Raw genomic sequence first — 114,642 nt, 5'->3', positions numbered from 1 at the left:
AATGATTTGGTCTCAGATCTGTAATAGAACGGCTGTCGGCTGCAAGCATTTTATTTACAGTCTGAAGCAAACAGATACTGACCTATAACTATGGCAGACCGTGGAACCTGTAGATGGAAAATACTTCTCTGGTGAAATAAAAGATATTGCCTTCCTGGAAAACTGAGCTTTGTTTCTCATATAGAAAACCAAAATGACATTTTAATTTCAAACATTTTATTTCAAAACTGCACATTGCAAGGTGAAAAAAACAGTATAGAACTGTAGAACTGCTAATTATTTACTCAATTTTGCTATTTCTTACACTGTTAATATTATTTAAAAAATACTGTTCAATATCTCATTTGTATAGCTATAATTACAATATTCTTACAATTCTTATAACAAACTACACTAGTGCAAATATACTATACAGTTAACTTTCCAAAGAAAAGTATATGATATTTCCTAATAGTGACACAACAGTGCACACTCTTAAATGTTTTGAGTGAATGGTAGAATAATTTCTTAAATTGTTAAATGTATCCCCCTGGTTAATGGATTTTGCCCTGTACTCGAGTATGTGAAAGTGTGGGTGAGTGTGCAGAGTTAATAACATTTCCCCAGACTTTTGTGCCTGGAGGCTGTAGGTCACTGGAAGATAAAGCACATGTAATCTTTATTCTGTAACTCAAAGTGAATAAGGTAAGTAGGGCATGTGTTAAATTAATAATATGTGCTGACTATCTTCAGTTAATACCTTTGATAGATACTTAGTACATAGAATCTGGTTCTTTATCAGGGGGAATGTGCCCAGGGGAAGTGTGTATGGAGGACCACTGTGGCACAAGGCTTTGACCAACACCGCATCCTGTGTTCATTATTTCCCAATATAAAAGACCCATTTCAGTAACATGTTAAAGGGTTATACTCCTTCCGTCAATGTTGAATCATATTTCCATAAGAATTCAGTTTTTTTTTCTTTGTAAATCTACAGTTCTATTTCCTGCAGATTTGTTATTTATTTATTTTAGTATCATTTATAATTTTAGAATTGTTTATCCTTGATATGTAAAATGCATAATTTCTGGCTCCGGTGAGATGCTGTGGACAGCTTTTGGCACTGTGTTTGTACTTCAGTCGATGAACACATACAGTGAGGGAAAAAAAGTATTTGATCCCCTGCTGATTTTGTACGTTTGCCCACTGACACAGAAATGATCAGTCTATAATTTTAATGGTAGGTGTAGTGAGAGACAGAATAACAACAAAAAAATCCAGAAAAATGCATTTCAAAAAAGTTATAAATTGATTTGCATGTTAATGAGGGAAATAAGTATTTGATCCCCTATCAATCAGCAAGATTTCTGGCTCCCAGGTGTCTTTTATACAGGTAACGAGCTGAGATTAGGAGCACTTTCTTAAAGGGAGTGCTCCTAATCTCAGCTCATTACCTGTATAAAAGACACCTGTCCACAGAAGCAATCAATCAATCAGATTCCAAACTCTCCACCATGGCCAAGACCAAAGAGCTGTCCAAGGATGTCAGGGACAAGATTGTAGACCTACACAAGGCTGGAATGGGCTACAAGACCATCGCCAAGCAGCTTGGTGAGAAGGTGACAACAGTTGGTGCGATTATTCGCAAATGGAAGAAACACAAAATAACTGTCAGTCTCCCTCGGTCTGGGGCTCCATGCAAGATCTCACCTCGTGGAGTTTCAATGATCATGAGAACGGTGAGGAATCAGCCCAGAACTACACGGGAGGATCTTGTTAATGATCTCAAGGCAACTGGGACCATAGTCACCAAGAAAACAATTGGTAACACACTACGCCGTGAAGGACTGAAATCCTGCAGCGCCCGCAAGGTCCCCCTGCTCAAGAAAGCACATGTACAGGCCCGTCTGAAGTTTGCCAATGAACATCTGAATGATTCAGAGGAGAACTGGGTGAAAGTGTTGTGGTCAGATGAGACCAAAATCGAGCTCTTTGGCATCAACTCAACTCGCCATGTTTGGAGGAGGAGGAATGACCCCAAGAACACCATCCCCACCGTCAAACATGGAGGTGGAAACATTATGCTTCGGGGGTGTTTTTCTGCTAAGGGGAGAGGGCAACTGCACTGTATCAAAGGGACGATGGACGGGGCCATGTACCGTCAAATCTTGGGTGAGAACCTCCTTCCCTCAGCCAGGGCATTGAAAATGGGTCGTGGATGGGTATTCCAGCATGACAATGACCCAAAAAGACACAGCCAAGGCAACAAAGGAGTGGCTCAAGAAGAAGCACATTAAGGTCCTGGAGTGGCCTAGCCAGCCTCCAGACCTTAATCCCATAGAAAATCTGTGGAGGGAGCTGAAGGTTCGAGTTGCCAAACGTCAGCCTCGAAACCTTAATGACTTGGAGAGGATCTGCAAAGAGGAGTGGGACAAAATCCCTCCTGAGATGTTTGCAAACCTGGTGGCCAACTACAAGAAACGTCTGACCTCTGTGATTGCCAACAAGGGTTTTGCCACCAAGTACTAAGTCGAAGGGGTCAAATACTTATTTCACTCATTAACATGCAAATCAATTTATAACTATTTTGAAATGCGTTTTTCTGGATTTTTTTGTTGTTATTCTGTCTCTCACTGTTAAAATACACCTACCATTAAAATTATAGACTGATCATTTCTTTGTCAGTGGGCAAACGTACAAAATCAGCAGGGGATCAAATACTTTTTTCCCTCACTGTAGGCCTACTCTCTCGGCAGAGTTATGGCAAAGGACCTTCAGTTTAGTGACAGATACGTCGGGTTATGGTTAAGTTGAGTACATTGATATGCCCTGTTGATATGCTCCCCAAGTAAGACAAAATTTGTAGCACGATTCTTAGATCCAAAGAATCACTTGAGTGCTCTGCAGAGATTTACACTATCGTTCAGTTCAGGTACTAATTAGCATTGAAGGAAGATGCCAGAACACGGTGTGCTTATTTGCATGCGAAAATAGCATAATTGCTGGAGAGAAGACGACGCTGGCATACTTTAAAAATAACTTAATGAACGCACTTATCAGAACATCTAAAGGATGTCATGATGTTTGATATGCAAAGTAGCCTTCTGGAAAACTGGTTCCGTTTGTAGGAAAGAAAGTTGGCTGAGACTCAGTTTTTAAACAATGAAATCTTTATAAGGCATTCTATAGGTCATCACATTGACGTAAATCCAGTATATCATCTTAAGTATATTCATATTACCATATTTTTTAATCTCTCTGTGTAAAACATTTGCAACAACCTTAAAGTAACTTGCCTAAATAAATGATTCTGGGTATTATTATTATTACTGTGGGAAACACATTTTATTTTCCTGGATATACATTTTCTCAATAAACGTAAAGGCTTTGCAATTCATGTTCATGGCTACATATTCTCAAAATAGACTTTTTGTTTGTTTGTTTGTTTGTTTGTTTTAATTTGACGGTATTTACTTAGCAGACAAAAATTTCACGCTCAGGTTTTGGCTGAACTCAGGATAAGCCAAGCATTAGTATTACAGGGATTAAGGGAATCTACCACTGTTACATCCTCTATGCCTGAGGGTACCCAATTAAATGAAATGTTAATTCCTCAGTTTAGATCAGTGAAAATCTCAGCTGGGATTATGAATTGTTTAATATTCAGGAAATAAAATTGTTCTAAATGGAGAATCCTGGGGCAAGTGTATTAGTGTAGTACAAAAGATTAAGTGATAAGATAAAGTGACTGCTTTGTCAGAAGGACCTTTCAATGCCAGTTTTGCTAAGCAGACTGAAAACAGAGAAATGTGAAGAATATAAAACATCTTCATTTGACCTGTTAGGGAACATTCCACATAATTGCTTTCTAAATATGAAACTTCTACAACATGTCCAGGCACAAAAGCATGAAATACAAACCATGGGAAAAGCGGAAGAGAGTGTTTCAGGACTAACCCGAGCAGAAAACACATTTAACTGCTCACTGATGTTTGAATGGAATAAGGTAAGTGCCAGATCAAATGTACAAAGTAAATGGATTTGTACTGTCTGGATTGTTTAAACAAATCTCTATTCCATGATTAAATGTCTGCTTTGTTCTTAGGATCTTGAGCTTACAGGGGGAAAAAACAGCATTGTGGATCTGGAATTCAGTTCAAACTTCAAAAAGGGAAAAATTAAAAAGAAATTATGTATCTCTTTGTGTTGGCACGTAAGATCAAATGAAAACATACTGCTTGCCTTGGTATTTCATCTTTGGGTGAAAATTTTTACATTCGTGTTTCATAATTCATAGTAGCCTAATCTCACAGGGACAGTTTGCGACAGCAACCATTTCTTTAATTATTATTTCAAAACTCATGGAGAGGTTGTTTTCAGCATATCTGAGCATATGTAAGTATTTCACCCTACTTTTAACCAAATACACATGTATGGTACTGTTATCCCAGCACTATGTCCCATAAGTTTAGGAGTATCGCCACAAAACGGTCAATGTTAGGTTGCATTATTAATGAATGTAATCAAATGGCCATTTCCTTCTGTAATCGATAACTGAAACGTATTTATCTATGTCTTTACTGTGCTTGGCACTTCTTTTATAGACGTCCTTCCAAAGACTGGTATAACAGAAACAGTTTCTTAACCCAACACATTAGGTAGTCAACAGAAAAAAAACAAGACCACCACATAAGTGGATATGAAGACCGTAAATAATTAAATATCAGGACCATGGCAGATCTGCTCTGCTGTTTTAACTTAGGCTTCAGATGAGTTATTCAAATTTTATTCTGGCATTAGTTAGTCTGTGTGAGAACATTGAATCCACCTACTCTAGAAAATGCAGATGGTTTCACAGCTGGCTGTGTTTTCATTGTGACAGCTGCTGACCAACAGCATCAATATTTTGCAGGCACTGGCTGCTGGGGGGGGAGTTGGAGGGGGGAAGCTAACAATGTACAAAAAGAGAAGTCAACATTTCAGCCAAAACACAGAGGTGGATAGCGTAGGCAATGAAAGGCTACTGTTTCTTCTACAGTTTCACAACCCAAGTGGTAGCATACTTGAGTTGATTCATAGCACACTTATCGAAGCATTAAAGTTCATTCTGTTGTCTGCTTAGTGTCATGCCTCTTATAGGTCTCTGTCATCATCTTACTATATTTCGTACATTCAGCTGGCTGATTATTCTGCATGGGGATATGCAGTGTCGCATCACACCATTTCTAAACTACAGATCTTGGGCACTGATGATTCACCTTTAATTTCAGCTCACAGACAAGTGTGTGTCGATCTTAAGAAACAATTTGTGTTTTGCCTCAGCTTCTGAGGTAAAACAGGTGTTTATGAAGCACATGGAAAAATCTGTGGAGCTGGCTGTGCTTTTCTGGTGTGGTCCAGACTTTTTGAAGCACTTGAAAAGCGGATGCTGTTGTGATGTTTCTCACACACAACACTTTTGTGTAGAAGCAACTGTTCAATAACATGCCAGCATATGGAATACCTTTAACAATTTGAAACCGAAGAAGAAAGGTACCCATACAAAGCTCAAAGTAACCTTTCAAACCTAATTTTAAGAAGTGATAAAGTACATCATAATTACTGTATATAATTAATTATAGCTATAGAATATATATTCCATTTGTTCTATACTTTTTAGGTCTATATTTATTTGCAGACACCCTTACCTAGGTTGATTCGGATAGATAGGTATGTTAATATATAAAACAAACCACCCATGTCAGGACCATAAACCTACAAAGAAACATCAGGTCAATCCTGCCTTTCTTTTGAAGCATGGTACATAAATGACAAGACTGAAAATGAAATGGTCGAAGCTTATATGCCTTCACAATGGCCCTATTCTCAGTTTCAGTTTTGCGGGAGCTAGAAGTCATTACAGTATATAATGAATTAAAGATGTCTTGTTTCGTTGTGAGGCCCTGTCTAAGGGCCATTCAAAACACATTCCATAACTCTATTAACGGATATTGAAATTGTACTGTTCTCTCTCTCTCGCTCTGTTTTTACCAACAGTGCCATTTATGGTTTGCCAATGTTCAGTTCTTTTCTAAAGACTTCCAGACTAAAATAGATATTTTTATTGACACATTGTGCAGTCAAAGTTTTAAATGATGATATATAGTCTGTATGTGGATGATTTCCTGTGATATTACATAACACATCAGGGTACTTTAATGTTACAAAAGCTGAAGACCAGGAGGAAGAGAAGGAAAGCAGTAATTCTTAAGTCTATAAACTTGTAAAATCCTTAAATTTTCAGCTATAAATTTAACATTTTCTAATTCCAAACCATGAGCAAAAACAATTATTCATAAACATATCTTAAATATATATAAAAAAATAACCAATGTATATTAGAATTATCAATGTCTGGAAAGACATAAATATATTATCATCAACGGCCTGCTGGATGCAGATACCGGTCCTGTTGCTGGGTTGATGCCCTTCTACGGCCTTGTCCTGCTCTCCTCGTGTAACGGCCCATCTCTTGGTATCTCCTCCATGCTCTTGAGACTGTACTGGGAGACACAGAAAACATTCTTGCGACGGCACGTATGGATGTGCCATCCTGGAGGAGCTGGACTACCTGTGCAACCTGAATGGGCTGCAGGTACCACCTCATGCTACCAGTAGTGACAAGGACACTAGCAAAATGCAAAAATAGAGAAGAATCAGTCAGGAAGGCTAAGGAGAGAGCAATTGTCTGTGGCCACCACCTGCAAAACCATTCCCTTGTTGGGGGTTGTCTTGCTGTTGCCTCTCCGGTGCACCTGTTGTCACTTTCATTTGCACCAAAACAGGTGACATTGATTCACAATCGCTTAGGCTTCCTAACTGGACAGATTGATATCCCTGAAGTTTAATTGACTGTGAAGTGTTATACTGTGATGATTACGTGTTCCCTTAATTTTTTTGAGCAGTGTATATTATATAAGGGGCTCACCATTTGAACATATTTTTGTTGTCATGTAAGATAGATCTGGAACAGTGTTACCATTGAACAAAGCTGTGACTTATGCAAGAGATTCTATTTCTACAATTTGTAAAATAGACTGGAGCAGCCGGAAAACTAAGTGTTTTCTCTCTCTATCTTTTATTACATAGTTGCATTCTCCTCATTATTCTTGCTGGGACCCATAATAATTACACATTGTGTTTTTTTCTAAATTCATTTATTTACACAAATTCACAGTTAAATACTGAAAATCTTCTCACAATAAGCTATTTAAAGCATGCAGTGCATTAAGACAAGACATTCTTTGACTAAGTAAATACAGACAATCGAAGAGCTGATAAATTATCATGCAGCAACTCATTACACAAGACTAGGTTCCAGTCACCGGCTGTGTGTGTGGGAATACACAGAAAATCACCCATTGCTGAATATACCAGGAAGCTTTAACTGAGTGCTTATTCATGCCAAAGAATTTGTGCACTCCAAATGAAACAGCAAGCATTATTTTAGTTGTTGTTCACTACAAAGATACCCGTTTGAATGCTACAAATTCTTTGTGATGAATGTAGGCGTTATGTGAGTCCTTTCATACTGTTAACTGATGCAAATATTTTCTGGCTATACAAAAGGCTTTTGTAAATAATAATAATAATAATAATAATAATAATAATAATAATAATAATTTAAATCGTAGCAGTAACAAAAATATAATTTATAAAGACAGTAATGAAATGTCCATTTGTCTCATTTTTACAATTTTATAGCAAAATTACATATAAGGGACCTGTTAAGTTTAACTAAAGGGTTAAAATAAAGCAAATGTGATGCCAGACATTTTAGGATTAAGCACAGTTAGACAAATCAGATAATTTGCATAAAAAGGCAAGTGGAAAAGGTTTCATACAGTTGAAGAGGATCCCTGGTGAGCAAGTTGCAGCTGTTGTGTTAATTTGTGTGGAAGTTTAAATTAGATTGAGGGCCATGGTGGGCCAGTTATGCTTGGCTGGAGATCGTTGTTTGTTTAGGATGGGTTGGAGGAGAGGAGAGAAAAGAGAATTTCAGTGAAAGAAAGATAAGGAATTTCCATGTGCTTGGAAATGAAAGGGGCTTCAGATTAATCACATATAGATACATACAAATACATAAGGTTAGACAGTGATAGTAGCAATGCAATCCTTTTTCAGATGGAGACATTGGACTCGGCTCTGTGGGGGGAGAGAGTTACCTGAGAAAGAGAGCAGCAATCTTTTTTCACTCTGAATTCCTAAGGGGGAGGGAATTAAAAGCTTATTCTGTTAACTTTGTATGCAAAAATAGCTCTGGGCTGGACACTCAATTATACAGCACCGCTTTTTCATCTGCAGAATTCCCCCAAAATGGTCTTGTACAACCAGTTACCACAGCATCAGCAATAAACCATTGTTCAAATCTGCCATCTACTGGTCTGAACCGAGAGGAATTTCATGATGACTTTCACCTCTGCAGCCGGAGGCAAGGAAGAGAGTGAGACACAATCACAGGGGATTATTAGGGGAACATTCTTCTTGTGATGAACTGCATGTTTCTCCCCAGCTACAACCAAATTGAATACATAATTATGGTTTTACAAAATAAATTAATGTAAAATAGATAACAGACTTCTGATCAGTGCTATGCAGAATAAATACATACTTCCAACATGAAACTGCCTCAGTGTGTTTACAATCAAGATACGATTAACATTTAATCAGTATACTTGGAAACATACACATACATTGCATTTTAATATATAATGCTTTTATTAATGGACAATTTGTAATAGTCCAACATGATTAGTTTTTTTTTAATTTTAAGCAAAACTGTATTATAATTACTGCTATTATTTACCATAAGACAAGCAACTGGTGCATCATAATTAGTCATAAGTAACAAAACAAGTTTAGTACATGTTGTGTTCGATGGAGGTTTCCCTGGCTACAAGAAAACACTGACCGAACTTGGAACATCATTTGTCTCTGATTCTTTTGTTTGTTTCCACAAAAACCTGGACCAGCGTTCAGCCAGGAACTTCATTAGCTGTGTGCCAAACACTGAAAGGGGTATGACCTGAAATGCCCACTCATTACAGCACACAATATTTACCTGTTAACCAGTCCATTATCTCAATTTTGTCAGCAAGAAATATATGTTCTTACACAAGTGATGCACTCTGACTTGCCAATGCCTAAATTAGATCAGGTATCCACCAGCACATAAACGTCCTGGCTTAGAATAGACCTTGTAAAGGATGAAACTCAGACTGAATCCTACAAGTGGCACAGTATCATCAACTGAAATATATAAAATTGAACTTTGCATTACATTTGCACCCTGAGCTCTGGCATGTGTCTCTATAGATTTGTTTGACGTTATTTGTAAAAACACAGATAATTTAGGTTTCATTTGGCTCACATGTTACAGTGCCACTACTTACACCTGCAGCTAAATCTTTTAAGTGTCTGCCAATGATGCATTTGTTTTCTCTTTTCTCTTTCTTTTCTCGCATTTGATTTTTCTTGTGTTGTGTCCCACACTTACAGTATTAATTATACACATCAATGCTTAAACAGTTTCCTGTTTTTAAACCAAATTTAATCCCAAAAGGTTATTGTGTATCCAAACAGATTCAGTTTTTTTCAGTTCTAAGCAGGCACAGTAATGCTTCAAATATTTAGTTTATTTGTATTTTTCATAAAAGGTCCCATAGCATCAACCTGTGTGTGAAAAGTCTCTGGATTGTCCCACTTACAAAAGTGAATGTTGCTTTTGGATTTTATGTACCATGCTTCTCTGGTGTTTTTGAGATGTTTGTCCTGCTTATGGTGTAGTTTGCTACAGTTTCGCACAGAATTTGCTGGGTAAAAATCTGTTTCTGTTAAGCAGGTTTCTATTGTGACCTAGTGTGCTCTTCAATAGTTGGTTTCCATTGGGTTCTTTACAGAAGCCGTGGTGAGGTAAGCCTGTCATTGAAAATTAGGAAACTGCATTCATGCTTCTGAAACCTAATTTCTAAACACTTCTCACTGGCTGATAGGATTTTTTTTTTTTTTTTCCTAAGTTGGTTCTGCATCACTGCATCATTGTTCTGTTTAAAGAGGCTTTGGTGCAAAATTTTGGACATTTCTGCTGGTAATGGCACTTGTACCCAAAATGTACAGATGTATCTAAGCAACCAGTAAATTAGCAGCTAAACACAGTTTTATAAGAGCAAGAAGAATAGGGATTTAGGAATGATAAATAGCAGAAAGAGAATGGTCATTGATAAGGAAAGGAACTGAAGAGATGCATAAATACCTAGGGAACACACTCAAGTGTGCACAGACCTGCACTAGGAATACAACACAAGCACGGTAAGTTGCAATCTTCTACTGGACCCTACTTCTCAGAGCAGAATTATTCATTATTAATTCAAATATAATTTACAGTAATTACCAAGGAATTTAATCCATTTGTTTCCAGCTCACGATGTTATTATTATTATTATTATTATTATTATTATTATTATTATTATTATTATTATTATTATTTATTGGCAGACACCCTTATCCAGGGCAACTTACAACATAAGTGCAAAACAAAGTGCAAAAACAAGGCATCAATCATTACAAATTCAATTTACATAAAACATAGCAATTCAAAATATAATACATACTTCTAATTTACAATTTACACAGGCAAGTACAGTAAGTGAGGTCCTACATCCTGGACGGAAAAAGCTAAGTGCTGTTGAAAGGTAAAAGCTATGTTGTTGTTGCTGTAGATGTTTGTTTAATTTATTAATTATATTTATTCTCAAAAAACAATAATATAAAATGTAATGCAAAAATACTTGTGGTCTAATCACAGCTGTGATATTTTAGCAATATTTCGGAAGGCAGAGTAAATTGTGGGCAAACCACATTATATGAAGTGCAGAATATATGTGTGGTGTGTTTAGTAAAGCACAGTCAATTAGATATTCGATGGCATAAAATAAAATAGTTAATTCCATCACTGATAAGCAGTAATTAATCAGTTGTCTTTAACCTGGAGAGGCTGAAGTAGTGCACACATGTAAGTGGAGAGCTAGCAGGATTAATACAAGCCGTTGATAGAAGATGACTGAACCATAGAACTATACTGTACTGAACAGTTGATCAAAAACTTTTAAAATGTACCTTTATAGTTTGGAAAAGAAAAAAAAAGAAGAAAGAAAAACAATGCATGCCGAAGAAACCAAAAATATGAGAGATCACTAGAACAGCTGTAAAAACTACGGGTCAGAGACCACTTTCAAAAGCTTTAATGTTGGTGTGTTTTGGTTATGCATTTAACATTGTGTACCAACTCTACGTCACCATTTGATCCTCAAGGAAAAGTAAAAAAAAAAAAAAAAAAACATTGTTATGGGTAAGTTAGTGGTATTTAACACCAAGGTTATTTCAGGATTGTTTTTAGAAATGGAAATAGACAATCTTTCTTATTTTGACTTTTATATTACCCTGACCTGTGTTATAACCTAACCTGTATGCATAATTGAGGAATGGGCTGAAGAGATAACCCCCAGCGTAGCAAATAGTGCTGGAGTCAGATTAAAAAGTGTGAATCACCTCATTCATACCTGCTCCCAGAAAACACAAACTGAATTATCAGCTAGTGCAGGACTAAATATGTAGGTATCTATGAATCATACATTTATTTCTTCCACACTCAATTATATTTGATCTTTCTTGTGCAGTGGCTCTAAGATAAGGCCTCAAATTACACACCAAAAGCTTCAATTATTTTAAGTTAATTTAATCAAAGATTAGTCTACATGGAAACAGGAACTGTATTTAATTACGTGGGTGTCCTAAATAATGTATAGCTTTACATCTCAGAGCAAGAACACAAGTACATGTCAAACAGTTCATTTCCAATTCCTAATTCATAAAGGTCACAAAGCTTTCAGCTGGTGAATACAGTCAAGCAATTACATTTTCCCATAATATTAGTTTGGGATTTCTTTACATTTTGATTGCTTTGTTTCTCTGGTGTTTTTAGTAAGTTGCTCTTGAACATGGTCATGTGCTATAGTTTCACAAAGGATTTGATATTTTCACCTAGTGTGCTCTTCAGGTGTTGGTTTTTGTTCAATTCTACACACATCCAGCAGTCAATTAGGTAAGCCTTGTTATTAAAAAATAAGAAACTGCATTCATGCTTCTTGAAATCTACTTTCCAAACATTTCTGAATGGCTGTTTGTTCCCCCCAAGTTGGTTTTGTGTGACAGCATCATTGTTCTGTTTGAAGACTTAGATACAAAATTTGGGAAATTTCTGTTGGTAAAGGCACTAATACCAAAAATGTACTGATGTATCTAGGCAAACAGTAAATTAACAGATAAACACAGCTACATTTTAGCATGGTAAGAAGAATCGAGATTCATGAAAGAGAAAATGGTAATTGATAGGGAAAAGAATGGAAAATAAATAATAGTATAAAATATATATATTTAAATGATGTATACTACTGTGTATTTAGTGAAGAACAGTCAATTGGATATGTAGTTGTTTTTTCTGTCACTGATAAGATGTAATTAATCTGTAAGAGCACCACAGTTTTCTTTATCCTGAAGAGTACCAGTCTGAGACTGGAGGTTATAGATGTAATAGAAAACTAGCATGATGAAAGCAACCCTTTGATCAAAGACACAAAGGTGAATTCAGGGTGACCACAGAGCTAAACTGGATTGAACAGTTGTTGTAACTGTTGCTGAAGCTTTGAAAAGCTTAGATTCAGGAGGGGAAAAAGTAATGAAAACTGACTCCATGCCAAATAAACTATGAGACATCACTAGAACAGCTGTGAAAACTACGGGTCAGAGACCACTTTCAAAAGCTTTAATGTTGGTGTGTTTTGGTTATGCATTTAACATTGTGTACCAACTCTACGTCACCATTTGATCCTCAAGGACAAGACTGAAAAAAAAAACATGTTATGGGTAAGTAAGTGATACCTAACACCAAGGTTTTTCCAGGATTGTTTTTAGAATGGAAATCAACTATCTTTCATATTTTGACTTTTAATCTACCCTGACTGGTCTTCTACCAAACCTGAAAGTATAAAAGAAGAAAGGGCTGCAGAGATGATCCCCAGCAAAACATGTGGTGCTGAAGAAGTCTGCAATATCTTCACAGCATATCTCTTCTACAACATTCCTAAAATGAAACAGGTACCATTGAAAGAAGTGATGGCGAAGATGCTAATTCCAGTTCAGCAAAACATCACAGATGTGTCGCCGGAGATGATGTCTGGTGCTACAGCAACGCTCTTGGTCCTGCTGGGTCTGCTTATGGTGGCATGGAATTGTGGAGCTAAATCCTCCATACCAGGTACAAGTGCACATTTGTATATTAGTAACATGAAAAGTTAGCTTTATGAATCTGCTTATTTGTACCACTGTATATGCAGCTTGCAGAGTTTAAGGGGTTAAAGAGGAGAATACTATTAAGTACCTATACTTTCATTTTATTACACACTTTTTAAATGCATTTCCTGAAGGTGAATGCAATAATTACAGGTTAATGCTTCTGGCAAATAGTTCTGAAATAGACTGTATTAAAGCATTTTTTCTTGTTGTTATTTATGGCAGGTCCGGGTTTCTGTATGGGAATTGGGCCCTTTGTTTCATACACCAGATTTTTATGGACTGGAATAGGGACAGCAAGCAATTACTACAATGACAAGTATGGAGATATCGTGAAGGTCTGGATTAATGGAGAGGAAACACTCATTATTAGTAGGTGGGTTCTGCTTTCTAGCCTTGCTGTGTGCCAGTGCAAAGTATTTCACATTTGTAGTGGTGTACTTATAGAAATAAAAATAAATAATAAATCATATAGAAATAAACACATTTCTTTGCAAGTGTTCAGACGTAAACTGGATACTATTTTTTGTTGAACTCAACAGACACAAAACAACTCTATACACAAAACACCTACATTTCCATAATAACAAATGAAGTGATATTTACATGTCATAGTCAGTTTGAGTGATTGTCATTTGATTTTCCTCATCTACATTTATAGTAGATGCATGAAGCTTTTTCAAAGTAGCCAGACTATTTAAAAAAATATTGTATTATTGTTGTACTATTGATTGATATTTATTCCTGTAATAATTGCCAAAATATATATCTGACAGGTCCTCTGCTGTCTATCATGTGCTGAAAAATGGACAGTACATATCACGTTTTGGAAGTAAACAAGGACTGCAGTGTGTTGGGATGCATGAAAATGGTATCATTTTTAACTGTAATGTAACTCTTTGGAAGAAAACACGAACCTATTTTGCCAAAGGTAAGTCCGTGCATTTAAACTACAGTTTCTTGCACTATATGCGATGGACAGGGCATCACTGACATTTACTGACACTAAGCAGTGTGAGAGAATTACAATAAAGGATCTCTTTCAAGTTATTCAAGCAGGTTTACAAGCAGCAATGTCATGAATCCTGAAAATAATGAGTCACCTCCTTCAATAGAAATATTGTTTTAGGATTCTTACAGGTGTTATTTATTTATTTGTATTTGTATTATTATTATTGATACTACTACTACTACTACTGCTGCTCCTGCTGCTGCTACAACTATTCTTCTTCATATTATTATTATTCATGTGTTAGTTTGTTTTTAAAGCCCTTAGTCAGCAGGTATGTGAGTGTGCCGTAGTGCTGCCTGCTGACTGCTGTCCTGCTCTGTCTCAGCTCTGACAGGGCCCTGCCTGCAGCAGACGCTAGCGGCCTGCACACTGTCCACCAACACGCACCTGGATGGACTGGCGGGCAGCACTGACCACGAGGGCCGCGTGGATGTCCTGCACTTCCTGAGATGCACCATCTTAGATATAAATAACAAGCTGTTTCTGAGACTCCCGCTGGATGGTGAGTGCTTTATTTACTTGTTAATTTATTGCTTTCGGCAGATATACATGGGTTGGTTTTGTGTGTCTAATTTTTCTGTTTTGTCAATCGCTTCCCCTGTATTACCTCTATTTTTCTAATTTCTCCAATGTGAGGGACCCTTAGATATGTGTTGAACTGAACAACAAGTCACCAAATGCAGGTGCTTTGAACTGTGTATTACTGTTTATTGCCCTGGTCCCACACATGGTGTTCTTGCTCTTAAGATATGGGAAAGCAAAAACCATTGCCTTAGGGTCATTCAACTGAATTGAAGGAGCTCATGTGAAGTGTCTTTCAGAGACATTTTCTAAATGAGTAAGGAGTTTTAGAATATATATTTGTTATTTGCTTTGTTTAGGTATGATGTGTGTCTTGGTAGTGTGCGTCTTTTTCAGTGGTTGTGTACAGGGTTTGTGTTTTCTTAGAAACACTGTTAATAGTTTTAGACTCTGATTAATTTCTCTTTCATTTCAGAAAAGGAGATTGTGCAAAAAATTCAGAGGTATTTTGACTCTTGGCAAGCACTCCTTATTAAGCCAGACATCTTCTTCAGATTCAAGTGGATGTATAATAAACATAAAAGTGCAGCGTAAGTTCACAACATTCAGAGCAACTATAACAAATACAAACACTGAAATATACTGCATGTTGAATTAACATTTAAAGTGACAATTCTGTTAGTTTCATTGCTCTTTTACACCTCTTGAGCAGTGTATTACTTCAAAGTGGTCCAGAAGCAACATTAAGCAGACTCTCTCTTACAATGTTGCACAATTAAATAAATTAATAAATAAATAATATTCGGTCAGTTTCCATGTATGAAAAATAAATATGATTCTGTTTGTAACCTTATGGATATTAATAATCCCTCTATTTGTAGAATGTTCATAGATATGCACAAAATATTATTGTAACATCCAAATCTCCAGGGTAATAAACAATGGGTTAAAAGATACATTTGCTTTACCAAGCTCTAAGTTGTTCCCTTAGTACATCTGTTCCCTGTTTTACTGATTGTGATAAAAGAATAAAAATAAAACAATTAAAAGAAATGTCTTGCTTTCATTTTCAGACAGGAGTTACCAGAAGTCATTGAGAACCTGGTTGAGGTCAAACGAAAGGCACTCCACGAAGCAGAGAAGCTGGATGACATCGATTTTGCTTCAGACTTGATATTTGCTCAGGTAGTGAAGCCGATTTCTGTTTCTGTTTCTCACCCTTTATTGTTTATTCAGCCAAGTCTTTCTTCGTTCGTTTTTCTCTTCTGTCTGCCTGAATTGTGTAAAGTACGTTCTTATCAGCAAGTCTTGTTATTTTGGGCTGTTCCAGAATCATGGAGAGCTGTCTGCAGACAACGTGAGGCAATGTCTGCTGGAGATGTTGATAGCAGCACCTGACACGATGTCTCTCAGCCTGTATTTTATGTTAATGCTCCTCAAACAGCACCCCGAGGTCGAACAGAAACTACTGGACGAAATTGATGCTTTAATAGGTGAGTGTCACCTTCTGAATCCCAGCTTTAAACACCCAGGAAGGAAGTGTAGAATTCAATGAAACAGCTTAAAATCACCAGGTTTAAAGACATTAAATCAGTGTCCAAGTATCTGTATTGGCCTACAAGAGCGGCTCTGTAAGGGACGCAACAGTAGAATGCTTTAACAAAATCAGATATGAAGAAGATGACAAGTTGAATTGCATAACAATAGACCAATGTATGATGAGACCTGGCACGTAAACTGCAGATTAAATCAAACATACAGTAGAGCTAGTCTGACTCCTAGAGAAGAGGACAGCTTTTTATGCAATTTATTATTTTCAACTGAACTAGTATAATCCACCATTATAAGACATGTTTAATTATACATAACCAATTTTCTAATATATATATATATATATATATATATATATAATAACTGCTTTCTTCATCTAGCACTGTGGTCTTGTACCCCACTGGACACATACTTTGTGTTTTCCAACATACATGCTAGGAATTCATTCATTACAACCCCTGGCATTTCACAAAACATGTCTTACTTGTCATTGCATTGAATAGCTACAGATACAGAATATTAAATGCATCCCACTTTCAAGTAAAATAACACAAGTTGATACTTTAAATATACTGGTTATCAATGTATTTAAATAAGGTGTTTTGATTATATGTTTACAACGAAGTTTGCACTCTGTTTTCAAGGGGATAAAGAATTGCAAAACAGCGACTTACAGAATTTAAAAGTGCTGGAGAATTTTATCAACGAGTCTCTGAGATTTCATCCCGTGGTGGACTTCACAATGAGGAAGGCATTAGCAGATGATGTCATCGAGGGCTACAGGGTGAAGAAGGGAACCAACATCATTCTGAACATGGGACGAATGCACAGGGGGGCCTTCTTTCCAAAGCCACACGAGTTCAGCCTGGGGAACTTTGAGAACAACGTAAGGGTGCACAATACGCTCAGCACATCTTCTGCACAGTTTTTCCTGTCGATGTGCATGTGTGGGGCAGGCCATCAATGGAGTGCAAAGCTACAGTTTATACATTCTGATTATATATGCACTAGCTTTGCACTAAGATCAGCTTCCACTAAAGTTGTTCATAGTTTTCTCTCAACTGGCAACTTTCAAACAAAAAAACAACTATTAAGAAAAATCTAATGAACTTTACTTTAACTTTAATATGAGTTTTAAGCAGTATTATGACAACATGCTTTTTCTATGTATACTTGAATGCAGTTTTAGGATTGTTATATGACGTGAGAATGTCTTTTGCACTGCAGGTGCCCAGCCGTTTCTTTCAGCCATTTGGCTCTGGGCCCAGGTCCTGTGTTGGGAAGCACATGGCCATGCTGATGATGAAGGTGATCTTGGTGACTCTTCTGCAGCGATACACAGTTTGTCCTCAGGATGGCTGCACTTTCCACGACATCAAGCAGACCAACAATCTCTCCCGGCACCCTGTTGAAGAGAGCAACAGCCTGGACATGTTGTTCATTCCCAGACAAAAATCGAACAAATAGGAAATTATTTGATGGGAAAAGACTTGTTATTTTTTGGTTTGGTTACTTGTGTTACGTTTTTGTTCCATTTCTTTGTGGTTATTTCTTGTTGTCGTTTCATTTTCTTGATTCTATTTTTGTGTGTGGTTAATATATTTTTGTATTGATGTTTTCTAGATTTCTCATTATGTTAAGTAATTAACATTTTACATGTAATGCCTTATACAGATGTATCAGTGTTACTGTTCTATTGTGTTTTCTATGCCACTGAAAGTATGACATTTATATAAAACATTTTCTGTATATACATACCATCTACATTAGATACATTTCTTGTTCTACTAAATGCAATATTTCAACAAGCATTCTTCATGAGTGCTTCATAATAATGTTCACAATAATGCATTGTGGAAGAATACCATTCTATAATAAAGAGAATAATTTATCACTGGATATTGTTCGTCTGTATGCAATACTGTATGGCTTTAATTTTCAATAGCATACATACTAGTTACATAAAACATTCTGATGTAGAATAATATGTTTTTATATATCAAATTATAAGCATGTGCATTTTACTGTAAATATGAATGAGAACAGCAGAGGGCGCTCTAACACAACAGTCACCTTGCAGGTCAGGAAAACTTTGAAAGCTGAGCAGTGAAAGATCTTATAAACAGGGAAAACTGAAAACTGAATACAGCTAATGCATTGATAAATGAAAATTACAAGGACCAGGTGAAATTGAAAGCCACTGTGAAATAAGAATAATGATCAAGTTATCTGAAAAGAAATAATATATAATATAAATATAATAAAACATTAAATCAAATCAGTGGATGTAGTTTAAATAATAATAATGCATATGTGAAAAAAAAAACCTGTAGCTAAAAAATATCTATGGAGGGTGTGGAGTGGAGCTTGAAAGAGTATTATTCTTTTGTTTTTGGATTAGTTTTAGGTCGCTACAGTCATTCTGGAATCACATCCCACAGAAAAACAGACATGGGGGGTCACAGCCTGCCTCCACACTCCTGGCACAGCTCAACAGATTCTCTTGGCATCATCTCCGCATTAAATGGCAAGAGCTCTTGAGATGGATGCACATTTCCAGGACAATATCATCGCAGATTGTACCAAGCCTGACTATCTGTGGCCACCAATTCTCACCTTTCACCAGCTAGTATTATCGCCTCTTCATATAAACACAAACACTCTCTTGGATATCACAAAAACAGATGTTTTTTAAAGTTTTAAAATACATATTATCATTATAGAAAAACAACCAAAACCATGACTTTTTTTCTTTTGCTGTTTAGTCAAAATAGCGCCCTTGTTTGTTTTGCTTTGCGTTTGACAAGATAAGAAGATTACTTTCCTTTAGATGAGCCAGCGGTGACCACAGACTGTGTTTTATGGCCACAAACATGCTTTGAGTATTGTATAGCTCCAACACATGCAACTCCAACTCCTTGTGTTTTAAAAGGTCACATGAATCAGGTTTCCCTGAAGGCACTGCAAGGCACAGAGACACTACAAAATACAAAATTCAGCTCTGGAACAAAATTAAGAGACCACTGCAAATTTTCTCTTAAATCTGCATCTCTACATGCATGGCAGCCATTCCATTCCATACATATTAGCATTTGGAATTTGGGAGAAATGTTATCTGTAGTTTATAGAATAAAACATAAATGTTCATTTTACCTAAACACATACCTTTAAATAGTGAAATCTGAAAAACTGATAATTTTGCAGTGGTCTCTTAATTTTTTCCAGAGCTGTATATTTCTATCAACCTAAAAACGAAAATAGAGTGAATGTTTTTGGCAAAATTGCATCTGCTCAGACAACATTCAGACAATTTGCAAATTATTGTTTGAAGACTTAAACTACTTCAGCGCTGGGAGAATTGGTTCCTGTGGGCCTCTTTGTTTTCAGTGTGACATTTGAGAGGAACCAGAGCAATCGTTTATGAGCAAGGGCTGGAAAAACAGATGGGCTCCCATTTGGTTTCCATTTTATTTCAGTTGTGTGCATCCTCTGGTGAAATAATCGATACACTGAAAATTAATTAAGCGTCAGTATACAGTGTATAGGTTTTCTTTGGGTCTTGTGTGCTTCTGATTGTGAAAAGGTCACTGCTTTTGAAAGCTTACAAATCTAAAAAGTTTTAAATGTAGTAATCAGCCTGTTCAGGTACATTTTTCTGGGGTGAAAATGCACATTTTTATATCTCCAAAACTAACGCTAAGCTTATTTAGTACATATTAATATTTAGCCTAATGGTGAGATTTTATTACTCACTGAGCAAAGGGAATGTACTGTATTCCCAACATATATTTTCTGTCTAGTACATGATTCCAGAATGTCTGCTGCATAATGAGCCTACACATTCCATGTGGGGATAGGGAGTTTAAATGCCACCAGTGAGGATGTGGTGAAACTCGGCTGTGTCTTCATCTGCATGTAAGCTGGAGTACAAGCCCGACCTCTGGGCATCCTGAGTGAAGGCCTGAGCCTGAAGCAGAGGCCGGCTCCATCAGTGGCAGCTGGCCCTGCTGCCATCACACATCCTCTATTCATGGTCTTTATGTTATAAACTCTCCAGCAGTGTCTGTCAGCTAGCCCTGCATCTCAGCCACCTCCAGCCCCTTCCCCAAGTTAAAATAATATACTTCAGGAATCGGAATGTGCAGATGAAGTTATCTCTCTGAAGTAACACCAAAAACTGTGTCTGGATATCAAGGAAAGAAAGCATGCCGGTCTTACTGCTTACCTTATAACCATTCCTCACTTAAATCTGAATTTTCATTACACACACACACACACACACACACAGAAATGCAACAGTTAGATTAGTTGATTATAACAATATGTACAATATGTCCTGTTTTCTTTTTATTAATATTATTACTATTATTATTATGTATTAATTGAAATGGATAATAAAGAGAGCTGAGTGAAAAGCCATTAACAAGGATAAATGCTGCAAGGTCCCTGAGAGATTCTTTCTAAATGCTTTTTAATTCAGCCAGTATATTCCTCACTCCAGAGACCATGTGATGGCCAGCTGTTTTTTACTGAATAATTATCTTTTTGACATGAAAGCCTGCAGCAATTACAGCAGTATGCAGCAAGTTACTTCCAACAAATCCAAGGTACTGCTTCTCCCGATTCAGCTATATCTTTATGTCAAAATGATGCACATACCATATGTGTATTAAGTCCACATAAAAATACCCAACTCTGGAAAGCATTAGACAGGTAATGTTTCAGGGAGGTATCCAGGGCTTGAAACTAATATATTTATTTTGCACCTTACAACTGGGCACATCTGAGCTGCAGTAAGTCTTTGCAGTAAAGTGCTGCAAATGTGCTCATATCCCCAGTTCCCCAAAAATACTTGTGTGAATTAAAACATTCATGTCAGATTAGGTTTTAATCTGGGTCCACCTGCCGATTGAAATTTACATACCCAGTACTTGACGGCAGAGTTACATTGGGTAGAAGGAAAAAGCCCCGGGCAAACACTGGGATGGGGTTTGTACATTACAGTTGGCTGGTTGGTCAAGTCCAGTATTTAGTTTAACAAAAAAAAGCCTTGATTTTAAATCATTAGTACAACACACATAAATTAAGTGTAGGGCCTATTTTCTATGCCTTCATTAATATTTATAACTGTACCCCATGTATTGCTTCTGTTTGTGGTCATGTTTGTATTTGTTTCTGTCTGAAAACATTAGATATTATTATAATCATAAAAATAAGTCGATATTGGGTACTTTTTAAATAAAAGCACTTTGGAACAGATGTCTCCCAGAGCAATGATTCATTCACCCTGCAGTCACAACCTGAACCTGGGGCGAAATTATCAGACAATTTATTGTGTTTTGTTGACAAGAAATGTCATATAAACACGCAAGCTCTCTGCTACATCTTAAACTTCACAACAACTGATTTGTTTGTCTGTTTGTTTCTTGGACATTTCTAAAATGTTGGGCGAAGGTACAAGGTGGAGGTGAAAAAGTATTTGATGTTCTAAACAAAAGTAGGAGTGTCAGAAGATTAATATAACATAATTCATTGACTGGATGTGAGTGTTATTAATACACATTCCCAGCACACTCTTCAGATTATAGCCAACTAAATGTAGACATTTCAAGGCCTCAGGCAGTTGTTTGAAGGCATTAAAAACATTGTTTGATAGCTATATAATGAGAATAAATTGCTTCAGTTAGTCACACCAATTGAGCTTTATAGCACCACAAACAGGGCAGTAATATCAATTTGAGCTATGAAATTAGTATGCATCTGAAGGGAGACTGTCACTGGACGTTTTTCCTGCATGAGAACTTCTGACAGTCCAGTGGGACACAACACAACCATCATTCAATTCAAATAAACATTTTTTGGTGCCATCTTTTAAGGATTACACCCAAGACTAATTAGTGTTCAATTGTATTTTATTTTCAATAAGGCAACTCTCACTGGAGTATGTCACAAATCAATAACATGAACACAACTTCTACGGCAGCCTTGGATGCATAGAAGATGATATGTACATTTTGATAACATATACAAAATGTTCTGCCAGATTTGAGTGTAGTAGTCTACCTGTATTTTGTTCTAACTCCTCACACATTTAAACTACCAAAAGGGCACTCAGTAGTGAAATCCAGTATCTCTTTAACCACTTTTTTTTGTAATTTTGGTACAAACTTTAACATTGTTGCCAATTCAGTTTCCATTCTTTAGAAATTATCTAGTAAAACATTATATGGAAAGTCATGTACTTCCCTGCGCCCCATAATTTAGCATAGCAGTCTACAATAAAATATTTTCATGCAAAATACTTCTCCAAAGAGCACCCTGTATCATCTACTATTAAAACTGAACTGGTTTATCAAGGGAGACAGAGAGCAATTCATATTTCTAAGGAAAGACAGCCAATGAGAAATGCACTCACATCAAAGATACAGTTCTTCATTTCTTGATGCATTTGTATCTGTTCACTGCAACTGTTAGTTCTAAAAAGAGTACATTTTGAAAATAATTACCATTGATAGCCTTATGTAGAAAGCAAACGTTAACAGGAAATAAGCCTCTCAGGCCTGTCACTGAGCCCAGGCCGATGAACAAACCAAATCAAACAATATGCAACACACAACTAATTATAACAGGACAATAAGCACTTCTTAAAAATAAAACAAGGAGTACATAGTGATTTTTAAGACTGATTAGGTTGATGTAATCAGACTATTGCTTTACATGTGGAAAATTCAGCTGATAACTGGTTTACTTCGCTTTGCTCTCTCAATATATATAAAGATTCATTATCACTGGTGTTTGCAGACTAAGAGTTGGGAGTTTAAATATCTACAAAAAAGGGCTAATCATCAACACCAATTGTCTGACCCTGGACCAATCTCTTAACCTTAATCTGGAGACCCTTTTCAAAAATGCTGTCTATAGAAGAATCTGTCTGAGCATCCGGAAACAACCGCTGGGTTTGGAATGCTTCTGCAAGGCTTCACAGTGAAGGCATTTACATTTTTATTTTATTGGTCATAATTTCACTAGTCAGTACAACAACTGATTATTTCACAAATTCCTTATGTGCTGCATTCACAAATTAGGATAAGAAGAAGTAAGAAGTTTATGATGAGGTTACTGCTGAAAGAAGACAATAAGCATAAAGGCATGTATAGGTATACACACATAGAATGAAGATATCTGCTTTTTATATAAGGTTGCATCTTGGGGTTGGTTAAAAAATCTCACCCTTGCTAAGAAAAATGCTTAATCATGCTGCTGTTATTGCTGTTAATGCTGTTATTATTTAGCATTGTTGCAAGCTATTGATCAGTGTAACGGCGTTTGTCCAGCACTGCCCTTGTCTGTATTCAGATCTAAAGTGGCCATTATTTGTGCTATTTGCAGTCCAGCCTGGGAGGGATTGTGCCATCCTGACAGCCTTGTGTCATTCAACACAACGCAGGTCTGTACCCTCCTAATTAGCTACAGGTGGAGTATTTAACAGCCCCTTGAGGGCTCCATCTCCAAAGGGCAGGGAGTCTAGATGTGAGACTCCAACAAGGAGAAGACAGCAAGGAGATGCAGCACAGCAACAGTAGGCAACCATGACAATCTCTTGTTCTGCTCTCTCCTTCCTCTCGGCGTGCACCTGCATGCCATTACCTCCCTAATCCGTCTAAACTCATCTCCCTGCCTCTCCCCTCCTCCTCCCTCCCCTCTATCCCCCTCTATGGAGGCCTGTGGAACAGCCACTCAGCTTCCAAAAGGCCAGCTTCATCTCTGCCTTTGCCTCCACCACTCTCTGGTTTTCCTCGCTCTCACTGAGACATTGATCTCCCCTGAGAACCACCCCTGCCACACTATCCTCTCTGTTTGTCCTCTTACACTCCCCCTGTCTTACTGGGCAGGGAGGAGGAACAGGGCTCCTGCTCTTCCCCTCTCTCCTCCTCTCCTGCCTCGCTGACCTTGGAATCTCTGGAACTGCTCTCACCTGGTTCTCCTCCTACCTCAACAACTGGACCTACCAAGTGAAATGGCGAGGTTCCTCATCCACCCCCAACCTCTACTCACAGGTGTACACCAAGGCTCCATCCTGGGCCCCCTCCTGTTCTCTCTCTACTCTCACTCCCTGAGCCCCGTCTTACCATTTTTATGGCAGATAATGCCCAGATCTTCCTGTCTTTTCCCTCCTCTGACCCTCTCATCCCCTCTTGCATCTCTTCCTGTTTCTCTGCTATCTCCGCCTGGATGCACTTGCAACACCTTAAGCTCAACCTCTCCAAATCTGATCTGCTGATCGCTCAATCTCAATCCCCTTGGCATCTACGATACTCTCTCCCTCTTCTTCTGCTAAGAACCTAGGAGTCACCCTCGATCCTGTGCTCTTCTACACTCAGCACATCACCATGCTGACACGCACCTGCAGATTCTTCCTGAGCAACATACGCCAAATCAGACACTTCCTCACCAACTACTGGACTCAGCTGCTTGTCCAATCACTGGTCCTCTTCCGCCTGGATTAATGCAACTGCCTCCTGGCCGGTCTGCCAGCTCATACAGAACTCTACGGCTCGTCTGGTATTCTCTCTGACCTGATTCGCACATGCTATTGCACTGTTCCGCTGCCTCCACTGGCTCCTGACACCGGCACACATTCAGTTCAAGACATTGATCCTCACCTACCACTGTCTTGACCACACTGCACCAAGCTACCTTCAGACCCTCGTCTCGCCATACATCCCCTCCAGACCACTGCGTTGCCAAAAGACTCTGCCTCCTCTCCACTCTCCTTTTTCCAGAGCCGCTCCTTCTCATCCCTGGCCCCTAAGTGGTGGAACGACCTTCCCACTGAAGTCAAAACAGCAGAGTCTCTGACCTCCTTCCAGCGCTTACTCAAGATACATCTTTTCAGACTCTCCTGTAAGATAGCACTTATACATTTTGTCATACTACTTGACTTGCTTTACTAGTACTCGTATTGTTATTTTGATTTCCCCTATGCTCCCTTTCCCCTGGCCCTTGACTGGCATCTTGTCTGCACTTATCAGCTTTTACAATCTAGGATGTAAGACCTCATATATTGTTTACTGCATATCTCGTATATACTTGTGTAACTTGGAATTTGTAAAATGTATTATTCCTTGAATTGCACTGTATTATTGCACTTTGTATCACTCTTATATTTTGTAAGTCGCCCCCGACAATTGCATCTGCTAAGAAACAAATAATAATAATAAATAATAATATTGACTTCTAATTGCCTCTCTAGCACTAAACCTGCAGACAACCTACCATGAATCCATTAGATTTATTTCTGCTCTACCTCAAGCTCAGGGGCTTCAGTCCTTTTCAAATAACTGGGATTGTTGTGTGCAAGAAAAAACAGCTTTGGTGTCATTTCTTTAGTGCAGTGTCAAGGTTTGGAAGTGTTAAATCTGCATTTATGAGTGCTATGTTCTCCCCTGGCCCTGTGATCCTTTTAACTTAGATTTAACCTTTTCTCTGCCCACTTGGGGATATTAGGGGTCATGTACTTTAGTGAATGGAGAAACCCACAAAGCTAGGTCATCCTGAACATTTGACCTGTTATTGAGTGTGTGCAAAGACATGACACTTTAAATTCCCTCTAAATCCTGCCGTATTACACACACCACAATGAAGTAATGCCAATGGATGTGTACACAATCAATAGGCAACTCCCAGCTGCCCGGAGTCACGGAAAGCTACGGAAGTTTCCTTTGCGCCATGTTTCACCTTCACTGTCCTTCAGAGTCTGAGCCTGTTTCTCCTTTGCATCTGTAAATATCATAACTAAAAATGACTGGTTACAATGAGGCTATTATTGTCGCTGCATTGGATGCATAATGTGGATCTTACATCCAAGGCAATAGAGAATTAAATTGACCACCCAGAGAGGACTGAGTGCAAAGATCGTTAATGCCACAGTGTGGGAAGACTGAACTCTGATGACAAAGTAAGAACGGGTGCGAGTTGCTGTGAATGATAGTGCAGGCTTCATCTGGTGATCAGTGTTGGTTGTCCATAGAAGTAATGAGCAGCAAAAAAGTCAGAATCACCAAGTTAAATCTTGCCACCCAGCCATGTATGCCAAATGACAGCTTCACAAAATACTTGTTTTATCAGAAAATACCCCATGATATCCAAAAGCTGATAGTGTGTGATCTTTGTATATAAGTGGGGGAAATAACATGCAATTCCTTTGATTAACAGCAGGTAATACTGAAATGTGTATTTATTTATATATTTTTAATCATTCAGACATGCTGGGCTGAGTCATCGCATTTGCTGGTTCTAAGGGCTTCAATATCTACAGCATAACAAAACAAACCTTGTGCTCTCACGCTGACAATTCATACTGCACTTTAAGCTATTATAAATTTCCATATCAATAGTTTACCAAACATTAAAGCACTGAAAACACATTAAAAGTCAGCTTTGGCAACAAGGCACATTTTGATTACCTACTTAAGCACTGTGTTCATAAATCCCCTGTCCATAATGATGAAACACACATTGCCACTAGCACACAAACCTTCCTCTCAAATGTAGTAGATCTTGTGAAGTTAAAAGCTCAAAACCAAATGAGATATTGCCCCCTCAAAAAGTAATTGGAATTATGCTGACTTTTCTCAGAAAGCTTTTGCACTATTATACTAGGAAGCTGCAGTTTCCACAAAATATGTTTCAAAGAATAGGTCTTTACCCAGCTGGACATACTTTTGTGTACAAACTGATAATTTCTTTAGTTCCATTAGTAATGGGAAAACATGTAAATGTATTCTAAGACAGTAAGCATCTTTCTGGGAAAGTTTTTACCTGAAAGTAAACAACCATGGGAAATAGATACTAATCTGAAACAAATAAGCAAAGACGAAAAACATTAATGCAGAAATATCAAATTCCTCAAATGTTTATATTATTACATTTCTAACTAAAAACATACTGGTTATATATCAATCAATGTCATTGGATTTTGTTCTCCAAAAGATAAAGAAAATCCTCCTGGCTACATCTGCCTAACTGAAACCCCAATGTTGTGAACCATCATTTCCCAACATGCAAGAGTTTCTCAGCTCACATGAGTGTTATTCTGTGTCATACAAATTGATGTGGTGTATTATACATACTGAGGAAAAGTATTTTGATAGATAATTATCGTCATTATCACTATCAGTATATATATATATATATATATATATATATATATATATATATATATATATATATATATATATATATATATATATATTATGATTCCCTATTCATAACAAACTTCTTAAGTGTTAAATGGAAAACAGAATTTCTTTGTATTTGATTTTCGGGTCATATTGTTATAGCAATTTTGTTTGGTAAGAAAAGTAAACTTCCTCTTTGGTCATCTAGTGCACTGCAGAAATAATTCAGTTTTGTACAGTGTGTATTTTACATAATTTGCTAAACACATTCATCAGCAGTAATTATATTTGGTGGCTTACAGCATCTCTCTTCTGATTTATATATTATTTTTAGAACTTTATATTCCTGCATCTCACTTTTAAGTTTGGATGCTATGTTTAATTATTGCCTTCTTTGAAATTAATAAGCACACTTCAAATCCAGATAGGTGTCTTCTGTAATTATTAATATCAGGTCAACTGGAATGGAAAAAAGAACAGCAAAGCATCATCTTCAAAGAAAGCTTTAGCTCACATTCCTGCTACTGATGGAGCTATCTAGGTATATAAACAGGCAAAAACTGTACATGTCACAAGAAAATCCTATATTCCTTTAATAGGAATAGGCAATAAGCTTCTTATTTAGAACAGCTTGGAGAAAAATAAAAATAAAAAGTTGAAGAATGTATCATTGAAACACATTCATATATGTCTGCAAATGCATTGCATTCCTCTTTTTCTTTTTCTTACCAATAATTATCATAACACTTACTTGTTATCTTAATGTAAATTAACCAAAATCCAGTCTATTTGTAATCCCGATGCAGTGCCATAGATTGATTCTTTGCTGTAAAGTAAAATATGTTCCCATTATTTTATATTTACAAATAAATAATGTGGGATAGTGTCTTCTAAAAGAATGCAGATTGTTGAATGATACAAGAAATGCTGATTCTAAATGTGTATAAAACAGTTCTCCTAAGACATTTAGTGGGCGTTGTACTTTTAACCCAGGGGCAATATGAGTACCATGCAAATCACAAGCTTGTTAGTGAAATCTATGTAACTGAAACTGTAATTAATTATAAAAGAAAGAAAAAAGAAAAAAAAAGTGATAATTTCATATGGTTTACTCCTATTTCAGTTTCTTAACACTGAAATTAGGTAAACAGATTTTTAATTTCTTCATGTAAATTAGTTTATAAAGCAATATACTACTACCTCAATCCCCAAAATATATGTCAGGAGCATTCAACAATAATTTGATCTCCTATTCTTCATTGTAACCTTTCTGTTTTTAAATGGGTTAGGTGCTCAACACAAAATACATCCTTAGCTATGCAAATATAATTGCAGAACAAGATGAAAATAACTGCAAAGCATTTGCATTATGACTAACACCCATTTGAAATTATATTAGGTTTTGTTCTCGTTGACATTAAGGTTTGATAAATACACACTTTGTAATTTCCCTTTATAATGTATTTAAAAGGAACAAATTAACTTGACACATTTCATGGAAGAAAACATAGAATAAAATGTTGCTTATGTTCATAATCAGCTACTAGAATAATAATTACCTTTAAAGTTAAATTCACACAGAAGAAATTAGCAAAATAAATGAAGCATCTCTTTACATTGTCAATCAAATTGCCTTCCTTGTTAAAATACCTGCCTGCATTTCAGTTCTGTAAGAAGTCTGTCCACAGTCAGCTTTTTTCAAATTCTTGACACGTGCTGAACTATTCCTGCATGCAGATCTTCCTTCGTTTGGTGTCCTTCACAATGCCGTCTCACACAATGCAAACAAACAGACTTATTTATGTGCTGCAGGGGAATGTTTATATGTTCATTGACTGTGTATGTCTCCAGGAAGAGTTCTTTGACTTGCTCTCATTCAGTATCTATGGCTTCTCATGTATATGGTATGTTATCCGTAGATAAAAATGGGTCCTATGTTCAAACTATGAAATTCAGTATGCAGTCTCTCTTTATTACAAGAAAATGTGTTACTAAATACAGGTTGTAGTTTTAAATAGACATTACAGTATAGTTGAAATGTGACTGCATTTACCCATAAAATATATATGAAGACATCATGGAAAAATACAAAAATAAGTGATGGCATTTCTTTTTGTTTTAAAACCTCATATTTATGTTGTTGTTGCGGTTGTATTCCCACCCAAGTGATGACTGCTGGTTTGGAGCAGACAATGCCATCAGAAAGAAGCTGAGATGAAAGTGTGGTTTGCATAATTATATTTTTTCCTACACAAGTTCAAAGAAACACAAATCCTCCAAACACAATACTACGTTTAGGTTTTTTTTGTGTTTAAGTGGCAATAATTAACTTCCTCGATAATGAAAGGACATTGTTTTGTCATGTGGGGACTGGATTAGGCTATGCCAAAAGCCTTCCCCATAGTAATGCATCTTATAAAACTCTCAAACCCTGTCCAGTTCTATTCATCTTGTGTGAGTACTGCTGACAGCCTGCAAATGCACAACAAAGGGATGTGCAAAAAGAGATCTAAACAGTTAATAATAATGCATTGTAAAGTGTTATAGGGATTGATTTTAGATAATATAGTTCAGTAAATGCCCAGTTAGCTCAGGCTGTTCGGCAGGTTTCAGTAACTAGAAAGCATTTGCATATGCAAGTGTGAATTATACAGCATTCATCATGCATTGGAGGCATGATATGCTGGCTTGTATCTGAAGCAAGAGTATTCACATGATATACCCACATCCATTGTGTACAGTAGACACAACACTAGGGTCGATTGCACCTCTAGGCAAAGCACAAGAAAACCAAAGTATGTGTCTTAACATTTACCTGCAGATCAACAAGCTTATCTGGAGACCATGGAATCTGTGATGGTACACACAACATAGCTGAGCTGTATATCTGTATTCTTCTTTGATGTGCTGCAACCTGCAGAAAAACCCTTTTAAGTCACCTTTCACTAGCAGGGTAATCCATTTGACTATGCCCTTGTGGATAGACCGACGTGTAATAATCACAAAAACAAAATGTAGCCCATATCTAATACAGAATATACGGCATATATTGAAATATATTTTTTCTCATTATTATTTATGCAAAAATACACAATGTTATCCACAACATACTCAAATAGATTCAACAATAAATAATTTACAAAACCATATTTTTCTGACTATCAAGTACATAAAATCACATCTGCTTCTTCTAAAGGGGGTAATACATTCCGGTAAAATTACAACGGAGGAGAGTTTTTTTAACCTCATAACCAAGCATTCATTCCATTCCAACCTGGATATTGCAAAATAGAAAGTGTTTCCTGTAAGTACAATGACCACACACTGTAATTAGCTTTTGTGACAAAGAAAAGTCTACAGCCAGAGCCACAGAAACCTGAATCTTATTAACAAATCATGCATGTTAGCCTCTGTCATCAGTCTCAGCAGCCAAAACCCTCAGGAATTCCAAGTTTATCTGTGTGTGATTGTTTAATCACTGATTGCATCCACCAATAGCATGTAGTGGGCTGGCCTGTGAAAGCTTCTTGCCGACAGGGAGGGCGCAAAAGCTATTCCATTCTCTCTGTTTTCAGGGCCATCCAGCTCTGACTCAGAGAGAGAGAGAGAGAGAGAGAGAGAGAGAGAGAGCTTACTAAATAGCAGGCAGCTTCAGTGTGCCAGCTCAATTTTATACACAGCTGCTGCTTCTTGACTAAAAAAGAGTTTTAGTATCTCAGTTAAAGAATTAAGTCTGAAGGAAGAGAGGTCCAGGTAGGAACATGGATTCAGACTCTGGGGAGCTGAGTGAAGGGGAGCTTTCTCCAGGTAAGGGTCCTTGATTTCATTTTTTAATTCCATCTCTTCTGCCAACTTAACAGACCCGGTCTTTTCTCCAATGCCTTCTTAACATTGCTAGTAACACACAATGTGAGGACTGCTTTAGTTTCAAGATTTTGCAAGCTCAGGCATGTGTGGTTAGGTTCTTTATCAACACATTGTGTTTCCTGGGATTTTAGTTTTTTTACATTGTATGAAAGTGTCACCAGCAGATGTTTAAAAATAGCAATTGTGGAATTGTTGTAAAAGCAGGTGAATTTCAGTAGAGACAAGATCGATAATCTATGCCCTAGGTCCTGGAGAAGGTGCAGCTCAGAGTATAATATTTATTGCTGACCATATTCCAAAGGTTTACTGTATTTCAGTCAAGATTTGCCAACATTACTGTAGCTACATTTTTCGACTTCCTGTATGAAACCCAAGAACGATTCTTAAATGTTTACCTGATTCTTTACATTTTCAAACAGAAGCAGAAGTATCTGTCAGTGTATTATGAAAATAGCAGAAATATAGTAGAATGCAAAGACAACCTTGCCAGCTCTGAGTGTCACACATTTCTCTCTCTTTATCTTCCTGTCAAGGCCGGGTTGAACAGAATAATCAAACTTTACAGATTTGTTTTGGTCCAGAATAGTGTGGCATTGATGTGCAAGAACTTTTGCTAAGGGTTCACACTCATAGTTATTACAAATCTTTACTGGACTCCTGATGAAAATAAATTAAAATGCATGACATAATGAACCATGGAATAGTCAAATATACTGTGGATTCCAATAATAATATAAGATGTTTTAAAATAGAGAAATATATACATTTATAGATAGTTATAAATGGTAATATTTTTATTTGCTTGACTTTTTCATTTACTTTTCTGCACACTAAAAAATAATGATGGTCTGGAAAGATGGTTTCTCATCTTATTATAGACACTGATATTCCTCATCTTTGGGAATGTTAAAATCATGACATTGTTATGTTTTTTGTTATGTTTAAATATAGAAAAGCTAACATTTGGAAAAGCATAATGAGCTCTAGACAGAAGTTAAACAACTGGAATGACTGGCTGTTGGCTCAGGATTACAGCACCATGCATTAATGTGGATAATCCTTATATATGACCATTGGGACCCTAAACTCTAAATTAATGATAACATTAATTAACAACTAGAAACATTCCATTAGAGATATATGGAAAGCTCAGAGAAATGCATCTGAGTACCAAACATTTTACATTGTATAAGTGGAGATGATTGTTTTTACTTTCTCCAAGATTGTGCTGGAGAATATGGTATATGCAATCATTCGTTTCACAAAAGTGACTATCTTAGGAATTTAAGAACCATGCATTATATATATTGCTCAAATTCTGATTAATCAAATAGGGCAGTTGTAAGATATATATTATTGGGAGTGAATTCACTAGAGTTCCACAAGGCTAAGTCATAATAAACGAAAACACCATTGAATGCTGACAGAATTACAAAAAGCAGGTTGTTAATTGGTAGCGATTAAAACTTTAGTATGCACAAGACCAGGCAAAGACACACAAGCCTGAATTATTAATTAAACACAATTAATTAATTTAGGCTTTGATTCAGAACTACTACCCAGTGGTTTCTGCAGTGTTGTTACCAGTGTGATATCATTATACAGTGTACAACTAATTCACATTCTGGCATCTTAATCCTTTTAAGCTTTGGCTGAAAGCTGAGGCTGTGAATGCAGTGCTTTGTGAAAAGGCTCCCAAGAAGTAATGGGTTTTGCAAATGCATTACCCCCCCTGCATTAACCATAACCTCTGTATGCCATGTTATGCGATTATACCTATTGAGTCTTGCTTGTTTTTGGTCTTCTCTGCACAATTAGATACAAAGACACAGGCGATACTTAATCTGAGACAGGTCACACTCATCAGATGGTACTCCAGTCTTACTGTGTTTATTCTGCTACAAATGCATGCCTTTTTAGAGTCAGGCGTTTACAGGCCTTCACAACCCGTTTTCTGAATTCGCTGTCAAGTGGATATGCAAGAAGGAAATTACTAGACCTGTAACAAATAGATGATTGAGTACTGTTTAGTATAGGGAGACCAATATATATCCATAAAGAGAGCAGTAACAGTCAATGAATTAAAAACACTGTCAAGTATGTAATTTATATTGACACGTGAGGTTGGATAATAGTGGTAGTGGCAAAGCAAACAAGACCATACTTTGCAGAAGAGTTGTCCACTGACTTGATGATGGATTAGTCAAAGATGTTGCCATAGATTAGCATCTCTCTTATTTAGGACAAATGTAACTAAGGCTAGGTGTAGTGCAGCTTTGATAAGGATGATAATCTAACAAACAATATGTTACTATTTTTACTGCGCATGTAAGTAATAACATATAAGTTCCTTCGTAACATTAATAACAATCATTAATATCATCATGTTTGCCAAGAAAATACCAACAAAATAAAGAAGTAGTTAATTCTGAAAGTCAGACTCGTGATGCCGGCTGGCTGCTCTGTGGCAGTGATGTCATGGTAATGACAGTTTAAATATATTTTGTTTCTGCAGTGGGTTCTTTGTTATTTTGGAGATCTATTATTAACAAAGCTGACAACTGCAAGGATAGTAACTACCAAGCAAGGCTTTGCAAACCAGCCCGCCTTTGCATCTGCTGAAGAAAGCTGTGATTTGAAACAGATTGAATACAAATAGAATGGCGAAAGAATACATTCAGCAAATATTGGATCATTCTGTTTTCAGAACTGAAACAAACCATCATGTGTGTTTGTTAAGCAACTTTTCTGTTAAACTGCTTCCTCTTCCTATAGGAATAATAAATATAGACCCAGTTTTGTCAAGTCAAGCAAAACTTCCTCTAGCATTGTCTGCAGTCAGGTGACCAGGTAGAGCACTCACATTCCAGCACTGACTATAATAAAAGTTATTATTTTACTTAAGCTGATATCCCTTGTTTGCTCTTTGACAAGTGCAATACCATTAGAAAAAATAAAAGATCAGCCTTACAATTAGTTAAATTACCTGCTGATATGTTATTTAAGCTTTGTTGTGCATCACTTCCCTACACACAACCAGTCAATGGTGCCAACCATGTCCTGGGATTGAGATGTAGAATGCAATATCTAGCTGTTAAATGACTAATCATGACTGAAAAAACACTATTTTAGGTACGCCTTCATGCCACATTTTTAAATGATTGGAGTCTGATACAGTATTTTTTTTGTATGTGCTTCGCTCTCCTTTAATCTGGTGTACAGATGTAGTTTTCTGTTGGGTCCTGTAGTTCTAATGCATCTGTAGCCAAAAGCTGTAGCTGGAAAATGTCAGAAACTAAAAATAAGGAAACTCACGAAAAAAAAAAAAAAAAGTTGCAACACTTTCCGAGTGGCTATTCATCCACAGCGACATTAAATCCTGAATATGTGCGATAAACCCCAGCCTGGGTTTAATGGAGGCCGAACAAGTCGTTGTGCTCTGCTGTGCGGCTGGGCATGGCGTGTGTTTGGCATGCTTTGACACTGGCTGCAGCCGTTCTCTGGAGCTGACTGCACGCCTTGGAAAAAAATAGAAACAGCTTAAAGAAACAGCCTACGCACTACAGAAATATGGCAACATTTCAAATGCTTTCTGTGAAACCAGATTTTGATACATTTTACAGAGGGAACACAGAACTTTCTTTATACTATGCATGCATTATTAACCCTCTGCTTCTTGGAGCCTATTTTTACCCTGCCGATTGGAAAAATGAACCACAGTCATTTCCTCCAGACCAGGGGTGCCAAACACGTCGATCGCCAGAAGAGTTTGGGAAATAGAATAATGTTTCGTCAGACCCCCTGGACCGAGGTTAAACTACCGTCAGCACATCCCTGTGTTATGTGGCTATGTTCCTGTGAAGTATGACCAGAAGCAATCAAGCAGTAAACTCCTGACCCATTTGCTCTCCATGCCACACTGGATATTGTTTGGCCTAAAGATTCAGCAGTAGGCACTAGTTCAAACTAACTTTAAGTAATACATTTATCCAACACACAAATGTTTCTTGCTCACACAAAGCAAATGTTTCATTGACACCCTGGTAACTTATTGTGTTTGCCTGTTGTCTTGGGACTGTGGTTCAGTGTCAAGGAAAATTATATTTTGTTGATGTTGTTATGTTATCGCAATTCATTAATTTCATTATTTCCTAATTGGAACAAAGGTGCTGTTTGAATCAACATGTATTAACGGATTTATTTTTGTAAAATTGTATTTTCTTCTTGACTTTCCGAACATACTCTTACATTAAAAAAATATGGTAGCCTAGTACAAATATATGGAGGGTAATCGGTGCCAAAATGAAAATATAAATAAATAAATAAACAAACAAACACAGTTAAAAAGGAAATACATCGAAATATATAATTATTAATTTCGTATTTTATGTATTTATTTCCTATTTTTCATTTTGGCGCAATCTTTTCATCCTTGTAATACCTCCTAGCGTCAATCATGCTCAGACGGCGGGACAAGACGTACATCGATGATCTACTAAGTTTGCCTGGTGCTGATGCCGCCCATCATACGCGCCGCACATTTCAAACCCGCAGTGCATTCATGTTATAGAGCCATAGGACACATTATTAGTATCTTATTTTATTACTCATCTATCTGAGACTACTTGTATGTGACTGCACGTTTGTCTTTAATCAGGACAGTTGTTTGTGTACTCAGGCTATGTAAAGCAGATTGCACATTATACCGGCTCCGGGGGCGCAGTGGCAGAAAGCAGCGCAATGAACCGGGTGTAGCAGGTGCTGTTAGGTGTTGAGTTTATTTATGTTTTTGATATAACTCAACACGTCCATCATAAGAAACCAATACAAATACATTTTTAATAATAATTCAAATACACTGAAGTACATGGATAAATGCACAAAACGCCTATTAGCTTTGTCAGACGTGTTTTCAAAAAACAAACATAAAACCCCTTTGTAAGTGAGAAGCTGTTTTAAATTAATGTTATTGTTCTTGAATGTGTCTATCATTACATTTATCTTATGTTTATGAATTGTACACATCATATACCACCATTTCTGTATAATGGTGTTCATGTAGCCTGTATTATTTTGATTGAATAGCTTACTCACTTAAATTGCCAAGGGAATAGCAGTAAGGCTAAATTATTATTATTATTATTATTATTATTATTATTATTATTATTACTATAAGTAGTGGTAGTAGTTTTACAAACCTGCTAGCTGAAAGCTTTGTAAAAGCGTTATTGATCACCTTGATCTTTGTTCTACTCAATTCTATTCAGTTTAACTGCAGGAAATAATATATCTATATAATATATAATATATAATATATAGTAACAAATATATAACTACTGGAGTTAGTCTCAAATGGATTCATAAAGTAATATAATAATAATAATAATAATAATAATAATAATAATAATAATAATGTGTTCTATGGCTCTATAAAGCAAATGAAATGTGAGTTTGAAATGCTCTGTGCAGCAAGTATTTATTTATTTATTATTTTATTTTATTTTTTTAATTTTGTCATGGATTACCCTCCATACAAATAAGTCTGAGGTAATAAACCTCAGAGTTATTTTCAATATATTTAATTGGATTCCTGCCTCTGGTATGAAATGCTATGGCTGTACCAATGTGTTCTTGGTCATGTTTAATCTTTATCTCACACTTTAAACAAGCCGATGTATGATATGGTCAGCTTCTCGAAACAAAGAAAGGGACTGGATTGTGTTATGGTCTGCTCATTCCTCCATTCGTTTTAACACTCCCCTCCTACTGATCTATAATTATCAGGCCAGAGAATCCTTCTGAAAAAGAACAAAAAATCACCAGATGTGACTGGGGTCAGTGCATTGCAGTAACACTTGTGTTTTTCCAGCACAATTTCCTCTCCTACAATGTTATTAATTATGCAGCTTGCCAGTTGGTAAAATATATGTTGATGGTCAGCCATGGTGTTTACAGACTGTGGGATTCCCATCATGCTTTGCCAGTTGTTCTTTATACAGTACACACAATACCCTTTCATTTGGAGAAGCGGGATAAACAATCTGCCATTTTTCAGTCTAGGATCTCCTTTTGTAAAAAAATAAAATAAATACTAAGATGAAAATACATATCTCACAATCACAATCACATTGGCAACCAGCTATAAATGTCATTCACATTGTAAGATTAGCAAGATGTTAAAATCAGCCTTATCAGCAGAGCTACATAGTAGTCAAGACAGCCTAGTCCCTGACCTCCTTCCAACGAAGACGCATCTTTTTCAGACTGTACTTGTAATTTTAGCATTTATCCTCCTGTACAATTGCACTTATACAACGTTTTGTCATACTTCATGCTTTGCATTACTAGTTCTTGTATTGTTTATTTGATTTCCCCCCTATGCCCCCTTTCCCTTAGCTCTTAACTATGACTTCACATCTTGTCTGTAGTTATCAGCTTTTACAATCTAGGATGTAAGCCCTCATATATTGTTTACTGTATATTTCCTATACATTTGTGTAAATTAGAATTGTAAATTGCATTATGCTTTCAACTGTACTGTATTCTTGCACTTTGTATTGCTCTTAGAAGTTGCCCTGGATAAGGTCATCTGCTAAGAAATAAATTATTATTATTATTATTATTATTATTATTATTATTATTATTATTATTATTGTATCAAGAGACTTCCAGAAACTGGTTCTTTAACGTTTCCATGAATGGGGAAGGGACTGATGAGAATAGGAAGCACAAGGTGACTGCAAGTCTCTGCTTAAAAAAAATTCAATCACTCTCATTATAACATTTGTTTCTTTACTTTCTTACTAATGACAAAATGCTTTGCTTGCAAAGAATGAGTACAGTAGAAAGATGGTCTATAACATGAATTGTTCGTGTGTTCTTCTGTAGTCTCTTTCCTCATATTGTAGTACAGTTAATCTCAAACTCACATCATTCACAATATTGTCTCATGCTGACCCCTGAGATGTATGAATGTTAGGAAGCTTTTTGCTTTTTCCAAAGCAAAACTAAATAAATCATATAATCATATAAAAATGTGTTTATACTCAGTGGTGTGTATTGCCATTCAGAAAGTTAAAGATGATTATATATGGACATTAAATAAAAAGTCCCGAATTTCCAGCAGCTATTTCCAGGCAGTGTGAAATAGTAGTTAGGGCTCTGGACTCTGGAGTGGAGGGTTGTGGGTTCAATCCTGAGGTGGGGGACACTGCTGTTGTGCCCTTGAGCAAGGTACTTTACCTAGATTGCTACAGTAAATGCCCAGCTGTATAAATGTGTACACATGTAAATATAATGTGATATGTTGTAACATATTGTAAATCACCCTGGATAAGGGTGTCTGCTAAGAAATCAGGTAATAATAATCAGGAATTAGAGTGAAGGCTCTAGAAAAAAACATCTTGGGTGTGGAGTATTTTGTGTTTTAATAATTTAAAATGTTCACCTGCAGGCATTTGTGATTAATGACATTAAAAGACAGTAAAATTGACTAGACTAGGTTTTAAAATATAAGAAAAGATTATCATTTAAAAAATGCCATAAACCTGAAATTATGGGTTAAGTTAGTTTGCAGGACTAAGCCATAAAAGCTTTTTGGAAATAATGTTCCATGCTGAGGTTTGGCTCAGTGTCTCTCTTTTGCTGCGCATAAAGTGGCTTTGAAGCCGAAAAACATTCATCCCACACTTACATCATGTTCACTGCCAGACAGTCACTTCCCCTTGGGGCCCGGCGCAACAGGGCTATGGCTACTGCGGCAGGCCCAGAAGAGAAGCACACTGCATGTCACCCATTAAGAGTTAACAGACTCTTAGGCCATCTCTGCAGCCTTTTGTACAAACTTGGTTTGGGCATTTTTCTGGGTCTTCGCAGACGCACAGATCTGGGGAGCATTTTTTTATCTAGCTGATCTCTCATCACAAAGCAGACTCTGAAGATTAAGTGGAGGGGGATATGTGGGGCAAGGGGGGGCTGGTGTGCAACTAAAACCTGATCCCTAGAAACTGTAGATAAACTAAATTTTTTATCACAATTTTTTATATGTAGTTTTAATTCGAGTAGTAAGATATATAGGTGCATAACTCATATAAATAATAAGATTGAATCCAATAAAATAAAATAAAGGACAGTTGTTTTTCCTCATTCGTACCACACTTACAGATTTAAAAGTGTGAGAATGTTCACATGCATTCTTCCTGTTGACATGTTGGTTTTATAAAAAATAAAGCTTAGAGAATGTTTTAAACATGTAATATAACAAGAACTTTCTGATTTGAAAAAATAAAGATTTCTGATTAAAACTAAGTACTGCACACAAACTGTTATTCTTTCCCTGAATACAGGCACTACACAAAGCCTACTGAAACCCAAACCCAAACCTGAACCCGAACCCTGTCCCAGTCTAACCTTTCACTCTGTTTGCCTGTTAGTTCTAAGAATTATGCTAATCTATGCAAGACCATGTTTAATGGCTTTCAGGGTCAGGGTCAGGGTCAGGTTTTGGGTTGAGGTAAGTGTTATTGTTAGTATGAAAAGTATGAAAATTGTTGTTAAGGTGGTGAGGAAAATAGAAGAAAGAGCTAATTAGTGCCTTAATATTCCTAGCTGGTTAAGGCCTACTGGAGCTGTGGTCCCCAGTTTTTCTATCCATAGTTTATCATTATTTTTGTGTTGGCTGCAAAACCAATTCAAATTGAATTGGATAATCATGTTTAGGGCCTCAAGGCCATGCTGTGTAAAATGTTCGACTAATAAGGTGTGAATTTGTATTTTATTGTGAATGTTATACAGACCCTGACCCTGACTCTAATGTACTTTGCGGAAGGACGTGTGTACCCCAGAAACCTGTTGGCTTTGGCCTACATGTTACAAATAGGATCAGACACATCTGGTTTAGATTTCTGTTAAATCTTAAACACAACATACATATATCATATTATGACTCCAAGAAGAGGGATATATGTTACTGCACAAACTTAAGTCACAACATTAATATTTAAAAAATAAATGTCAATGCCACTTCCCTGCACAGCTAATGAAATATATATTATTAAACAACAATAATATTTTGATGTATTTGTTTGCTGATCATTTATAAAATCCCCATAGTTAAACTACATATATGTGTGTGTGTATTATCTATATACACTCACCTAAAGGATTATTAGGAACACCTGTTCAATTTCTCATTAATGCAATTATCTAACCAACCAATCACATGGCAGTTGCTTCAATGCATTTAGGGGTGTGGTCCTGGTCAAGACAATCTCCTGAACTCCAAACTGAATGTCTGAATGGGAAAGAAAGGTGATTTAAGCAATTTTGAGCGTGGCATGGTTGTTGGTGCCAGACGGGCCGGTCTGAGTATTTCACAATCTGCTCAGTTACTGGGATTTTCACGCACAACCATTTCTAGGGTTTACAAAGAATGGTGTGAAAAGGGAAAAACATCCAGTATGCGGCAGTCCTGTGGGCGAAAATGCCTTGTTGATGCTAGAGGTCAGAGGAGAATGGGCCGACTGATTCAAGCTGATTGAAGAGCAACTTTGACTGAAATAACCACTCGTTACAACCGAGGTATGCAGCAAAGCATTTGTGAAGCCACAACACGTACAACCTTGAGGCGGATGGGCTTCAACAGCAGAAGACCCCACCGGGTACCACTCATCTCCACTACAAATAGGAAAAAGAGGCTACAATTTGCACAAGCTCACCAAAATTGGACAGTTGAAGACTGGAAAAATGTTGCCTGGTCTGATGAGTCTCGATTTCTGTTGAGACATTCAGATGGTAGAGTCAGAATTTGGCGTAAACAGAATGAGAACATGGATCCATCATGCCTTGTTACCACTGTGCAGGCTGCTGGTGGTGGTGTAATGGTGTGGGGGATGTTTTCTTGGCACACTTTAGGCCCCTTAGTGCCAATTGGGCATCGTTTAAATGCCACAGCCTACCTGAGCATTGTTTCTGACCATGTCCATCCCTTTATGACCACCATGTACCCATCCTCTGATGGCTACTTCCAGCAGGATAATGCACCATGTCACAAAGGTCGAATCATTTCAAATTGGTTTCTTGAACATGACAATGAGTTCACTGTACTAAACTGGCCCCCACAGTCACCAGATCTCAACCCAATAGAGCATCTTTGGGATGTGGTGGAACGGGAGCTTCGTGCCCTGGATGTGCATCCCACAAATCTCCATCAACTGCAAGATGCTATCCTATCAATATGGGCCAACATTTCTAAAGAATGCTTTCAGCACCTTGTTGAATCAATGCCACGTAGAATTAAGGCAGTTCTGAAGGCGAAAGGGGGTCAAACACAGTATTAGTATGGTGTTCCTAATAATCCTTTAGGTGAGTGTATATACACACACACACATATTATGCATTATTTATATAAAATTTACATTCTTTGGGAATTATAAAATATATAAAACGTATAATATTACAAATAATAATAATAATGAATGCTTGTGCATCAAAAAAGGATGGCCAGATCTACATATTGTATTAAAATGTCAGAACTGTGTACTGTCCGTACAGGTACACTCTCTTTTTTGCATTTTCTAGGTAAGATAAATATTTAAGTTTGAAAGTAAAACACAGCTATTTATAGTATGTCAAAGTTTTTATTACTGAAAGCATCAGACTTTGGTCTGCGAGTTCAAGATACACCATTTCTGAAGCCATTAAACATGGTCTTGCATAGATTAGCATAATTCTTAGAACTAACCGGGCAAGCAGAGCGAAAGGTCAGACTGTAAAACTAGACAGAAAACTGAAAAAATGGAAAATCAGAGGTCTGATCTACCTAGTTTGCATTTCTCGGTTTAAGAGCACAGTATCTCTGTAAACTTGTTATAGCAGGACTGAGAGGAAAGTGGTGAGCTGCATATGAAAAACATTTAGCCTTATCTGTAGTTTGTGATGCTAGATAAGCAGGAAACAAAATACTGGCACATCTCAAATATGTAACAAGACTGTCTTCCATTGTTGCATTGTAATTTGCCCATCCATATTTATCAAATAGACACCCAAAACTGAACCTAGCTTTTTTTAATTTGAACATTAGCTGGCAAGTTGGACAGTTTGCAACTAATGAGTAAAAAGAGACTGATTATAAAAATAAAAAGTGGCTTAAGTGTTAAACAATAATAAAAATAACTCTTTATATGTATTCTTATATGTCATCCATAAATCACAATCACAGTTCATTAAAGCCACTACTTGTGCTGAGGTTTTCTCTAGCCACACACTGAGAACTGTGCACAGGCAAGCTGGCGTCTCTCACCATGGCTATGGGGTAAACAGCAAACATCTCCGTTGGAAAAAGTGAAGCCAGAAGACTGACTGTGCCAAGCCAGAATCAGGCAAGGCTTTGAATTCTGTGATCCTAGTCATTATTACAAGGGACCACTAGATCTGTCATTTACATTTCATATTCATAGAGGAGTCTTCAGAAGCAGTTAAAAAAACAAAAAAAATTAAAAGAAATAAAAAACAAATGAACCAATTAATTATACAATGGGTATGCACATGAGCCAAAGGAATATGGGAAGAAAACAAAGTACTTAAAAAAAAAAAAAAAAAAATATATATATATATATATATATATATATATATATATATATATATATATATATATATATATTCTAATTTGGGTTTAAAATACTAGTGTGTGGTTTTTACTTTCATCTCAACCTCCTCTTTGTCTCAGAAGTGTGGAATGAAAACCAAAACACTGGAGGATCTTTGGAGAAACATTTTAATCCTACCACGAAGCTATGTGATATGGCCCTAACAAGGTTTTAAAATCTAGGGGGGGTGTGGGGTACATATTTCTTTATGAAACACCCAGTGGGAGTCAGACAGAAGAAACAGACTGTGCCCATTTCCTACTTAAACTGTTCCCATGGCTGATAGTCAGTCAGTCGTGTCCGAGATATATGGCAATATAATTCTTGCTGTCACAGGAGAAACAACCTACTTTTCCATCACATTTAAAAATTGATACCAGACGTAGTCAGCAATTTCCATGCTGCAAATGTCTCCAACAGGCCCAGAGCATATGTTTTTTTTTATGGGGGGGTTAGAAACAAAAAACAAAAACTGCCTTTTGCTTCAATGTAACCCATGCTTCCCAGAGGTTTCTGCTACCTGATGGCTTTCATTCTGCAGTTATTATTGGTACCTGACCGTTCAGAGTCAGGTAACCAGATCTCCTGATGCCATGGAGTGTAAAATGACACTACAATTGGACGTGCCGTTACCTGCTCTTACTCAATCACATAAACACAGTCATTTCACTACATTGCCCTTTACAAACAGTTCATCTATCTACATTCGGGTATCCATAATATACAGTTAATCCAACTTTCTTTTTGTTTTCTTCTTCTCCGAGCTTGAAATACCTTGATTAATGTATGTGCACACAGATATTTAAATAAATAAATAAACATAAATATTTGGGGATTTTTTTTTACTGGAATTAGTGTAGCTTCGCATACATTATCATTATCATCATAATTAAAAGAGAACGGTCGACCAGTTATCGGTTTGTTTTTTCCCGCAAGAATTTAATTATCCCCTTACTGTTTCATTATTAAAAGAAAATCCCTGATCATGAGATGGACAAGAAAATGTTACAATAGAATTTAAGTCCATTCTGAATTTCTAAATTATGTTTGATACTGAGATCGATGTGAACAGAAGGATTTTTTTTAGAACTGATCTTTCCGAGTGTGCAAACAGACATGCTGTGCTTGTCAGATGGTGACCTAATTTGGGCTGCCTGTGCCTCCTCAGACTGATAGGAGTGATTTATCCACACCCTACAATAACGAATTGGCCGTTTTGTTCCCCACCGTGTCTGTTTTAAATCTGATACTTTCACGTGAACAGAGCGACGCATGCACCTATCAAATCCTTTGATAGTTTGTGTTACCAGAGAACCAGTAATGCCCAGTCACAGAGCTCCTAATGTTTCCTTGCACTTAAGCAAAAAGGAAAAGCAGAGTCTAAAAAAAAAGTTTGTGTGTTTCATTATCTCCAATCTCCCATGTTTGCTATGGAAACTTTTTCTGTTGATGGTGCTGTTAGGAGTAGAAAGAGATGTGTGTAACACGTGAAGGTCTGCCTTTAAAAAGTTCCAGTGTGCATTCTACAATTTAAACTAATAATAATGTTAAAATGAACTATCCAAGGGGGAGTTTAATTTGAAAGAAAAACAATATCAAATACCTTTATTTTGTAGACAAAACATGTACACTGATGGAGTCATATGAATTTTCAAGACACAAAACCAAAAATAATCTTAGGTAGTGGTGTGTGCACTGAAACAGAATCTTTCAGATTAATTTTGCAGGCTCCAAAACACAGAAAACTTAGAACTGAGCAATAGCTGCAGCCTAGATTTACTGGTTATGTGCAGAACTGAAATAGGAAAGATAGAATTGCCTACTAACCTTTTAACCCTCGGAGGACACAATCAGATCATTTAACCAGTGACCTTGCTTGTAAGGCCAAATTTGTTATGTTTTTGCATTTCACAAATAAACCAAACATTCTGTCGTGCTAAGATATGTTTTTGTGTGGGTTAGACAGTAGACACCCACACACTTGCATATATGCACCAAAAAAAGATAATCACATTTTTTCCCTGGTATAATACAAACAAATGTTGAAGTATTTGAGTTCTATTACATTTTTTGTTTTTTTAACTGGTAACTTGTTAGATTTTGAATGTAAGTGCATACCCTTTCTATTTTCATGTTAGTATTGGTGAAACACATTCTTACAAATTGAGGTTTCATGGTAAACGTACCACAGTTGTTTAGTTTTGATCACAGTTAACTGGATAACTGATCAACCCCCTTCAGACAGGTTTTAAACTGGATATTTAAGACTGGAAGCCAAGATCTTCAAATACTTGGTGCAGAGCACAACAGGCACATGAGAATATAATATCAGAGTATTATTTTTTTATATTTGATAGAAAATCAATGGCCAAATCATCACATTGGACAGTGGTTACTGCAAATTTCAGCAATGTTGACAGATGCAGGGCAAATATTTCTCCTTTGCAACAATCAGTAACCATCTTTAGATGTTTACAAGGCTCTATTTTGATTATGTTTTTATGGATTTGCATCTCATTATTAAAGGGAACTCTTTCAGAAAGTATTAATTTATCTGATTGACACAAAGTTGCATTTCTTACATTTCAGTCCTTGTATCTTTAAAGAGCCAGCTCAAATAGACTGAAATGGTTTCGCAGTCCTTGATGTGATTATGAGATTCTTTACACTGAATAACATTACATGTGTATTACTTTTAAAATGATTTACAAATATTTCATGAACAAAATTAAATATATTTTGTGGCTATAGTCTTTAGGAAGTATCTCACAAATGAGGATGCTAATGGGCTGCACTTTTTCCTTATGTCTTGGAGAAAAAAGGGAGACATTTAATTAAAGCTAGCAATGCTGACCCTTACATATAAAGGAGACATAAAGTGTTTCTGGTGACATTTATAACAAAGAACGGTGGTCATTATTCTTTATTCATCACTTTAAATCTATAGCCCCAGAAAAGATCAATGATATGATGAAGACCACTTTCAGTTAAACTGGGATTAGTTTTTTTTTTTTTTCTTCTTCTTCTTTTCATAATTTATTTATACAGTCTGGCTAACTGCCTTGAGTTGTACATAAAATGCATATATCAGTTTCAGATTTAATGAGGCGTTACATTGATGTAGCGAAAATGTGATAATATTGAAACATTAAATTAAATGAGGCAGTGACAGGAAAACTATCGTAGAACTTTTTCCCCTTCGTTAATATTGTTTTAATATTCCCTGGCAATAGCTCTGATAAGCACAGGGGTATTCAGTCATGCAGATATCTGACATATATGAACACATTAAAGCCATGCTTGATATATTTGACATTCGGGTTTAGAGAACAGAGATACCAACATGGTATCGTTATTGTACGTGCACATATTGCAAATGTTGGAAATTGTGGCCTGTGTTGTATATTTAAAGGTTACTGACATTATGCACATTCCTCAAACTGAAATGACATTAAGAATAGCTAAACAAAGTGACCTGTTTTTGTAAAGACAAATATTCTTTTAAAATTGAAGGCAAAACTGTTTCTTGTAAACAGTGCAAGAAATATAAAATATTATTACATATTACAGCATCGTCCTTTTTCATGAGTACTGTATCTCAGGCCTCTGCTAAACCAGATACTGGGAATCACAGTGTGGTTATCCATGTGACAATCTTCATGCTGTGTAAGTACACAATAGCACACACCTCAGCACTGAATATATCTAAAGTCATGTGCACATTAAAGTGTGTGGTTTTGTGTCGAAAGTACTTTGCTGTCACTGTGTAAAATGTTTCTCTTTGCTCTACAAGCAGATATAAGTCAATAGTATATAAAAAGGTAAGAGCTGCTTCAAATGAAATTGCAGATTGCAAGTGAGGTCAAATATGCACAGGAAAAATAAGCGCAAGACAATTTATGGGTGAAAGTGTTGGTCGCTGAAATACACAATTCACTGAAATTAAAATAAATAAAATAAAATTCAGTCCATTGAGGCCTTCAGAAGAGTGGGAAGCAGACCCATGAGTACCAGGGTAGCCAAGTCATCAGGACTTCACAGAACATGATTGACTTCCTGTAGGTTTAGGGTTAATTTCTTTCAATGAGTTACTAACTGGGTGTAAGTTCGAATGTTGGTGTTGGTTAGGAATGGGATTCTGATTATTGTCAGAGCTAATGATGAGTTCATTAGGTACATATCTTATTGGTGTAAACCTGCTGGCTGCAATCTAGAAGCTTCCTTCCTGAAGTCATACTTACATACAATAAAATCGCCACAGTTGGCAATGTTATAGACTACAAGAGAACGATCAAAACTGTCTGCAAAATTGTGAATGATTAGAATTCCACAGTACTGTGTTAATGATGTACATGAATAAAAACATTGTTTTTGCAAGTGATAAACCAGAAATCTACAAAACTGACAATAGCATGAGATGCAGAGTATATTATTGAACAAATACTCTACTTGCCAAAAAAGTTATAAATAAATGAATAAACTTAAGCAAAAGTAATGTAATAAGTGCAACTCACTGGATGACTTTACATTTTTGGACACCATTCCCTATTGCATTGTCAAGGGAATGGCAATAGCTCTGGTTTTAGACAGATTGATAAAGTGACAATGCTTTGATTGATATAAACCTCTGGGCCCAAGTTACCTAAGTTGGCAGTAATATTACAGTTATTTGCCAGAAGTCCCCTACAGTTAGGTCCATAAATATTTGGACAGTGACACAATTGTAATCATTTTGGCTCTGTACACCACAAGAATGGATTTGAAAGGAAATAGTGATATGAACGTATAGACTTTCATCTTTAATTTGAGGGTACTTACATCCAAATTGGTTGAACGGTGTAGGAATTACACCCATTTATATATGTGGTCCCCCCAATTTTAGGGGCTCAATAGCATTTGGACAAACTAACATACTACAATCATGAATTAAATTGTGAGTTTCAATACTTGGTAGCAAATCCTTTGCAGTCAATGACTGGAACCCATAGACATCATCAGCTGCTGGGTTTCTTCCCTAGTGATGCTCTGCCAGGCCTGCACTGCAGCTGTCTTTAGTTCCTGCTTGTTCTTGGGGTTTTTTGCCTTCAGTTTTGCCTTCAGCAAGTGAAATGCTGCTCAGTTGGATTCAGGTTAGGTGATTGATTTGGCCCATTGCAGAACATTCCACTTCTTCACCTTAAAAAAGTATTGGGTTGTTTTCGCAGTATGCTTCAGGTAATTGTCCTTCTGCACTGTGAATGAGTCCAATGAGTTTTGAAGCATTTGGCTGAATCTGAGCAGATAATATAGCCCTAAACACTTCAGAATTCATCCTACTGCTTTTGTCAACAGTCACATCATCAATAAATACAAGGGAACCAGTTCCTTTGGCAGCCATACTTGCCCATGCCATAACATGCTTCACAGATGAGGTGGAATGCTTCAGATAATGAGCAGTTCCTTCTCTTCCCATCATTCTGGTACAAGTTGATCTTTGTCTCATCTGGTCGTAGGATGTTGTTCCAGAACTGTACAGGGTTCTTTAGATGTTGTTTGGAAAACTCTAATCTGGTCTTCCTGTTTCCTGTTTCCATCTTGTGGTAAACCCTCTGTATTTACTCTGGTGAAGCCTTCAAGACTTTGACGCCTACTTCCTGGAGGGTGTTCTTGATCTGGCCAACTGTTGTGAAGGGGTTTTTCTTCACCAGGGAAATAATTCTTCTGTCATCCACCACAATGGTTTTCCGTGCTCTTCCGGGCCTTTTGGTGTTCCTGAGCTCACCAGTGTGTTCTTTCTTTTAAGAATGTACCAAATAGTTGATTTGGCCACACCTAATGTTTTTGCTATCTCTCTGATTGGTTTGTTTTAATTTCGAAAGCAAAACGAAGGCAAAATGCCCCAAGAACAAGCAGGAACTAAAGACAGCTGCAGTACAGGCCTAGCAGAGCATCACCAGGGAAGAAACCCAGAATCTGGTGATGTCTATGGGTTCCAGTCATTGACTGCAAAGTATTTGCAACCAAGTATTGAAACTCACAATTTAATTCATGATTATGTTAGTTTGTCCAAATACGTTTGAGCCCCTAAAATTGCATATACAAATGGGTGTAATTCCTACACCGTTCACACAATTTGGATTGAACTACCCTCATATTTAAGACGAAAGTCTACACTTAAAGCACATCTTGATTGTTTCCTTTCAAATCTATTGTGGTGGCGTACAGAGCCAAAACAATTACAATTGTGTCCATGTCCAAATATTTATGGACCCAACTGTATATTTTAAAAAGCAAAACACAAAAATGACTTGAATATATCTGAATGTTTATTCCAGTGGTAAATAAGATTATATACGTACTTTATTTCATTTTAGAAATTATCAAAGACTCAAGTCAGTGTGTGATATATCTGACCTACAGATATGCTGTCAGAATAGTTTGCCAGTATCTAAACAAACCATATAACACATATTTTAACAAACAAAAGATTTAAACTTGAAAGAAACACTTTAGAAGAATAAAGGAGTGCATTCTCAAGAAATGCTTAAGAAAAATAAACAGTGCATGCACAAGATAAGACTTTAGCTTTGAAAACAATAATCTTCCTATTTCCAAACTGAATTAATTGATTGTAATGTGCAGTTATTACAGCAATTCTGAGCGCAACCTGAAAATGTCTTGCAACTCATCAGAGCTCCAGCAGGAAGTGGTGAAAGGTTGACTGATGTAGGGTTCTGTTCCACATGAAAGCAAAACCAAACAAACAAGTCGGCAGCAGGTACAACTTGCAGGGATCTTTCCCTAAAACTTTGATTATAAAAAATAAATTAAAGAGAAAGAGTTTCATCTACAGGAAGAAGAAAACAAAAATGACTTTGAGGAGGGGAATGACTGTATGAGAAATTGTGATGAAGATTGAAGATGAAGGTAGCCAAGAAAGGGAAATAAATTTGATATTGAATGTTAAAAAAAAAGAACCTGCTAATCCACAAGCACAGGGTGTATTGGCCCAATGTTTACTAGCATTTGGAAGAGATTCTTAAGGTGTGTGTGGTGCATAAATAAGTTGAATGTGGACTTGTGTTTACATTTTTCTGTGCATGATTGGTAGGACAAGATCAAAGGTAGGGTAGCATATCACAGACATTTGACATTCAAACATCCACCCTCTGTACAGCTACATTGTAATTTTATTATCTTTGTACCAAGATGACTAACTTTTTCATCCCTTTTCACTTAGACAAGATATGTATTTATACATAAACGCCTTATGTTTTCTTTTTTTTTTCAGTAGTGGTTTTTCTTTTCTGTTTTCATTTAAATCCATGAGGGCCTGGGCATATTCTGATTTCCATTCCACCTGAATTTAACTTGGTCATTTGAACTAATCATTCATTAACATTCACCAATTCTACCATTCTTCCAGGTCTAAAGTAGGTGATGATTTAAATTGAGATGCCTTTTAAGATTGTGACATTGTGCATTGTGGCACCTCAAGGACTGGATGTGAAAATTACCGGAACCCATAGGCCTACTAGAGCTCTCTAATAGTAGCTATATGTCAAAGACATTATTTTAAATTGGCTGGAATCCATAACACGTGCTTTCCATGTGGGCTACAAGACAGTAATCAATTAATGATTAACATAGCGAAACAATAATAATGACAGAAGTTTAACAGTCTCTACACACTATGCTATATACAAACATACAAACACTTTTTGGTTATGTATTTACTTATTGGTTAAAAAATATTAATACGTTTTGGGTCATGTGTATACTAACCCTCAACAAAAGTGCTAACAGTTGTACAAGTTGCAAGGTTAGGATTCCTGACCTGGTGTGTCAATCTGTGAAATAAATAAGATTATTTTTATGTCGTATGTTTCAATCTTTAAATTGGGAGTACTTAACATTTATTTTACACAACCTTTACAGTGTTCCTGGATAAAAATAGAACAACCATCTGCATCTATGGCAACCCCTCATCTCCAACCATGGTTGGAATGTCACTTTTCATTAATTCCTACTAATCAAACACACACAGAGTTTTAGAGCTCTATGTACGCCTGCAGTTAAAGTATGTATGCTTAACTCCTAAACAAATTCAAAATCAAACCAATAAAATGAAGAATCCACAGAACTGAAAGGCAACATAAAAGATCTGCAGATGACAGAAATCAGTTACATTAGTCACTTTCCAATCACAGCTTGCGCCCTCAATCATAGATGGATTAAAAATAACATGCTCAGCGCCCACAGTGATGACTTCTGGAAGGAAAATTATCTCCTTATGGTAGCATTCATGGTTTTATTTTAAAAACATAAAGCTACTGAAGAATGAGGATAACTTGTCGAGCGTAGTTCACTATCCAGCTGTAGCAACAAAAACTGAACAAAACAATCAAAGAATCATAAACAAACTCTGTCACCTATTGTAGTGTATTTTGGATAATTACTCATACCGGATGAAATTATAGTCAGACAGCTGCTTACCATTAGGAGATGATCATATATGGTTCCCTAGTCTAACCAACTAGCTCCAGATTTAATCAAAACTTCAGCACACCTGCCAATTGAAAATTGCAAACGTATCAGCTTTCTGTTTGCCTGTGGGTCCTTGCGACTGCCCAGAGAAAGCCCCTGTGAAGTTTAGCATTCAGGAATGGTGGCTAGTTTTAAGTTTTTAATACATTTTTGGCCTTGGTCTCAATCATCTCTGTAAGGGGTTCTTTCAAGTGATGAAGATGCATGGTAGAAGGAAAAATAAAGAAATGCATACTGAAGTATCGTATGAGTTAAAAGCAAGTATTGAAGGATCAATCTGTTGTTTGTTTTGGAAATGGTCCCAAACACAAACATTAATTTAGACCTTAAAAGCTGACCTAAAGCATCTCTGACCTGGCTTTGCTCCACACGTTTATTTTCTATAGATGTTGGTTTATAAAGATTGCGTATTCAAAATATCATGAGCAAAATACTGGTGGTGGTAATTACAGTAGGTACCCATGAGGGTACGTAGGGATTTTAATATGATGAGAAGGCATAGGTATGAAAATAGAAATACTAAAACTCACTTCAGTGGATTTTTTCAATGTCACATGAGTTTTTAAATCCTTCTGAAATCCCAGATCACAATAATAAGTATTCTAGCAAGCACATTTTTTTCTAAAATAGAATACTGTTTGAATGTATCATAAATTAGTAGATGGAAACACCAAATCAGTTGTTTTTTTTTATCTTAAATTATCATTATAAATTATAGTTTTATCTACATTTCAATTAACATAAATAATTCTCAATCAGTTTTAAAACAGATATTCTGAATGTGGTTGTAGTCCCTTCCAAAGGTATAATGCAACACTGCTTATGCAGCAAGACATAAATTAGGCCCTCAATTAAAACTCATATCCATGGTATTGAGTGAAAGATCATTTTTACAAGACATCATTCACTACCTGTCAAATGTTGTCCCTGCAGGCTCTGACATATTGGCTGACAATCTGAATGAGAGAAAGTGTGAGCTGTCAAAAGAGAGGGTCAGACTTTCTCACGTTTGTCTCATCTCTGTTTATAGTGGAAGACAGAATTGACAACAAGTGTCAATCATTCTTGTTTTTCACAGATGAACTACAGCTAGTCTCTTGCCCCTGGTTGCAATCCATCTCGTTTAACAGATAAAATTAGCTGATAATGTGAAAAAACATTCCCATCACTCACTGAACTCAGTATGGAGCACAGTGTAACTTGTTGCTCAAAGTTTTTGGTGGCAAAACTGTGCCAAAATAGCTATCTGCTTCAGGAAGTGAGAAAACATTTGAAGGGGGTAGAATATTATTAATTAATAACCTGGAGGAAAGAAGCTCAGATACAATTCAAACTGACTTTTAAGGAGTGACAGAGAGGTCCCAAAATCAGTACCCAATAAACATTTTTGACGCATGGTAACATGATGCGTGGATGCTAGTGGGCAAGGTTGTGGGCTTCATTAGACATCACTGAGTAATGCTCTGAGAATGGCTCCCCCAGGACTTGCTTTATTTGCAGGGAGGTGTCAGTATGGTTTGTTACAGGAGGGGAGGGTGAGCAGCTCATAAATCAGATTTTCCACAGACTGAAGGGTGTGCTGACACAACACAATGAGTGTGAATAAAATAAACTACAGGGATACAGACTGCAATACCATACAAAAATTATAATAAATACTAAAGACTCCGTTTTCAAAAAACGAAAAGCTCTATTTTAGAGCTGACTGGCTGAACCCATACAGGAGACTCATACATGTTGTATATGTTTCCATATATTTGTAATAAATGTATAATACACTATACGTATATCAAAGGTATTAATGATTCACATTTTAGAGTTAAACGGTGGAGACTACACTACACGCAAAACAGTTCAACATGTTACACATCCATTTTTAAGTACAGTGTTAAACCATCTATTACAGAATAATTTATTTAAGACTTTGGTGGATAGGATGATACTAGAGGCACATTGGATTAAAAAGCTCTGTAATATCCTAAACCCTTTTATCTGTGAGTTTTGAGAAGAAAATTAGCTATATACTATAACAATGTTTCTTAGTTCTAACAACAGACCCACTGCTTGCCAAGTCTCTGTAAAAACACATTTTACATATCGTCTCAGAAATTACCCTGTCTCTTGCCAGTACGACATATATGGTAGTTTACCCACTAAGAAATTAAATCTTTGCGATAAAAGAAAATTAATGTTGCTGCAAAGACTAAACAGTTGCTTGAAAGCCAATAAATCAGCTGAAAAGGTAACATTAAACAAAGATTATTTTCTTCAAGCTGCCCATGCATATAAGGAAAGTACAAATATTATGGAAGAGACACTTGATGGAAATTCCATGGTTATTTCATTTTATTTTTATTTGGACATATAAGCGGTATCACGGTTATGCCCTGTCAAATGAGGGATTAAGGAAATTGCATTTGGTCTCTGGAATCTGTGCCTGCTGCCAGTCTTTCTCCCACCGCCAGTTTCACTAAAGTGCATTAAACAGAAAGTGCTGCCTTAAGTAAAATAGTTACATTCTTCAGGAGGCTTAATGCAATAAGGCAGGATTGAAAATGAAGTGCTGATGAACAACAGTGATGTAACGAGTAAAAAAAATATTATTTCCATCCAAACCGTGGCAAGGTCATTAAAGACAAACAGTGGGCTGAAGAATAACTTTAAAATGCAGCTCTTAGAGCCATCAGTCAACACCCTCGGGGGAAAGCTGAAGACCATATTTACACATAACAAGCAAACTGTTGGCATAAAATATGAGCACAAATAAATATCCCTATTCTGGCAATGGTTCGCACCCCAAAGAGACAGAGTTAGTCTGCAGAAGAAAACCTGAGGTCTGTACAGTTACAGTTGTACAGATGAGTGCTCTGCTTAGGGACCATCGGTCGTGTATTGAGAATCATTTAACATGCACATTCACACATGATCAGTTAAATTGTGCAGGAAATAGCATGCCATTTAAGAAGCAAAAATAAAGAAACAAGCACGAAAGCTCTATCTTGCCTGATATAAACTTAGGCTGACTTAATGAATGGTAGGTTCCCATGTTTGTAATGGTCTCCAGTTATGTCAGGCATTAGAAGAAGTGGTCTTAATGCAAAGGCAGTTGTTAAAGATAGAGAAGGGTTGAATGAACAGAGTGCTTTATCTTTGTGAGTAAATCTACCCAGTTGGAAATAACCTTATAAAGAATGTGTATCAATATTCATACGTCAATCGTCTTCATATGCATTTCATGCGAAGTATCACAGTCAGGCTTTGAACTCACCATGCTATAGGGAATAATGTTATTGTGTATAATTCTGGACAAAATGTGTACTGCATGTGTATCTTTTTCTAATACAACTGCACAAACTGGTCTTAACACATGACTTTAACAATCAGTCCGCCTATTCTGATTATGACTAGATCCAGGTGGGGGAACTGTACTGTAACATAAATAGCGGTAGAGCATACACAACCAAAACAGTGCCTTGTCATCATCACTTGCTTGTCGGATTCTCATGGCTTTAAACCTCACTTTACACAGTCAAACTGACAGAACATTATAATTAGCTGAAAACTACACAGTTATTGTAATTGCTGATAGATTTCTCCATATAAGATATTTGACAGCCTGAAATTCGCTATGTGGTCACTATGGTAGTACTCCGTTTCCAGAACTCAGGCCTGGCAGAGCTCTTTCCATTTAAGATGTACAAAGTAGCTCTCATGTTGTAAAAGGGAACAGAAAAAGAACTCACTGTTAATAACAAAGCATTTCCATATATTTAATTAATGAAAGGCAAAACACTTTGATGACAGGGGTCTAACAAAACACACTGGTATACATTACAGGCAGCCCTGTCTTGAAGCCTATTTGTTAGGTCAACTTTCTGCCTTTTGCCTTCTCCTATATATACACATTTTAACTTTGTGGAGCAAGCTCTATGGATGTATGGAAACAAACAATGAAGAGCTGTCAAGAGTTCACTCCAGCTTACTGTTAAACACCCATCTGTCAAGTGGCATTTAGGGTGTGGTGAAAACCGTACGCACCTCCTGCCTTTCCGTTTGCTAAAGTGCTGAAGAACAACAAAGCCTTCACATCCTGTGATGAGCACCTTTCTGAGTCTGTGGCAAAAGAGCTGCAGCCAACATGTTGTCCTCAATTAATTTCATGTGTTAAAAGCTCAAGGACATCAGAAAATACTGTGTTGATATTTTCACGCCAGGGACTACAAAGCATTTTTGCACTGTGCATGTTCAAAAGGCACCCAGGTTTGTTTCATTGCCCTCTTTGTGGGCATGATATTATTGACAGAAACTTCAAAATCAACTCGACACTCAATAGTGGGTTTAAGTCTAGAAAAGCTTCTCCAAGTATTCAAAGATGGTGTGTCATCTTTGCCACCATGTGAGTAGCTTTGACTTACTGGAAGGTTAAACTTTTTTTGTGTTTCATGAATGTTGATGAATGTTAGGCCAAATTTCAAGATGAGGACCATGTGCATTAAATCACTAAACATGCCCTAAAACCTAGTCTGCTCATTGTTTGCAAATGTCAATATAACAAAGTCTTACTGATGTTAGACTTTTCTCTGACAATGACTCCTTCAGTTGTATGTTTAGGATAACAAAGCCATAAACAACACATCTGAAAAGCTGCTGACCAGATGTTAGTCATTTCTGTGTATTAAGGTAGATACATAACAGTCATTCATTATGCTGTGTGTCAATGGGAATGTTGTTTTTATGCAATCGGTATGATTTCGCCCCCTTGTTACCTTACGGTGTACTACAGTGAAACCGGAATGTAAGGGAGGAAGAGAGCCAGGCCGACAGCGTAAAAGAAAAAGAAAAAAGGAAAGAGCAGAGTTCAAGATGGGAGAGGTATAGTTTTTGACCTCAATCGCAAACTCGCCCTCTTACAATTGTATTATTAACACAGTGTCCTCTAATTGTGTTTGTTGTTTTGATAGGAAATAGATCAAGTAAATAATAAAAGGAAATACAATTCGTCTTTTGTATTCAATCTGAGTGTGAGTCGGAATCCTCCTTGGCTTGGACTGTGGCTACTAGGAATTAACAAAACGAACACCAGATGTTTAGACACATCTGTGTTGCTTTAATAAAGCATCACGGTTTCAGTAGCCACAGACTGGAAGAGAAAGGAGCTGATATAAATCCCAAAATAATTAACTTCTATGTTTATTCAATTAACGATATATTTATTCTGCGTATTTTGGTTCTACCAGACAAATTGTGTATAAAACAATTGCCTAACGAAAACCTTATGATGGAAATTATTTACCACTCAACACATGTTTTATAATGCAATAATAATAAAGGACGATTATCACTTGGTTACGGTTTATTTTTTACAGTCCTAATAAAATAAAAAACAATGAAAGGGTAATAATAAAAACAAGTATTGTAGAAGTTGTCTGCTTATTTACTTTTGTAGAGATGCCTGAATGCAACGATGGAAAACTTAATTAGCATCCTTTTAATATGTAACAGTCAGGAGAAAACTCAGCCCTGCTTGCACATCACCCTGAAGTAATTTAAATGTTTTCCAACGTGTAATTGAAGGCAAACTTCAAAAAGTTGCCAAGATGTTATATTTAGCAAACAGAACTGTTAACAAAAAGCTGACATATGCATCTAATCCCCCAAAAATAAAACATACATCACAAAACTGGAGGGTTGGAGGGGTGCAATCTATTTTGGTTCAATAAAGAAGTAATATGTTGCTCACAGAACCATTATTTCAAAAAGATGTCAATCAAATGCAAGTTAACAAAAGCAATCAAGAATTAATTGCTCAAGGTTAGGTCTGAAGGGATCAGACAAGAAGATCGTAGTCTAGAGACTAAACACAGACGGGTATTTGTCTCCTTCAGGAGGTTTGTAAATTCCCTCACTGGAAGGTAAAGAAACCAAAAAGACCCCCTTTTATTTCCCCCATCACCCTTTGGGAGCTTCAGCTCATTAGCAGGCATCAGACTGTCATCACAGATGATAAAGAAACTGGAGAGAATTCCATAAGCCCATCTCAGCCAGTCTGATATGACAGCAGCCAGTCTGAAAGCTCACCTATGAGGCTGCCTCATAAAGAACAAGGTACATTGAGGTGGTACATAATAAATGTGTATAGAATGCACAAACACACCCTCTCACAGACTATACATAGCAACATCTGCAAATCTATTTTTAGACTTGGCAAATTGATTTTGTTTTAATAATTAGAGTCTAGCAGATGCAGACTTCCCTTCTTCTTTCATTAATTGTAGAAAAATTACTTACTAATTATGCACTCTATGTATTTTATCAAATAATACAAAAATAACTGAAAATCCCTCAGAGTTGTGTTCTACTCCCCATCTTGGTAAATTGCCAGATGTGGCAGCCTGGACTGCAGAGAGCCAAAATACAGACATTATAATCTACGCCTCCGATATTTCAGCAAAAATAGGTACTGAGAGAATACTTATTGTCAGCATTTTTAGTACTATTTTAATAAGATGACAGAAGCTTCCTCTGTGCTTTGTGTTTACAAAATATGCGATAGGGTTACAGATATATAGATGATATAGAGTTACAGAGATACAGAAGAAATAGATAATATTCATTCAAGGAATTATGTGTTTTTTGTATGAAAAAAATTATAATGGCAGTAAGGTTTCTTGTTTGTGTGTATAATATATTGAAAGCCTTTTGAGAATTAAAGATCAATTTAAACTTTGGACAATGATTATGCAAAAAGTATTAACTGTCAGTGAATGGCAAGTGTGAAATGCAAAAAGCATTTATAATCCCTTTGTGATGAAAAAGGGTAAATGATGATAACCTTATGTGTTCCACGAACTGAAGCCTTGGGCACAATAACACAATTATGCAGATTTCCAAATTACAAAAAGCTGTTGAAAATAAGGCCCTCTGCTGGATTTCCTGTACAGTGTGCAATCCTTCTTATGTCTCCATTCTGGAGGCCAAGGCTAAAACACTGATAAGATCCCAAGAGAATCAACACTCATGTTTTCCTTCCAGTGTAGCAAATTACCATCTCACAAATCTCTGCAAAGTTTGAGATAGCTGGGTACCTGTGACAGTCAGAGTTGAAACATGGAGTGGAAGAGCCAGGGGGGTTTGCTGAGATAATGACCTCCACAATCAGTGCTTCCTCCAGGGCAGGGCAGAGCATGGCTGGGGGCAATATTGTAACCCCCTGCGACATTTCTGCTTCACATTTCCAGTGCTTTTTGTCATCACTTAACAGTAATAGAGAGAGAAAAAAAAAAAACACTGAACATATAAATGGCTGATGTTCTCAGTGCAAACTGGTTATGCCTTATCCTATAAAACATACAAATGGCATACAGTGGTATCTAATATTAAAAGACCAAGTTTAGCTTGACTCAATAGTCTATTCCAGCAGCTGTGCCTGTTGTAATGTAAAACAGCAGCTCAAGTAATCTGTATGCTGAGCGATTGCGATGTCAGTCTTTTCTGAAACAGAAAGTCTATGTACATACAGTGAGGGAAAAAAGTATTTGATCCCCTGCTGATTTTGTACGTTTGCCCACTGACAAAGAAATGATCAGTCTATAATTTTAATGGTAGGTGTATTTTAACAGTGAGAGACAGAATAACAACAAAACAATCCAGAAAAACGCATTTCAAAAAAGTTATAAATTGATTTGCATGTTAATGAGGGAAAGTGAAAACATTTTCCTATTAATTTTCAAACCTCTCATTAGAGCTAACTAGGACAAAGGTGTCTGCTAATGAATAAATAATAACAACAACTACATTCAGTCAGGATTTAACTTGCTAATGTATATGTGTGTGTATGTGTGTGTGTCTGACAGAGACTGTAATTCATTCCTTCTCATTCTTTCTTCTGAAAATGTTATCTTAAAACAAAATATAGATTAAATAATTTTTAGATTAAAACAGTGTGCTGTGGAATAACTAATGTACCTCATTGTTGTTTTTTCTATGCTGTTTTTCACATAGGCCAAGAGAGCTTCAATTCCAAAAGCCTGGCTCTCCAGGCCCAGAAGAAGATCTTGAGCAAGATGGCAACGATGGTGGTTGTGAACCTTCTCACGGACGACACCAGCAGCGAGATCCTGGACGAGCTGTACAAAGCAAGCCGGGAGTACACCAAGAACAAGAAGGAAGCCCACAAGATCATGAAGGATGTGATCAAGATCGCCCTGAAGATCGGCATCCTCTACCGCAACAATCAGTTCAGCCAGGAGGAGCTGGAGACAGTGGAGAAGTTCAAGAAGAAGATGAACCAGACGGCCATGACCGCGGTGAGCTTCCACGAGGTGGAGTACACTTTCGACCGGAACCTCCTGGCCGAGCTGCTGCTGGAGTGCAAGGACCTGCTGCACGAACTGGTGGAGCACCACTTGACAGCCAAGTCCCATGGTCGCATTGATCATGTGTTCAACCACTTTGCCGATGTGGGCTTTCTCTCTGTGCTTTACAGCTCCTCTGAGGAGTACAGACAATATCTGAAGAAAATCTGCGAAGGGATTAACAAACTACTTGACGAGGGAGTTCTTTAACCAGCTCAGTTTCTGTCCCAGTCCTTGTGTTTCATGAACTATATATTTTTTATTTTAAGGGATGGATGTGTTCTCTTCTTATTTTTCTTTTCCTGACTGTCCATGTGCGTGATTTTAAACAAATGTACCCTTTAGAGTTGCTTAGTTTGTTATTATTACTTGGAAGCCTTACTGTAAGTGATCCTGCACATCATTTTATACTGTTGGTCTTAACTCGTGACATTGTGCCAGTGATCTGCATCTTGTTTCCCTGTAACACAACTTTGACAGCAGCAACATGATGTAAAAATAGAAGAAACCGAGAGAATGTTTAAAAAATATTTTTAACAATAATTTGACTTTATATATTTTTTTCTAATCTTCAATACCAAAATAAACTGTTGATTACAATATTATTTGTATCCCTTGGGAGAAAAGGGGAAGTTTGTGTTTTATGGAGAAATATTCGGAAAAGTAAGATTGGCATAAAAACATTTGATGTGAAACTCATCTGGTACCCAGGATAAGCAATTGAAAAGAGTGTATAATACAAGGGGGAGGAACTGTAGATTACAGCATTCATTCAGTTTTATTACTCTTTTTTTCCATCAGTCATGCCTGTTATTCTCTTAAATATACAATAACCATCAATATTCATGATCTTCAAAGAGAAGGATCCTGGATTACAAACTATAAATAAAACAATGCAGGATTATCAAAGTTTGTGTAATTGCTGATTTGTCCGCCCTGGGTCCCTATGAAGAGTGTCCCAGACACACACGACTAATTTGGCTACTTCAACCATCTTCTCCTTCTCCACTATTCCGAGTGTAAGAGGTGTATGTGACTCTTTCAATACCTTCCTTTACAGCAAGGTGTTAATGACTGTCTTTTATTAAAGATTCCTCATAAACTTGATTGTGGAGTGTTCTTTCATTCTTCACATTAACCTTCCAGCATATTCAATTCAGGGTTTCCATACTTTAACTACACAACTGTACTTAAGTGAAGCAATTAAACTGCATGCCTCTTCCAAAGTAAGAGTATGCCTAACAGAGTATTAGCGACATCTTTATCCACTTGTCTAAGTCAATAAATTCTACTTCCACATACCACCCACATACATGCATGCACAAATACAATTCAAACATTTTTTGTAAAATATAATTTAAGATGACAGTTTAGAGTTGAACAGTGATCATTTTTTTGTTATTATTTCTATTGTATCAAAGGACATACAAAAAAGCGAGGGTGAGGTATTAAAGCTATAAAGGGGTATGTAAGGTTCATACTGTTCTCATTAAAAACGGCTCTGATTCATTTGAGATCTATCCCACACAAGCATGTGTGAACTCTAACAGTGGAAACAACAACTGTGTCCTGCACAGAAGCTGCTTGCATTCTGTCCTATGAAAGTTCCTGACTTCTAGATGTACATTACAGACATTACACAATGCAAGCACTCCTGCACAGACCAAATCTGAAGTGTTGATGCTGCTCCTTACATCTGTCTGTCACTTCAAAAGCATTTCAATTCTTAATGCATTTCAGTACTCAAAGCAGCATCTGTTAAACACAGATCCCATGAGCAGTGATGAGCAATTTAACAGTGACATCATCATCACCAGCACCAGCTCTAACAGCATCTCCTGTCCTAATCCCCACATTTAAGGCATTCTGGTTTATCCTTGATGAAACGTGAACCAAATATAGAAAAAACACTGTGCATAATGCATGCATCACTTATGTATCACAAATAGCCTCTGAACAAAGCAATTTACATTTCTCTCTTCAGGGAACAGTAGTACAACACCGTCCTCCAGCAACCCCTTCCAAAACAAATTCAATCACACATTCAAACACACCCTCAAATTTCCTTAAAAAGGCCTTGATACGTGTATTATTTTTAATTTGGTTTGGGAAAGCTGATTGTTTTTTTATTCTCACCATAGCATGGAGGATTGTATCCACTAAGCCTCACTTAATTGCCACATGAAACAGCAAAGCGACTGAAAAGGTGGACAAATAACTCCTCCGTGAATGATCGGCCAGTTCCTCTAATTAACACAGGGCTATTGTTTGGACGAACACACCTGTTACAGAGAGCCAACAGATGGCAGTTTTCGGAAAAGTAGTTGGGACTGGTAAGCATATTTCAGCGCTGCTAATTCTCTGCTTCCCAGTAGTGATGACGCAGTGTGTTAGTGTTGTCAGATCTTTGATAATCCACTCCTTGCTCCCATTGGCCATTGTGGATTGGTGTTCATATGGCGCGGCAGGCAATTCCAGACTTGTTAATGCTACTCTTTGATAAATGAATTTATCAGGCAGTCTAGAATACAATACATTAAATTATGCATTCAATTTATAAATTACAAAACACACAGCACCGCTGGAGACAGATGAACTCTGCAATTTGCCTTTGTTTTCTGATTCATCTGCTATTATTGCACACCAGTTTCACAATGTAACTTCTGTGAGCATTTAGATAGAACTCCCAATTAAGTCATGCAGAAAAAATAAATAGATACAATAACATTCTTATGAAACAGGTTTTAATGCATCCTATAATTACTTTGTCTAAAAGTGATAATGGTTATTATAGCCACCCACATATTGTGAACGATAATACAAATTGTTTTGATCTCTTCATTTCAAATGCCAATTTCACAAAATATTTTCACATCTAGCAAATTGTAGCTTTTTATGGTATCTAAGCATCACTTTCACATTGCACTCCTGTAGCCTGATTGAAAAGGTCCTGCACTGACAAGAGTCTGTTCATAGAGTTGGGCACCAAGCCTCGGTCACCTCAATGCATCACTGGCACCAGCTAAGTTAAGGGAAAGAAATTCAGCTGTGGCCCTTGTGGTTTCAGATCCATAATTATCTGAACCAAATTAGCCTGCTCAAATGGAACAGAAATCTGAAAAGTGGAAATATTTGGTAAGCCTCCGGTGGAAATGGAAAAACTTTGGTTGATTATTATTACACACTGATGGCAATAAGGAAGCTTACTGCATTTTAGATTTTTTTTTAATAGAATCTTCAAGCAGGTCAGGGAAGGCCTTCCATTCCAGACCCAATTACTCTGCTGCGGGAATACTGAGCTCACAGCCCACCTGCGATGTCAAACGGAAAGGAGCCCTGCATCAGCTCACACTATTCGCATTTTTCCAGAGTGGTCACAACTGCTGCCCTTCAAAAATAGGTCAAGGGAAGAGAGATGTCAACTCTAGTGGGAAGGGTAAATCCATATTTACTCCCCTAAGAAAACACATCTGTCACTTTGATTTGTAGATGTACAACCAAAATCGGAGTAGTGTAAACAGACTGCATTAACAACTATGAACCAACGGTGGAAGGGAGGGGGTATGTATGTAATTTAACCCCTATGCACAGTAACAATGAAAGGATTTCCAATTAGTGCAAGGTCAGTAATTAAAGCTGCATTGACAGACCCTTGCCCAAATTGTATTCCTCTTTGTATACGACAACACAACATCTAGAGCTTCTAAAGTATTTAACTTTGGAAGTTTGAAGGGCTGTTTGGTGCTGTAGACTAGGAGTCCAGGACTGTGAAAAGAAAGCTCTGTAAAAATGTGGTTTATTAAATATAACAGTGGAGGCTGGGAAAACAACTGTTTCAAAGCAGGGTCAAAGATGTTTTTCATAACAAAGAATTTCATTTTTGCAACTATAGCCAGAGGTAAGAGTCATCTATATTTTCTGCAGTCATTTTCTATAGTTGGACACTTAAATGGGGGCTTCCCTGATTCACAGAGACTTTATCTAAAAGCATTCAATCTTTATCATGATCATGAGTGCATTTGACCACAGGATACCAGCTGAAAGTCATTCATACATGCATACATACATTGTCGACTAGAACCTGAAATTTTAGACACCAAATTGTCTCCAAGGAATAGGATGTTGCCCGTGTCAGAGAATACTTTGTAAAATGGTTGTGGTGGAAAGATGTGTTTCTATTATTAACACTGGCTTAGTCGATTTCCTTTACATAAAAGCTTTCCAGTACACATATCACAATTCAGAGATACAGAGACAATGAGACTATACAAAAACCACAAACACTCCCCATTCTTGTATTCTTGTAACGATCATCAATGGGAAATATGACCTTATATACATAAATTTCTACAGTTTTTTCAATGTGTTCCCCTACATCCTTGACCTTCATAGGACAAACAAGACCTATAATAAAATTAAAAGCTTAGAAGTCTGCTTATAAACTCCTTGGCTCTTGCTTCTGAAAGACACCCATGTCATTTAAGTAACATTAAGCCCAAGGTGGCATAATATCTGCACAGGCAGGTGGTTCTGGTATAAAAATTGACACACACCTACTCATGTATTAAACAGATCTTTAATTCTAGCCTTCTCAACTCACACATGCACAACGGCTAAACAAACAGGAGGTAGCTGGCGCCCCCTTGTGGGGAAACCTGACACTGATGGATGACCAGTTTCAAAGCGAAATGCAGGCCTAAACTCTTCCTCCCAAGTTTACAATTTTTTTTGCATAAATAAAGCAGTGTAACACCAAGCAGTACTGATTCTTAATTATGAAAGAAACTGGTGAGACACTGGGGAGGTTTCACTGGGCAGAGCTGTAGTAGAAGGGCCATTTCTCCACTTCATGGCAGGAAATGAATATTCAATACTTTAACCTCATGAATTACAAAGGACACAAATAAGTGTACAAAGACTTAGTTTTTTTAGCATTGGCATGTTTATTAGACATAACTGTATGACAGGTATCAGTTAGTAAACCAACGATCTGTACCACAGGCACAAACTGACATGCCATTCATCCATAGAAACATAAGGCTTTTGGTTACCTATCAGTGTCAGAATACAGAAGATTTATTTAATTCACCAATTACAATAATACAAAAGTGGAGTGCTTGAGGGATGACCACAATAAAAATAAACCCGGCCAAAAATTAAAGGCATGTGTGTAAGTTATGTGCTCTGAATAATATCACGAATGAGAATACAAGCTTGATGAAGTGTAAACGACATTGGTAAAACTGCTAGTTTCTTGCATCTCAGCCATTAACAAATTTGACCTGTATTACATGTAGCTTAATTTCGGAGGTAATTACCTTAATCAGTAGTCAAAAGTACATCCATATTAACACTTCACCACAAATACATTATGTAGCTTAGTATAATAAATACAAAGAGCAAGGTCACTTAAAAAGTACTTAAATTATGAGGCTACACTGAAGTATGAAGTGAAGTTTGAAAGAAGCATTGTTAGGTGTTTTTTTAGATCCTCCATTTATAAACTGCAGAAAAAGGCTCGTCATATGAACTAACCAAAATGGGGACAGATACAAATAAAATAAAAACTACAAACCTGTACTCAGTTGTGATTTAATTTTCTGTCAGGTGCTTCTTTCTTTTACTCATAAATGTAAACATCAACAAGTACGTTTGTGGTTTGCAGGTCAAAGGTAGACTTCATCCAACCAACAGAAATGAACCACTAAAAACTGTCCAAATATGTGCATTCCAATGTTATCCAGACCAAGCTTGGCTCATGCGAAAATAATTAAACTGCATAAGCTTATTATTGAGATATCTGCATAACCTCACAATTTGCGGTTTTGAATTCCAGCATTTGTACTGATGCAAGACTGCATGCACAAGGGTAATCTTTACTTTTGCTTGGCAGCTGTGCAAATTGGAAAGCTGTGCAAAATTAAGCTGCATTTCAGGCATCTCCTTTGATTTCAAGTTCTATTTCAAGGTTTTAAGGACAGTTTCTTTCCCATTTTCACCCATTTTAAAGTTGTTGTTTTTTTAATTACATAAATTCTATATACACATGTAGAATTTAATAATGCAGACACACTTAATACTATGCTTTTCTTCTTGTAATACAGGGTGTAGTGCACTGATCAACAGGTTATACCAAAATACATTTTATTTTCCCTAACCTGGAAGCCTGATCCCAGTCTTTGGCATTGGGCTATTCTCAAGCACATGTTGAAGATTAGGGTTGACGCTATGGATGCGAATGGCATTTTTAACTGGATAGTAACTGGGGTGTCACTATCCTGTTTTTTCCTTTTCCACTCATGAGGCAATAAATGTGGTATATCATTTGACAACAGTTATACTAAGGTTGAGGATGCCTGCTAACTTTTTGATCACGCAAACATTCTGCTTGTCTTTCAGGCTATATGCCGGATAGGTATAGAGAAGCCTAATAAATGAGCTCAATAGACAGCTCACACAGACAAATGCACATTTGTACCCTGCAATGTGCTCAGAGCAACACACTCCTCCTTTGACACACAGTAGAGGCTCTGAAGTTTTAGACTTGCAAGATGTCCCTCATTTTCCCTGAGATTAGGGCTACCAGCAATTCAGCATCTAGGGAAATGGATTTCATTTGTTTCGTGCAAGAATTAAAACCTGGTTTAAAAAAAATAATTTAAAACTGACAGATGCAATTTGAATTTGCTTCAAGGTGTATTTACAAAGACCTATACTTCCTTAAATTGACAACTTCATAAAAAACAAATGAATGAGCAAAGTCATGTTTAAAATAAAAATAAAATAACAATAGTGTATGTGGTACATACTGCAAGTGTTAAAAGTTGCAGGATACCTCCACATTTATCAAACGGATGATCAGAAACACCCTTCCCTCTCAGATTTCCTACAATATTTATACACGCTAGATTGAATACTTATTGCACAGTTCCTCTTCAAGTTCAGAACACACTCAGTTGCACAGTCTTTAGTTTGTTTGGCTGCCAATCACAACTCCTGAATGGCTCTTTGGCAGAGATAGAGCAGACAGTCAGGCAGGTGGGGTGAGGGGGACCTGAGCCACACTGCCATCTTCCCAGCATGGACTCGGCAGTGCAGCAGGCAGGGTGTGGATGGCAGAAGCTGGCACGCCACTATACCCTCCTTTCCTGGGGAAAACAGTCAGTCAGTGACTCTCGCACAAAAACTACTTAACATGTCAGGTGTCAAAAGATAAAAAGTAAGTAAGACATCGGCTTGTCTCAGACACTCCTGCGAGGACAGCAGCTCAGTGCCTGCATTGCTCCAGTTAGGCGATGTAGTTCAAGGAATCCTGCCAAAGCCCTGTTTCTTCAAATCAAGAAAGCAACTGGTGAAAACAACGATATGAGCTTGCTTTTTTTTTTTTCAGCACTCGAATACAAATGCTGACAGACACGCCACCTTACAATCTAGCTCTACTTTTTGCCTTCACGAGACAAGACTTCAGGCGTCTTCTTGTGCACACAGATTGAAACTGAGACTGAGAAAGAGTGGGACTAGGACCCATAGGGGTGCTTACCTATGACATCAACCACATGCAGCTGCAGTTTTTCCTTTAAGGCATTCAGTGTGGCCAGCAGGGGGTCCTCGTCTGACAAGAGCTTGAGATTCTGCTTCACATCATGGGTGAGTGACAGCCAGAGTTTCCCATAATCTTCTGTGGACAGCATCAAAGGCCTGCAAAGTATAGTCAGTGTCATTGTCCTCAGGAGCAGAACAGACCAGCACTATCACATTGTAAGAACCAGTCATCCTACTGGGAAACAATAAGAAGCGTAATAAAGCCTAGTTTGTTATTTTTATCTGTTTTACTAGTGCATTTCACTGCTGCACAGGTGTCATCACAAAGAATTGCACATGTTTCAAAGAGAATGTCAGCATGACTGTACCTGATGAAATCTGACAGTGTGAAAGACACAGAGAAGCGCAGCTCGTACGATTGTCCAGCTTCCGTATGATAAGACACCGTACCAGCCAGGACTGCTTGTGCACAAGGTTTCTCCATCAGCATACACTGCTGGCACACCGCAACCCCGTGGGCTTTGAGCACTGCAAAGCGATGAGGTGGGCACTCGCAAACCTGCAAGACACAAAACGTGAGCACTGGCAACTCCTCACACTGCCTCCCATGTGAGCGAAATCAACAAAAATTAAATCAGAAAGATCGCGTGCAGGATCTGCCTACCTTCAGTTCTTCAGCTGCCAACTGTAATGCAATCTCTGTGATGGAGGAAAAGGTACTGCTGCCAATGAATACCACTAATACCAAGGAGTCCTGTTTGTAGATTTTATTGGCCCACAGAGACAGGCTTTCGTCAGAGCAAACCATTTCCATTCCTGAGGAGGCCAGTCCTGACAGCTCTGCAGGCAAGTGAGACATGAGCCTGGACACTGGAAGTTCATTGCCCTCTGTGGAGGGCTGTACCACCACCATGTTGCTACCCAAGAACAAAGAGGAAGGGGACCCTTCATGAGACGCATTGTCAATGGCTCTGCAATCCTTCAGCGTGGGAGAATTAGTCCCTGGCTGCACTGTGGTGATCTGTCTCAGCTCTTGAACCCGAGCACTGGGTTCCAGAATGTTGTTATCCAAAAGACTGTCCATGGTGCTCTGGGAGGGAAGTGAAGAATCCGACAGCCTCTCGATGACACCTGGAGTCTCCTGGAGTTTGTTTTTCCTTCTGAACCTTTGCAAACTCGACTCTGACTTTCCCATCTGTAGACAGAATTCAAAAGTTTGAATTGTTAGAACTGAGGACTTCCTGAAAGCTGGAAATGCCACCCCTAAGATATCAATGGACTGCCAGCTAAAGACAGATTAAATGACCTCCTCTAGTTTGTACCACATCTTCACAAGGCTGAAGAAAGAATTGAACCCCCCCGTCAGCATCTCACCAGACACAGGTTGTGCTGTGACCCCAGCCCCACGAACAGCGAAGAAGCCAGCTGCTGTCTCTCCTGCTCCTGCTCCTGCTCGGCCACAAAGGTCAGGTCAGGCTGTGAGGTCAAACCAACTGGAGCTCCTGGCTGGGGAAACACCCCTGCTGGGCTAGACAAGGCCTGGGCTGCCCCCTCATCTGGACCCTCTTTCTGAGGCAGGTAGCCCTCTCTGCCCCACACCTTTTTAACTCCCTCCAGCTTTAGGGTGTTGGTCCTAAAACACAAATATATTTGAAACTGTCCGTTTTCACCACTGACCATTTACACCCTATTAAATGTGCCCCAGAAGCTTTCATTATGGGCCGTGTTTGGTTTTGGTTGTTTATTTTAACACTGACATTTTTACTTTCGTTAAAAAGAGTAAATTCACATACCCTCCTTTCTGTGCCCTCTCAGCGCTGTTCCCCGACAACCCTGAGCTCAAGGAGAGGCCCGTGGGAGACTGACGCCCTGTGATGCTACTGGAGGACAGACTCACAGGGAGCGACAGGCCATAGGGCTCGAAATTCAGTGCTGCAAAGAACAGAGCAGGACTTAAGAATCCACACTTTTTACATTTCAGCAGCACCACACAGAAGCGGTAACGTAATCGCTCCTGTGAGCACAGATTTCTTACAGAATGAAGATATTTAACATTTCATTCACAGTTTAATGACGAATGTTCCTGAAGAATCAAAGGACGCTGCAATTAATTTCTTTGGTTCAAGCTTTTGAAGGAACTGGTTTTACGACACTGTCCTACTTTAGTGCCCAGTCTTTGTCAGAGCAAATGAATACATACGACATGAGTTTATCAAGAGAGTGCACTGTGTCGCCAGCTTCTTAATTTAAGGCTAATTTCAGTTCAAAAGAAATTAAATGGTCACAAGAGATCTAATAAAATGCATTCATGAACTTTTTAACCAAAATTGAAAGAACCCAATTCAGGTTCAGAAAGCAAGCACATTGGCATTCACAGCTGAAAGCAGTAATTTGTGCGAATACAAGTAGAAGTCTTCAGACATGTCTAAAGTTTAGTATTTTTCCTCAAATATTTCCCATCTATTATATCTTGTTCTGGTAGGATTTTAAAACTAAGATAGCATGTGAAAAAGAGATTCTCTCACACCTTTCTCCTGGGAGAGCTCCTCCTGTCTCTGATGGTGAGGTTTGTAAGGGGCTGCACCACGAGCCAAGGCCTCAGACACAAAGTCATCCAGGAAAGACAGGGACGTGTCCACCTGCATTAACAAAGACCATTCACAAACAGATGAAAAGGGTGAGCGACAACATGTGTGTGTGTTGTGTACAGCACACGGCAGCTCACCACAGATGGGGTCGGTCTATATTAAAAAATAGATCAGTTACAGAATTGGAGTTGAACAAAGGGAATCAACTCCCCCAACTCTCTTAGTGCAGCATCGTCTCCGATCTGTCAGTCTCAGAGGTGTGACCCCAACATTAACAAGCTGTGATTCACACATCAAAAAAGCTGCCTGATCTACATAAGATTAAACATCATGACAAGACAGTGGTTCATAGAAAGGTTACTGTTGTTGTTGTTGTGTGTGTTTGTAGATACATATGTATAAAAATAAAAAAAATGTAATTTTATAATATAATCTATACAGAGCCACTGGGATTAAAATTAGAAAGTCCACTCGTTCAGGCACTAATTCTCAGTCAGTGTGCAGATTAGAGCTGTACCTCAATGTCTTCACAGCTGGCATCGAGGGGTAAAACTCTGACACTCAGGTCCCTGTCCTCGCTCAGGTGCTTCAGCTCGAAGGTGAACTGCCGCAGAACAGTGTCCAGGGAGGTGCTGAATTTCAGAACGACTTCGCTCACTGTTTTCGTGCACGTTGTGCCACTGGACAGTTTGGTTATTGCTGCCATAACCCAGCTTTTGGTTTCAGAAGTGACCCAGACCTGGTCCAGCAGTGTCACCAGTTTGTCCAGCACCACCTCGGGCATTAGGTCTGATTTGAGGTAAGAGTACTCTCCAAGAACCTAAGGAAGAACAAAGCTACGTTCACTTGAAGAAAAATCATATATAGAATGATGATTTAATATTAATTATATCTTTATGCCCTCTTTGAACACATTTATGTAATATCTAAATGCTTTTCTCTGAAATGGATCCCATCCTAGTACTTTTATGAATTAAGTCAATCTTATAGTAGGTCCAGATTTTCAAATCTCGGAAACTGTTTAATCAACTTTTAAACATGGTACAATATTCCTTACCCAGCTTATAACCTGCAGGAAACGCTGAGGGAACTGAACATCATCTTTCTCCAGAAGAGAGTGATACGAATCGACGGCATAGAGTCTCAACTGTCTATCCTCGTCCTCATTGTCAAAGCCTGGTGAGAAACCAAAAGATAGATGTTTATTTAGGTTATGTGCCAAATAGTCTCAAAACACACACGTCAAAACAATGTCGTCTGTGAATGATTCGGGAGCCAGAAACTGATCTGATCATTGAAAGAAAGCTGACGAGATGCATGAAGATGGCTGGGAAGGAAAAGCAGACCAAGCATTTTGTTTTGGCTCACAAGCACATTGTCAGACTTGTGTATACATTTGCAGTTTTGTTGACTGTTCTTTCTGAAAACAGGCTGGCTGTTCCTGTCAAGGTTTGGGGGATATCAGTCACAGACACAAAGAAAACAAGTTTATTTTTATAGGGGCCAAAAGTTTAAGAACCCACACCTTAGAAACTGTCTTTAACCAAAATGTCACTCGGACGTCTCGTCACAAAGGGTTAACAGTAGAACAGTGGAAAGAAGCATTGTTTTAAAGTATGTGAAACGTATTCCATAAGATTTTCTTAAATACTATATTATCATCCTGTGGAAAGCAGATCAAGCTGGAGCCACGACCTCTGATGCAACAGAAAATCATCTTCTTTGGATGAGTCTCTTGTATTCACAGTGAGATGAGAATCAAAAAGAATTACTCAGACAGTTTCAAGACTAAATGCCTAAACCTGGCAGGAGAAAACAGCCATTACAGGTTGCAATTGCTCCTGTATATTCATTATAAGTGTTCTGCTGTTTTTACTCCTGTCAGAGGCAAACGATGAAGGAGTTTCTTGTAATTCAGAAAATATATAGATTAAAACTGTAGCTATTGGTATTGTCTCTGGCTTAGAAGAAAATAAATGAGAATTTACCCTTTTTGTGTTGACTGCAAATGCTTGATTTATGCACTAACAAAAACAAGCAGCTAGAATTTGATACTCTCTCAAGGCCACAGGAAGATAATTTTATCACTGTCTGGTTTTGACTGATCTTCTGCACAGGTAACTATCCCTGCCCAGCTTTTGCAGTTGCTGCTGCTTAATTCTTCAAGTTTATTTTTGTATTTAGTAAAAGTGTTTCAGTGATAATACATTCTCTTGTGGAGTGTCTTTTTCAAAACACAGTGTGCGGACAGGATTTTCTCTCTCTTTATTTAATAAAAGGAAATATTTAACAAAGAAAAAATATTTAGGCACACCTAAACACAGAACCATTGAGGAAATGTACACTACCAGTCACTACCAGGTTTTATTGAAATGTATGCAGTTTAATGTCTCAATTTTCTCTGAAATTAAAGCATAGAACAAATAAACAATTGGAGATAAAAAATAAATCATAGAATCATTTTGTTTAACAAAATTTCATCTACATTTTTGACTCAAAGTAGCCACCTTTGCAGATAAAACAGCCGAACACACTCGTGGCATTCTTTCTACAATGGAAATCAAATATATTTCGGAAAGTTCTTCCCAACACTGTTGCAGAAGTTCCCACAAATGTGTTGCACTTAGGTTGCTTTGCTTTCACCATTCTGTCCAGTTCATCCCAAACCAGCTCAATTGGGGTTTAAGTCTGGAGACTGTGCTGGCCATTCCATGATTTGAAGCCTACTGTCTTGTTATTTTCTTCTAAGGTAGTTCTGACATAGCCTGGAGGTTTTGGGTCATTATCTTGCTGTAGGATGAACCCCTGACCAACTAGCCATATACCAGAGGGTATTGCATGGTGCTGTAAAATGCTGTGGTAGCCATTTTGGTTCAGGGTACCACTCACTCTGTACAAGTCACCAACTCTGGATCCAGCAAGTGCCCCAGAGCACCACGCTTCCTCCTCCCTGTTTGACAGTTGGTGTCACACACTGAGGAACCATCCTTTCCCCTACTCGAAGGCGTACAAAAACCCTGCATGATGAACCAAAGATTTGAAATTTTGATTAATCTGTCCATAAGACCTTCTTCCAGTCTTCAGTAGTCCACTGTTGGTGCGTCATGGCCCAGGCAAGCCTCTTTTTCTTATTTTGCCATCTTAGCAATGGCTTTCTTACTGCCACTCGACCTGTGGCTCGAAGTCTTCTCTTCACAGCTGAAACTGAGACTTGCTTACTTCGACCAGTGTTAAGCTGTGATTGAAGCTGTTGTCCTGTGAGCCGCCTATCATGCAAACTGTTGACTCTCGGTAACTTGTCTTCTGATTGTGTTGTGGCTTTGGGTCTGCCAGACTTCTTCCTGTGTGAGTTTCCTTGAGTTTCCAAAAGTGCCTTTTGATGGTGTAGGAAACTGCAGTCACTGACACTGTGACTTTCTTTGCAATTTCTCTAAAAGAAAGACCTACACTTTTAAGGGTTATAACGGTCTGTCTGTCTCGTCCTTTGTTAATTGCCTTTTTCTCACCATTATGATAGCAATATACTACTTCCTGCAGTACAATACTGTCCAAATAATGGTGAAGAGGGTGTAATAACACAGTCTGTTCCAACACTGCTTTTATACAGACAGAGGGTTTGTAAGTAATCAACAAAAGTTGGGACACATGTAGGAATTGTTAGCATCAACTTTCAAGGCTTAAATTTACTTCCATTGCTGCAGAACAGCTGTAAGTTGTTAACCCATTACTTGTTCCCTGAAAAAGGCCTTTATAACTCTGAAATGTACATTATTTTTCAGTTTTTGGTAACCTAAACCTCTGGCAGTTTACTGCTTACCTTTGTACCATTTCAGGTTATTCACTGGACTTGAACTGCTTAAATTTTGACCAGTAGTGTACAATAAAATGTTCAACGTTAATCTTTAGAACATTGCGCCATTAAAGGGTATGCTTACGACAGATGTTGCTTAATAATCACTTACAAAATAAACATTAAAGTTAGCAAGTCTTCTCTTACCTTCAGCCAGGAGCCTCAAGAAGTTATTAGGGATATCTGGTTGCATCATATCGCCTCCCAAGGAAAAAACAGTATTCATGGTCTGTATAAACCACCCGTTGTCTGGGGCATATGTATGGTGACTTATAGGAAAAATTATAATGAACAACCAAAACAATATTCATTAGTTCTTGTTAAAAGGCCAACCATTAACCCAGCTATTCGACCCGCTTTGCCCATGTGTTAGATCCTGCTATAAACTCCAGACCAGCTTTTCATCCACTCTCCCATTCCCCATATTGACTCTCTCAGCACTCTGCTACCTCAACTTGATACCCATAGCAAGATGGACTCTGCAGAGAGGAAGAGGAAAAAGGTCCAAAGTGCCCACTGATCTGATCTGAACTTCACCTACCCCACTCCCACTCTCAATAAATATATTTAACAGCCATTGGTGGAAGGATATTTTTCAGACAGTTCCGCTACTTTTCCAACCAGGTCTATAGTTGTATATTCATCTTTACTTTGTCTAAGGAAGTCTAGCATCTTTTCCACAATGACTGTGACATTCTGGGCATTGGTAATCCGGTAGAGAAGTTCCAGTGTCTGCAAAGGAGAGAATTTGTTTAAATTATTTAGTTATTTTGACAACATTTTTTGCTTTTTATGGGGTCAGAACTTTCCCTAGAAAACATTATTTTTCTGCAGTCAGATTCTCAATCACCAGTTATCACGGGGAAAAATACATTTACCTCGCGCTTGATAATTGGGTCAGGGTGATCCAGGCACTCGATAATTGTCATCTGATGCTGAAGAGCAAGATTAGGATCCTGCTGGACTACATAGGTAAGTGCTTTTAGTCCTACAAAAGGGAGAGAATTTTAGTATTTAAGGGTAAATTGCTATAATTTCTTTAAATAATTAAATTGTGGGCTGGAGCTAAAGAGAGAGGGATACGTTCACCAAGTGAGAAAGAACAAAATTAATAGCCTTGTCTTGATTCAAAAACCCACATGATTTTTGACATCATACAGTAAATTGTGTTAAATACATTTTACTTACCCAAGTATTTCAGATTAATTTTAGGTGATAAAACAAATTTTCCAATGCATTTGGCTGCTTTTTCCAGCAAGTCTGATTTTGGATTGATTGTATACACAGTCCTCACACACTCATATAAAATAGCTGAAAAAACAAAACAAAAACAGTATTCATAAGTAAACAGTTACATGAAACATTTATACAACACAAGATTACACAAGATTTTACCTACCATACGTGATGTTGTGATTCATTTCTGCTCTTTGTAACGATTCGTCCAGGACATCATACATTAATTCACTGCCACTGGAAATCAATCCAAAACAGTGTTAAGAAAGCCGTTATGGCCATTTGTTTTCACACTCGATTTATTCTCCTTTTTTATACTTGTATCTTTGCATGAACCTGACAAAAAGTGATATTGACCTCTTCATCAGCTAGTTGAGAGCGTGACAGCTCTGTGGGAGGCGTGGGTTACCTTTGATTATCCTTGCCCAGCAATGCTAGGATCCTGAGCAGCTGAATCTGGAGCCAGGGAGCTGGAACACTGTGGTAATTGAAGTCTACTGGGAGTTTTCCTCCTACAACCTGCTTGAGGATTGCTGCAAAGCTCCCTGTTAGATCTCTATAGCCGTCAGGGCTCTCCTGAAATGACAGTTCCACACAGGTTAAAAATAGAACTTGTCCTGGCAAACATTGCAATCAGTATTGTACTCAGCACGTCTTAACTAGACAGGTCCATGGGAAACACATCTTAAACAACATATATTAGGTTGATGAATTTGCTCCACATATTAATGTCACTTAACAGAACAAACCTTAATCATTTGCAGGTATATGTGTAAAGAGGCAGTCATAACTCCAGGATCCTTATCGCACAGTGCCTTGCGAAACTTGTCATGTATGTGCTGGACCTGATTGGGCGCAATCAAGTAAAACTTGTAGAGTGCGAGGACAGCTTTTCTCCGGATAATTTCTCTGAAAATAATACAACTCAGTATTTAGTTACTGAGTTACTTTAGGTATCCAAAAAAACCTAACAGTATTTTCTAAATTATGACAGGAAAGACACTGTTAAATACTATCACCTGTAGAATTAAAGTTGTACATATATGTATTGCTAAAAATGTAACTAATACACACATTTTGTGTATTGACATTACACATGCCTGCATAATGCAACATTTTTCTTAATAGGTAATCACTGAATACCCTTGAAACATTTGCTTTGTACAATAAGAAGTCATTGAAAGTACAAACTCCGACACACATAACCAGAACCCCACCAAAAATAAGAAATCGTAAGTATAAATATTTTAAATCATACTTTGAATGTGTGAGCTTGTCCTCAACCAAAGGAAGAACAGCAGGGATCATGTCTTTGGGGAAAATCTGACTGGCTACAGTTAAAGCCATACACACCTCAATGAGGTTTGTACTCTGCAAGTCCTATAATATGAAATAAAATGTTTGTTATTAAGTCAAGAAACAGAAAAGTAGCATTTCAAAATATATATTTCAAAAGAAAATGTTCACCCATTTACCTTTAATACTGTATTCACGAGCAGAAGCAAGAGCTCGTGGCTTTCATTCAGAAACAATGACACAGCTAGGTAACCTAAGAAAGCAGCCAAGATAGAGGACAAAATTAATCTCTACTTTCTCGTAAGTGTTTGGGTAACAGGTTAGCATTGACAATTGTTACAAATCTCCTTTCGAAACATTTTATCTGTGAGGTTGATTAGTAGCAAAGACAAGCCAAAATTGCTAAAACTGAATTAAAACACCATAACTTAAAAGGATCTCAGTAATAACACATTAAGAGACAATATATTATTGACTTCAATCACAATAAAATGCAACGCTTGTTAAAATAGTGGTTTACATGCTAAAATGTTCATCAGATTAACATTTTGACTAAGGAAGAGAAATGACTGGCTGTAGGCTGAATTGTAAAGGAAAATGTTATATTATTAAAATCATTCAAAATAACTAAGAAAAGGTAAGTCACTCAAAACAAAAAGCAGGAGAACTTACCTACTCTCTTTTCCAGAACACTTCCTTGCTGAGCTAGTTTGATGGCATGGATGTAGCTAAAGGACGCCTCATATCCTAACATTTCACAGTATATTGTTCTCACCATAATTTCTTTCATCTGTCTCTGAAATATAACATCAAAAAGATTTACATGCATACATTCATTCATTCATTCATTCATTCATTCGTGGTTAGAAGCGTGCCATGCCTTCAGGTTGTACAACAGAATCCATGTTAGTAAAATTGGTCTTGAACCATCTGAACTGAGATTTGCAAGACTGAATTCATACAAGATGTGCATGTTTAAAAATGCTCTGTTGTGGGTACACGGATTGACTTCATTGCTGAGACAGACACTGAAAGTCACACTTACCAGCGTTGTGGTTGGAGACGAAACTTGCTCCTTTATTGCGGTCAGTTCCTTTTTAATCAGCTTTTCTTCCTCCTAAAACGAAACACAGCTCTGAACCTCAAAATGCTCCAGAAAAAATGAATGACAACCTTCCCATTTGAAATTACAAAACGCACTTTTCGTACTACGCTCCTTGTATCACTTGCTTTATGACGAACTTCGAACAATGTTGTTGCTGTACATTTGACGCAACGTAACTAAATACCGGTACGTGTACGGGTGCAGTACTGGCCGCAAAACACTACATTAAATTACACTTGCATCGTTTCAACATGGTCGCGATTCCGCTAAGACACAAGCCTTATTCGTCACAAAAAAATAGTTGTACTTACATGTTTGGAAGTCAGTTCAGTGATGTTTCTGATCAGGTTTCCCAGTTTTGAAGTAACAGAAAGTTTCCCAGCTACCGCCTGCGAGTCCAGAGACAGCAGACTGGGAAGAGCCGTCAGTGTCTTTTCAACGACATCACTCATGGCAGCTCTATCGCTTTCAAACACCAGTCCTGAATAGCGTGACAGGTGTGTTAATAGTTCATTTTACACTGGTCACATACAGTTTAATTATCATTCAACAGTAAGCGCCATCTTGCGGGAATACGTCATTTCCTGTTAGTTTGAAGGAAAAACTTTATTCAATAAATTACGCTGGACACAAAATCCGGATTTGTGATGCATACCGTATACATATATACGCAGCAGATGGCAGCACTGAGTCAAGCATTTGGGGTTGTATTTATATTAAGGTATGTGTATAGGAAACCAGACTTCTCAAACACAAAAACAACTCCAAAAATGCAATTATTGATTACTCTTCCTGTATTCATGAATGCATATTATTACCCTAAATTATGCAACTTTGCATGCATTTAATTGGGAATAGGCTACATACATTTGTTCTTGTTTGTTTATTTGATGTAGTTTTACAAACAGCTTTAAATGATTGTTAAAATGCCAAGGTAATGTTTTTCCGAACCTTTGAGACCGATATATTTCATGTTTCAATAACTCATCTACAAATGATTACACATAATAACAGTTATAGATAACATACAGGTGACGCCATTGTCTTAGCCCAGATAGCTCGTCAGAATCAAATGGAAAAAAAAAACAATGTCAAAAAGGAGATTGGATTTGTGAAATGGTATAATGACACAGTTTATATGTAAACTGTTTATATATGCCTTTAGCATAGCTTTATATATGATAGATAAACCTTCAACACAATAAATGCGTTTGTATACGACGAGTAGGTGCGATGGTTGTTTAATAACTATTCTTCTCATTAGTTTAGCTTAAAACATAATACTAAGACATTATTTTTCATGGGGCCAAGAAAATTAAAGAAAATAGTGTTCTTCTAAATATGGAAGACTTCATATGTTTATCGACTTTAACAATGGTGAGGTTTTTTTTATGATTATTTATATATAGCCTATATGCAAAGTGGAAATCTTTTTAGGTTGTCTATTTATATTGTAATGTAAAAAAACGATCAAACAGACCAATAAGGATGTCAATAGCCTGTGGGTATAGTTGATGGTGTTTTAAACCACTGTAAACAGGAAACCGTTGAACTTTGGGGTTTGCTGTGTAATCAATAACAACACGGAGGTCCTTATTGTTGGAGCTGGAAAAGGCATTTCAGGGATGGACTGACGCAGGTTTGGAAGCAGCTGACGCACATGGGCGGATTTTCTCTTTAGTCCACCTCTTCCACTGGGCTGTCACAAGGAGGAGGCAGATCTATTTCTTCTGGGGACCATATAGCTATAGCCAAAGGGCAAGCCAAAGTCTCACACGGCCGTGGCTTAGTTGCAACCGACGAGCCTAGCAGCTTATCTGGCTTTCATTAGAGCCGGCGACCTGGTTTCAGCACCGCTGGTACTGAACAGCTCCGCACAGTGAATTTCAAAACCTGCTTTAGCGCCACCGGAGCTCAGGACCTCGCCAGTCTCCATCAGGACCTGGGCAGGAAGACACCCAGCAAGAGCTCTAGGTTGGGCACAGGGAGCTGTCCTGAGAACCAGCAGACATTTTAGTCGCAAATTAGTGAACACCTCGAAGCAAAGCAGACCAGGAGCAATCCTCCTGGCCAACACCACCAACTCTTACTGCAGTTTCTCTAAGAATGGCGTCTAAAAGCTGGGGAGTTTTCTTCTTTGTTCATATTTTCGCAGTTGTCCTACACCAGAGCAATGCCTTTCCTACACCTGATGTTTCCAATGGTAAGTAAGAGAACCGAAACGGTAGTTCATTGTATTTCCTTATGATCATTTACTTTAACATGTCCATGTAAAAAGCGAAAAGGATCATCTGTTTTATACCGGTTAATCCTCCGCAGAAAAAAAAAAAAGAAAAAAAACTATTGGGAGATTTGACATGTAAATTATTTAACACGCACGTCCCCGCAAGGTAACAGTGTGGGCACATTTGATACAGATTAATCATTTAAATGTAATCAAATGATTGATAATGGTTTGATATTAATCGAGACATTTTGATTTGCATTCCCAGCTGTGAGGTCGATTGTGTTCTATTTTCATTGCTGTTTAATCCTTTGATTGCCTTAATCCGATTATATCACTGCTGTTCCGGTTTGAGAGTTTAAAACACTGCAATGAACTCAAAAATATGTACTGGATTCAGATAATTCGCGTTTATGCAATGTACCGTTTTAATTCGCTATTTCCACATATATATATATATATATATATATATATATATATATATATTTATATTTATATATCCTTCTCCCTGTTTTCCATTAATATGTTGTTGATGTCTAAGTATACAGCGATTAGGTACAATGTCTGCTGATATATTGTGTGTGTGTGTTCAGAAAGTGCGCTATTTGTATTATGTGTGCTCTTTTTGTAGACAAGGCTGTGTACAACAGGCAGCTGAGCGAGGAAAGACCATTAGAGGAACAAGTAAGTTATTTAAAGGAATAAAACTCGTGGGAAAGGATCTTTTTCAACAAGAAAATAACACGTGAAACTGGTTGGAAAATCATGTTTTAAACTGGTCTTATTTAATCACAGTAGTATACTATTTTACTGTACGTGGGTTTATCAATATACATGTTTTCCAGGCAACTAACGTGTAAACAAGTTCTAGCGACATACAGCACCGACATTATAGCGCCTTTCATGTTGAACATACCCAGATATTTTGATTTCAACCAAAGGATAATAACTGTCTATACGTATCCCTACCACGGACCCGAAGTGAAGCATTAACGATAATTTGACATAATTATATAAAAAACACAAAGCACCTGCAATCATTAATTAGATTACATTTTAATAAAGATAGATTTTGTAAATCCAGTATGACATGGCATGCTCCGTCTCATGTCTAATGGGACAAAAATACTAATACTAATACTAATCTTTACAAAAATAACCATAATTTACTATGGACCTGGTTACATTACTTAAACCTTAATAATTTCATTACAACAAATCAACACATCTATGTCAAAATAAAGATTAATGGAGAAAAGCTAAATGTAAAGCAATAATATATATATTTTTAAAACCTTCATGTTTATTTCTGTCTTTAAAACAGATAGCGGAGGCAGACAGTGTCAGTAAATCGGTGCCCAAAGGTGAGTGTGTGGGTCCGTTTTCTTTATGTGTGTAAATTTACATTACACATGATCTTTGTATATGAAGACTGGTTTTCCCTACAGACAACCAGTCCGAGTCCACCGAAATCCAGATTGACCCAGACAATGACGACTTCAGTCTGCTCAAATCTCTGGCTGAAAGATCAAAGCAGGCCGACAACAAGACCCCCAGCGCACCCACCATAGACACCCACTATTTTCCGGATGATGCCGATTCGACCAAAAACAGGAGATTGGCAGAAGACTACGACTCCACCAAAAATGGAATGGACTACAGATATCAAGGTACTCTATATAACAACTATGGGTGTGGTGGAATGGCTTTAATCTGGGTCCCAGTTCATTAGATATTAAATAAAGTGAGCTATTAGTGCTTAATTCCACCCTTAACTATTTTAATAATTAAACTAGGTAGAGTTAACCTTTTTTTATTGCCCTGTGTAAATCAACAGGAAGGATGAGAAGAAGCATAAACATCAAGAGTAACATTTAAATAATAATAATAATAATAATAATAATAATAATAATAATAATAATAATAATAATAGATTTGTTAATATGCATGATTAAGAACAATACCAGGTGTGGGTCTTTATCCAGATGTGCCATTCAAGAGAGATGTCTAATTACTGAAATCTTCACTGTAACAGCGCCCCATTTAAAGAGATTTCCTAGTTACAACACTCTATAGTCTACAGGAAGCAAAGCTTCCTCATATTTTCAGTGGAAGTTGTTAGCCAAATGGAAAGATGTCCTCTAAAGAAAACAGGATTATCTGTGCTCCGTCTGGCGTTGGTTTTTAAAGCAGCTTTTTTTTTTTTGGACCATGGAACACGTGCCTGAATCCACAAACAAGTCATATCTTCCTATCTACATTTCAAAGGCTCACTGGTCCTCACTGTGTCAGACCGAGGTCTGGGGGCATCGCTGATAATGCATCTGTAACAATCTACAGAGCTGCTGAGGCAAATCACAAACAGATGCAGAAATATAGAGAAATATAGAGAAACCAAGTGCCCCATTATAATTGTTATAGTAGTTCATTTATTCAGGAAATAATATGATCCCAGCTGTTTTTCAGGCAACATATATATATATGTATATATATATATATATATATATATATATATATATATATATATATATATATGCTAAATGACTGAAAAGCCAGATTGATTTTAATTGCAGTAACACCAGGAAGCCCAGCAGTGAGGTAAACAGATACAGTGTGTGGGCTGGAATGAGGTTTCTGCTGAGTGTGTCTCTTTAACCGGCCGGCTTGCCCTGACCTTGTGTTTCTTCAGGCTTCTTGTGTCTGGTTGCTGATGATACGCATATGGTGCCAGCTTTTCTCAAGCATTGCAGCCATTGTGGTGGATATTTTCACCTGCTGCCACCAGAGAGGCACTAGCTCTGAATAAGGTGTTCTCAGAGCAATACAAAAGCATACATTTCTGTGTTATATTGCTTTTCTGTGCTCTTAAGATAAAAAAGTAATTACTTATATTGTGAACAACTGCAATTAGCCTCACAATTCTATGGTATGTTGTCACAGAGTCACTCACCGGTAGCAAACATAAAGAAGAATATTTAATTGGTGTTATAGGGTTTTACACAGTCTTAGAGGGGGCAGTAGAAATTGGTATGTGTCATTGGAGGCCAAAGAGATTATTCTAATTTCCAGTGATCACTGCTGAATAGTTACATGCACAAACCTTTTTGATGAAAAAGAGTTGTCAGATTAATCTACAAATGCGACAGCGTGGGTCTCCAGACTACTGCTTATTGAGTTTGCAAGAAAAGTCTATTTTCAAAACTGTTGTCTTATTTCAGATGACCCCGATGGTCTCCACCAGTTGGATGGGACTCCTCTGACAGCGGAAGACATTGTGCAGAAAATAGCCACCAGAATATACGAGGAAGATGACAGAGGGGTGTTTGACAGAATTGTGTCCAAACTGCTAAACTTGGGACTGGTAAGACACTTAAAAATAAAATAAAAGGTCAGCTGTGGTTTGAAAGTCAACAAACAACTCTAACTTAGGTATAGATTCAGTGCAGGAGCTTTTCACATCAAGGAAGGAAAACAGTATCACTGGAAATTTTATGGAGCATAACACAGAAAATGGAAAGTTGTATCAAGCAGAGGAGGCAAGGGAATGAAGGACCGAAAGCTGTTAAGGAATGAAAACATGAATTAATTGGCAGCTTGTGGCTTTTGCATTCTCGGTAATATACCTCAAAAGACATTACTAGACTCAGTGGTTATCAACAGACCAAGACTTCCATAATGTTGTTAATTTTAAATCTCTCCAGATCACTGAAAGCCAGGCTGACACACTGGAGTATGAAGTTGCAGAGGCCCTGCAGCAGCTGATAGCCAATCAAGCCAAGAACAACGAGATAGAGGATGGCAGGATGGACTACCCTGCCTCCAGAACTGAAGACATAGAGGAGAAGCAAGATGAGAAAATGGTAAGAGAGGAGAGATCTATATATTCCCGAAATGATAGTCAAAAGTCTGTCTCCATAAGCTGTACTTTAGAGTGTGTTCTACAAATAAAGATCAAAACCAATGTGTCTTTTGCACTGTCAAGTTGCTTTTGTTCTTTTTTATCTGCCATACCCTGGATTACTTCAGAATGATGTAAATGCTTTACCATGCAATGAACCAAAGGCAAAAAAGCATAACAGATAGTGTAGTGCTGTATGAGATAAAATAAGGGTTTTGGCCAACTGAAAACAATTTTTACTTCAGGATCATAAGAAAACAAAAATGTATGGTATTACAAAGTCTTGTGTGTGGATTGCAATTAATAAAACACGCAGAACTTAAACATATTAAACCAAATGTAACTTTAGTCTGTGTCACTTTTGTTTTCTGAAAGGAATCTGAAAAACCCATCAAGAAGTACGAGGAGGAACATGTGACTGAGGACATTGACGACACAGTGGACAACACATGGGCCCCACCCAATGAGATGGACCGAAGGAATGAGCTGTCGCCTGAGGATGGTCTTCAGGACCTCCAGTATTTCCCCAACTTCTACAACCTCCTGAAGAGCCTCAACTCAGGTTAGAGGCATCAAGTGGATTAAGACTATGAGACAGACAGCTGCCAATGTTGGTCCATGTTTCTAACTCATGATTTCAACACATCTAAATGTTGTGTCAGTGTGACTGGCTGTTTAAAAGAACCAGTGTGCAGTTCAGACATCCCATTTGTGAAAACATTCAGCAGTTCCCATAGTTGTCTTTGTCATGATGGTTCCATGTTTATATGTGGTAAACTTATGTCCAAAAATGTCATTTTAACCTGTTGTATCTTTCAACCCAAGGCTTTTGATCTAACCAGAAACCAAACCAAGCATAATTATTTGATTTGATTGTATTTAAAAATGTAAATTCAATTGAAAAAGCTAATTGAATTGTGCTTCTCTGTTTTCACAGAACAAGACGCAAAGGAGAAAGAGACTCTGATCACTATAATGAAAACACTGATTGACTTTGTGAAGATGATGGTCAAGTATGGGACAATCACACCTGAGGAAGGAGTTTCTTATCTGGGTAAGAATGTGTGTGTGGTTTCTTATTGAACATCAACAAGTTATAAAAAAATTACAAATACGTGGCTTGACAAACTCTGAGCTAGAGCTGCCAAGAGTGGTAAAAGCAATCTTTATTTACTTCTTACTTCTTTTGTATGTGCAACTTCCTGATGTAAATTTATTCAAAATTATATGTTGATCTCAACGAATGGAATTTAATATTTTCTCGGTGTGTCGTGAGAGTGCAATACTAGCAGAATGGATCTACATTATCTTCTGTAGGCATGGAGCGTTTCTTATCTTCTTGGTGCAGCCAGCCATTCTAGTGCTTGCTTGCAATGATTAGCTTGAGGGGGATTGCCTTTTCAAGTGTAAAGTGGGATTGCCTGCAATAGCTGTTTATTTTGTTTCCTGATTTTAAAGACAAGCTTTAATAATAATAATAATAATAATAATAATAATAATAATAATAATAATAATAATAGGGTTACAGTTTTATTGTATTTGTATTATTCGTATTGTAAATATATTTTTCATATTGATATTTAAATGTAAATGTACAGTTTGAGTGATTTAAATAAATGCTTGAATCAAACGGCCCTTTATTAAATATCATGCGGTCCATCCATCTAATTTTAAGATGCTGTTTTTTATTTCATGCCTAATGCATTAAGTGAAATTATAGCTGTTAATAGCTATATACTAGATTTTCTTTCAATCTCACATTGTGTATCCTGATTGTATAACATACATTTTCATTTTGATGCGCAGTACTGTATTTCCCTTTCTGTTCAGGAACACTTAACACAGAAAGTGTTCTCGATTACATACTTCTGTTTATACACCCTGTTTTATACACCAACAAAAAGTGTTGCAGGAGGGAATCTGTCAAAGATATTTGAGTGTTATTACCTCTCCATTAATCCTGACAAGTCACTGTGATTGGTTCTGTCTGTCTTGCTAGATGATTTAGAGATGACAAATTAGTCTCTTCACTTGTGAGGGCAGAAAACAGTGACACCAATTTGCTCAGTTAACAAGAAAGAAAGAAAAAGAAAGAAAGAATGAAAGAAAGGGTAAAAAAAACATACTTTGCTGCTGAATAAATATCAAATTCCCATTGAATATTTACCAGGTTCGATTTCATAAATAAAAAAAGACAGTCCGCCAACCAAGAATGGCCAAAAAGAATGACTTGCATTTTTTAATTACATTTCAAATGTCTAATAAAACCATGGATGAGCCACCATACACCTGCGTCAGATACACACATGCGTGCAAAAAAGTGTTAGACAGCACATAAAAACACTATAAGAGCTCTAATTTCACAAGAGCAAGGGCAGGCAGATCCTGCAGAGCCATGACACATTTCATTGTCCAAGCACTGTTATGGCACTAATGTGTGCAGCGCAGCCCGACCCCACACTGTCTTGGGGGCAGCAGTGTCATCCCTGCATGGTTCACGTATCTGATGGTATGTGTCAGGTGATCTTTAGAAGAAAGGCCTGGAGGGCAACCAGTGGTTCAGAGTGGGAGCATGCCATGCTGCCAACTGTGCATTGCTCTAAACTACCATGACTCATCATCAGCAATCTGCAGCACATACTGCTTTGAACATGCACAAGGGCTGTTCAATAAATACGACAATATTGATCAACACTAATAAAAATTGTAAGCAAACTTTTTTCAGTTTTTTTCTTCCCCAACCAACTTCTGTAATTACAGACTTATTTCTCTCTCCTGGTTTCAACTAATTAAAGGAATTATAAACCCATTAAATATGTGTTGGGTAAGACAGTGGTTTCCATGGTAACCCCTATAACAGAACATTATTTTTCTTAGGAAACCATCAGATACAAAAGTGTGTTGCCTAGTTATTCATTCTTTGCTTGTTTCTTTACGATCCGAGGTTAGAGATGACTCACCTGGCACCGTCTTATTTTGTTCCATGAGGATCTTGCCCACCTGCTTGAGGTCACGAAAACAGCACATGTGGAATATAATTAGGAGAGCATTATATAAACTCATATTAATTACTTGTTTAATCACAATACCATTTAACTTTGACTTCTTATAAACTGTATGTGTGAAGAGTCACAAAAAAAAAATGTAAATTAAAAAAATAATAGCATATAAAATTATTTGTACCCTGTTTTATGTCTTCCAGAAAACCTTGATGCCATGATTGCCCTTCAAACTAAGAATAAACTTGGAAAATCACTGGTGTCATCTGACATCAAACCATTAGCAGGTAAATATGAAGGTCTTCAATCATTTCAATAGGCAGTTAGTAAGGCTGTTATTGACCCATGCATCAGAATATGACGTCTCCATCACTCAAGGGAGAAGAGTTCAGTCTTTGTCATTGACAAAGGAACGTTTCACATGCTGCAGCAAATTCCAGTATTGGAAAGGAACATAAGATTCCCACAATACAATAGCTAATTACAAATGTTTTACGGAGAAGAGCAAGGGCACAGTACGTGTTTGACGATGGATGCAATACAATGAACGAAGAGCTTGGCAGGCCTAATTCTCGTGTCAAGGTTATGTATAGTCACGCAATGTGAGACAGTCACCGTGTAAAGGGTCGGGTTAACATTTGGAGCTACCAAAGTAAAGATGCACAGATTTCCTTTCCTGCGATGCCTCTGTATGCTTTACCACAAATTCACTCTTCTTTTAGATTAAACTTTATCATGCTATTACCACACTTGTTAGGCTGGTACAATACTGTAGGTGAATGTTTCAATGTGTGCCCATCATAGAAAAGACCAGTGACGAGGTTGACAACACCAAGGAAGAGGCTGCCAAGATGGAGAAGGAATATGAATCTCTGAAGGACTCCACCAAAGAGGAGCAGGCAGTGCCAGAGTCAGGTGAGCAGTATCTGTCCGAGGCTGAGGCATACTGCAAAGGATCCCAGTTCTCATAGATCATAGCTCTTCTGCACACCGCATTTATTTTTGTCTAGATAGAAAAGCATCTATTAGCATGCACATTATTACTGAATGATAAATGAATCGATTGTGATTACACTAAAGCCTCCCGGAGTGTTTTAGGTTATTTTAAGCAGCCGTGTCTCTTAGTGAAGAGCTACTTAATATGGAAAGCTATTTGGGTCAAGACTTTACACTTTGTAATTTGGATCGTCAGTTTTGAATCAGCACAGTCCGAGCCAGCCACAGCCAAATTATTGCATTGCAGCAGAATTCATTACATGCAATATCCCCAGAGGGAGTGAAGTGTAGTGAACTAAATCTATCTGCAACCTCACCAGAGCAGAACCAGGGTATTTCAATAACACTTAGAGGGAAACAGCAACGAGGACACCTGCCTTTGCATCCGCTTGGTTTGAGCATCATGTTAATGTAAGGCTGCGTAATGCATTAATAATTCCCAGCTTTCACTTAGGAGATGCAAAACGACAAATATGCATTGTAATAGCAAAGGAGTCTCTGTATGGCCGCTGACATTCACTCACATGATTTGAAACACGATTGGTTGTCCTCGGAAAGCTAATAAAACTGTACTTGACTGAGACCTAAACACATAGTGCACTCCGGCATCCCCAACAGGTACTCAATGAAAACATGCAATAAAAATATTAAGAAAAAAGAATACAGACAATGTTGATTTTACACAAAAGTCAAAGGAATAGCATTTGGCCATGTTTGCTCTGAAGTTTCATGCAACTGTAAAATAAATGAACTTGAAAAAGGGGACACTGCCTGCGACTGTAATTGAATCTGCTAAACTGAAAGAGGCTCATCTATCACAGCTGACATTGGAGATCTCTCCCTTTCGCAGTCCCTTCTGGGAAGTCGGAAACCTATTTGGAGGCAATCAGGAAGAATATCGAATGGCTGAAAAAACATAACAAACAGGGCACCAAAGAAGGTAAGCAATTATCATTATTCCTTTATATTGAGGACTGGAAACAGTGGGTCAGATTTATTATGTTTTGAGCTTTTGTACAATGCCTTGCACTATGGTTTTCGGTTGTTGTTTTATCCTATTTATCGACCCTGCTTAGCTTTAGAAAGACTGATCACTTCCAAGGCACAGGATCAAGGCCTGTTCCTCTTCAGCTGGTGCCTTTCAGCTCATGCCCCAGACTGTGTGCATTTTAGTCTTTAAACCAATGTTGTTTCTATCCTGTGGATATTAAGGACCCCGTGGGTATGCTGTACTGTACATCAGGGAAAGTCAAATAAGTGGCAGAATGTCATACATTAGAGGAAATTAATTCCAGAAACCATTTTGAAATAATGTACTTTTTTTAATAAAAAATATTTTTCATGTGGAAATATTTTATAGGTTTAATATAAACTAGCTCACCTATCCATTGTATTTCAATACCCCTTGGGAGCAATACAATTTTTAACAAGTTTTTCCACAGCACTAATGTCTGGTAGATGTATACACACAGGACTTTACAGCAACCCAGTTCAGATCCCAGAATAACTAAATTAAAGACCCTTTTGTTGGGCTTAAATTTGCAATTGAAATAAGCGTAGGGGGGAGTGGGAACAGTTAGTTTACTCAGAAGCCCCATGAATATTTATCAGTGACTTGATGAGTTTGCCCTAATTACTGAGATGCATGCCTCCTTTTTACAAAAGCGTATTCATGTCTTTCTGCCTACCTGCAATTTGCATTAATCTTGCCTACATGCATCTGCCTTGGCTATTGTCTCAGCTCTTGTGTGGGAATCAGCCCAATTCTAGCCGTCTATGGTGTGTCACTGTTATTTCTTTAATTACAGCTGATGAGCCAACTTTTATTAATTTGGCTTCATTCCCGTTATCCTGCAAAAAACTTTTTAAGCACCTTAACAAAACAGTACCCATAGAAAAACTGAATTCTTATTGGTATTGTTTAAGTTGAGACATAAACATAAGAAAAAATAATTATTAAAATAAGAAGGTTAATAATAATTAAGACCGGATCGGTCCTTTGTGAACATCTACCCACTGACAATTGAAAGGCATATACCGAAAAATGCATCACTGCCAACTATCTATATAAAACAAATGACAGTTTCCCTTTAAAGCAATAGATATAACTATGTCTTTTTCACCTGCATTATGTGAAGGTGATTTGAAAAACAAAATAATTTGGAGAAGACAGAAGAAAACAACTGTGTTGCATCCAGTCACCAATGCTTAATGTATCTTGAGTTTTGAGTCAAAAAGCTTATTTATTGAGGGAAACACTTTGGTTTTACTTCTTGTTGAGTTAATTTGTATTGCCTTTTAACTTCCCTAATCTAGCCCAATTCTCATTAAGCAGTTGGTGCGTTACAGCAGCTTTCCATACAAATGTGACACAAGAAAACAAGAATGGGCGACAGGCCAACTGAAAATCTATTAGGATTCTGTTTAGCTGCATCTCAGGAATGTAATTCATTATTTGTATTTTAATCCTCATGTCATAATAGCTGGAATAATATGCTTTTGTGTGTGAGTGTGTGTGTTGGTGTGTGTTAAAGTTCGGAAGCAAAACTTAAAATTATAACAGGCGTATGAAGCAACTGCAGTTCGGTTACCACAAACCTACAGAGTGGCCCCCAGGATAACACAAAGGGATATGTGAAACATCCCTGTTTCTTTTTTTGTTTAATTTTCAATTTATATTTTTAATTAATCTACCATTTCTATACTAGATTTGATATTCTGTCATTCTTGTATCCAAGTTGACTTTCGTTACAATGATAGCAAGTTATTTTGTTAAAACCTGTCTTGACTCTTCCAGATTACGATCTTTCAAAGCTGAGGGACTTTATGGACCAGCAAGTGGATTCGTACATCGAGAAGGGCATCCTGGAGAAAGATGAAGGGGAAGTTATTAAGAGGATTTACAGCAGCCTCTAGAAAGGATATCAACTGAGAGAAAGATGAAAACTTAAAAATATATTTGAAAAGAATAAAATAAACTAGGTGATCGAATTGCAGCTCACACTTCCAGACTGTTGGCCCATGCACACAAATCCACATGAAGATAAATTTGGAAATATTGCAATAATGTTACATCCGTTAAGTGTTTGTCATATCCCAAAGAGCAATACCCTACAGTTGTGCTAGAAGCTTCCACACTGATGCCACTGAATGACAGGGGGGGAAAGCACCAAATTGTAGTAATCTGCCACTTGCAAATAACTACTTACACACAGGGAATAGTCAGAAAACAGCTCAAATTGGGAGGTATAATTGCAGGTCACGATCCAGTGGCTCTTTTTGATAAAGGAAAAAATAAAAAACCTAAAAAATAAAAAACAGGAAGTGAAAAGAGTTGCAAAATGCTTGTTTAGAAAATAGATGGCAGACCCTAGCTTTTGCTGATCCTACTGTGCAATAGATTCTTCTTTTGCTAAAAAAAAGAAAATATTAAATGTAACCCATCCAGAGAGTGTATCATCACAACCCTTTTCTGTATCAGTGTAAAACATATTATGGCTTTTAATTCTGCCAAAATCTACTTGGTGTTTTGTGTCTCCAGTGTCCTTTAACAGCACTTTGTTACTTTCTTGCTTTCTGATAGATTCGCTGGTTCAGGGAAATGTCTTTAAAGTCTCCTGGAGACTTCTGCTTCAGTCATGATCACATGTGGTTTAGGCTGTCTTCTTTTTCATTCTGCACGTTACAAATCAACAAAGGAAACAGACAACAAAACATTGCATCCTGATATTGTGCGTAAAACACAAACAAAGTATTTTTAAGTGTAAATATTTGTGAATTTTTTCTGAATAATGTAAAAGCAATTAAAAAACTGCCTTTCTTTAACAACGTAGTCGGTTATAGTTGAAAAACATTTCCTCTCTCACTTCATAACAGTATCATTGTTGTATAAAACAAGCTGTATTTTAAGTGTTTTATCTATGATACAATTATTTTATGTTCATCTGTTTTAGACCCAGTGTGTAGTTTTAGTGAGCCAATGCAAGGCTGGGAAGCATTTGCCAATCAGAAACTCATTATATGATCCTTTTGTCATTAAACAATAAAACTAACTAGTAACAAAAAAACATTAATTCCCAATTATTATTATTTCTTATATCATGTTCTGGAGCTCTAATATTAATGATTCATATAGCTATATATTTAACTCCTGCCACTCCTGAAAGACAGAGTAGTTTCAGAGGAGCAGGGTGGTTCCCTGTGTGACGTCATGAGAGATGGCTAAGTTTCAGTGTCAGTGTCAGTGGGGATTTAGGAATGTATTAATCATTAAAATTAGAGATCCAGAACACAATATAACAAACAATACTACTAGATCAGAAATAGAATGTTCACATAAAATGCCGTTCAGCTGACCATTAACAATCTGCCATCTGTCCAAATCATTTGTTTGGAATAAATTGCATGCAAAGTTCAAATTTAAACATCCAGTGGGAGTGTTCAGACAGACAGACAGACAGACAGACAGAAACACAAACACACACACACACACATAACCTAACTATATTAATTCCCTGCAGTTTATGCAATGAAACATTCAAAGAAGATAATTTACTATCCATTCCATTTACTTGGAATTCTGTTCCCAACTCTGTTTTATTGACATAACCCAGGTCTTTGGAGTGAACATAAGGAAAAAAATAATTATTAAAATAAGAAGGTTAATAATAATTAAGACTGGATTGGTCTTTTGTGAACATCTACCCACTGACAAATGTTGTTAGATGTTCATAACATTGAAAATTGCATCACTGCCAACTATCTATATTAAAACAATGACGGTTTCACAATTTTAACTTTTTAAAGTGCTGTTCTTAACATTCCCATCTCAATGAAACTTTTTTCCTGACCCAGCCAATACATTAGCAAGATTAGGTAAATGGTTGAGTACTAAGATGGCATGCCACTTGCTTATTGAATGGGAAAAGAAACCAGAAGAAAACAACATGTTGCATGCAGTCACCAATGACACACAGACAGGTTTAAAATAATTGATTTTCTAAAAAAAGTCATTCTACCCTGTTCTACATTTTTAAAACAGTGTCTGAAATGATAGCTTTGATAGAACCGTTGGTTTGTGCCATGAGGACCAGACTGCAAAGCGACGAGCTTTATATGAGACATCACTGAAATCATCACAAATCACAGCTGTCCTTTCCATGTGAGAAGTCCCATTTAATGCTGCCCCAGAGCACTTCAGTTTCAAAACATATTAGATTTAATTAGACACTAATCTTGAAGGAAGTCAAATATGTAATAAATTAGATCTTATAATGCTTACTCAGTTTGTGCTCGTTATATCATTAGCTTTTGGACATTATATATATAGTAGAGAGAGAGAGATAATTTAAGAAATATGTGGACAGGAGGTTGGAATGAATGCTATCAATGTGTAGACTTAAAATAGGGACAGAAGGGCTCCAATCACCTTTCCTCAATGTACAATCAGCAGGCAAAATATTGGTTTTGTGGAATAGTAAAGCACAGCCAAAACTAATAAATTAACAGAGATACAACCTTCAATAAACCACAGCTTTAGGACATTATTGATTACTCTGTTACTGATTTAAAACTCCCACTGTTCCTGTGAAGAGACCTATTCAAACACAGACAGCATCAATCCTGATTTAGAAAATGCAATTAACTGTTACTCAAGATACATTTGTGTGTACATAACCTTAATAGCTTCAACGAGTATATGAATTTAAAATAGTGCTGTACTGTGCTAACACAGTAAAATGAAGTGGCCTATAATGTGGCAAAAAACAGTAAAGTGTAGAATGCTTTAGTCTGGTAACAAAACTGGATCAAGTAAGGTGTTGTGTAGTGTACAGTGGAAGCCCGGTAACACAGTAGCATGTTGTGTGCTGGACTTCGAATTATCTACCTCTGCTTAACATTTCATAGTAATCACAATCTGTGTTGATATCAAACTGCAAAGATACAAAATTAATAATCGCAGATGTGTTTATTTTCAAATATGATATGAGTGATATGATACACATGATTGGAAATAGAGAAAGGGACACATGAAAGAGATCTAGAGACAGACATAAAAGGGATAGAGAGGGATGCAGCAGTTGAAAGGGGTCTCTGCTTTCTAGTGAGATACGAATCAGCAACGTGCGATTTTAAATGACGCAGTTTTAAATCCAGCCCTGCCTCCGGGGCTCCGAAACAAATTAGATAATAGAATGTAGTTTAGGGTCCATGCAAGTATGTATGTTATGTATATGTACCATACTTTTACCATGATTTTGCCATTTTAACCATTATTTTATATTTTACCATGCTTCATCACACTACACTTTACCATTTTAAGCACATTTCTTAACATGATCAGCTAGAATTTACTTCATGTTAACCATGCTACACCACACTACAATAGCTTCACAGCCTTAACTTTTCCTTATTGGGCTCCTATTTGCTTCTTATTAAGGGTTTATTAAATAAAAAGCTAAATTACTACTTCAATTGTAGGATCAATATTTTAAAAATATCCTTAAAGTAACTTACAAACTATCATGAACATGAATATACCTGCTCTGATACTTCAGCTACTAACCTACTTACTTTAACATACTTCCTAGCCTAAATTCTATTACTACTTTGATTATAAACCATCAGTGATGTTAATCTGCAGGCCACCATAAATATAATACATATCCAGAAATATACCATGAACAAGAGCATGTTAAACTTCTGAAATTATAATCGTTGACAAAAAAAGAAAAAGCAAACAAAAACTAAACGTTTGAAAGAATGTGTAAATAGAAATTCAGAACAGTCAAGTTTATTGGGGTTTTTTTTTGGATAAAAACCATAAGTAACAATAAAAGCACAATAAAACAGTTTAAACTCCATCACACACAAACCAACACATGCATACTTGAAAACAGAATTGTCCCTTTCACAACACAGCATTGAATAGGCAAGTAAGAGATCAAGAAGCTTCCAGGCACCCACAGCTTACTTCTAAATAATCAGTCTCCCTTTAGTGGAACAAAAGGAAGGAACATATTGATAGGAATGCTACATTTTTGCAGGAAGGATGAAAGGTTTCAAACCGTACATATACTGCATTGATATAGTACTAAATCTCAGTTTCCTGACATGCTGTTTTATAGGTTTTAAAACATGAAGGGAACTTTACAACAGAGGTAATCTGTACATTAGTGTGGCTGGTTATTTAAAAGTTGCCTTTTGACAAAAAGTAGTGGAATTCTGCTGTGAGGACGGGCCATGGGCGCGTCGAGCTGCACACACTCACACATTTCAAAGTAAGGACCTTGGATTAAAAAAGAACAATACATAATAATAATAATAATAATAATAATAATAATAATAATAATAATAATAAAGGCAAAGGATAGCTCAGTGCAAATACACAGATAGAAATTCCTGTTTCATGGTTTGGTAAAAGCAAGAAAAGAAAAGACGTGCAGATTCTATGCATCAGTCACTGCTCCAGCATCTGCCCATGGTTTTCCAGGAAAACACAACAACACTTTCTCTTTCAAATCCTGAGGCTCCAGTAGGCGGTTTAATCAATATTCTGGTAAGACGATGACGTGGCGTGTGTAGACTCGTCGCCCTCGTGTCTGCGAAGCACAAAAGCGCAAAATATCATCTTTCAGCTGCAGGAAAACAGAAGCTAAACATTGCAGTTTTGCTAACGATCTCGCTTGATTCAACTGGTGATAGCAAAGTGTGAAAAAACAACCCCATGCAGACAACGCTCCCCAGTGCACTGTGGGTCTTCTATGACATCTACTGCAGGAGAAAACGCAAGTGAGGCCCACTGCTTCCTGGGCTAACAACCACATTACACCAAAACTGGCCTTAAGTGGTCAAAATCACATTTCCCTCCATGTTTTCAGTCTTTAGGTGATTACAAGTTAGCCGTCATATGTAGAGCTGTGACTCTCCAGGACGAGGAGAGGCCATCTGGGTTGCATAACACACAGAACCCCCCCCCACAGCAACAAACAAGCAAAAAAACTAAAACAAAATCACCAGAGATGCAAGTTCACACAGGCACAGAAATGGAAGACAGCCCCAGATGTGTGATCCCCAACTCCGAAGAAGAGTGAGCAGACGTGAGTTTCCCCTCTGTCTAGACAACACTATCTTCCTCCAATAACAGATTAAGTTATGATACGAACTACGGTGTGAGAATCGGACACCATCTCCGGGTACAAATAACTACACTTCTGGGCTGGCCCATGTTCTCTATGACCTATATGACCTCTATATGGCTACCTGGGTGTCTCTGGGTGTCTCCTGCAGTGATGTTTGTTACATTGGGTTCAGTAAAACGGCACAGTTTATCACCCCCTGTAGTGGAATCCCATTTTCCTCCTTTAACCATAACATCATCGGTTTCATAATGTCATTGCCATTTAAAAAATAATCTCTGAATAAAACAAAAGTTACTCCTTTTTTATTCCTCCTGCTGGTTCAGCCTATAATGGTATAGGTTAGAGAAACAAAAATATTTATTCTGTTCTGTTGGTCTTTGTACTTACTGTACACTTCCTTGCATAGTTTATAGATAGGAGAATCATTAGGCTGCTGACTGACCTGGAACATCCTCCTCGGTGGTGATAAACCTCCCTCTATGAAAGAGTGAAGCTCTACATTACTGAATAATTAGCCTCATCAATTATTCACCAGGATCCTCTTCCATCTGAACAACAGTCAACACATTCATTTGGACAGCATAATGTGATTTTCCGATTTGATTTTTTTTCTCTTAAACAGCAGAGGGAGAACAAGGTAGGAAGATCTTTTTTGAGGAATACAAAATCTGGGCAAAGTAATAGATACTGTTCAAAAAGGCAAAATAATAGATACATTAATGAATAATTATATTAAAGTGGCATGACATTTGCTGTGCTAACCAGCTAGAATGGTTCAGAAATTACTTATTTGCTCAAGCTATTCAAACCCTCCTCAGATTTCCAAAACAAGACTGGGACTGCAATTGTGCAGAACACACATCTCTCCATTCAGCCAGAACAATGCAGTCGGCATCCTTTCCACCCATAGCTTTCGATCCACGTCAGCCTGCTAAATGCACTACAATATTATATAAGCTTTGACGTACTACTGCAATTTAAATATCGTCCAAAAAACGAACCACTTCCACCATTTTAAAAGGGCTGATAAACGTTATTGAGAGTAACATATAAGAGTGAATTCTCAAAATCAATAGGGGGGATTATTTTCTAAGGCTCGGATACAGAGACTATAAGACAGTAGTGCAACTGAGAAGAGACAGGCCCCCCATCAGTAAAGCAAATGGTGGACAGCTTTGACCTGTGGTTTTCTTCAAACGCTGGCAAGGATCAAGCGCACTTAATATGCACTTTAAGGCATGTGCGTCTTGGCGTTGCGGTTCCAGAAGTTTGCCGTCTGCACATTCCTCAGACAGACCCTATTCAACCCCATGGTGTGAACCCTGTCACTCTGCATCAAAATTAAATGGTTTCAAAAAACTTTACAAGAAAAACAACTCATTTTACTTGCAGTAAATCAGATCTGCCAGTAATATCAGAATAAAATTGTCAGGGCAAACAGGGTTTTTTGTACCGTTTGCATTCTGTTACTAGTACTAATAACAATATTAATAATAATTATTATTATTGCATTTCTATTCACTGTTCATTGCAATATCTATTTAGAAGCCTAGATTAAATCAACATTTCTTCTCTTTCCTCCAGAGGTCGATGTCCCCGTTTCTTAAAAGCTAAAAGCACTCCCCAGCCTCAATCCAAAATTTATGATCCATTTTTCACAGTTAAGCTTTCCATCTTGTGATTCATACTCTGCTAATGGTTAATCTGCCATGTTTGAGATTTTATAAGATTTACAGGGAGCACTGCTGTTTGATTAAAGGAAGAAAAAAAAAAACAACTATGGCAAAAACTGCTGGCTTTTAATCTACACCCAGAGAGAGAGCTTACTTGTTCATGAAAGATGGAGTAAAGAAGTGAAATCAAAGGGTATTCAAAATAGCTTTAACAAGTAGAACATGTATTTTATTGTCCAAGAAGACATTGCAGAAGAGCAATACTAACTTCTACCTCAAAGCATTCCTAGCGTGGTGCGCACTATACACCATTTCTAAAGGGGGGAATCCATAAAAAGATATCCAAGCTCATTTTTCTATAGTGTTTCCCTGTGATGGGAGACAAAGTGAAATTGGAAAAGTTGCATTTTCAGAGCCATGACGATCTATTAAATCCTCTCTCCGGTTTTCTTCCAGGCCCTAATGCAATTCTGTGTGTCAGATCTGCTGACAGTTGCTTTTAGTCATGGATGATCACAGCGCTACCCTGCGCCTCACCCAGCCTCTGACAGAGACAGACTGATGGCTTCCAAGAGTTCAGTTCCTCTGAGGTCTGACAGACTGTGATGCTCAGAGATTGGCTGGCACTCTGATCAAGTCATTCAGAGCACTCCCTCACACGGAGGGGAGAGGGGAGGCAGGGAGTAGAAAAAGCTGACGACAACACTAAGATGTTTCACCCCTTCATTGTGATTAACTCTCACTTGCAAAACGTTACATGCTGCATGAAATCTCATTGGCAACTTTTAAGCCTGAATCCTGTTGGCTTCAAATTTGGATAGGAGCATATTAAATAGAGAATTTCAAGGTAGTAAACTTCAATTTGGTTTGTTCTGAGGCAGCAACATGATCACAAGCTTCTCACACTACAGGAAAATATCACAAAACTCCTTTAGGCATGCCTGATATCATGAAGTGCCATTCCTTTGACAGTCTGCAGCAGAAACCGCTCATTTATTTGACTCTCCACCACGAATTCAGTGTGCAAAACTAATGTTAAATTATCACATCAGAATTAGCATGCAGACACTGCGGTGGAGAAGTGCTGTCATCACTGAATAGAAGCTCAACAACATCATGGGGAAAAGACACGAGCAGTTACATCTCCTGACATGTTAGTAAGCCTTCCTCAGATAGCCGTCTCTGAAACACGTTATTGAAATTCTCTCTCAGCCTGAATCACACCGTCAGCATGATTTTGAGTAAGATGAATAGCATAGTAGACCTATCCTTAAGCAGGTAATAAAGCCCAGCCTAACCCTGACCACAATACTAATCAACATGTATTTTAAACTCTTGCCCAGTCTAATTGGATCTGCTCTTTGTCTGGCAACCCCAAAGCCAAAGTTTTGCCATTTTCTATACGGGAAAGTGAAATATGTCTGAGCTGTAAGGTTTAGAAGGCAATGCTTTACGATTCCTCTCCACTTCCCAAAGTATCTAAAATCAGGTCAAAACGTCTTGCAACATATGCATAGCTCTACATGATATCCAAACATTTCAGTTTCAGTTTCCACTTTACTTCTTCCTAAGCGTTGCTGCAGTCCTAGTTTCAAAACTAAACCTCGGATACAATTATTTTATTCCGTGCTGCTTTCAATCTGGCGCTAATACAAAACCAGGTCGACTGGGTGAGCTCTGGCAGCCGAGAAAGAGATTGAATTGACCCAAGACTGATGGAGAAAGCTGAACATAAAATTGAACTGCATAATGCACCGGATCCAAGATACAATGCTTTCATATTTTATTGAAGTCATGAATGCATTTCTCTTCATTTTACTGCCCAGTTGTTGGAGTAATTTCATTGCTTCATTACCCTGCCAGGCTATAGAAAACTGAGGCGTGCCTCTGGATGCAGGAGCTTGGGGTCGCAGCCTGCCTGTCAGGAGGTTTAAGGTACAGCATTCTAATGGAAACCTTTTTTTTTTTTCCCCACCCACTTCTCACACAATACCATGTGTAATTACCATAGGCAGTGCATCCTCCTTGGCTGTTCAGATAGAAGCATAGGATAGGTTTATATGCAGTTTGGAAACTTCAGATCTCTCATCTCTCTCACATGCTACAAAAACGGGAAAATGAAAAACGAAAGGAAACGCATCATGAAAGGTGTTCATGAAACAGTCAGGTGTGTGTGACAAGAAACTGGTCTCAGTGAATGAGACACACCCACAGGTTGCACAATTTTCCCACTGATTCTCAAACTAGTGTGTATTTTTTGCTTTGCCTACTTTTGCCTGTTTTCAGTACAGCTTACCACACTTCCACAATGGATAAAGTTTGGAATTTTAGTTTTTGCATGATCAAATCTTACCTGTCATCCTCCTCCTTCAGTTTCCTAGCAGCCTGTTTTGACAGTTTAATCTGCAAGTCCAGTCTGTGTAAGTAGTCTTTGGCTGACAGCTCTTCAGGCTGAGAGGGTCGACTGTCAGGCTCCAGAGGACTAGGGGCAGTGGAGGAGGAGGAGGAGGAGGAGGAGGAGGAGGTATCATCACCATCTATAGCTATAGCGGGACTGCCATCTTTTGCTGTACAGCCGTCGCTTGCCTCGCTATCTGGAGACTCTAAAGAACTTAGTCCATTGAGCAGTGTAGATTTCTCTGAAAACACTGGGATGTGCAGACTGGTCCTTAAGAATATACAATCATTGCTAAAGAGCTTGTTTGCCCTTTTTATCTGTTCCATCTGAAAGAAAGAATAAAACACACGGAAAACACTTTTAGCTTCATCATTACAAAAAGAATTGCTCAAATAGATCAATCAGATTACATTTTTGGCACAAGCCAAGCATTTTTAAAGCACAGCTACTATAAAACAGCATAGTATAATAGACAGTAACTTAGCCCTCAGTAAAAGTTTTATTGATAGCTGTAAACATTATTACAGTAACTTTTCACAATACTGACACCAGTCATACTTCATTCACCCTACCCCACATAAGCTCTTAAATATTAAAAATGGCAGTGATTAAGAGAGAAGAGATTTGTTTAGTGCTGATAAAGGCTCGCCTTCAAGAGTTACAACCACATTTAAAAAAAAATGGATTAAACTGAGCAAAAAGGGAGACTGTAAATGTCAAGTTATAACAGTACTTACACCAGAAACTCATTTGTGGTGGTTTGTGTCTTTATAGTACTCACTGAAATCGAGTAATTGGTCTTGAAGAGAAATATTTACAGACCATTAAACTTATCTAGGTAAACTGTCGATTTGATAAAGTTAGCAAACTGTGACCGATAATAAAAAGCAAAGTACATGAAAAGAAAAGAAAATGTTTAGAAAATTAAAAGCAAAGAAGCAAAATGTGTGTAATAAAATAAATTAAAAAAAACTATACAGAATGCAGTAGGTTGTATTATAGCACCAGTATAGAGAATCAGTGCTTCAAATTAACTACAGACAAATGCATCTCAAAAGCCAATGAATTTGATCTGCATTCCTTACGGACATAAGCAACGCATGATACACTGAATCCTTTATTCAAACAAAGAGGGCGTTGATCTTTGACAATCTAAGACTTTGAATTGCAACCAGGCTTCCTTCCAGGAGATACAATACATCAACTAATCTATTCTGAACTGCAGTTACAGATTCAGATATGAACCCTCATGCAGCACACAGACTCGGGGGGGGGGGGGGGGGGGGATTGTATTCATTCCCTGTGGATGTCAAGGTACTGCCAAATCATCTACAAACTCCTCCCAGTAAGCCCAGCTCTGGTTTGGATGGTTTGGGCTGAAAACAGAACCATCCATTCCCCAGCATTGTGGTCTTACAACCAAATCGCATATAAAAGATGCCTTTATTTTCACAATAGGGGAATTTAGAAACCTATATGCACTAGGTGGGAAATACATTGGCTCAATCAAAAGAAAACACTGGGGTTTCCCTGAAAATCCCCCCTGTGTTAGTGCTACCATGTTGCTGCTGAACAGAGAAGCCAGTAACACCGAGGCGCAGCCAGCAGCGAGCGCCGGTTCACTTCCTGGTCCACCGCTGCGTCCAATTAGAAGCGGCTCCTTATGAACCCGCTATCAGCTGCATTTCTGATCACAGCATGTCAGTTCAATGTGCAATGCAAACATGTCCTTAATCCTTTAAAGGCCCAAATGCATTTTATGTATATCTATATCTTTTTTGTTTGTTTGTTTGTTTCATAAACCTCCAGCTGATTCATTGTGTAGTAAGTGAACCGGGTAATACCTCAGCGTGAGGTAAACAGGGGTACCTGGCCCAGTCCTGCCAACGACAACATGGTGGTCCAGGGTGTCCGACGACAGCTGTTAATTATGCGTCCTAAAAACAATGACCTCACCACACAAACACTCGCTCTATATCCTTACCGTCACGCCGTATTTGAGAGCGATGCCCTGTAGGGTGTCACTGCCACCCACCCGGTGCTCGATGTACTTCTCTGCCAGGGGCGCCGCGACGCTGGCCGTGCTGCCGTAAAAGCGGGTCTTGGTCCGGGCCAGGCTCTGCGACAGCTCGGTGTCGGACTCGGAGCCGGAGCGGGACCGGGGGAAGACGGGCTCTCCGAACCGATCAGCTCCCTCCCGCAGCGGCAGCACCGGGGAGAACTCCGCCATCTTCTTTGCAATAACGAGGCGGCTCTGGCTGGGTTACGACGGCCGACTCGTCCCGTTATGATGAGATGCACCGCTAAATTCAAACTCGGTCCGGGTGCTGGAGTCGCCAGCCGGGCTCGTCCTTCGCTAATGTTGTATTTTACACACATGCACCCGATTTAACGACGAGCGCAAGCAGAGGACCGGAGCGCAAGCAAATACTGTCATTTGATACCGCGTCTCTAATGAATGGTTCCTTCGTCAGATAAGGAGGCATGGAGGCAATTTATATATTAAGGTAGACACCATTTAAAGAATGCAAGCATCCCTAAAACAAACAAATAAATAAAATACAAATGATACTATTTTGAACGAAGGATAGGAGTTAAATATGGGGGTTAGTTGCAAGTATTGATTGTAGTTGGGGAGGGGTTTTGCACGGACGTACGCAAATGTATAGGTTGCGTTCTTGTAGCACAGGTTTCTGCGCAGATCTGCAGAATCCCGCCGATCCCATTGGTGGAGCAGAGCAGATCTGTGTAGATCTGTCACACGTCGCACTGTAACAGCCTGGAAAATATGAGCCCGCCTCATACTAAGAATAAACTATAGAAAATATGAAAAAGAGATATGAAAGCTGCCTCGCTGCTGTGTAACAACCCACAAACGAAACGAAACCCAGGTGGAATCTGAAGATGTTTTACAAATTGTCCCATTTTACAATTAAAGTGCATTGCATGATCACGCTATTGTTCTGTATGTATTTGCATGAGTTTATGTTGATTGCGTTTTCTGAGCTTTGTGCAACAACAAGGCACTGTGCTGCAAACCAATTAAATCATATCAACAAATAAACAAAACATGAATGTGTGCCAAGCGAAAGCAACAGCTGCCGCAGAACTTGAAGGACTGTTTGCTATGTTTATTTTGTATAGTAGAGATAATTTGTGTTGATTTTGTTAAGGCTGAATTGATGTTCAGGAAACGGAAAGGATATCACAGATAAATAAGTAGTTTAATGAACGATATGTATTAACTACTCAAAATGAATCAGTGACTAACATTGTTTGAAACGAAATGTGTGTGCAATGCATGTATGAGATTAACAATATAATGTACACGCATAGCTGAAGACTTAACTAGAACTGTAAATAGCAATATTGGGTAGGACCATCTCACAAAGATACTATATATTTGTTGCATAGTTAAATCTCCTGGAAAGCAGTGTGACATGAGTGTGGTCTAAGAACTTTCCCTGAGCTTCACTTTTCAAATACATTATCATCACATCAGCCCAGCCACTCTGTCTGGTTAAGCCACAGAAAGAAAATCACCAGGCAAGCGAATGACAATTAACAAGGCTGGGAGGAATCTACCATAGTGTGGCCAGCAGGAGTCTGCACCTAATTGTATCAATTCAGCTTAGAAAAAGTCCCATTATTGTCTGCAGTGAGTATGCAGCACAGTCATGTGACATTCCTTGTAATCTGTTCTGACCCATAAAAACTGTGGATGAGATGCGTGTGACCATTCAGGAAGAGGTAAGAAGGACAGAAGCGGAGCAGAACCACAGTGACTGTAAAACCTCTCAAATGTATATCGTTAGCAAGTTATAACCATACAAGATGAAGGCACTGTAAAACATCCAGAAAACAGCTTCTCGCTATATCAACCTAGAACCACAAAGGACCATAGTGGTAGCTGGCCTTATAGTCAAAACCTTGAAGTGGCAGTTCTATAAAAACCATCTTAATTTAACTGATACAGTCAAAACTTTGAGGAATTAAAAGCTTATCCCGGTTTAAACAGCACCAGAGGATTAAGCAACTTATCTGCACTGACCTTCGTGCAGAGAGGGTACAGACAGACAACTGGTGTGAGAGGAAGCGCAAGGCCTCTCTCTGACAAGTGGAAATATGGCACAATGTTTACCTATCCAACTGCTGCTGCTTAGCAAAACACTTGTACAGACGAGCCTTTGAAATTGTGCTTCTCTGGTGATAAGCATTTTACATGTATCCTTCTTCTGTTGCTTGTGAGTCATCATAAGCCAACATCATCTGCAAATGTCACTGCATCAGACTTGAACTGCACTATTACTGAGCAGCTCTCCGACTGCAGGCTGGACCTCCTCTGTCTCGCTCACTTCCGATGTAATTACTTATGATCTAGGACTTAATGCAAAGCTTCAGATAAGGGGGACAGCAGCCTGACACGCAACAGTGTACTCAAATAATTAATTTAGGTCTGTGAGAGACAGCTTTGTGTTGCTATTATTTTTTCCTTTTCAAATTTGACACACACAGGTTTCTATCTTCAAATATCTTAATTGTAGGCCTATATGTAAACAGGGGCATATGCTTACATTATTATACTGTTATGTTATTAATCCTATCATATGACATGTATATATCACTGCTATACTGTTACAGAGATACATACAAAATAATAGGAATAGCGTTATTAAATCTGATGTGATTATCAGTGTTTTCTTCATTTACAAAATTCTACAGACCTGAAGAAATGGATCATATGTGTAGTATAGTATCTAAGTTTGTACTGAACACCTAAGCATTAATATCTGCTTTTTTCCTTACTTGACATTATGTCAGTACAAGACCTAAATAAACAGGTACTCGTCACAGTGCTTACTGTACTACAGCTTTTCTGTTTCAGGTGGATGTCTAATATATATAAATATATACATATATATTTATTGAAACAACCTTTTGAAGCTTTTGCAAGCGCTGACTGATAGAAAAAAACCTTTTAAAATAATGAATTACACATATATTTGCATAGTTAAAAGCCAGTTTTAATTAAGCATAGAACATAGACTATATGGCAGGCTAATGTGTTAATGTGTTATGCCTGGGCTGTAGATCATTAGAGAATTGTCCCAATGTCCCCAAAATAAATATTTAACCAGAATTGGCCTTCAAAGGCTTACACATAAAATACATAGATTCCTGTTCTGTATTTAAAAAGACACTTCAGAAGTTTACAGTCAGTTGAGAGCAGAGCCTGCATAAACCAATTACAAAGATAATAAAAATGAGTTATTTACACAAAACTAATTATCTCTCTAAAGCTCAAAAAGCTGCTCTCTTTTTCCAGATAAAGGGGTCATTTTCCACATTTACTGCCTCCTAATTCTTTACAATAATTAAAAAATGACTCAGTCCTTGAAGTAATTGGGATCCCATAGCAACCACAGTTTCAGAGTAAGGTTACATTATTTTATCAGGTAGACACCAAGCACATTTCTCAGACTCTGCATTAAATAAGCCCCGATTGCTGTTCAGCGTAAAATTGTACATGAAAGAAAAATCATGAAAACATTCTCTTGTTTGCTGGTGATATCCCTTTGTTCAGCACTGGTTTGAGAAACATGGGTGAGAATGAGAAATAAGCATTGTACAATAATTTACAATTGCAAGACAAATGTGTTTCCATCTTACATAAAGATAAATTAATTAGGCATATATGTATAAGTACAGTTATTGTTTTACCATCCATTTACATAAAACAATATCATATGCATGTGTCAGTACAATTAATGAATTCCTTTGAACTTGATCAGTACAATTAATTAAGTTGTAATTCAGCACAAGAGCAGTACTGGGTCCCAGGACAACATTATGTAACAGCAGTGAACCCACAGAGGTGCCAGTTTTTATTAATTTATGTTTTAATTTCTTAGGTTTACGATAATGTAACATGAAATTAAGCTACATTGTGCTGTATTAATACATCTATCTGAAAAGTAATCGTTGTGTTATTTAAACTAGTAAAATACAAAAAATAAATAATAATTTAATTGTAAGGTCCTGAATTATTTTAGTATCTGTTACTATATTAGGTGAGTTATTTTAAATATTCTAAAAAGCAAAGTAAAAAGTTGCAATGACATCACATTCTGGATCCAGAACATCAATTAATTAATTCTAAAGTGAATTATCTGCTTCACAGATGGCCTGTTTGCAATCAAACTGCTATTGATCATATTTCCAGCACTGAGTCTCCGAGAGGTGTCATTGCTTTGTCAGCAATAGCTCTGATTTTAGGATCAATTACTGTGAATAAAAAGCCTCAGGACTGCTTTTGGAACCGTCTGTGAGCGAACAAAGTACAGACCGGAGGTTTAAATCCCATTAACCTGATAGTCCCTAGAGTCCCTATGTCCATTTGCACATAACTCTTACAGAAAACACTAATGTCCAGAAGTTAATCTTTTAAAACTAATCATCTAGAAATGTTGCTGCTGTTGAGACATTATCTGTACTATTTTGTATATGTACATTGATCACCACAGCTTCAATTTGGTTTCCCATTTAACCAGAAGCTTCTCCCTGTACTTTTTTCAAGTTTTTTTGTGTGGAAGTCAGCTCTACCCTTTTGCATCTTTGCATTTGTTTTTCGTAAGGAAATTCCCAGCTGTATACAAAGATCTCTCTTTGAAGAGGTAAAAGAAGGATTAAAACAAGCCTTTCTTTCTTAGTGAATTTGCAAACTCAAACTCACTACTAAGAAATGATATTGATAAATGAAAGGACAGATTGCCTTCATTCAAGGAGACAAAAAAAATAAAAAATCTAATTTGCTTGGCAGCTGTATAAATTTGTACCAGATGAACCTGAATTAAAACATCCCTGTAAAAACTGGATGTTGCTGGGAGGCAGTTGTCATCCGACCCATTTAACTCCTCATCACCTACACACTGAACAAACATATTTCTGTTGTCTAATTGGTGCTAAACAGCTCCATCTACTGAGAAAATCACCTCAGTGAGGCATTTCTAGAGTATGGGAAAAATATATAGTTGAACAGAAGATGCAAGACAGCCCAGATCCAAGACAACTCCACTGATTTCCAGCATATTCTTCTAACATAAAAATACATATTTAATAAGTGGTTATGGGCTGAAAAATAAGCCACACTCTTTTAAGTAATCTACGATGTTGTAAAGGTTATATATATGTTGTTGTTTTTTTAAAAGCATACTCTTTACTCTACAGTACTTTTCCTTCAATGTTGAAGATTATATAACGTATTTTTAATAAGACCCAAATGTAACCATAGATCATTGTCACGATTTGACTAGACAGATTTAAAGCATTTTAGGTCAGGCTAATTCAAAGATTAAGTGATTTGTGCTCTAGTTATAGTATCAAGTGAATAGACATTTATATTAGTATGATTTTAAGTAAAGATGGTTTCACAGAAGCCATGATACATCGTGGATGTCAACTCCTGTTAGCTGAATGCCTGAAACAAAGTTCCTACTGTAAATCCTTTTACTTTGATGCTTCTAAATCCCTTCCCCATCTGTCACACCCCGAGTTTAAATCTGTCTTAATCTACACAGGAGCTCAGTACCCTCACTTGCTTTAGTACTTTTTACAAACATGAAACTGCAAATCTGGAGCTGAGACTCTCCTTCCAGGGGTGAAGAGCAAACCAGTTCAAACTGCAGACTTCTACACAGAGGGTGACAGCCTCACTGTGGTTTTACAGGACTGCCCCATGAAAACATAGGCCCAGTCAGAAAGACAGAGACTTACTATTTCCAGACTCCCACCAGCTAGAAATAAATCCCCTTTTAAAGGTATTTATTATTCCACAGGGGATAAACAGAGGGAATCAGAGCATTGTTTTTTGTCCCCAAACGAAAACTTTAACAGTTTTGTTTTTCCTTCAGCAAATTATATCTTTGTTCAAGCCCTATTTGAGATTGTGGGGCTTTACATAGAGAATAAAGGATCTCAGGTTTAAATGTCATTCCAGTCACTCGGTAAGTGCAAAATGATTGGCTTCTCTGCCCTGTAGAGTATGGAAACTGGATGGAAACTGCCCCTCGGTGGGATGACTATTCTATACTTAATTATACTGTACAGGATGGCAGTAGGGTTAAGTAATTGAAATCTGTCATCCTCAAAGTCTGAACCTGTACATAACAACGGTGTCATGTCCAAAACCTAAATCTGCCTTGACATCAGTATCAGTAAATTATGAGGCTGTTTCCATGTAAAGAAATAGTTAATATTACATTTTAATTGTATGGTTGATTTATGGTAATACATCTTATTAAATGAATCACAGGTACATAGTATACAGCATATTGTCTATTATATTTTCATCCTCTATTTTATTTAGCGTAGGTGATGTATTAACAATGCATTGTCCCTAAGTTTAATTCATCCATTGATATAGCATAATTAATTCAAACTTTTTTATTTATTTTTTTAAGATGTAACTGGTTGGTTTAGGGTGACGTCAAGTGCATATTTAATGTCATTTTCAAATGGAAATAAGACTACTAATTTAACAAATGAGAATCCAAAGACATTCTTATCAATTAAATGAATTAATGCAGTGAAAGAACTCCATTATGTTTAATATCATTCATTACCAAAGCACTGACCGCACTACAAAGAGCCAGTGACCTTTGACTATGCACACAGATGAAAAACATTTCTGTTTACATTCATGAAACACCATAGAGACCTCGGTGGCCCCAGCTTAAAACCCTCGTAACAGCCTAATGGGGCGAAAGTATGACCAGTGTTGTATTTAAAAATGTGCTGTTGACAAAGCTTTACTATACAGCTAAACACCAGGAAGCTGAGTTGGGACAGGTTTCATAATCCTGTGCATTATTTTTGAAAGCCATGTCAAGTGTCATAACAAAGTTCCAAAATCCAGTTCAGAAATAATTAAATATTAAAGGTTACAATTGTTCACTGCCCAATTTGTCACTTTCTTCACGTGTCCTTCGTTTTTTTAATATATATTTTATAGTTTGAAGTTTTAATACCACCATCTTTGCTTATTGCTCCCCATGCTAAATCATTTCAAAGTAGGCATCACAGAAAGCTAGTATGCTGTTAAGAAAAATAAATACACTGTTCACGTATTTATAGTAACTTTGCCTGACAAGTACACCTCTGCATAGCAACAGCTGTTTTCTCAGCACGAGTCACAAGGTGATACATGTGCTCATCAGGATTTAATTTTTTTTAATTAAATCACCTCCCATCAATTGTACCTTGATGTTCTTTCACAATAGTGAATACCATTGACACTGTGTTTTCATCTCTCATCATGGTAAGGTGGGTAAGGTTATTCTTATCACAGCTGTGCACCTGCACTGAGGACCTCCAAATAATAGAAATAAAAAATTGTTACTGCTTATCAGTTATACATGAGGCTATGTGTGTAGGCTGTGATAAATGGTCAGATAAATACTTCGGATGTATTAATGTTTCCCCCCCTTCATTAATTTACAGTGCCTGCCTCCAGAGTTTATCCCAAGCCAATTAGCACATTTGTGGGATATAGGAAAGGATAGAAAGAAAAGAGTAGAGAAAACAGGAAGGTTCACTTCTCAGAGCCAGAGCTTTGAAATCCAGTTATATCATACTCCTGGGCCATGTTGTGCTCATGTCTCCTTGTTGTTTAAACCCCATGTAGACAAGCCCCTGCCAAGGCAAAAATAGAGCTATGAAGCCGGTTGATTTGACACTAAAAACAGACGCATCATCGCTGGAGTTATTAGGGCTTTCAGGACCAAATCACAAACCTAGATTGGAGTTTAAAAACGGAAAGCAATTTTTGTGTAGAGCCAAGGGCAAAATCCAAAACAGACATATTACTTATTACCTTGGTGAGATCTGGATGAGTGATATTAGGATTAGAAGGGATAGAAAATGTGCAGTCATTAAACTAATGGCAGAAAAGTGTTACAGTGAGCACACAGTGTTGCCTTGGAAAAGCAGAAAGGATGTCCATTGATTAGATGCCAAAGTTGTGTCTGCTGATGCAAAAGACAATGATGAACAGGTGACTGTGTACTGTCTGATGCAGTGATTTGTACTAATTTACTAACCGCTATCAGACTGGCCCATCTGTTACTATAGGCTTAGGGTTAAAAAAAAAGTCAGGTTAGGTCATTATTCCAACTCATTTGGTTTTAATTGAAGCTATTAACCCTCTGTGTAGGTACTATATAACCTTACATTATTTTAACAAGCGAACATTCTTAATGGAACAGAAAGCCACAGTGTTTAATACAAGCACAGTCAGACCTACAGCTGCTGAGCCAGCGACAATCTGTGGCACCAAACATTACATCTCAGTTTGTCGAATCAAACTCAAAAGGATTTCTAACCCTTTAGCAATTATTTGTATTGTATTTTATGTTTGAACTGTTATCGGTGCAATGTTCATCAAATGACAACATTGCAATCCTCTGTGGCGAGAGTTGTTACCAGATATGGAACCTCCTCTGTGTGGGACAGCAGACATCAAGAGACATTGACACTCTCATTTTCACTCTCACAGCTCCTACAAGACTTGTTCCCAATGACACTGAAACTAACCTGCAAACCATGCTTAATACATATTCATAAATACATTATGCAAAAAGGACTGTCACATGCAGACAAAGGATCTTCAGATCTGGTTGTTGTTATCATCATACTCATTATTTTTATTTATAAGAATATGGTTTATTAATATAAAGAAGCCAAGAAGAAAATAATATGAATAATATACAATTGAATCCACCTGACATTAATGTTTTTGTTATGATTGCCATGTTTGCATTTGAGGCATTTCAGATGAAAAATGAATATCTGAAATCAGTGACCTGTGGAAAAAAACAAGACGACATAAATCCATATTAAAATGTCCTTCTGTTTAAACCAAGGCATGATAGAGCGGTGCCGCGCTTAAGTGGATTTAAATAAAGCTGAGTGGTTGTTATGACAATTGCACTGTAATGGATGAATCATTCCCTTTGTACCTGCTCCCTTCCCTGCAGTCTTTGTTCCTTTAATGCCAGTAAGCAGATGTACATGAAATGAAATCCCCATGGTCTCGCTAACCCTGCCCAGAAGGCTTATCAAACTGCAGGTAATGTGATCGAAAATGGAAGGTGACTGACCTGCCAGACATTAAAAAGTATTATTTTTCAGAGTAACCTCAGCAGCTCAATTTGAAATCGGAACCAAATAGAACTGAGTCGTCTTTTTCATTCCCTAAACATCCACCCATCTCCCTGGGAACTACTTTCAGGGCCTAGTTGAGCTACACAGGCTGCTGCTCCTCTGAAAATGTCATCTTGAATCCAGACACAGCTGTCATGGCAACAGGAAGAGGAAAAAAGACAAACAAAAGCAACAACATGAAGACAAGCTGTGTGTGTGTGTGATGTAGAGGAAAACTGAAAGTTCAAAAGTTCAGAGGAACCGTTTCAGATAGACTGTTTGGTCTCACAGCTGCAGTTGGCAGGGAGGGGGGAGGGTCATTGGATGGAGACAGGCAAGTTTCCAGGAGAAGGTCAAAACAAACAGTGGTCCCTTTTCTTGGGCATTTCCGAGACTCTCTGACAAACCAGTGCAGACATTTAGTGTTGTCTTATTATTTGCATTTTCAAAGCATATCTGATCAAAACCATTTTGAAACATTTCAAATTCATCAGCTACCAGCAGTAATATTATCATTTTTCACTGTCACCTAGGTGTTCACCAGCTTACACAGGTTCTTAAACGGATTCCTGAGCTTTTCAAATGAAATGTCACTGCAGACCCTCATCAGCTCACAAACTGAAGGGGCTGCGAATGGTCAGTCTCTAATCCATCATATATTACACACACAGTGCGTGTTCTTCATCAATTCACATACACACATGCATGAAATGGAGAGGAACAGGACCAACCAAAAAACAAAAGTATACAGACATACAGAGAGCTGTATTGATTAAAAGGAGTGTTACTTTAGACAAAATTATGTAAAGGATCTATACTTCAAACTAAGGAAAAAACAAACCAAACTCTTCTGACCTCTACTGGCCATTTTCTTCTACTGGCTTCACATTATTTACGAAATGATCGGCACCATTCAGTAAGTAAATACAAACTAAAACTGAGAATTGATGACATTTAATTTGCATTATTAAAGTTGACTTTTCTATATCAAGCAATGTTATTAATGCTACAAAAAAAGGGGGGTGTACTGCTATTCTCATCTGAGCCACATGATGGGGCCCTTGGGCAAATGTGAAAGAAAACCGAAGGCAACTAGAAAAAAACAAGAGTAAGTGACTGAAAATTGTGACCTACACCCTCACTGCAGTTAGCTTGACATGCAACTAAATTAACCACACCGACAACTGACAAGAATCTGCTCTCCATTTGCTAATCGTTAATGCATACCAGTAGCAGTCAGGGTGTCCTTCTGAACTGCAGATTTGGCGTAGTTTCAAATAATGGTTTTTGGGTGGGTGTTCTCGGTACAGTCAAGACTAATATGGGGGTAGGTAGTTTGGCATTTTAGTGATGTAACAGTGCTGCAACTTACTGTAAAAGGATACCATTGAACTGTCAGGGCACTTTGTCGTATAATTAAATATTCTGGACCACATCTTAACAGAGCGGGCAGCCCCAGTGTTGAGGGGAACAAGAGAATTGGAATAAAGATCGGAAATTAAACCGTCTCAGCCAGTACTGACAGCACCCCCCCCCCCTCAGCTCCCCTCCCCTCCCCTCCCCCTGCAATCATCTGTAACTGATTACAGCGTCACTGAGATCTTTAATTTAATATAAACACAGTGGAGACATTTTACAGAAACAAATCAAGAACTCAAAAACTCCTATATATATATATTGCAAAGGACATTCTTTACTATCTAAATAAGTGCCAAGGGGAGAAAAAAAGGGCAAGAAAAAACAAGCTTTGCTCTACAAAAAGTAACAGCACATTAAATGCCCTAATGGCTTAATCCATCCTGAAACATTATTCAAATCACAACGTTTAACTAATAAAGAAGAAAAGAGCTTTACGGTGTAACACATTAGTACATGTCATCGAGTAGTGTGCTGTGTTCAGGCTCACAGTTTGCTGGTTACGGCACAGTGTGAGCCACAGAAATAATTGCCCAGAGCCAGCCCAGAAAACACCCAGGAGGTCAGGGCTCTCGTGTCGCAGATTAAGGCAGAGTTACACTGCACCTCCACAACATGTAAGAGGCTAAACAAGCCTGATCAGGGTTTTAAAAGCTGCATCTCCCCTTAGATTCACAAAGACACACACTGAACAGGTATAGTTCAGTGAGCTAGACGCCTAACGGGGTGACCAAGCTTCCTGTGTGGTCTGTAGGCCTCCCTCAGCACAGTGCAACTTTTAAGTAGGGTATTTTGCTCCAGATTTTCTGATAAATTACCCTTGCATTTTAGGGATTGGACTCCTAAGCAAAAAAAAAAAAAAAAGGGTCAGTGTCAACGCAAGGTCATAACCAACCAAGCTGCATTAATTTTCTTTCAAATTTTATGCAAAGCAAAATTGAGATCAAATGATTTTCCATTTTGTTTCGTTCAAATAAAAATGCAACATCTTTTTCTATAAAACTGCTCCTCCTCCTAATCCTTGTATACATTAACAAAATGCAGAGCTACTTTCAGATTAAGCTCATAAATTAATTTTAGAATGATTGTTCTGGACAAATACCAATGGCAGCTCAGAGATCCAAAGAGGACATATAGATTTATGCAACCATTATGGGCCAGGGCTTGATCTTTCCCTGGATTTAAATGCTTTGAGTTACCCAATGCTCTGTATCGTTTTAGGAGACAGGATTTAAAGTAATCTTTTGTACATTAGATTCTCTGGGGTTGTGTTGGGAAAAAGCTCTCGCCCACTCACTTGCCTGATGACACAGATGAAGTTCATGCGCTCGGAATTCAGCTCAACTAGCTAACTATGGCAACAGAGAGGCCTTAAAGTGCCAGAGCACAAATTCAGCTACAGAGTTAGTGTTTACCTGTGGAAGTTCGAGGGAAGATTATAAATAAAAGACATAAATCCTTCAGAAAGAACAGGTGACGCTGTGCATAGTATTGACATTTGTCCAGATGGGATCTGGTGGAATGCAGTGTATTTACACTACCAAAACAATCCAGGATAAAAAAGTTCTTTACCAAACTCGGCATGTGTTAATTGACCTGTTCCTGGACTGCTGACGAAGCTGATCTAATGATGGTTCACTGATGCAGAACGCTGCTCTTACCTCTAGTAGTTTTTGGTCAGGCAGGTTCTTCACTCGTCCTGCGGTCTGCTCCTAGTCACCTGTCTAGAACAAAGGCTACTGTGCTGAAATTACTGCAAAATAACCACGCTCAGCTGTAAGAAATAGTAAGTGTCCTGCATATAACAAACCTACATGTTGTGGCAAGTTCAAATGCTTAACCCATTAACATAAACCCATCTAAATTTTAAATGTATTATAGATATGAAAAGATACTGTGCAGGTTCAACCATCTCTAAGACTTGGTTTAACAGGTTAGGCAGCTTCTGTCTTGGCTTTTGTTTCACCCTCCTTTTAAGGGTTTCACAGCTGATTTCACACAAGTTAACACAAGGAAGTCAAGACATCAAGAAAATCATGTATGCAGCTGTTACAGAAAC

General features: G+C 37.6%; 5 protein-coding genes and 1 long non-coding RNA gene across 10 annotated transcripts; 3 read left to right on the top strand and 3 right to left on the bottom strand.

The window, feature by feature from the left end:
• Positions 1-10,242: 10,242 nt before the first annotated feature.
• Positions 10,243-18,344, top strand: cyp19a1a (cytochrome P450, family 19, subfamily A, polypeptide 1a). Of its 3 annotated transcripts, none has more exons than XM_066701386.1 (11): positions 10,305-10,326; positions 10,651-10,709; positions 13,171-13,330; positions 13,591-13,741; positions 14,142-14,296; positions 14,703-14,879; positions 15,375-15,489; positions 15,973-16,084; positions 16,230-16,392; positions 17,095-17,336; positions 17,678-18,344. In XM_066701386.1, the coding sequence occupies exons 3-11, from the start codon at positions 13,189-13,191 to the stop codon at positions 17,915-17,917; spliced, it is 1,497 nt and encodes a 498-aa protein (XP_066557483.1). In that variant the 5' UTR covers positions 10,305-10,326; positions 10,651-10,709; positions 13,171-13,188; the 3' UTR covers positions 17,918-18,344. The 3 variants fall into 3 exon arrangements, with proteins under 3 accessions (XP_066557484.1, XP_066557483.1, XP_066557482.1); XM_066701385.1 differs by having other exon boundaries at positions 10,312-10,326; positions 13,059-13,330; XM_066701387.1 differs by lacking the exon at positions 10,651-10,709 and having other exon boundaries at positions 10,243-10,326.
• On the bottom strand, positions 17,556-29,405 carry LOC136747993 (uncharacterized). The gene is made up of 2 exons (XR_010816557.1): positions 29,281-29,405; positions 17,556-17,855 (listed from the first exon to the last, which is right to left on the bottom strand). It is a non-coding gene; the product is annotated as an uncharacterized LOC136747993 (long non-coding RNA).
• A 1,803-nt stretch (positions 29,406-31,208) lies between these two features.
• Positions 31,209-61,129, top strand: tnfaip8l3 (tumor necrosis factor, alpha-induced protein 8-like 3). The gene is made up of 2 exons (XM_066701384.1): positions 31,209-31,437; positions 59,670-61,129. Exons 1-2 carry the CDS (start codon positions 31,392-31,394, stop codon positions 60,230-60,232), a joined length of 609 nt encoding a protein of 202 aa, XP_066557481.1. The 5' UTR covers positions 31,209-31,391; the 3' UTR covers positions 60,233-61,129.
• Positions 61,130-63,801: 2,672 nt separating this feature from the next.
• ap4e1 (adaptor related protein complex 4 subunit epsilon 1) lies at positions 63,802-78,216 on the bottom strand. Its single transcript, XM_066701382.1, has 21 exons — positions 77,951-78,216; positions 77,580-77,651; positions 77,207-77,330; positions 76,714-76,787; positions 76,497-76,618; positions 75,988-76,147; positions 75,648-75,814; positions 75,402-75,475; positions 75,191-75,313; positions 74,881-74,990; positions 74,595-74,734; positions 74,150-74,262; positions 71,210-71,328; positions 70,670-70,972; positions 70,092-70,203; positions 69,358-69,496; positions 68,939-69,197; positions 68,229-68,759; positions 67,933-68,123; positions 67,563-67,720; positions 63,802-67,170 (listed from the first exon to the last, which is right to left on the bottom strand). Exons 1-21 carry the CDS (start codon positions 78,089-78,091, stop codon positions 67,010-67,012), a joined length of 3,393 nt encoding a protein of 1,130 aa, XP_066557479.1. The 5' UTR covers positions 78,092-78,216; the 3' UTR covers positions 63,802-67,009.
• Positions 78,217-79,356: 1,140 nt separating this feature from the next.
• scg3 (secretogranin III) lies at positions 79,357-91,825 on the top strand. The gene is made up of 12 exons (XM_066701381.1): positions 79,357-79,842; positions 80,495-80,547; positions 81,188-81,227; positions 81,312-81,533; positions 83,082-83,224; positions 83,565-83,723; positions 84,137-84,323; positions 84,699-84,815; positions 86,964-87,047; positions 87,565-87,675; positions 88,607-88,696; positions 90,554-91,825. The coding sequence occupies exons 1-12, from the start codon at positions 79,746-79,748 to the stop codon at positions 90,670-90,672; spliced, it is 1,422 nt and encodes a 473-aa protein (XP_066557478.1). The 5' UTR covers positions 79,357-79,745; the 3' UTR covers positions 90,673-91,825.
• A 2,698-nt stretch (positions 91,826-94,523) lies between these two features.
• On the bottom strand, positions 94,524-102,616 carry lysmd2 (LysM, putative peptidoglycan-binding, domain containing 2). 3 transcript variants are annotated; one of them, XR_010816556.1, is made up of 5 exons: positions 101,953-102,616; positions 99,924-100,294; positions 99,577-99,671; positions 96,285-96,374; positions 94,524-95,357 (listed from the first exon to the last, which is right to left on the bottom strand). XR_010816556.1 is itself a non-coding variant. In XM_066701380.1 (3 exons), the coding sequence occupies exons 1-3, from the start codon at positions 102,196-102,198 to the stop codon at positions 95,300-95,302; spliced, it is 675 nt and encodes a 224-aa protein (XP_066557477.1). In that variant the 5' UTR covers positions 102,199-102,616; the 3' UTR covers positions 94,524-95,299. The 3 variants fall into 3 exon arrangements, 1 of the variants encoding a protein (XP_066557477.1); XR_010816555.1 differs by lacking the exon at positions 96,285-96,374; XM_066701380.1 differs by lacking the exons at positions 96,285-96,374; positions 99,577-99,671.
• Between the last annotated feature and the right edge of the window lie 12,026 nt (positions 102,617-114,642).

The sequence above is a fragment of the Amia ocellicauda genome, chromosome 4, assembly GCF_036373705.1.
Source record: "Amia ocellicauda isolate fAmiCal2 chromosome 4, fAmiCal2.hap1, whole genome shotgun sequence".
Classification (NCBI taxonomy): Eukaryota; Metazoa; Chordata; class Actinopteri; order Amiiformes; family Amiidae; genus Amia; species Amia ocellicauda.
Note: the sequence above shows the minus strand (reverse complement) of the source record. Positions and strands in the feature narration are given on the sequence as shown.

What these genes read in the sequence shown, in the direction of transcription:
- tnfaip8l3 (XM_066701384.1), top strand. Translation starts at nt 31,392, where the DNA reads ATGGATTCAGACTCTGGGGAGCTGAGTGAAGGGGAGCTTTCTCCAG. An exon ending in TGAAGGGGAGCTTTCTCCAG is followed by an intron (nt 31,438 to 59,669) that starts GTAAGGGTCCTT and finishes TTTTTCACATAG; the next exon opens with GCCAAGAGAGCTTCAATTCC.
- ap4e1 (XM_066701382.1), bottom strand. Translation starts at nt 78,091, where the DNA reads ATGAGTGATGTCGTTGAAAAGACACTGACGGCTCTTCCCAGTCTGCTG. An exon ending in GTAGCGGAACTGTCTGAAAA is followed by an intron (nt 74,263 to 74,594) that starts ATATCCTTCCAC and finishes AAGTCACCATAC; the next exon opens with ATATGCCCCAGACAACGGGT. An exon ending in ACACTGTCAGATTTCATCAG is followed by an intron (nt 67,721 to 67,932) that starts GTACAGTCATGC and finishes TATACTTTGCAG; the next exon opens with GCCTTTGATGCTGTCCACAG.
- cyp19a1a (XM_066701385.1), top strand. Translation starts at nt 13,084, where the DNA reads ATGATCCCCAGCAAAACATGTGGTGCTGAAGAAGTCTGCAATATCTTC. An exon ending in ACGAACCTATTTTGCCAAAG is followed by an intron (nt 14,297 to 14,702) that starts GTAAGTCCGTGC and finishes GCTCTGTCTCAG; the next exon opens with CTCTGACAGGGCCCTGCCTG. An exon ending in CAGACTTGATATTTGCTCAG is followed by an intron (nt 16,085 to 16,229) that starts GTAGTGAAGCCG and finishes GGGCTGTTCCAG; the next exon opens with AATCATGGAGAGCTGTCTGC.
- scg3 (XM_066701381.1), top strand. Translation starts at nt 79,746, where the DNA reads ATGGCGTCTAAAAGCTGGGGAGTTTTCTTCTTTGTTCATATTTTCGCA. An exon ending in AGAAGCAAGATGAGAAAATG is followed by an intron (nt 83,724 to 84,136) that starts GTAAGAGAGGAG and finishes GTTTTCTGAAAG; the next exon opens with GAATCTGAAAAACCCATCAA. An exon ending in CAAACAGGGCACCAAAGAAG is followed by an intron (nt 88,697 to 90,553) that starts GTAAGCAATTAT and finishes TGACTCTTCCAG; the next exon opens with ATTACGATCTTTCAAAGCTG.
- lysmd2 (XM_066701380.1), bottom strand. Translation starts at nt 102,198, where the DNA reads ATGGCGGAGTTCTCCCCGGTGCTGCCGCTGCGGGAGGGAGCTGATCGG. An exon ending in CTCTCAAATACGGCGTGACG is followed by an intron (nt 100,295 to 101,952) that starts GTAAGGATATAG and finishes TCTTTCTTTCAG; the next exon opens with ATGGAACAGATAAAAAGGGC. An exon ending in CTGAAGGAGGAGGATGACAG is followed by an intron (nt 95,358 to 99,923) that starts GTAAGATTTGAT and finishes TGTGCTTCGCAG; the next exon opens with ACACGAGGGCGACGAGTCTA.